This window comes from Spea bombifrons, chromosome 2 (genome assembly GCF_027358695.1).
Source record: "Spea bombifrons isolate aSpeBom1 chromosome 2, aSpeBom1.2.pri, whole genome shotgun sequence".
NCBI classification, from domain to species: Eukaryota; Metazoa; Chordata; class Amphibia; order Anura; family Pelobatidae; genus Spea; species Spea bombifrons.
In genome coordinates this window covers 3,101,901-3,243,966 of record NC_071088.1, presented here as the reverse complement: position 1 = coordinate 3,243,966, position 142,066 = coordinate 3,101,901, and the positions used below count along the sequence as shown (strand labels likewise).

The 142,066-nt window shown below is 46.7% G+C and overlaps 6 protein-coding genes and 2 non-coding genes across 9 annotated transcripts; 2 read left to right on the top strand and 6 right to left on the bottom strand.

Annotated features, from left to right (window-relative positions):
* Positions 1-43,655: 43,655 nt before the first annotated feature.
* ZBTB20 (zinc finger and BTB domain containing 20) lies at positions 43,656-47,633 on the top strand. The gene is made up of 3 exons (XM_053455298.1): positions 43,656-45,237; positions 46,400-46,696; positions 47,132-47,633. The coding sequence occupies exons 1-3, from the start codon at positions 43,671-43,673 to the stop codon at positions 47,266-47,268; spliced, it is 2,001 nt and encodes a 666-aa protein (XP_053311273.1). The 5' UTR covers positions 43,656-43,670; the 3' UTR covers positions 47,269-47,633.
* A 16,996-nt stretch (positions 47,634-64,629) lies between these two features.
* TIGIT (T cell immunoreceptor with Ig and ITIM domains) lies at positions 64,630-68,543 on the bottom strand. Its single transcript, XM_053455303.1, has 4 exons — positions 68,466-68,543; positions 66,650-66,970; positions 65,387-65,475; positions 64,630-64,841 (listed from the first exon to the last, which is right to left on the bottom strand). The coding sequence occupies exons 1-4, from the start codon at positions 68,527-68,529 to the stop codon at positions 64,698-64,700; spliced, it is 618 nt and encodes a 205-aa protein (XP_053311278.1). The 5' UTR covers positions 68,530-68,543; the 3' UTR covers positions 64,630-64,697.
* Positions 68,544-71,383: 2,840 nt separating this feature from the next.
* QTRT2 (queuine tRNA-ribosyltransferase accessory subunit 2) lies at positions 71,384-76,379 on the bottom strand. Of its 2 annotated transcripts, none has more exons than XM_053455301.1 (8): positions 76,165-76,379; positions 75,083-75,138; positions 74,823-74,899; positions 73,833-74,042; positions 73,143-73,342; positions 72,653-72,849; positions 72,153-72,273; positions 71,384-71,763 (listed from the first exon to the last, which is right to left on the bottom strand). In XM_053455301.1, the coding sequence occupies exons 1-8, from the start codon at positions 76,362-76,364 to the stop codon at positions 71,532-71,534; spliced, it is 1,293 nt and encodes a 430-aa protein (XP_053311276.1). In that variant the 5' UTR covers positions 76,365-76,379; the 3' UTR covers positions 71,384-71,531. The 2 variants fall into 2 exon arrangements, with proteins under 2 accessions (XP_053311276.1, XP_053311274.1); XM_053455299.1 differs by having other exon boundaries at positions 72,698-72,849; positions 76,165-76,364.
* A 943-nt stretch (positions 76,380-77,322) lies between these two features.
* Positions 77,323-90,114, top strand: CCDC191 (coiled-coil domain containing 191). Its single transcript, XM_053454236.1, has 17 exons — positions 77,323-77,415; positions 78,000-78,038; positions 80,488-80,632; positions 81,013-81,147; positions 81,423-81,601; positions 81,697-81,920; positions 83,023-83,179; positions 83,318-83,508; positions 83,641-83,857; positions 84,063-84,523; positions 84,821-84,936; positions 86,291-86,373; positions 87,375-87,476; positions 87,587-87,730; positions 88,183-88,335; positions 88,888-89,042; positions 89,485-90,114. Exons 1-17 carry the CDS (start codon positions 77,323-77,325, stop codon positions 89,615-89,617), a joined length of 2,727 nt encoding a protein of 908 aa, XP_053310211.1. The 3' UTR covers positions 89,618-90,114.
* Positions 90,115-91,120: 1,006 nt separating this feature from the next.
* On the bottom strand, positions 91,121-93,554 carry ZDHHC23 (zinc finger DHHC-type palmitoyltransferase 23). The gene is made up of 4 exons (XM_053455302.1): positions 93,342-93,554; positions 92,281-92,916; positions 91,884-92,051; positions 91,121-91,584 (listed from the first exon to the last, which is right to left on the bottom strand). Exons 1-4 carry the CDS (start codon positions 93,488-93,490, stop codon positions 91,317-91,319), a joined length of 1,221 nt encoding a protein of 406 aa, XP_053311277.1. The 5' UTR covers positions 93,491-93,554; the 3' UTR covers positions 91,121-91,316.
* A 3,689-nt stretch (positions 93,555-97,243) lies between these two features.
* Positions 97,244-141,737, bottom strand: GRAMD1C (GRAM domain containing 1C). Its single transcript, XM_053455306.1, has 18 exons — positions 141,569-141,737; positions 141,138-141,248; positions 116,415-116,499; positions 115,407-115,510; positions 114,864-114,959; positions 113,626-113,706; positions 106,126-106,244; positions 105,111-105,240; positions 104,334-104,511; positions 103,443-103,586; positions 102,755-102,873; positions 101,809-101,951; positions 101,301-101,404; positions 100,845-101,021; positions 100,115-100,172; positions 98,807-98,917; positions 97,956-98,067; positions 97,244-97,451 (listed from the first exon to the last, which is right to left on the bottom strand). The coding sequence occupies exons 1-18, from the start codon at positions 141,629-141,631 to the stop codon at positions 97,371-97,373; spliced, it is 2,016 nt and encodes a 671-aa protein (XP_053311281.1). The 5' UTR covers positions 141,632-141,737; the 3' UTR covers positions 97,244-97,370.
* TRNAE-CUC (transfer RNA glutamic acid (anticodon CUC)) lies at positions 135,472-135,543 on the bottom strand. The gene has a single exon. It is a non-coding gene; the product is annotated as a tRNA-Glu (tRNA).
* TRNAE-CUC (transfer RNA glutamic acid (anticodon CUC)) lies at positions 135,747-135,818 on the bottom strand. The gene has a single exon. It is a non-coding gene; the product is annotated as a tRNA-Glu (tRNA).
* Positions 141,738-142,066: the final 329 nt, after the last annotated feature.

Sequence of the window (142,066 nt, the reverse complement as noted above, 5' to 3'; positions counted from 1 at the left end):
CTCCATTCCCCCCATCGCATTGTTCTATTTCTTGTTTTGTTTAATTCTTTCTATTTTTATCATTACTTTTATCTATTTTATGTATCTTTTATTTATTTTTTTTACCTTTTCTCTACTGATTTTCTCCCTTTTCCTGTTCCATTGACTGACTTTTCATATTGTTCTCTTCCATAACCCTTCTCCCTGTAATCTTTTATTATTTTGTTTTTCACCCCAATACCTTCTTCTCCTTTTTCCACCTCGGACTCACCAACTTTTTATATCGTTCCCTTATCTTTTCTCCTTCTATTTTTTTCGCATTTTGTTTTTCGCTCCCAACCTTTTTCTTCTTTTTTTCCCGATCTACCTACTTTTCTTCTTCTTCCCACATCTCACCCATCTTCCTTTTTTTCGGGGGAAAAGTTTTTTTTCTGATTATATATTTTTCTTCTTCTTGAGTTTCTTTCCTTTCTCAGATAAATCAGTGAAGATATTTGAGTCTGAGCCTCGGCGCTTATCACAAGACACCAACAGCCTTTTTTTTGTGTGTAATATTCTCCTTTCCCCTTTGGTACAGTCGCGCCCGCTGACAGATCATTCAAATTCAATTGTTTTATGTCTAAGCTGAACAGCTAATTAAAGTCGGGATGATTAACCTGACTGGCAGTGTCTCTCTCTCTCCCTGGCTTTCCCTTCTGTCTCCCTCCCTCCTGTTTCTATCAGTCTTTTTCTCACTCTCTCTCTCTCTGTGTCTCCTGCTCTGTTTTTCTTCTTTTTTTTTCTCTCCTCTCTCCCTAAACGTGGTCTGCTTGCTGATGGCAGAATGGCACTCGGAGATTTGTGCATTGTGTCTGGTTTCCTACGGGCAGGCTGACCCAGCGCCTCTAGGGACTTATCAATAGACCACTCAGAAGAGACACAGACAGGAGAAGGGAGGGGGCTGTGGGGGGGCACACAGACACACAATCAATATCCACAGTACAAGAAGCACTGAAGCCATATTTTATTATTTTTTTTATTTTTTTTTTATTTTTTTTTTTAAAGAAGTCTCAGGACTTGGGTGACAAAGGAGGATTTTTTTTTTAATTTTTTTTTTGGCATTTTCCTTCTTTTTTTTTTTATTAACAAAGAGGCAGTGGAGGAGGTTCTAATAAATTTGGAAGGAAACAGTTCCTGTCTTGAGGAATAATACGAGAACTCCTGGTTGATTAACATTCACAGCAGGTATGAGACGTTCGGTAGCCTATCTCACTCTGTTGCCAATGCCTTACAAACCGGCGAGCGTGTTTAGGGGGAGTTTTTAGCCGTGCGGTGCTGTCAGTGTGTATTTGTGTTTGTGTCTTCGTATTTTGGCTATCTTACTTTGGGGTGTGTTTTGGATTTTTCCTTTATTTTTTTGAAATTTTTTTATTATTATTATTATTTTTTTATTATTTTTTTTTATATTTTTTATTTTTTGCAAATGGTTTTCGTAAAGGACATCTACAAAGCAGCTAAGATTTTTTTTTGTGTACGGCGGTGAATAGCAGAAGAGTCTTGGCAGAGCCTGCATGTTGTTCCAGCCTTTGTAGACCCTGCAGGGGGTGGGGAGCGAAGAAGAAGAAATTTAAGGGGAAAGCTTTATACAAGTTCACATTTAGCAGGTGGATTTGCACTGGAGTTTCTTAACGCTTGACCGCCAGTTTTAAAAGAGGCGGAAAAAAAAAAGAAGCTGCTTTGCCTGTTTATGAAAGGAAGCAGCTTTTTTCTCCCCGGTTCCCTGCTCTGTCGCTCTGCCTCTCTCTGCCTTTTTTTTCCTCTCTTTAGCAGACAGCAGGAGGGATTCTGGCTCCAAGCCCAAAAGCCTCTGAGTGCTAGGAAGATGCTGCCCAGTGGGATTTTCATTACATTTATTTTTATTTGTTTTATTTTTTTATTTATTTTTTTAATTATTGTCTACTGTTGAGAACTTTTTCTTTTTCATATTTATTTTTTTTTATTATTATTATTTTTTTCTGGGGAACCTGTCCCTGTCCTTCGTGACCCGGGTTAAAGACTATTAACGGCAACAATGTCCTTCCTTCTTCTCGTGCCTCGGAGAGATCGGAGGTTAGCGTTTCTTTGACTCTGGTTACGGCTTTCGGGGCTGAAATTGCTTTTTTTGGTTTGTGGTCCCCGGGAAAGAAAAAAAAAACTTTGAACAAACTGTCTTGATCCTTTGGAATAGCGAATGTATGCGTTCGAGGAGGGCTCGGGTTGTGAAAGCCGTTATATTCTCTCGGAATATTGTATCCGTTATTCCAAACACTTTGATGCTGCCTAACGATTGGCTTTTAGATGTTACTCTCCAAATCGGTCGAATCTCTGTATTTTTTTAATGTAAAAATTCAAGAACTTTTAAGCGTCTCTGTCTGAATTTCTTGGAAATAGTTTTTTTTATTATTATTATTATTTATTTCTTTATTTAACCAAAGTAAAGACCGGTAGCTGTTTGAAGGGTTAAGACTTCCTTGAAAGATGTCATCTTTACATGGGGGGGGGGAGATCCTTAGGGATCAGGAGAAAAAAGTCTTTAAAGGAATAAAAAGAAAGTTTTAAATTATTTTGGGGAAAAAGTTCTGAGCCGGCTCCAAAATAACAATAAATAATAATAATAATATTTTATTAGCTGCAACAATCGCTGCCTTTCCAATTGCATGTGCCTGTTTGTGTTGAATTGATTCGGTGACAGCGAGGTAAGCACGGTGTCTGACTCGCAGGGTTAACCGAGCTCCCAGGACCCCCGCTGTGTATAGGATGATTTGGCAGATATTCCCGAGACCCCTGATCTTTTTTAGTCTGTATTTGGGGCAGAACTCTTTTCTTGGCAGCGTCTAGGTGTGTGTGTGGCTGGGTGCGTGTGTCCTCGGGGTGCGTGTGTGGCTGGGTGCGTGTGTCCTCGGGGTGCGTGTGTCCTCGAGGTGTGTGGCTGCGTGCTTTTGTGGCTGGGTGTGTGTGTGGCTGGGTGCGTGTATCTTCGGGGTGTGTGGCTGGGTGCGTGTATCTTCGGGGTGTGTGGCTGTGTCCTCGGGGTGTGTGTGTCCTTGGGGTGCGTGTGCGGCTAGGTGTGTGTGTCCTCAGGGTGTGCGTGTGGCTGGGTGTGTGTGCGGCTGGGTGCGTGTGTCCTTGGGGTGTGCGTGTGGCTGGGTGCGTGTGTGTCTGGTTGCGTGTGTCCTCGGGGTGCGTGTGTGGCTGGGTGCGTGTGGCTGGGTGCGTGTGGCTAGGTGCGTGTGCGGCTGGGTGTGTGTGGCTGGGTGCGTGTGTGTCTGGTTGCGTGTGTCCTCGGGGTGCGTGTGTGGCTGGGTGCGTGTGGCTGGGTGCGTGTGGCTAGGTGCGTGTGCGGCTGGGTGTGTGTGGCTGGGTGTCCTCGGTTGCCGTTCTGTGCGATGAGGCGGACGCAGGCTGCGGGGCCAGACAGGCAGGGGATATGGGAGTCGGTGGGCACAGGTGTGGCACAGCCGGGTCTATGATTTCAGGCTGTAATGGATTCTGTGTGAAACGAGCGGATAAGGCTGGCAGACTCGGGATTCCTCTTTATCGCCGGCGCGCCCCTCGGATTTTTAATGTCTAAATGTGCAGTAAAGGGTCTCGGAATAGAGACAGCCCACGGCGCGCCGGCGCGTTTCTGGGTGTCAGACGGCGTCCTGTCTCAGGTTAATGACATTGTGACACGGGAGATGTGCGTGCGCCACGTCTCCAGCCACGGGCTCTATGAATATGGATGGATGCCGTCTTTGTTATAAGGACGAAAAAAACAAAACCCGCTCAGAATATGCAGACCGTAACGATGCTCAACGGAGTACTGGTGTTTAGGGCTCCTTTTTTCCTCCCCTTTGTGTTTTAACCCCTATACTGCCAGGGCAAGGTAACTAGTCCGGCCCTAACGAGGAGAGAGTTTGGGGCTGGGAGCCGCGTTCTCTTTCCACCTGTTACATTGTGTCCTGTTTTCGGGTTAGCGATCTTTACATTTATTGATTTTCCTCCCCGGTGTTTAGGAGACAAAAACGTAAAATACAATTAATCCCAAGGAATCGGCGGCGCGTCCAGGGGGTAATACAGAAATCTACAATATTTAATGCTTTAAATGTCTAAAAACTGCACTTCGCAAACACACTGATTCTTAACTAATATGAGCTCTTAACTGAGAGGAAATCCATAAAAAATTCTCATATAGTTTGACACAAAGTGGGCCAGATCTGGTAACATTCAAACCCCAGCGCTGTATACAATAATATAACCCCCCCAACGCTATATACAGTAATATAACCCCCCCCAGTGCTGTATACAGTAATATAACCCCCCCAGCGCTATATACAGTAATATAACCCCCCCAGCGCTATATACAGTAATATAACCCCCCCCAGCGCTGTATACAGTAATATAACCCCCAGCCCTGTATACAGTAATATAACCCCCCCAGCGCTATATACAGTAATATAACCCCCCCAGCGCTATATACAGTAATATAACCCCCCCCCAGCGCTGTATACAGTAATATAACCCCCAGCGCTGTATACAGTAATATAACCCCCCAGCGCTGTATACAGTAATATAACCCCCAGCACTGTATACAGTAATATAACCCCCAGCGCTGTATACAGTAATATAAGCCCCCCAGCGCTGTATACAGTAATATAACCCCCAGCGCTGTATACAGTAATATAACCCCCCCAGCACTGTATACAGTAATATAACCCCCAGCACTGTATACAGTAATATAACCCCCCAGCGCTGTATACAGTAATATAACCCCCAGCGCTGTATACAGTAATATAACCCCCCAGCACTATATACAGTAATATAACCCCCCCAGCGCTATATACAGTAATATAACCCCCCCCAGCGCTGTATACAGTAATATAACCCCCAGCGCTGTATACAGTAATATAACCTCCAGCGCTGTATACAGTAATATAACCCCCCAGCGCTGTATACAGTAATATAACCCCCAGCGCTGTATACAGTAATATAACCACCAGCGCTGTATACAGTAATATAACCCCCAGCGCTGTATACAGTAATATAACCCCCAGCGCTGTATACAGTAATATAACCCCCAGCGCTGTATACAGTAATATAACCCCCCAGCGCTGTATACAGTAATATAACCCCCAGCGCTGTATACAGTAATATAATCCCCAGTGCTGTATACAGTAATATACCCCCCAGCGCTCTATACAGTAATATAACCCCCCAGCGCTATATACAGTAATATAACCCCCCCAGCGCTGTATACAGTAATATACCCCCCCAGCGCTGTATACAGTAATATAACCCCCAGCGCTGTATACAGTAATATAACCTCCAGCGCTGTATACAGTAATATAACCCCCCAGCGCTGTATACAGTAATATAACCCCCAGCGCTGTATACAGTAATGTCGGTTGTTGACAAAAACCTGGTTTTATCTCTTTTTGCCCCAAAACCTCCCTTTATCTGCAGACCTGGAGCCGCCGTTGCTGTCAGTCATGTGATATTTTGGGTGACTTTCCTGGCTCAAACACCACACTGAGCTGATGCTTTATGGCAATGCTAATGAAGTCCGTTCCTCCATAGACTTTCATTAGTGAGAGAGTCTGGCTGCATGATTAAGACTGAGGCATTCTATTGTTCCCCACAGGCAGTATGATAAGGAGTCGGGGGTTTAGTAGATCGGGGGTCAGATAACAGAGCGAGAATCATACAAACGGCTGATATGCAGCTGCCTGAAAAAATATTATTATTGGGCAAAAACTAGAACTGGTTTAGATTGGAAAATAGAACAATATTTTAAAAAAAACTTATATTTTTTATTCTGTTACTAGGAATAAGAAATTGTTGAGAGATTCCTATTCTTTGGGGTCTTTTCATCAAAAATAAGTGGCTCTTGTTTGGCCTCATAAGAAACGTTAACAGTTCTGGTTTAACATTTTTCGACAAATCAGGATAGAATTTCAGTGAAATTTACCAAAAGTAGGATTAAAAAAACAGCCAACAAAATCCCCAAATCCCCCGCTGGGGTCTTGCGTTTAAAGCCATTTTGTTGCGATGTAACCTGCAGCCGGCTGGTGAAATAAAACCGGCCATAAAGATATAAGAGCCGCCGCGGGGGCCGCTCCTGGGGCGTCGGGAGATCAACAACAGAAACAGGCGGGAAAAATATCATTTTAGGGCATCGCAGGTTCCAGTTTTTAAAATTTCCCAACAAACCAAATACCCCTTTCAGTAAACGGCTGTGTAATGCGAGGCACGAGGGGGTTTTGGTGACTGCCACTGATTCAAAATTGTGAGCGAATCAGACAATTCTCAGGATTTTTACTCAAGTTTCAGGGTCTCGGGGTAAATGGGTAAATTTTCAGGATTTTTACCCCAATTTCAGGGTGTCGGGTTAAATGTGCAGATTAATGATGTGCAAGTATCCCAATTGGTGCTTTTCTCCCTGCTATATGACAGCTGGAATCCCTGCTTGAATACAGGTGACTTCCTTCAGAATATCTTTCGCATAAGAACTGTTATTAGAATCATTTCTGCCTTAGCGAGAGGCTGATTTATTTTACGAAGATTCGATCGCTTCAGACGGTTTCCATAACGATCTCCTTCAGGTGCTTCCTGATTTCATGTTGCAGCAATCCCTGCATTGATACAGGTGAGCAACAGCGCGGCATCAGTCTATCGGTTGGTCTGCATTAGGGAGATCATTGGGCTTCTCGGCTGATGTGATAATAAATTGGGTCACTTCCTGCGCATGATCACGAAGGTTTTTTTAATAACTGTTTTCCCCGCATGTTACAAACACCGTTCCTTCCCATTCTAAGTCTAAATAAAAAAAAATCTAAAATATATTTTTTTCCTGCAATTTCTAAAATGTGCATTTACAAGGAAAAATAACAATAAACATACATTTTTTTTATTTTTTTTATAAATAATAGTAATTTGTTAAAAAAAAATATTGGGGGAAAAAAAAGTTTTATTAGACTTAAAGCCGTAATGGCAAAATTGTAAATAATTCCTTTTTATTTATTTTTTTTTTATTGGAAATCGTGCGACAAATATAAAAAAAATGAAATCATAAAATGTTTTATGCTTGAATATTTAAAATTATTAACAAATCATAATATAAAAGTTATATTTTTAAAATATAAATCATGTTGCTATGTAAAGTCTATTATTTATTATAAATATATACGGTATTGATAGATTTTTTTGACTTTTTTTGACTTTTTTTTTTTAAAGTCTCTCTGTCAGAGCAAACATTTCACGCCGAGGCTCTCGTTATTGGGATTTCTTCCGTAAATACACATTTTCTAGGGCAGCTTACTATAATTAACTATTAATTATAAGAGGACTCTGGTGGTCTGGTAGACGTCGGGAGCTAAACGTGAGAGTCCTGCCGGTGTCCTCGTATCAACTCGCGTGTAGGTTATAGAAACACGTATGTAGAGAAGCCAAGCGGCCCGCCTGGTCCGCCCTTCTAGAATCTCTTTTAAAGGGCCAGTCGGCCCGCGATATACACTCAGTGCGTGTGATAGCTGGGGGGTCACGGCGTTCCCCCCGGTTTCTGCGCATGTGATTTCCCTCCCGGCTCCGGCTCGGCAAACTCTGCGGCTCTTTCATTTCAATTCATTTCAATACAAACTCTTTGGCGCCACTGATTGGCTACTTCAAGGAACCAATCAGTAGCAAGAATCATCAGACCCTGGAAAAAAATGAGAGCAGCTACAAAATTGCTCCATTTTATATCATATAAATGCAACGCTTTAAACTTATCCACGTTAAACTTTGGGAATAACTCGGTTTTCAGCACCAAACACAAACCGGCCTTGGCTGGTGCTTTACGAGGCTGCCTGTTGCCCCAATATATCGTTTTGTTGCCCCAAAATGTTACAAGCAGAGGTTATTGTGGTGATGAAGACTCTTCTTGATCCCTGAGGGACGAGGAGACCCCCGAGGTCAAGCTGAAGTAGCAAAAAAAATGCTCCAACTGCTAAACTATAGAAGCCCGAAGTAACAAAACGTATCAGATTACGAGAATAAAAACCAGAAAGGTATTTAGAAGCCGCCGGCGGATCGGCCCCGTCAGCAGTAACCCTACTGGGAGGCTGATCGGCCAAAAGGGGAATTGGCTCCGTGTTATACGGCAGAGACGTGCTGCCCCCCCGGCCCTGCCGCCCAACGCGCCACCAACCGACGAAGGCGGCCCGAGCGAGGAATAAACGTTTAGCGATCAGCGGAGGAACGGGCTTAGACTTCATCGTTTCACTTCTTTGCCCCGTACGTGAGTTGGGGGGGGGCAAGTAACGCACAGATTATTGGAGGGCCGCAGTACATGTAGCGTATATATCGCGGACCGGCCCCCTCTCCTCACCGAAGCCGGTGCCAGAGTCCCCTGAAAGCCGATCCCCGCCTGTTCTGGAATTCTCTGCGGATCTGCCCCAGGAGAGGAGAATAGCCCCGGAGAAGAAAAGGCCTTTCAGCCGAGACACACTGGCCCTTTCTTGCTCCAGGCAGCCGGCCCCGCGTCTTGGCTGCGTCTCCCCGGCTATCCAATATCAGATGGCTTCGCGCCTGAGCCTCGGTTAACCCCCGGAGGGCCAGGCGGACGGGCACAATAATGCGTAGCGCCGGTGCGGGGGCACTCGGCGGATTCAGAGTCCAAACCTTTTTCCCTCATTCTTTACGTTTCCAGTTTGTTTCACTAAACGCAGAGAAGCCAGGAGACCGGAGAACCCCCGGGGTTTATCGTTTAATTGCCGGGCAGGAATAGCGTAAATTGTGTTAAGGGGCCAGTCTGCCCCTAATCTACCCGGCTCAGGGGCAGACTGGCGACGGTGGGGCGGCTCTGGCACTTTATGCGCGGGTTATATTGTGCCACGACCCCTAGGCTGCAGCATTTGCCCCCCGTGTGCCAGAACCGCTAAACGGTTGATCTTCGGTCTACCTGCCTGCCGAGGTCCTGCTTAAACATCTGTAAACTGCAGTAAAAAAAAAAAAAACTTTTAGGAGAAGCTGCAGCGCCCTCTCCATGGTCTGTCACAGCCAGTCAGTGGCCAGTAAAGAGTTCCCACTGAAATCAACGGGGGCAATTCTTGAGCCTGCGCACCGGGGGTCCCGCTGCGCATGCGCGATAACAAAGCAGGAGGCCAAACGCCTGTAAGCCATGGAGCCGGGGGACGGGGGTAATAGGGCAAATACACTGGGGCGATTCTGATAAATCCCTCCATGCATCAGGAGCGTTTCCCCCGATAAATGAAAAGATAAAGGGGTAGAAATCACTGCTTGCTGATTTATCTATACATTATACAGGGGCCGGCTCACTGATTTATCTATACATTATACAGGGGCCGGTCACTGATTTATCTATACATTATACAGGGGCTGGTCACTGATTTATCTATACATTATACAGGGGCCGGCTCACTGATTTATCTATACATTATACAGGGGCCGGCTCGCTGATTTATCTATACATTATACAGGGGGCCGGTCACTGATTTATCTATACATTATACAGGGGCCGGTCACTGATTTATCTATACATTATACAGGGGCCGGCTCGCTGATTTATCTATACATTATACAGGGGGCCGGTCACTGATTTATCTATACATTATACAGGGGCCGGTCACTGATTTATCTATACATTATACAGGGGCCGGTCACTGATTTATCTATACATTATACAGGGGCCGGCTCGCTGATTTAACTATACATTATACAGGGGCCGGTCACTGATTTATCTATACATTATACAGGGGCCGGCTCGCTGATTTATCTATACATTATACAGGGGCCGGCTCGCTGATTTATCTATACATTATACAGGGGCCGGTCACTGATTTATCTATACATTATACAGGGGCCGGCTCGCTGATTTATCTATACATTATACAGGGGCCGGCTCGCTGATTTATCTATACATTATACAGGGGCCGGCTCGCTGATTTATCTATACATTATACAGGGGCCGGTCACTGATTTATCTATACATTATACAGGGGCTGGGTCACTGATTTATCTATACATTATACAGGGCACAGTGTTCCAGGGTGTCCTGTATCTTTCCCCATATTTGGCTCTGAAGGGTATTTTCTTCACCTTGAAATGCTCTGTATAAAGTATATCTGTAGCCGCGGTCACTATACGCAGATCATTCCTCTGTATAAAGCACAGGGGAGCTGTGTGTCAGAATTCCAGCTGTCGTATTTCTATTCCAAGGGTCTTCATCGGGTCTCCGGCTGCCATTGGGAAACTTGCAGTAACGGGGGACATCGGAGGGTCTCCCCATCCGGCCCCCGCTCCTCACAGCCTGCAAAAGTAGGACAGCGGGGCAGCTACATAAGACAGGACCCAAAAAGTGGGACTGCCCTGTAAAAAACTGTTGGGAGGTAGGGTCCATATCTATAAGGCAGCAGACAATTAACAGTCCTAAATATTCTTTAAATGTCTTTATTTTAAATATGCTCATAATCATTATGGGGCGTGGCCAGAGACCCCATTAGGGGCGTGGCCAGAGACCCCCGCATCCCCCCCTTGCGCCCCCCGCGACCGTTCTACCCGCCGGGCGATATTTCGGTGCATTTTCCAAAAACTTTGGAGTCATCAAATTTGTCAAAATTCTTCTGTTTTAAACGCTTGGATTCTCTGAAATCCGCCTCAAAAGCGAGATTTTTTGTAATTATTTTTTGTAAACGGCAGAATATTTGATCTTTTTGACCCGGGACGATGTGCGCCGCGCCGGCTGAGATTTTTCTCTCGCGCTGTGACTCGCCGAGTGTCGCCGCTCATTGTTTGCAGCCATTATTTCTCCGCGGACGTTAAATTAGAAGCCGCCGCCGCATTATGATTTTTACCAGGAATTCTCACTCTATTATTTTTTATATTTTGTTACTTTTTATTTTTTTTTCTATTTTTTTTAATTTTTTTGATTGAAAAGTGTGCCAAAAACAAACTCCTGCCAAAAAAAAAATCACAGATCTTTACAAACAAAACTTCTTTTATTCTAAATTGAGAAAAACCTTTTTTTCTCTCTTTTTTTTTTCTCTTTTAACTCTTTTAACAAAACTGAACGGATTCGCAAAAAACAAAAAAAATGCGGAGACCTTGGGTTCATTCTGAGATATAAAGGGAATTTCAGCCTTGGGTGTTCATTATTATAGTTTTTTTTAAATTTTTTTTTAACTGAATTTTTGCAGAAGCTTTTTGGTTTGACTGAAATCTAATAATTTAGATTTAATATTTCCTCTTTGGGGGGGGGCAGATGGTTGTGAGGTAGAGGCTGTATGAAGTCATATGTTACTCCTATTGTTACTCCTGTTGTTACTCCTATTGGCTGTCAGGTCTCTTGGACATTATAGTAGCCAATAGAATCCACCAGCTGCAGACCCTCCGCTCAGTAGTGGAGGGGGGGTTATGATGATTATGACAGATTATGATGTCATATCCCGGCGCTCTGCAGTCTTTAAGGCTCCGCAGGGGTCTTTCCAATTCAGGTTATCCTGAGCCCTCCCTCTTTAGGGGCGGAGTGGCTTGGTGAGGGGATGGGGCTAGTGGTGTATGTGGGTGGGATTATATGTGAGGTGGGCGGGGATAGCTAGCAAAAGAGGCGGGGTTACTCATTGATTAGGGTGTGGCTAGCCCCAGAGAACGTAAATCAGTATGGGAAGAGGAATAGGGCTAACAGTGAAGCCTCAACCTGGAGACAGGGCAGCAGCGACTCACCCCAAAGGGGACTTGGAAGGCCGGTTACCCCAACAGGGCAATCAGATAGTTAAACTGCTGTCACATTTTGTAGCAGGACCTGCCGGCAGATCGGCCCCATCACGGCAGATCGGCCCCACCGTTTCTCCTGCTGTAAAGATTCAAACCTTAATCAGTCGTTGGTCTCGTCTTAGATTCAGGAGCCGTATGTCTATCCCATGCATGTTTAATACCCTCACTGTATTACCCTCTACCACTTCTGCTGGGAGGCTGTTTCACTTATCCACCACCCTCTCAGTAAAGGAAAACGCCCCTGCATTACATCACCCTGTGGTGTTTTTGTTTAGCTGGATGACGCTCACCGCCGTGAACGTGATATCGCAGCAGGCATGCATATGGTACGTGTTACACGTGGGATCTTTAGCGTGGGAGTGTGAGGTATCGGCTGAGTGACAGAGTGTAACACGCCAACACTATCGGCAAGGTGAGAATAACAACAGTCACACAGACACGCGGCGCTCCGTGCTCAGGGCGTGTTACACGCGGCCACTCGGGAACGGGGATTATAGTATGTGTGATCCTCCTAGTATGTGTGAGCTGATCCGTCCAGCAGCTAAACGGTTAAAATAAACAACTTTTTAAAAAATATATATTTAAAATACCTGTTTTCTTAGAAATGGAGTAAAAGTTTAGGGTTAACAGGGTCTCAGAGGGTGTTCTGGGGGCAAATAATCATTTTGGTCACCATAGTATAAAAAGCATAGATCCAGGGCGTCCTGGGGTAAATCTTTTAACTACTTCAGTGCTGGGCTGCCCGGGTCACTGGTTTTAAAGGTTAAAGGATTCGTTCTGATTCTCCCAGCAGCTTAAAACGGGAGTCCATAGAATAAGAAAGATACAGATTATCAATAATAGATCAATAACCTGATTATCAATAATAGATCAATAACCTGATTATCAGTAATGGATTAATAAACTGATTATCGGTAATAGATCAATAAACTGATTATCGGTAATAGATCAATAAACTGATTATCGGTAATAGATCAATAAACTTATTATCGGTAATAGATCAATAAACTGATTATCGGTAATAGATCAATAAACTGATTATCGGTAATAGATCAATAACCTGATTATCAATAATAGATCAATAAACTGATTATCGGTAATAGATCATCTATAGACAGACTAATTAAACCTAAGAAGACACAAACGAGTGAATATTTGGGTGTAAAACGATAAATCCTCAGAGCGCGAGAATCCCAAAGCTGGTAACAAAGTAAGGAATTGTGTAATAAAGAGTAAAAGTGCCGAAGTTTTGTGCGTTTCTGTGTTTGCTTGCGTTGTCGTTACTCTGTTACCGGCTCGGGGCTGCCGGTTACTTCCGTTATCTATAGAACAGAAAGGGTAATAAATCCGGCGGCGGACGGAACGGCGAGAAGAGAAGATCCGGTAAATAATATATAAATATCACGGAAAATCTATTATTATTTCATTATTATTATTTATTGATTTATATAGCGCCGTCGTATTCCGTGACGCTGTACAATGGGTAAACGGGACTTGGCGTCACATCAACAAAGGGTGAGCAGGGGCCTGCGCAAAGAGCTTACAATCTAAATGCACCCGAGATCCGCAGAAATCATGAGAAACGTCTATTTCTGGAGAACACAAAATAGTCTGAAATCCACAGAATTTACAGAAAACATGCAGTGCGGGTGAGAACGGAGCCGGGGGATGGGGCACCAAGCTTACAGCCCAATATTTCATGGCCGGGGGGCACTTTTGTGTTAGGGGGTGTGGATGTGGGCGTGTTTGGGGGTATTTGTGTAACTGAGTGAATAATGGGGTTTTTTTTGCCCCGTTTAATTTATAAAGCCGTTCCCTGCTGCTTCTATACACATTATCGGGGTTTTTAGGGCTGTAGAACCCTGCGATCCCCTCATACCCAGCAAACATTCTGACCTCCTAGAAAAGAGGGGCATCAGGGGAGGAAAGGGTGTCAGAGGGGAGGAAAGAGGGCCACAGGGGAAAAAAGAGGGGCATAAGGGAGGCAACAGCAGGGGGGGAGAGAGGGGCATCACAGCAGGGCTGGCCATATTGGTATAAAGATCACATGGACGCGTTTTAACCCCTCGCTGCTATGAGTAACCCCAGTATATACAGCGACATTTACAACAAATACTGTTTGAAGCAGAGAAAAGGTCTGCATGCGCGTGAGATGCCGCGGGGAGCGGAGGGCGTCTGCCGGGTGTCAGAGCGCGATGCCGACTTCAGCTCATTTCAGCAGAATGACGCCTCGCTCCGCGCCTTCTCGCCCCGCGCCTTCTCGCCCCGTTTCCAAGTAGGTGCGACAGGCTCATTAACATTTGGTCCAAAAATATGCTAATGAAGCCGGCACGTTTCCCCGCGCATGGATCTGTGACTCGGTGCAGTCTGCATGTCAACAGCACTTTCACCCTTCGAATACCAGAGCCCAGTGCGTTAAAGGGTTAAGTAAAAGAATTAACCCACTGTTATCACTCTTTTTAACCCACTACCTCTCCTTTAACACGTGTTCCGTGTCCCTTTAACCCATTCACTCACTTTATTTTATTCGCCTTCTCTTTTTTTTCTAATCTCTCTTTCCATCCCATTTAATTCATAAAAGCTGATTAATAATAGTAATGATAAAAATAATTAATTTTAATGAAAAACGGGGGTTCTGGTCAGATATTGGGGGTCAGTGTCTTTTATCAATAATTATTATATTTTATTTAATTATTTTAACAATAATTTTTTTTCTGGCCGTTGCTTGACGAACTCCTCCCATAATCAGCGTGCGCCCATGATTGGTTGATCATTATTGGTTAGTTTCATCACTGGTGCAGGACTCATTTTCTATGTTTTGATATCACTGCAACGTATTGCTTATGGGCAACATAAAGGGTTAATAAAAGAATAATTTGTTCCAAAACCACTAGGTTTTCACCCATTACGTGAAAATCAGCCCCTTCATAAAATACAAATACAGATAGAAACAATTAGATCCATAAAGGGGGTTAATAAAGGACGGGAGGGAATTTATTCCAAAGGAGGAGGAAAATTACAACAAGAGACCGGAATCTAACACTAGAGAGTCAGAGACTGAGATGGAAGGGAAGGAAGTTTTACTTTACTGAGAGGGTGGTAGATAAGTGGAACAGCCTCCCAGCAGAGGTGGTAGAGGGTAATACAGTGAGGGTATTAAACATGCATGGGATAGGCATACGGCTCCTGAATCTAAGACGAGACCAACGACTGATTAAGGTTTGATTCATTACAGCAGGAGAAACGGGCAGACGTCACATGACTTATATACCCCGACGCTAGTGACGTATGTGTCGGTGGAATTATAGATGCCAAAGCCCGGTAACATTCTAGCGGTAAATGTTTACCACCCCTGCCCAGCGGCAGTAACATTTACCAACATCCCAGAATCACAGAATCTTTCGAGACCCAGGAGGTACCTTTACGTCCGCTACCCGTGACGCATCTCCATATACAGTCCCTGGAAACAATGTATTCACATCAAAGATGGAGGCGTAACGGATGTGCCGAGGCTGCGCATGCACGCCCAATCCTGTACCTTGGGGTAGGAGAGGAGCAGGACTTCCTAGTAATAATGATGTATATTATGTAACACGTGTAGATTGTGGCGTGTGCGTGTTTATCCCCCCCCCCCGTGTAATGAGCTGCATTAAGTGCTTAAGATTTCCTGAGCTCTCGACTCCAAAACCAGCCGGCTCTCTGGAGGAATTATCTGTAAAGGAATCGATTCCCGCGTCCCGTCACGTGTTACATCCCGTGTTACATCCCGTGTTACATCCCGTGTTACATCCCGTGTCTGCGTGTTATCATTAGCGTGTGCAAAGTCACGTGCCCCCTGTACCGCGCAGGCTGTAATGGCTGAGGTGCTGGTGAATGTATAGATCAAAAGGCATTTAAATCGGGGTTAGCGTCAGAGCTGTCAGTGATACGTCGCACATGCGCGGACAGGGGGTTATTTATACCCGAATCCTGCACAGGAGCGTGAAACCCGTCCTTAGCACAAGAAGGAGAACGAAGCGCTTGTTAGAATTCTTTATTCATGAAATCTCCATGTTTTACTCCTCAGATTAAAAACTCGTTTCCGAGAATATTCCGCTGTTTCCTTTTTACCCCAGTTGTAGTTTTTTGCCCCCATAATATAAAGTTTTCAGGCAGCTGCATATCAGCCGTTTGTATGATTCTCGCTCTGTTATCTGATCCCCGATCTACTAAACCCCCGACTCCTTATCATACTGCCTGTGGGGAGCAATAGAATGACTCAGTCTCAATCACCCAGCCCGACTCTCTGACTAATGAAAGTCTATGGAGGAACGGACTTCATTAGCATCGCCATAAAGCATCAGCTCAGTGCGGTGTTTGAGCCGGGAAGGTCTGCAGATAATTACTGTATACAGCGTTCGGGGTTACGGAGAAATACCCCTTTAAGTGCTCGCTGCGTACCGGGCAGATGAGGGGTAACGCGGTGGATACACGGTTAGGGGCATCTTCTGTGGCAGGTCGCTTCCGCTGCCCCGGCTGAATCATCCCGATGGCATTCGGAGGGAACCAGCTGCTGAGAATAGTGAAGTGCGAGCGTTTACTCCCCGGAGAGACCGCGCCATCTGCAAACTTTTCCTGTCTCGATAGAACAGATAATCCCAGAGAGAGATTTCTGCGGCGGATTTAACTCTCCGGTTATTTATTCCTCCCCGTCGGGTTCCGCCTCGGGAACGTTGGTGTTTCTCACATGGAAAAAAAATGCTGTTTTGCGAATTGATTCCAAATATTTAATAAATGAGGGTTTTGGAATTTATTTGAGGCGTTTTGAAGGCGCGAGAAAAATAAAAATAATAAGAAAAATAATAAGAAAATAATAATAATGAATTATAATAATAATAACAAAAATAATAATAATAATAACAAAAATAATAATAATACAAATAATAACAAAAATAATAATAATAATAATAATAACAAATCATTTCACATTTCTTTCATGTTTTTCATTCGAAGCCATATTGGAAAACTATACAGTAATGTCCGGTGCTGTCTTTACCCTTCAGTCCGCAAGGGCTCTAAACGGGCCAAGAGGGTCTCCCCAACCGGCCCATGCTGCTCATTGCCTACAAAAGCTGGACAGTGGGGCAGCTGGGCAGGAGAGCGGGACTGTCCCATGGAAACCAAGGCACTTGGGAAGTATGAATTATTCCATCCAATGGAATGTCCCATTTGATTGATTATCCCATGGGTTGCTATGGTGATAAGACCACTCTTTTTTAAAGCTTTGCATCTGATGCGTAACTCTCAAGGTAGAAGAATCCCAAAACGGTTTGGCGGGCGGATGGGGGTGATGGGAGCTGCAGTTCGTATCTGATAGGTGGGGGTATATTTATTAGTTATTGCCCTTCTGCCGTTGTTTGGCGTGAATCGCGTCGCCGGACATCGAGGGAATCGAATCTTCTTCTTATCACTGAATACCCGCGAGGGGCAAATCCCCCGACATTAAACAATTATAACACAGCATTTACACCCAATAGGGTACGAGACGTTCCAACAAGAGAGCGCAATCCAACACCAGAGAGTCAGAGACTGCGATGGAGCGGAAGGGAGTTTTACTTTACTGAGAGGGTGGTGGATAAGTGGAACAGCCTCCCACATGACAATTTAGTTTTTCCCAACCAAATTTTTGATTTAAGAATTATTTGTGGGAAGTAACGGCGCCGATCATTTTCTGATATTCACGGAAACACTTTAGGCTGTCGGAGATCTCTCTAAGAGCGCGCAGCTCACCCTCTCTATCCCTCTCTCCCCTCCCTCTCTCTCCCCCTCTTTTTCTCTCTCTCTCCCCCTCCTCTCTGTCTCTCTCTCCCTCCCCCCTCTCCCTCTCCCTCTCTCTCTCTCTCTCTCCCCCTCTTTCTCTCTCCCCCTCCTTTCTGTCTCTCTCTCCCTCCCCCTCTCTCTCTACCTCTCTCTCTCCCCCTCTCTCTCCCTCTCTCTCTCTCCCTCTCTCTCTCTCTCCCCCTCTCCCCCTCTCTATAAAATATATAACATTAAGCCCGCGATGTCTCCGTCGGCTGTAAGGGGGGGAAATATTAAAATCTAAAGCAGGAACAGCAAGCGCTTTCTTCAGCCGCCTTATTGCATTATCTCTGCAGCCGCGGTTATCGCATTACCTCGCAGTATTTTTCCATCGCGTTTCATGCGCTTTTCGCCCTAAAATCTTCCGGGATGCAGTTAAAGGGGCCACAGCTTCAACAAGTAAAATGACTTATACCAAGCGCTATGGCCCCTTTAGTAACTTTCCCCAAATCCTGCGTCACAGTTCTTTACGCTGAATAAACCCGTATAATGCCGTCTACAGATCAGAAACCCACTTGGGGCATGGTTATTCCTCCCCGTTACGTTGCTGATTGTTGGTTCGGGCAGCCTTTTTAAACTGGAGCTAAAACCAGTAGAGCGCCAGGCCTTAAAGTGCCGAGACCCCCTATTCATCACCAAATTCTGATTATCAGATAATATTGACGATTTTAACCCAAAACCCACTCCTTCACCAAACGGAAGGTTTTCTTTTGTTGATAATAACATTTTCCACCATAAGAAACTTTAATTCATTTTATTTTTTTATTATTATTTTTATTATTAATATTTTTCTTAAATAATCTTCTGATCGATGTCTAAAAGACGCAATTTACAGAATTCTCCGGAATTTGGTAAAAAGTTCTCGCCCTTGTTTTTGTGTAATCCGCTTTATTCCTAAACTGCGTTCCGCGTTCGTCTCATTTTTGTTCCCAAACGCAATTAAATCGGTTTAAATTTTTAAAAAGTGATATATTTAACATATTTAATGCATTTTAATATTTAACGGCGAAGCTGATGTTTCATTATATTTATTTAATCCGCGTTACAGAATCCCTCGGATCGCAGTTTGTTTTGCCCGTGGGGAGCGGGTGGCTCGGTTATTACTCTCGCTCACCGCTGCCAGACGTCCTGCGCGCCCCGGACCCCCCGGCACAAATCGAGACACGAAAAACATCAGCGCGACAAAGAACTCAAACCTTAATCAGTCGCTGGTCTCGTCTTAGATTCAGGAGCCGTATGTCCATCCCATGCATGTTTAATCCCCTCGCTGTATTACCCTCTACCACCTCTGCTGGGAGGCTGTTCCACTTATCTACCACCCTCTCAGCAGAGTGGCGTATCTCACACATTGACACGAAAGCAGCGTGCGTGATAACTAATCGTGCTGCACGACGGCCCCTCCTCCACCTTCCTCCGATGAGTCGTTTTGGGGGGGGGTAGATCCTGATCTAGCAATTTTGTTTTTAAGGGTCCATTATACCCCCAGCTGTTCCTCGGATGCGGTAATTACCCCGACTACTACCTCGGCGTCCATTAGTAAGAGAATAAAGGATTATTGCTAGATTGTAGCTGAGCTCTTGCGGGTAGCGTTGTCGGCACTCGCGGGGTTCCCCGGACGGCCGGTGAGAGCGGCGATGGATCCGTCGGGGGGGATTCCAGCCGCAGAAGAGAAGGTCAGACACTACTACGCGGGAGCTGGTGGGCAATTTAACCGTAACAGCCCCGACCTAGAGGGTCTGGTGAATAGTTCATGAAGGAAATTAGCGCCCCGCTGTGCCGGCCGCGGGGGTCTCCCATCTTTTTTAATTTCTCGCCACTTTCTTAAAATACATTTCCCGGGGGCCGCAGAACATCGGAGTGAGAAGTTCTAACACGATGCAGGGAACGTTCTAGTAAGCTTCTTAAGATACGTCTTCATGACCGGTGAGAAACGGCGCCGGTGGCTCGAGAGATCAGGAAAGCCTATGGCTTAGATTGATTGAAAGGACGTTTTTGCTTTACTGAGAGGGTGGTAGATAAGTGGAACAGCCTCCCAGCAGAAGTGGTAGAGGGTAATACAGCGAGGGTATTAAACATGCATGGGATAGACATACGGCTCCTGAATCTAAGACGAGACCAACGACTGATTAAGGTTTGAGTCTTTACAGCGGGAGAAACGACGACTAGACGGGGGCCGGATGGGGGCCGATCTGCCAGCAAACTATTTCTTTTAAAAAATGTTTTTTAAAAGAAAATGTCAAAATCCCTATCCAAAGAAAGGTCTAGCAGCGCCGGGCATCATGTGACCCGTTCTGGCGCAGCGTTCGGCACCATGTGTTTGGGGACATCGATTCGGTCACCGACCAATGGCTGCTCCTCCAATGAGCTGCGTCATTTCCCCCCTTAACCAGATCCCGTGAGCGGCTGGGGCGATGAATCGAGTGTCCGCCGGCCCCGGGGCGTCTAAGCTTTATCCTCTGAACATTCCGACGGGAAATGATCGAAAACGTTAGCTTTCCCCCAGAAAAAGTGATGATTTCTGAGAGAACGTCCTCGAAAAATGGAACTGTTTTTTTACACCCAGCCATACATAGAAACCCAGAACCTGCTGGCCCCATTCGGCCCCCATCTAGGCTGCCTTAATCAGTCCTCGGCCTCGTCTTAAAGCCATTGACGATAACGGTTTGAAGCCTCTGGCCCCGGACAGCTCCGAGGTGCTGAACCTCCGACTCAAACGATGCAGGTTCTGGGAGGACAGATTTTAGATTATTATTTTTTTATTATTATTATATTTTTTTTAAAGTTTTGGAAAGAAAATCTGGGATTTGTTAAAAATATTATTACTTTGGATTGTTTAACCGGCCAAAAAAAAATAAAAAATTTCAGAAAAATAATTAATTGGTTAAAATGTTGCCAATTTGTGAATAATTAACAAGCTGGCAGTTACTTGCACCTCTGTGCGGTTTTGTGAACAATTTACTCTATTACAGCGCAAGCTGTTACGGCTCAAACTTATCTTAAAGTACTTCAAAGACTTTAAGGAAATCTCCCCAAATTCCGAGGTCTCGGAGGTCTCTTCTCCAGGTGTGGATTAACTACAAGCGCCGTGTTTATTATACACCCCTCAGTTACCGGCCGCGCTTGAGGCTCTTGACATAATCCACTTAGTAAAAGAGCCCACCTGGTAAGGAGCGACAGCACAGATCGGCCCCATCCGGCCCCCGTCTAGTCGCCCGTTTCTCCTGCTGTAACGACTCAAACCTTCATCAGTCGTTGGTATCGTGTTAGATTCAGGAGCCGTATGTCTATCCTGCGCATGTTTAATACCCTCACTGTATTACCCTCTACCACTTCTGCTGGGAGGCTGTTCCACTTATCTACTCTCTTGGCACTGGTAGGGTTAAATCAGTGTTTTTTTTGTACAATCCCGTTAATGCATCTGATCAGTGTAAAAAAAACAACCCAAAAACAAACTAGAAACAGATAAAATCCCATCAAAAAGCTCCTCGTCACTTACAAGCCTCTCCATTAGATTTGTGGCGGAGAGCGCAGCAGAACGCGGACCTTTTAATTGTATCGAAAGGTACGAGCGATCATCAAAGGAGAAAATCATTAGAGCCGCTCTTTTCTCTCTCACACGCGAGGAGAAGGCAGACTCGGTCTATACCATCGACCAGCGGCCGACAAAGGATTCATCTGCTGATGAGACGCTAATCGATGGCAGCGCTCCGTGAGAGCCCACGCCGAGATGCGAGAGAGGGAATCAATTGTCTCGCTTTCACTCGGGAGAACATGGTCTGTCTGGGAGGGTGAACCGCGTCAAAGGTCAACGACTCGGAACGGGCTCGCCGTGGCCCCTGGGTCAACCTCACCAGAAGCGATAGATAAAGCTCCGCATGACCCCGTCCACCCCTTCCCCGGCCCGTGTTGGTGGCAGCGGTGGGATTTAGGATCGGCTTTCTTCCGACATTTCTGGGCACGTCGGGAATTCTTGAGGAATCCTGGGGTCCCCTGGGGTCATTCCGACTTAACACGGAACCTTCAGAAGAGATTGGAGACAATGAGAGGAACCCAATTTCTACGACCGCCAATTTATATTGGAAAAGATGAAGGTTGTTTTTGTGGATGCTGAGAGAGGAACAGTCTAGATTCCCTGCGTGTGACATACCGGTTGCATCAGTTTCAAGTATTAATATAAGATATCCGCTAAGATAGCGGAGGGACCTGCGCGGCTGGAAACAATCTCTAGCGCTAGAGACTCCTGCGCCGTCCGCTAAAACAACGCGGGGAGAGAACAGGAAGCGGCTTCCAACTTCCTGCTCGGGCTGACGGGAGGGAACAGGAAGCGGCTTCCAACTTCCTGCTCGGGCTGACGGGAGGATTCCAATACACTCTGCACTGCGAGGTCATGGGAAATTGAGGCAAATTTGCATAAAACGAATGAGATAGAAACTCTATATTTCTAAAATGAAAAAGAGAACATAGAATAAATGTTTATTCGTGGAGAAAAAAACAGAACAAAAACCCAAAACTTCCCCGTCTTGTCGCCCGTTTCTCCTGCTGTAACGAGTCAAACCTTAATCAGTCGTTGGTCTCGTCTTAGATTCAGGAGCCGTATGTCTATCCCATGCATGTTTAATACCCTCACTGTATTACCCTCTACCACTTCTGCTGGGAGGCTGCTTTAAAGTAGTTAAATACGATCCCCGTCGTTAATTAATTGGCTAAAGTGATGCCGAATTCACCCATGAGAGGTATTTTGTAAAAGTTGTGTTTTTCTAGCGTCTTGAGGCTTTTCAGCAGGAAATTTTTAGCTCTGTTGGTTCCTGTATTTTTTGGGATGAAACGCAACATTTGCCAAGAAAACAGGTCTGTAGATATTTACATAAAACGCTTGAATAAGTGAAATAACCGCTGGCTGCGCGATGCGCGGCTCCACCAGCCCTGCCGAGGGTACGCGATCCATGATCCATGAGCTTGGTGCGTCTTCCTCCTCGTTCCCCCGTGCCTCGCATCCTGCCACCCCCGTGCCTCACATCCTGCCACCCCCGTGCCTCACATCCTGCCACCCCCGTGCCTCACATCCTGCCACCCCCGTGCCTCACATCCTGCCACCTCACCTGTGTTCCCTCAGGCAGAGTATTTCCTGCTGGGCATTTCAGTTCTCAAAACTCACAGATTTTACAGTAAAATAAATAAGAAATCGGGTCTAGGAAGCCGGCCCCCGGGGACCATCGGCAGCTCTCAGGGTGGGGGTGGGGGCATTTATTTTCTATTACGTTCTGTTATTATATATATTTATAGATATATCTCTGAGAGCTGAGTGAATCCAGATTGGAGTTTAGGATTTATTGTGCGGATAAATCCGTCCAAACGCCTCGGGCTGCGGTGCTTCAGATCTCCCGACATCTGGGCGTCCGTCCTGCCCCCATCCACAAAAATCAAAGCTCTTCCCTGTTACACGACTCTCGTCATCTGGCGTCGGGGGCGCTCGCAAATAATTAGCAGCTCGACGTTCCGAGGCGTCTTTGAAAATACATTTTTTTTAAAAAAAACACAAAAAACGGGACGTTGTGGTTTGTTACGCCCCCCCCACTTATGCAATGAGTACAAAGTATTGGATTTGTATGTTATATTTTCCATCACTATTGGGTACCAGCTAGGAATGGGTTAATATATTTTTTGGGTGAATATGTAATGTAGAGGAGCTTCACGTCGCAGGCTACCCGGAGATCCCCCTCCTCTAGGGAGGTGGCTTTGCGTGTGGGCGTGGCTAGCCACGTTTAGGGCGTGAAGTGGGCAGGGAGCAGGGGGAAGTGGGCGGTGAGTGGGCGTGGCCAGCAACAGATTGCTGCTCTGGGAGAGTAAAGTAAATCTTCCTTACATCCCCCCGAAACCTCTGAGAATGCAAATAATTCCATGTTTAAGAAGTCATTTTATTCAAGACAAAAACTAGAAACGAACAACGTGGATTCCATTGAAACATAGAATTCTAGAACCCGACAGCAAACGAGAGCAGCTCCGCCCCTTTCTCTGCCGGAACATTCCCCGGTCCGCGGCCGGGTCTTACCTTCAGCCTCACGCAGATCCCGCGCGGGGGCCACCTTTCCTTTTTTTATCTTATCGTGTATCGCTGTTCATGGAATCGTTTCGAATCCCATTATTCTCACAATTTTTGTTATTTCTGTAGCCCCCGAATATGAATTATTCAATTCCCCCCAAAAATAAAACCTTTTTTCTGACTATAATGGAATAAAACTGTTCTTAGTTGTTGAGAAGCAGCGAGGATTTGCGGGACGTATATTGTAAATTATTATATTTGAGAATTGTAGGAGCCGGTCTCCTGATTTAACCCCGCTCAGTCTGACTTCTCCACCATTTACTTACCGCAGGCTGTATAATAATCATCATCATCATCATCATCATTATCATCATCATCAATTCCTTATCTCCCGGTCATACTCACGCATGGTCAGCGCTGCGGCATATGATGGCGTCAACTACTCGGTGCTGCCTGATTGGCTGCAGATAATTAAACCAGCTTTTTACTGGCTATTCATATTCCTGCATTTGGCCGGCTATACATTTCCCACCATTTTATTTTTATCAGATAAAAAATAAATTTCTTTTTTACCCCAGTTGTAGTTTTTGCCCCATAATATAAAGTTTTCAGGCAGCTGCATATCAGCCGTTTGTATGATTCTCGCTCTGTTATCTGACCCCCGATCTATTAAACCCCCCGACTCCTTATCATATGGGGGTTATATTACTGTATACAGCGCTGGGGGTTATATTACTGTATACAGCGCTGGGGGGTTATTACTGTATACAGCGCTGGGGGTTATATTACTGTATACAGCGCTGGGGGGTTATATTACTGTATACAGTGCTGGGGGGTTATATTACTGTATACAGCGCTGGGGGTTATATTACTGTATACAGCGCTGGGGGTTATTACTGTATACAGTGCTGGGGGTTATATTACTGTATACAGCGCTGGGGGTTATATTACTGTATACAGCGCTGGGGGGTTATATTACTGGATACAGTGCTGGGGGGTTATATTACTGTATACAGCGCTGGGGGTTATATTACTGTATACAGCGCTGGGGGGTTATATTACTGTATACAGCGCTGGGGGGTTATATTACTGTATACAGCGCTGGGGGTTATATTACTGTATACAGTGCTGGGGGGTTATATTACTGTATACAGCTCTGGGGGTTATATTACTGTATACAGTGCTGGGGGGGTTATATTACTGTATACATCACTGGGGATTATATTACTGTATACAGTGCTGGGGGTTATATTACTGTATACAGTGCTGGGGGGTTATATTACTGTATACAGCTCTGGGGGTTATATTACTGTATACAGTGCTGGGGGGGTTATATTACTGTATACAGCACTGGGGGTTATATTACTGTATACAGCGCTGGGGGTTATATTACTGTATACAGCGCTGGGGGCTATATTACTGTATACAGCGCTGGGGGTTATATTACTGTATACAGTGCTGGGGGGGTTATATTACTGTATACAGCACTGGGGATTATATTACTGTATACAGTGCTGGGGGTTATATTACTGTATACAGTGCTGGGGGGTTATATTACTGTATACAGCTCTGGGGGTTATATTACTGTATACAGCGCTGGGGGGGGTTATATTACTGTATACAGCGCTGGGGGTTATATTACTGTATACAGCGCTGGGGGTTATATTACTGTATACAGCACTGGGGGGGTTATATTACTGTATACAGCGCTGGGGGTTATATTACTGTATACAGCGCTGGGGGTTATATTACTGTATACAGTGCTGGGGGGGTTATATTACTGTATACAGCACTGGGGGTTATATTACTGTATACAGCGCTGGGGGGTTATATTACTGTATACAGCGCTGGGGGGTTATATTACTGTATACAGCGCGGGGGGTTATATTACTGTATCCAGCGCTGGGGGTTATATTACTGTATACAGCGCTGGGGGTTATATTACTGTATACAGTGCTGGGGGGTTATATTACTGTATACAGCGCTGGGGGGTTATATTACTGTATACAGTGCTGGGGTTATATTACTGTATACAGCGCTGGCGGGTTATATTACTGTATGCAGCGCTGGGGGTTATATTACTGTATACAGCGCTGGGGGTTATATTACTGTATACAGCGCCGGGGGGGGTTATATTACTGTATACTGCGCTGGGGGGTTATATTACTGTAAACTGCGCTGGGGGGGGTTATATTACTGTATACAGCGCTGGGGGGTATATTACTGTAAACTGCGCTGGGGGGGTTATATTACTGTATACAGCGCCGGGGGTTATATTACTGTATACAGTGCTGGGGGGGTTATATTACTGTATACAGCACTGGGGGTTATATTACTGTATACAGCGCTGGGGGGGGTACAGCACATTCTTTATTTTATGGGGGGGGGGTTGGTAGAGAGACACTGTATTGTAGATGTAGAGATATCACCCGTTCCGCCCGTCGCTGTCAGTCACGGATTTTGCGTTTTTTTGGAAATAATTGTTTTTCGGAAAAAGAAAAGAAGAAAATAATTTGTTCGGAGCAAACAAGGACGGTTGGTATGAATTAGGGACAGTTGGTACAATAACGTAATTAGAACATTAAGACCACATCCTGCCAAGAATGTCTGGATCCGAGTTGTTTTAATGTCTTTTGGAGAGCGGAATGCCGAGTTCTGTACAATGTACCGTTTGTGTACCTGCGCGGAGCTGTCCTCATTAGGCCCCGCGTCGAGTATCGTACCCGCCGAGCGCAGACGTGACTGCATTACACGCTATTCACAGGGGCACTTCGGAGCAACACAATGCACAGCCAAGCTGCCTCGTAGTGATGGGAGTTGCATCCGCTGAACTACATCGTGAGCAATGAATAAATTTCACGTTTTGGACAAGAAAGCGACCCCTTAGGGTCACCCGAACCGTAATCAGACGGTATTATGGGGGATAAGTGGAAATTTTTTTTGGGAAAAAAACCTTTATTCCAGTAAAAACATCAATTTAAACACCGCAATAAAAGAGATTTGGAAATAATGGAAGGAAGTTTTACTTTACTGAGAGGGTGGTAGATAAGTGGAACAGCCTCCCAGCAGAGGTGGTAGAGGGTAATACAGCGAGGGGATTAAACATGCATGGGGTAGACATACGGCTCCTGAATCTAAGACGAGACCAACGACTGATTAAGGTTTGAGTCGTTACAGCGGGAGAAACGAGCGACTAGACGGGGGCCGGATGGGGCCGATCTGCCGGCGGGTTCTGGGTTTCTATATAGAACATTCTGTAAGCGTCTGTATAAACGCCGTGTGATGGGAAGCAGAGGTATAGATCAAAATCTATATCTCTCTCAGCGTTATCACCATGTGCAATAAACCAACGCAGTAAAGGGGTAGTTAGTGGAGTGGGGGTTATAGGAAGGTAGTTAGTGGAGTGGGGGGTTATAGGATAGTAGTTAGTGGAGTGGGGGGTTATAGGAAGGTAGTTAGTGGAGTGGGGGTTATAGGAAGGTAGTTAGTGGAGTTGGGGTTATAGGAAGGTAGTTAGTGGAGCGGGGTTATAGGAAGGTAGTTAGTGGAGTTGGGGTTATAGGAAGGTAGTTAGTGGAGTGGGGTTATAGGAAGGTAGTTAGTGGAGCGGGGTTATAGGAAGGTAGTTAGTGGAGTGGGGGGTTATAGGAAGGTAGTTAGTGGAGTGGGGGGTTATAGGAAGGTAGTTAGTGGAGTGGGGGTTATAGGAAGGTAGTTAGTGGAGTGGGGGTTATAGGAAGGTAGTTAGTGGAGTGGGGGTTATAGGAAGGTAGTTAGTGGAGTGGGGGGTTATAGGAAGGTAGTTAGTGGAGTGGGGGTTATAGGAAGGTAGTTAGTGGAGTGGGGTTATAGGAAGGTAGTTAGTGGAGTGGGGTTATAGGAAGGTAGTTAGTGGAGTTGGGGTTATAGGAAGGTAGTTAGTGGAGTGGGGTTATAGGAAGGTAGTTAGTGGAGTTGGGGTTATAGGAAGGTAGTTAGTGGAGTGGGGGGTTATAGGAAGGTAGTTAGTGGAGCGGGGGTTATAGGAAGGTAGTTAGTGGAGTGGGGGGTTATAGGAAGGTAGTTAGTGGAGCGGGGGTTATAGGAAGGTAGTTAGTGGAGCGGGGTTATAGGAAGGTAGTTAGAGGAGTGGGGGGTTATAGGAAGGTAGTTAGTGGAGCGGGGTTATAGGAAGGTAGTTAGGGGAGGGGGGTTATAGGAAGGTAGTTAGTGGAGTGGGGGGTTATAGGAAGGTAGTGGGGTGGGGGGTTATAGGAAGGTAGTTAGTGGAGTTGGGGTTATAGGAAGGTAGTTAGTGGAGTGGGGGTTATAGGAAGGTAGTTAGTGGAGTTGGGGTTATAGGAAGGTAGTTAGTGGAGCGGGGGTTATAGGAAGGTAGTTAGTGGAGCGGGGGTTATAGGAAGGTAGTTAGTGGAGTTGGGGTTATAGGAAGGTAGTTAGTGGAGTGGGGGTTATAGGAAGGTAGTTAGTGGAGTTGGGGTTATAGGAAGGTAGTTAGGGGAGGGGGGTTATAGGAAGGTAGTTAGTGGAGTGGGGGGTTATAGGAAGGTAGTGGGGTGGGGGGTTATAGGAAGGTAGTTAGTGGAGTTGGGGTTATAGGAAGGTAGTTAGTGGAGTGGGGGTTATAGGAAGGTAGTTAGTGGAGTTGGGGTTATAGGAAGGTAGTGGAGCGGGGGTTATAGGAAGGTAGTTAGTGGAGCGGGGGTTATAGGAAGGTAGTTAGTGGAGTTGGGGTTATAGGAAGGTAGTTAGTGGAGTGGGGGTTATAGGAAGGTAGTTAGTGGAGCGGGGGTTATAGGAAGGTAGTTAGTGGAGTTGGGGTTATAGGAAGGTAGTTAGTGGAGTGGGGGTTATAGGAAGGTAGTTAGTGGAGTTGGGGTTATAGGAAGGTAGTTAGTGGAGTGGGGGTTATAGGAAGGTAGTTAGTGGAGTGAGGGTTATAGGAAGGTAGTTAGTGGAGCGGGGTTATAGGAAGGTAGTTAGTGGAGTGGGGGGTTATAGGAAGGTAGTTAGTGGAGTGGGGGTTATAGGAAGGTAGTTAGTGGAGTGGGGGTTATAGGAAGGTAGTTAGTGGAGTGGGGGGTTATAGGAAGGTAGTTAGTGGAGTGGGGGTTATAGGAAGGTAGTTAGTGGAGTGGGGTTATAGGAAGGTAGTTAGTGGAGTGGGGTTATAGGAAGGTAGTTAGTGGAGTTGGGGTTATAGGAAGGTAGTTAGTGGAGTGGGGTTATAGGAAGGTAGTTAGTGGAGTTGGGGTTATAGGAAGGTAGTTAGTGGAGTGGGGGGTTATAGGAAGGTAGTTAGTGGAGCGGGGGTTATAGGAAGGTAGTTAGTGGAGTGGGGGGTTATAGGAAGGTAGTTAGTGGAGTGGGGGGTTATAGGAAGGTAGTTAGTGGAGCGGGGGTTATAGGAAGGTAGTTAGTGGAGCGGGGTTATAGGAAGGTAGTTAGAGGAGTGGGGGGTTATAGGAAGGTAGTTAGTGGAGCGGGGTTATAGGAAGGTAGTTAGGGGAGGGGGGTTATAGGAAGGTAGTTAGTGGAGTGGGGGGTTATAGGAAGGTAGTGGGGTGGGGGGTTATAGGAAGGTAGTTAGTGGAGTTGGGGTTATAGGAAGGTAGTTAGTGGAGTGGGGGTTATAGGAAGGTAGTTAGTGGAGTTGGGGTTATAGGAAGGTAGTTAGTGGAGCGGGGGTTATAGGAAGGTAGTTAGTGGAGCGGGGGTTATAGGAAGGTAGTTAGTGGAGTTGGGGTTATAGGAAGGTAGTTAGTGGAGTGGGGGTTATAGGAAGGTAGTTAGTGGAGTTGGGGTTATAGGAAGGTAGTTAGTGGAGTGGGGGTTATAGGAAGGTAGTTAGTGGAGTGAGGGTTATAGGAAGGTAGTTAGTGGAGCGGGGGTTATAGGAAGGTAGTTAGTGGAGTGGGGGTTATAGGAAGGTAGTTAGTGGAGTGGGGGGTTATAGGATAGTAGTTAGTGGAGTGGGGGTTATAGGAAGGTAGTTAGTGGAGCGGGGGTTATAGGAAGGTAGTTAGTGGAGTGGGGGGTTATAGGATAGTAGTTAGTGGAGTGGGGGTTATAGGAAGGTAGTTAGTGGAGGGGGGTTATAGGAAGGTAGTTAGTGGAGTGGGGGGTTATAGGAAGGTAGTTAGTGGTGTGGGGGTTATAGGAAGGTAGTTAGTGGAGTGGGGGTTATAGGAAGGTAGTTAGTGGAGTGGGGGTAATAGGGAGGTAGTTAGTGGAGGTTTATTTAATGCTCTCTTATTTAATGGGTAGTTAGTAAAGTCTTGTTTATTTAAATATACCCAGATAATTATTGGTTATTTGTAATGGTTGAGTTGTAGTTAGTGATGGTTGAGTTGTAGTTAGTGATGGCTGAGTTGTAGTTAGTGATGGTTGAGTTGTAGTTAGTGATGGCTGAGTTGTGGTTAGTGATGGTTGAGTTGTAGTTAGTGATGGTTGAGTTGTAGTTAGTGATGGTTGAGTTGTAGTTAGTGATGGTTGGGTTGTAGTTAGTGATGGGTTAGTTGTAGTTAGTGATGGTTGAGTTGTGGTTAGTGATGGTTGAGTTGTAGTTTGTGATGGTTGAGTTGTAGTTTGTGATGGTTGAGTTGTAGTTAGTGATGGTTTAGTTGTGGTTAGTGATGGTTGAGTTGTAGTTTGTGATGGTTTAGTTGTAGTTAGTGATGGGTTAGTTGTAGTTTGTGATGGTTGAGTTGTAGGGATAGTTATTGGCGCTCTGATCACAGATGACTAGTTACTAATACTGACATTGATGGCTAGTTAATGCATTCTTAGGTTTGGTTATCAGTTGGTAGTTAGTGGAGTGGTTATAGATGAGTAGTTTATAGATTTCTGTTTATTGATAGGTAGTTAGTTGAGGGTTGTTTGTCGATGGGTAGTTAGTGGCGTTTTGGTTATTGGTTGGTAGTTAGTGGTGTTTTGGTTATTGGTTGGTAGTTTGTGGTGTTTTGGTTATTGGTTGGTAGTTAGTGGCGTTTTGGTTATTGGTTGGTAGTTAGTGGTGTTTTGGTTATTGGTTGGTAGTTTGTGGTGTTTTGGTTATTGGTTGGTAGTTTGTGGTGGTTTGGTTATTGGTTGGTAGTTTGTGGTGGTTTGGTTATTGGTCGGTAGTTTGTGGCGTTTTGGTTATTGGTTGGTAGTTTGTGGTGTTTTGGTTATTGGTCGGTAGTTTGTGGTGTTTTGGTTATTGGTTGGTAGTTTGTTTTGTTTTGGTTATTGGTTGGTAGTTAGTGGCGTTTTGGTTATTGGTTGGTAGTTTGTGGTGTTTTGGTTATTGGTTGGTAGTTTGTGGTGTTTTGGTTATTGGTTGGTAGTTTGTGGTGTTTTGGTTATTGGTTGGTAGTTTGTGGCGTTTTGGTTATTGGTTGGTAGTTTGTGGTGTTTTGGTTATTGGTTGGTAGTTTGTTTTGTTTTGGTTATTGGTTGGTAGTTAGTGGCGTTTTGGTTATTGGTTGGTAGTTTGTGGTGTTTTGGTTATTGGTTGGTAGTTTGTGGTGTTTTGGTTATTGGTTGGTAGTTTGTGGTGTTTTGGTTATTGGTTGGTAGTTTGTGGCGTTTTGGTTATTGGTTGGTAGTTTGTGGCGTTTTGGTTATTGGTTGGTAGTTTGTGGTGTTTTGGTTATTGGTTGGTAGTTTGTGGTGTTTTGGTTATTGGTCGGTAGTTTGTGGTGTTTTGGTTATTGGTTGGTAGTTTGTTTTGTTTTGGTTATTGGTTGGTAGTTAGTGGCGTTTTGGTTATTGGTTGGTAGTTTGTGGTGTTTTGGTTATTGGTTGGTAGTTTGTGGTGTTTTGGTTATTGGTTGGTAGTTTGTGGTGTTTTGGTTATTGGTTGGTAGTTTGTGGTGTTTTGGTTATTGGTTGGTAGTTTGTGGTGTTTTGGTTATTGGTTGGTAGTTTGTGGCGTTTTGGTTATTGGTTGGTAGTTTGTGGCGTTTTGGTTATTGGTTGGTAGTTTGTGGTGTTTTGGTTATTGGTCGGTAGTTTGTGGCGTTTTGGTTATTGGTTGGTAGTTTGTGGTTTTTTGGTTATTGGTCGGTAGTTTGTGGTGTTTTGGTTATTGGTCGGTAGTTTGTGGTGTTTTGGTTATTGGTTGGTAGTTTGTGGTTTTTTGGTTATTGGTCGGTAGTTTGTGGTGTTTTGGTTATTGGTTGGTAGTTTGTGGTGTTTTGGTTATTGGTTGGTAGTTTGTGGTGTTTTGGTTATTGGTTGGTAGTTTGTGGTGTTTTGGTTATTGGTCGGTAGTTTGTGGCGTTTTGGTTATTGGTCGGTAGTTTGTGGTGTTTTGGTTATTGGTTGGTAGTTTGTGGTGTTTTGGTTATTGGTTGGTAGTTTGTGGTGTTTTGGTTATTGGTCGGTAGTTTGTGGCGTTTTGGTTATTGGTCGGTAGTTTGTGGTGTTTTGGTTATTGGTTGGTAGTTTGTGGCGTTTTGGTTATTGGTTGGTAGTTTGTGGCGTTTTGGTTATTGGTTGGTAGTTTGTGGCGTTTTGGTTATTGGTCGGTAGTTTGTGGTGTTTTGGTTATTGGTTGGTAGTTTGTGGTGTTTTGGTTATTGGTTGGTAGTTTGTGGTGTTTTGGTTATTGGTTGGTAGTTTGTGGCGTTTTGGTTATTGGTTGGTAGTTTGTGGCGTTTTGGTTATTGGTCGGTAGTTTGTGGTGTTTTGGTTATTGGTTGGTAGTTTGTGGTGTTTTGGTTATTGGTTGGTAGTTTGTGGCGTTTTGGTTATTGGTCGGTAGTTTGTGGCGTTTTGGTTATTGGTTGGTAGTTTGTGGCGTTTTGGTTATTGGTTGGTAGTTTGTGGTGTTTTGGTTATTGGTTGGTAGTTTGTGGCGTTTTGGTTATTGGTTGGTAGTTTGTGGCGTTTTGGTTATTGGTTGGTAGTTTGTGGCGTTTTGGTTATTGGTCGGTAGTTTGTGGCGTTTTGGTTATTGGTTGGTAGTTTGTGGCGTTTTGGTTATTGGTTGGTAGTTTGTGGTGTTTTGGTTATTGGTCGGTAGTTTGTGGCGTTTTGGTTATTGGTCGGTAGTTTGTGGTGTTTTGGTTATTGGTCGGTAGTTTGTGGTGTTTTGGTTATTGGTTGGTAGTTTGTGGTGTTTTGGTTATTGGTCGGTAGTTTGTGGCGTTTTGGTTATTGATCGGTAGTTTGTGGCGTTTTGGTTATTGGTCGGTAGTTTGTGGCGTTTTGGTTATTGGTCAGTAGTTTGTGGCGTTTTGGTTATTGGTCGGTAGTTTGTGGTGTTTTGGTTATTGGTTGGTAGTTTGTGGTGTTTTGGTTATTGGTCAGTAGTTTGTGGCGTTTTGGTTATTGGTTGGTAGTTTGTGGTGTTTTGGTTATTGGTTGGTAGTTTGTGGCGTTTTGGTTATTGGTTGGTAGTTTGTGGCGTTTTGGTTATTGGTCAGTAGTTTGTGGCGTTTTGGTTATTGGTTGGTAGTTTGTGGTGTTTTGGTTATTGGTTGGTAGTTTGTGGCGTTTTGGTTATTGGTTGGTAGTTTGTGGCGTTTTGGTTATTGGTTGGTAGTTTGTGGTGTTTTGGTTATTGGTTGGTAGTTTGTGGCGTTTTGGTTATTGGTTGGTAGTTAGTGGTGTTTTGGTTATTGGTCGGTAGTTTGTGGTGTTTTGGTTATTGGTTGGTAGTTTGTGGTGTTTTGGTTATTGGTTGGTAGTTTGTGGTGTTTTGGTTATTGGTTGGTAGTTAGTGGCGTTTTGGTTATTGGTTGGTAGTTTGTGGTGTTTTGGTTATTGGTCGGTAGTTTGTGGTGTTTTGGTTATTGGTCGGTAGTTTGTGGTGTTTTGGTTATTGGTTGGTAGTTTGTGGTGTTTTGGTTATTGGTCGGTAGTTTGTGGCGTTTTGGTTATTGGTCGGTAGTTTGTGGTGTTTTGGTTATTGGTCGGTAGTTTGTGGTGTTTTGGTTATTGGTCGGTAGTTTGTGGTGTTTTGGTTATTGGTCGGTAGTTTGTGGTGTTTTGGTTATTGGTCGGTAGTTTGTGGCGTTTTGGTTATTGGTCGGTAGTTTGTGGCGTTTTGGTTATTGGTTGGTAGTTTGTGGTGTTTTGGTTATTGGTCGGTAGTTTGTGGCGTTTTGGTTATTGGTTGGTAGTTTGTGGTGTTTTGGTTATTGGTCGGTAGTTTGTGGCGTTTTGGTTATTGGTCGGTAGTTTGTGGCGTTTTGGTTATTGGTTGGTAGTTTGTGGCGTTTTGGTTATTGGTCGGTAGTTTGTGGTGTTTTGGTTATTGGTTGGTAGTTTGTGGTGTTTTGGTTATTGGTCGGTAGTTTGTGGTGTTTTGGTTATTGGTCGGTAGTTTGTGGTGTTTTGGTTATTGGTTGGTAGTTTGTGGTGTTTTGGTTATTGGTCGGTAGTTTGTGGTGTTTTGGTTATTGGTCGGTAGTTTGTGGTGTTTTGGTTATTGGTCGGTAGTTTGTGGTGTTTTGGTTATTGGTTGGTAGTTTGTGGTGTTTTGGTTATTGGTTGGTAGTTTGTGGTGTTTTGGTTATTGGTTGGTAGTTTGTGGTGTTTTGGTTGTTCGTCTTCTATGTTGATTGGATGTTGCTTGTTTGATAATTTCCTGTTTTATATCTCAGAACTTACAAATTTCAATGGCCAAAGATGGCACTTATTTAGTGGGTGTGGTTAGAGGCGTGGCTGGGGAGGGTCTTTACTCAAAATGTTTACGTGACATTGTACCCTATCGCTGGATATCGGTGTAACTGGGTGGGGCATTTAGAAGGAGAATAATGGGGTTTATTTACCCCGTTTAATTTATAAAGCCGTTCCCTGCTGTTTCTATACACATTATAGGGGCTTTTAGGGCCGTAGAACCGTGCGATCCCCTCATACCCAGCAAACATTCTGACCTCCTAGAAAAGAGGGGCATCGGGGGAGGAGAGAGGGGCATCAGGGGAGAAGAGAGGGGGATCAAGAGAGGAGGGGGAATAAGGGCATCAGGAGAGGAGAGAGGGGAATCGGGGAGCAAAGAGGGGCATCAGGAGAGGAGAGAGGGGCATTGGGGAGGAAAGAGGGGCATATTCTTGTCCTTGGTTCCTTAAAACCAGCATCCATAACCATGAAGCAGCTTTAAGCTTGTGTGTCACTAAAATGGTAACAATTTAATTAAAAAAAATAATGGCTGTCAGGGCGATGACCCCGCAAATGTAAAAGGCCAGAGTGTGTAAGTGTGTGTGAGCACGGGTGAGTGCGGGTGAGCGCGTGTGAGCGCGGGTGAGTGCGGGTGAGTGCGGGTGAGCGCGGGTGAGCCGGTGCGTCCGACTCCGGGAGCGAGACAGATCCCCTACCTGGAAATGGCCGCTATTATTAGACGCGCGGTAAGCCGGGGTTATGTAAGACAATTGCAGCTCTGTTGTTGTTGGGTTTTTTTGAACAGAGACGTGATTCATGTTTCTTGTAGTAACACAAACCGCCTCCAATCGAGACAAAAACCAGATCGAGACAAAGGCCGGGGAAATCAATGCACTGTCTGGGCAGACGTCACCTCCAGCTCCCAGACCAGCGAGTCCTCTAGAATCTCACGCCTTTAGTCTGGCCCCGGCGTTGGCCCCGGGTGATGGAACCTGGACCTTCTCCCCTTTTTATCTCATGTGGCCCTATTTTCCGAAATTAAAACTTAAATGCATCGCCCGTTACTGATTAGGTGCTTCCATTGATGAAGGTGAAATAATACAACCGACGTTTAGGATTCCAATATGTCATGGCAGCTTTCAGCCGTGTTTCTGGGTACCCGCCTCCTCTCCAGAAGATGCCGCGTGGTACAATGTATCACCAAGAACCCCTTCTGTGCCGTTTGTAACAAACATACCAGAGAGCTCTTCAGGAACGATCCGGAGTCTCAGGGTGAAGTCCTTCTTCACAGGGTCTCCAGGTCAGTTTCCTTTTTCACCAGACCACGCCCACTCCCCACCCATGTCCTGCCTACCTCCCACCCACGCTCACCTGCCCCTCCCCAGAAGAGAGGGAGCTATTTGTTGCCTACCCTGTGACGCTCCCAGGTGTGGTTATTCAGCGGATAACCAATATCCTGAATGGTGTCATTTACAGAAACAGTTATATGAAGTTTATCGGTTTAGTAGCCCCTTTGGCTGCAGAAAACATTTTTTTCAACCTTTTTGTATGTTTTAGTTGTAATTCTACCTGTAGGCGCCAGGGTGCGCAAGATGTAATTCTGGCAGAATTTACACCCTGACTGCATCCTTTCTCTGCTCCTTCTTTTATTTAATTTTATTTCTTCAGAAATTAAGATGTTCCTGTGGATTTTATTAATTTTTTTTATTACGTTTTTTTTCTTTTTAATAATAATAATAATGAAGAATGCTTTTAATGCACAGCAGTGATATACAGAGTGCTATCATTCTTGTCGTAGGACACCTGTGTTGGAGGGGTGTGCTTAGAGGCGGAGCCAGTGCCTAAAGGGCAAGACTCAGACCGCAATAATCTATCAACACGCCTCCCCACCGCCGCGTAACCCCTAGACTATAGCAATCGATCGTAGATCAGCCGCGGAACGTTCCAGGCTCCTTCTCTGGGTGATGAAAATGGGTTTATAAATCACATAAATAACCGTCAATTAGCCCCCATTAAAAAGTCCCGGTAAAACCCCCCGCCGGCATCCCCCAAAAATAGAAATAATAAAATATTATTATTTTTTTAGCCCTCCAGCAACATAGTTTGGGTAAGACGCGTCGCTCGCCCCTTTAGTAGTAGCAGAAATAAAACATTTTCATTAAAAAAAAGTAATATTTTATGGTTGTCTGGCATAGTTATTTTTTTCCACGTACGTCCCAGGGAAACCAGGAGGCCGCCGCTCAGATAGATTTCTCGTCTTATCCTTTATTTTGGTATAATTATGCTGCGTGCCGGTACCGCGTCGGCCGCTTCATGATGCAGGGGGCAGCTTTATCCGTCGCTCACGCTCTCTCTCTCTTCTCCTCGCAGACCCCATGCTGCCGCGCTTCCATCACGTCACAAATGAGTTTTTGCACTAAATCTGACCGCAGGAGTGATTTTCCCGAAGAGTGACGCCGTTTCATAACTACGGTGAGTTCCCAGGGCGCCTCGGGCTGTGAGGTTTTATCACTCGGTGCCAATATGTGTAAAAAAAAAGCAAAACTAAAACTATCATATCATGTGAGTGGTTTGGGGTCTTTGGGTTTTTCGGCCTCTTGCATGGAAAGAGTTAAAAGGAATGAAAATATTTGTAACGGGGCAAGTATTTGGCCATTTGTGAAAGAGGGCATGCGAGGTCAGGAGGTTTGTATGTGTAAGTGTGTATAAGTGTAAGGATGTGTGTGAGCATGAGTGTGAGTAAATATGGGACTTTTTAATAGATATCTAAGACACGCAGAAGAAGAAGAATGGGGTTTATTTCCCCCGTTTAATTTATTAACCCGTTCCCTGCTGTTTCTATACACATTATCGGGGCTTTTAGGGCTGTAGAACCCTGCAATCCCCTCATACCCAGCAAACATTCTGACCTCCTAGAAAAGAGGGGCAACAGGGGGGAGAGAGGGGTTTTGGAGGAGGAGAGAGGGGTAACAGGGGAGGAGAGAGGAGGCTCAGGGGAGGAGAGAGGGGCTCAAACATTTGGGGAGGGACTAGCCAAACTAAACAGGGGCACTTGGCAGGCATAACTCCTGAAATATGGCTGTAACTCCCCCTTGCCTGTAAATGTTATAACAGTCGTGTGAAATTTACAACTAAATTATAGGGCCCCCGTGACACCAAAAACGTGTATTGTGAATAATATATTTTACAGAGACTCTCTGGGGATGCAAAATATTTCAATGCGTTCGGCTCCTTTTCATTTGTCATTTTGCTGTCCCCTTTAAAATTGTTTAATTAGTGGTTCGCCTACTTTTTCCTCGCCATCGCCGCCGAGCGCTTTCAGCATTTCTTGGCACGGGGGGTTTTTAAGCCGTAGGAGGGTACATTGTTCTTTTAGAAAATATTACAGTGAATGTAATTTACATGACATTTCAATTACATATTGTTGGACTTTTGTTTGGATAATTTCTTTGAAAATGTAATTTAAAAAATACAATTGAACAAGCGAGAAATGATGGCGGATTTTTTTGTGTTTTTTTTTATAACGCGCATGTGGCCTCACTGTTTGCGACGGCAATAATTTAAAGGAGCGGTGAAAAAATTCTCATGTCTACGTAGTTTAAAATTGTATTTTTTTTAATATAAAAAAAAAAAAAGAAGAGAATGGAACACGGGAATAAAATTAAATTCAGGGAAATTTCAAATTTTTTATTTGTATGATTCCTAGAGGTAGTATACACTATTTGGCGGAATAAAAAAAGAAATGAAATGAAAAAAGAAATGAAAAATAAAATTTAAAAAAATAGAAAAAAATTTTGTCTGATATTTTAATAATTGTATTACTTTTAAAATTAATAAAATGACTAATAATATAAATAATAATAGAATAATAATCTAATGGAATAAAAATGATAATGTAATAATATTAATAATAATGTAATAATAATAATAATGGAAAAATAATAATCTAATGGAATAAAATGATAATAATGTAATAATAATAATAATAATAATGGAATAATAATAATAATAATAATAAAAACTAATAATTATTGGCTGGTAGGGATTTTTAAAACGTCTGTGATAAATAAATATTAATTGGAGTTAAACCTAAAGATTTTGTCGCTATATTGCATGTCTACCATACTCGGCATCATTATATAAATGGAGTTCATGCAGTTTATTCCATGGAAAATCTCCATAAAAATTGTATCAGTGATCTGGAATTCTGGGTAAAATTCCAGCTTTCCATATACATTAAATGTATTCCAGCATAGTTGCCAACTGTCCCGATTGGACGCTGACAGTGACAAAGAAGAATGTAACTCCATTCACATAACTATTTACTGCCCCAACGATCAACAAAAGGAAATTGATAACTGTGGTTTTTTTTGCTTTGTCCAATTTCATAAAAAACAGCCCCAGATTTTGCTTTAACTCCTTCGCGACCGGGGACAGGGTTTAGGGTTAAATAGGGGTTAAAATGAAAAAGTAAAAGAGTCTCCAGGTAGCCAATCAGACGGAGAGACCATAACATGATAGTAAAGTGGTCAAAATTCATTAAAATTACTTCAATTCACATGTTTTGCCTGAAATAGAACGAGGGGACACTTTTACGCTTACATTTATGGAAAAACCAAATACCCCCTAACGGCCGGCGGTGTTTGGTTTTTCCATAAATGACACGATTTAGGTAAAAAAATATTAAAACACTGATGAGTTTTTTTCATTCTTTGCCTTCCTTTCTCTTTCATTATCTTTTTTTTTCTTTATTTCTTTCTCCTTTTCCTTTTCTTTTTTTTTTTCTTTCCTTCTTTCTTGGTTTCTTTTTTTATTTTTTATTATTTACTTGGCAAATTCATAATTACAGGAGTGAACTCTGTGAATCTGCAGCGGATTCCATTTGGTTCTCCTTGGACGGGAGGGAAATTTATTTCAAAAAAGGAGAAAAGAGAGCGGAATCTAACACTAGAGAGTCAGAGACTGAGATGGAATGGAAGGAAGTTTTACTTTACTGAGAGGGTGGTAGATAAGTGGAACAGCCTCCCAGCAGATGTGGTAGAGGGTAATACAGCGAGGGTATTAAACATGCATGGGATAGACATACGGCTCCCGTGGGCCGTTCCGTGCTGCGTGTTCCGGTCGTATGTAACACGCGCCATGAATCTAACAGGCCGCTGTCCGGCATCGATCTTGGATGGGAGCGTCTGGAGCGGCGTTAATGCGAGCAGTAAATGGGTGACATTAGACCCGGCCGTCACTCGGAACTCCATATTATGTGTAATGCATGCGCGGGGTTAGCAGAGGTCACGGCGTAAGAGACTGAATGATTAACTAGACATGGCGGTAACGGCCGCTCTCTGATTGGCTGGAGGTTTGCTGTCCAATCAGAATTCAGCTCGTTCACTAAGGTCCTGTATTGAGTATCTGTGAATAAAGATCATTTATCTTTTTATTAAAATGGCCTTTTCTTAACCCGGAATAAACAGATGTGAGGGAATAAAATATAATCCAAAAACACGCTTCTTATTCTACATTCCATCTATACGCAGGAGTAATGCTAATAAAACCCAGAACCCGCCGGCAGATCGGCCCCACCCGGCCCCCGTCTAGTCGCCCGTTTCGTTGGTCTCGTCTTAGATTCAGGAGCCGTATGTCTATCCCATGCATGTTTAATACCCTCACTCTATTACCCGCTACCACTTCTGCTGGGAGGCTGTTCCACTTATTTTGTTTGAAATGATTTATCTATACATTATACAGGGGCCGGGTCACTGATTTACCTATACATTATACAGGGGCCGGGTCACTGATTTACTTATACATATAATTATAACTAATCAGCAAATACTTCAAGAGCAGGAGGCTGAGGAGTTGGAGTTTCTGTCTCCGCTCGCTCCAGGATATTGGCAGAGCGAATAAAGACATTTCTTTGGGAAAAATTATACCCCCCCAAAAAAAAAATCACAGCCCCCCCCCCTCGCCGGACGGTTTGATACATTTCACAACTAACATAAAATCCAATATTGTTTTTCGCTAGATATGTAATTATACATTTTAGTTTTTACTTAAGATTCCCCATTTTTTTATTGTATGATTTCCAAATTTCACAAAACCTGCGTTACCGAAAATAACAGAACACGGCCTCGGTTTCACAAAAACTATGTTTTTTCTCTTTTTTCTTCCTCTTTCTTTTTTCTTCTTTTGTATTTTTTTCTTTTCTTTTCTCCTTCCTTTCTTTTCTTTCTTTCTTTCTGGACTTTTTTTCCTTTATTTCCTTTATTGATTTTCTTTTTTCATTTTTTTCCTTTTCTTTCTCCCTTTCTTTTTTTTTTCTTTTTTTTTTGTAACTTTCTTTCATTTTTCCTTTACTTTTTCTTTCCTTTCCTTTTCTTTCTTAACTTTCTTTCCTCTTTTCTTTTACTTGCTTTCTTTTCCTTTTCCTTTTCCTTCTCCCTTTCTTTTTTTTCATTTCTTTTTGTAACTTTCTTTCATTTTTCCTTTACTTTTTTCTTTCCTTTCCTTTTCTTTCTTAACTTTATTTCCTCTTTTCCTTTCCTTGTTTTCTTTTTCTCTCCCTTTCTTTTTTTTTATTTCTTTTTGTAACTTTCTTTCATTTTTACTTTACTTTTTCTTTCCTTTCTTTTTCTTTCTTAACTTTCCTTTTTTTTTTTATTTCCTTTTTCCTTTCTTTCCATTATTTTCCACTTTCCTTCCTTTCTTTTTTTTTCTGAAAGCCCAGCTGTGAAAAGCACAGAATACGGCTTAAGATCCGGGGGGGGGGGGGGATTTTTAATCATTTAAAAAAGAATCAGTCAATTCTTGAAATATTTCTTTTATAGCAAAGGTTTAAATAAGAAAGAAATAAAACCCCCGATTACTCCTGGATGTCGCATCAATTAGTTCATTAATAGCATTGTCTGTCACTCTCATTTCTCAGCGCAGAACAGCCGAGAGCCGAACAAAAAACGCTAATTATTAGAACAACAGGCAGGGCTGTTTCTGGCCGGTGAGGGTGACCTGCGCGGCACCGGAGATATGCGAGCGTCTGCAGAGATCTTTATCCGATCCGCAGAGGGTCTCTTCCCGACGGTCTGATTCCCGGCAGAGGCGGTGGAAGTTATCTTAACCGTATTCTAAAAGCTGCCGTTCCCGAAGCTCCCGTCCGCTCCCCTCAAAGGCTCCTTTGTCTGTTCGCAGGAAGAAACGCGGGACGGCTGAGAACCAGGAGGCGTCTGTGGAGAATGAGATTACTCAGCCGAGAGGAGCCAGCGCCAAGCCGGGCCGTGCCTGCCAGAACTCAGTAGCCGTTCTGTTCCGGTGCCCAGGCTCATCCGCGCAACGCATACAGACATCGAGCGGCCAATCACCAAGCGCGCACGCATTCACCGAGTCACCTGATTGTGAGTATGTGCGAGCGGCCGGCCAACACTCACTTAGACGGTCAGCGACCACCTCGTTTCAATCCGCAGGCTGAACCCGGGAGTCCGGCTCGGCGTACAGAATCACGTCACGGGGCGAGGGGGGCAACCGCTGCAAAGGGTTAAATAATAACACCTCTGCTTTGGCCATTTAAATTTCGGGAGGCATGTCATCCCTGGTCCTGTTAAATGCCTCCCAAAACCCTCCCCAGAAATAATCCCCCCCTCGTGTAATATTTGCCTTATTCGTAATTTTCGCCGGGAAGGCTTAATCGTCATGTGACTCCAAGGCAGGCACTGATAGGTCGCTGCCATAGAAAGTAAAAAAAAAAAAAAGCTTCTGAAAAGTTTTTATTTTTATGCGATTAACGCTCTTATAGGGGAAAAAATGTCTTGACAGATTTGCGAAGGTTAATCGCTTCCCCTGCCGGAGAGCAGCCCCTCGAAATAAAATATAGTCAGAATTATTATTAACTAACGAGAGGCTTCGTAAAACCCCTCTCAGCCGAGATAAAAACCCCTCTCCTGCTCTGTGTTTTGGAATTATTATCGGCCCCGACCCCCCCTTTATCACGAAACTTAATCCGGTCAATTATCGCAATCATCATTCCCGGCATAAAATAACGGATTAACAGATAAAGCGCAGTCTATCGCGTCTCTGTCTCCTGACGGCGCTTCGGGGTTAACCCTTTGCTGGTCCACACCTGTCTTACCTGTAAAGGGTTAACCGTGGTACAATTTGCAGGGCAGCGCAGATTATTTTAAAAATCCCCCCCCCCCATAGAGCTCTTTTGGTGTAGATTGAGCGCTAATGGGGTGATAATTTAATGCATCATAATTATGTAAATGAGGATTATTAGTATGCCCTGACGCCAGCAGAGCGATTCATTGAATGTAAATTCAGACGAAGCCTCTTTTTTTTGGTGTAAGTGAGAGACTGTTCCGGTACTCGGCGTCGTTACTGTTTTGGAGAATGTTTGCGTGTCGTGCATCGCGTCTCGGTGACAGGGAGACCGTTGAGGCGTCGGTAGGCGCCGGGCTAAAGTGGCACCAGAAATCTGAACTGGCAGCGACCGGCTTGTGGAAGGGCTCTGCTGGCCTCTAGTGGCGCATTGGTGCGTTGCAGCGGAGACGTTGCGTGTCCCGGGTTACCGTCAGATGTCTGCTGTTTGGGTGTTAATAAACACGCGGCTTCATTCGGATCCCGCTTGCCACGTCTGCCACTTATTGTCAGGACGCGCTGCTGTAAAGCGCTGCCCCCTGCAGTCTGTCGGAGGAATATACTTCAATGACCAGGGAGGGGGCATCATAGGCACCGGGACCAGTGGGGCGACCATGATCCGGGACCCCCATGACCCGGGACCCCCTCGGTAAAGAGGCAGCTCGTCGGCTCCTTATAGTTATTATATATCACCGGCAGCGTTATCACGCGGTCAGAGGTCCGTGACCCGCTGTAACGGATTATAAACCGATCTCCGATATAGAGGGTCCGGGGGTCTGTAAGAAATGTTAAAGAGCCCCCCCCCCGTTCGTTAGTTGGGGTTCTGTCGGCACCCGGCATTCGCTGTCGGATTCCCTGTAGTTTTGACTCTCACACAAATTGTTTGTCAGGAAAATGTCGCTTTTTCGGTTAGGATCAGCGCCAAAGATGAGTAATGTTTTGTAGCCGATGTGCTATTCCCTTCCCCTGGTTTTCAGAATCGCACGGCTGAGACGCACAGGGGGAGGAGGTGGCAGATACTGAATCAATTACTCACCCGCCGGGCTCCCAGACAGGAGAAACGCGTGGGTCACGCGGCTCTGAAACTCCGCTACTTTCATTCAACGGCGGGGGGAGCTTCGTAATATCCCCACATTTTGGATTCTTGCCCCGTAAACAGCCCGGGCCACCATTGTAGGAATGATCTTCACTGACAACCAGGGTGGTAGATCAGCGCAGCAGCCTCCCAGCAGCAGTGGTAGAGCTTAATACAGCGGTGGGGGGGGGTTAAAGTTGGACAGTGGGGTTAGAATTGAATCTCGCTCTCTCTCTTGCAGGTGACACCAGTTGCAAGGGGATGACAGAGCGCATTCACAGCATCAACCTTCACAACTTCAGCAATTCCGTGCTCGAGACGCTCAACGAGCAGCGCAACCGTGGCCACTTCTGTGACGTGACGGTGCGAATCCACGGGAGCATGCTGCGGGCCCACCGCTGCGTGCTGGCCGCTGGCAGCCCGTTCTTCCAAGACAAGCTGCTGCTGGGGTACAGCGACATCGAGATCCCGTCCGTGGTGTCTGTCCACGCGGTGCAGAAGCTCATTGACTTCATGTACAGCGGGGTGCTGCGCGTCACCCAGACGGAGGCGCTTCAGATCCTGACGGCCGCCAGCATCCTGCAGATAAAGACGGTCATCGACGAATGCACGCGAATCGTCTCCCAAAACGTCGGGGGGGTCTACGCCCTGATACAGGACTCTGGTCAAGAGACACCCAGGGGGACGCCGGAGTCGGGGACCTCCGGGCAGAGCAGCGACACTGAATCCGGCTACCTGCAAAGCCACCGCCAGCACAGCGTAGACAGGATCTACTCTGCGCTGTACACCTGCTCCATGCAGAACGGCAGCGGGGAGCGCTCATTTTACAGCGGCGCCGTCGTGAGCCACCACGAGACCGCCCTGGGTCTGCCCCGGCAGCACCACATGGAGGAGCCCAGCTGGATTACCCGCATACACCAGCACTCCCAGCGGAGGGAGAGGTACCTGACCACCACCCCGGAAACCACCCACTGCCGCAAGCAGTCGTGCCCGGTCCGGATTCAGACCCTGGTGGGCAATATACACATCAAGCAAGAGGTGGAAGACGACTACGACTACTACGGCCAACAGAGGCCGCAGGGCCTGGAGCGCAACGAGTCCGAGGAGTGCGCCGAGGACACCGATCAAGCCGAAGGCACGGAAAGCGAACCCAAAGGGGAGAGCTTCGATTCCGGCGTGAGCTCGTCCATCGGCACGGAGCCCGACTCCGTAGAACACCAGTACATGCCCGTTCTCAGCAGGGAGTGCCAGCCGGAGCCTTCCCAGGCGGAGTCCAAATATTTATCCGCCGAGTGCGCCGAAAACCAGAACCAACAGCACTTGGACACCAGCCCGTCCTCCCCGAAGAGGAGCAGCGCCGTCGACATGGACAGCACACTGGTCAGCGTTAGCAATAGCACCGAAAAAGAGGTCATCAAAACTTCCGTCTCCCAGTCCAGCGCGCTGGCTTTGCCGACAACCCAGCTGTACCTGCGCCAGACGGAGACGGTCACCAGCAACGTGAGAATGCCGCTCACCCTGACCAGCAACACGCAGGTCATCGGCACGGCCGGCAACAGCTACCTACCCACCCTCTTCACGACACAGGCCGGTCCGAAGCCGTTCCTTTTCAGTCTGCCCCAACCGTTAGCCGGCCAGCAGGCCCAGTTCGTGACGGTTCCGCAAAGTGGATTATCGTCATTCGCTTCCCACCTTCAAGCACCACCATCCCAAGGAGGGCACGGCCCGGCGAGCGGGCAAGGGGAGAAAAAACCTTACGAGTGCACCCTTTGTAACAAAACCTTCACTGCCAAACAGAACTACGTGAAGCACATGTTTGTCCACACAGGTAAAAAGGGAAAGGGCGGCGGGCGCAGAGAGCGGGGGCGATGGAGGCCGGCAGCTGGCGGGACCTTCGTGTCACCGGCCTTAGTCTTTAATTAATGGGACAGTAGGACCTCGGGAAACGAGCCGGCCAACGTTTATTTAGCGGAGCGAATCGAGACAAGTGTTTAATCACTCATTGGTATCCCGACGGTCAGACTATTCAGGGTCTCTGAGAAGGGGGACTTCATTAGCATTGCCACAAAGCATCAGCTCAGTGTGGTGATTGAGCCGGGAACGTGATCGCCGGCCATGGCGGCCTCCAGGTCTGCAGAACCATTACCCAGTAATTCTAAACCAGTAATTACCCTCTCAACCCATAAACATGGCCCACGTCAACCAGTCTGCTCACAAAATTATTAATATCCACGTTTTCCTCCCTAAATGAGTCAGGCTTGATGCTGACCCTGTCTGTCTCATAACATACTACTCCATGATTAAAGGCAACTCCCATCATCCTTTTAAATCATTATACTATTTGCTGGGTAGCACGCTATGTATCTGACACTTACAGGGGGAGAAACGGGGGGAGATCCCCTTTTATTATTTATTTATTATTTATTCTCCAACCGTTGCTCCGGAATTCTAAGTTTTTCGCAGGACTTTTGTTTCCCGATGTGTTTAGCTGCACACATTACAGCCGCTGTGAGGACGGCCATGCTTACGGCTGTGCGCTCCTAACAGTGCGCTGCTTAGTTTGCGTGTCCCTAAAAAACAAACAGCTCTTTTTTTTTAGGAAGCCGTCCTGTTTGAGACGGAGCTGCTAAAATATTTTCAATCTGAATATTTAAACATCTGTCCGCAGAAGCGCTGCCAGGGACGGGAATAGTTTGTAAGGGGGTCAGCGAAATGCATAGGTCTTTAAGGAAGTTTTACTTTTCAGAGAGGGTGGTGGATAATTGAACAGCCTCCCAGCAGAAGTGGTAGAGGGTAATACAGCGAGGGTATTAAACATGCATGGGATAGACATACGGCTCCTGAATCTAAGACAAGACCAACAACTGGTTAAGGTTTGAGTCGTTACAGCAGGAGAAACGGGCGACTAGACGGGGGCCGGCGGGGGCCGATCTGCCGATGGGTTCTGGGTTTCTTATTCTAACTTCTTCTTTCTCTTCCCCTTCCCCAAGGAGAGAAGCCGCACCAATGCAGCATCTGCTGGAGGTCGTTCTCCTTGAAGGATTACTTAATAAAGCACATGGTGACCCACACGGGGGTGCGGGCGTATCAGTGCAGCATCTGCAACAAGCGCTTCACCCAGAAGAGCTCCCTCAACGTGCACATGCGCCTCCACCGGGGGGAGAAGTCCTACGAGTGCTACATCTGCAAGAAGAAGTTCTCTCACAAAACCCTGCTGGAGCGGCACGTGGCCCTCCATAGTGCTACCAACGGCACCGCCAGCATCCCGCTCCCCGTTCCGCCTTCAGGCTCCACCGCGGCGTCAATTCAGGCTCCCGTTTCCACTCCGGGACAGGCCTTGGTTCCGGCCCCCAACATGCCTCCAGCTCCTAGTTTGGTTCAAGCCCCGGGATTAGCTCCGGTTCCCAATATGGTACAAGCTCCAGTCTTGCCTCCGACTCCCAGTATGGTTCAAGCTCCGGTCTTGTCTCCAGCTCCCAGTATGGGCCAAGCCCCGGTTTTGCCTTCAGCTCCCAGTATAGTTCAAACCCAGGTCTTGCCTCCAGCTCCCAGTATGGTTCAAGCCCCGGTGTTGTCTCCCGCTCCTCTCCACACCACTGGTCCGGTCCTGACGCCAGCTCCAGCCTTAGTTCCAGCTCCAGTTTTGGTCTCTGCCTTAGCACCAACCCCATCACTGGCTCCGCCCCCAACCCCTGCGTCGACGCCCAGCCCTCTTCTTGCCCCTCGCCCCGGGCCACCGAGTAACGGGGTGACCCCATGCCCGGAGGGCACGACGTACGTTTGCTCAGTCTGTCCAGCTAAGTTTGACCAAATCGAGCAGTTTAACGACCACATGAGAATGCACGTTTCTGACGGATAAATACCATCCATTCTTACGAACAAAAAAACAAACAAACAAAAGCTATGGCACTAGAGTTTAAGATTTTTTTGTTTTAATTTTTAGGTTTTTTTGTTGTTTTTTTTCTCTTTTTTTTGGCATTTTGTACTACATGAAGAACTGTATTGCCTGCTGGTACATTACATTTCCGGAGAGTGGGTGAATATATATATCTATATATATCGAGATATATAACCTACGTATATATATTTTATCCAGTCTCCCTCAGATGGTGGCCTTAAGGCTTGGTAGTGAACCTGAATTCCACTGGCTGGAGTTCAACCCTACCGGCCTCTAAATACAACCCTTCTTTAAAAAAAAAAAAGACAAAAAAAAAAAGACAAAAACACACACGAAAAAAAAAAAGAAAAAAAGTCCACGAAAAGCTACAAAAAAGAAAAACTGAACTTTTTTTTTCCACTCGTGTAGAGCACTACAAAAAAAATATAAAAGAAATATTTACAAAGGCCTACTGTCTCCTAACATGGCGCTTACAGTGTTTTCATTTCATTTTTTTTTCTCCTTTTGCTTTTTTTTTTCTACATCTAAAGGACATTTTCGAGGGGGGGAGGGGCATTTAAACCGCTCGGACTTCACAGCATCCCGGCTCACAGAGGAGGGAAAAAAAAAAATTCAAAAACTGCTCAAAAATTTCTTTTTTTTTTGTAATCTTCCTTGATGGCTGCTCCGGCACTTCACGTTTTTTGCTCTTTTTTGTGTTTTTTGTTGTTTTTTTTTTCGAGAGGGGGAGGCTTTGGCTTGGAGACCCGGGGCAGTTGTTGTATGAGGCTTGGGTGATGACACAGAACGTAGGGCTGGAGTGGACAACAACTAGGTTTTTTATTTTTCCACTTTGTCTTTTTTATTCTGCTTCAATCGTCTGCCTGACCTGCCTACATAAACCCCCCCAAAAAAACCCCCCGTCTCCGCTCAACCTTCTGCCCCTCCACGTGTCTTTCGTTTGCAGCTGAAGACAAGAAGGAACAGAAAAAAAAAAGAACCTGAAACCACAAAAGGGCAACATTTTAACAAAAAAAAAAAAAGTCCAACACGCTACATATAAAATACTACATATATTCAAGTAACTACATGTATTCAAGTAACTGTTCATGCCAATGACAGCGTTCCTGGCACAATACAGGACAAGGACTGAGAAGAGCCTGGTACAAACTAGATACACTGTATCCATGGAATAACGTGTCATAGACTACCACGTGAGGTATATCTGTTCTCATCGGTTTTTTTGGGTAGAATCGAGGAGTTTTATAAGAGTTTGACGGCTTATCCTAACATTTCGAGAGGTCGCTAAAAGTGTCCTTGGCATCATCTTGTTGCGTTGATAAAAATTTAGGTTGCCCGTGACGCAGCTTGTGTCCCGCAGCTGGAACGAAGCATCTTAATCGAGTTTCACCAGTTTGAGTTTCTTCATACCACCGGTTTTCCAAAAAACCTTATGTTTTTAGGAAAATAAGTGCGTATAAACAAACTCGAAAGAAAAAAAACGTTTCGATGTCTACAAAGTTCCGAAAGGAACATTCCGCTTTCAATCACTAATCAGCTATGGTTCCAAAATAAAGGGTCAGGAAGAACAGGACTTCCCAGGCATGCCTTGGGGGGGCCACTTTTCAGCAACACCCCCTAAAATTGTTTAGTATTAAGCTGACGAGATACAAAAAAAAAATTGCACTTAAAGCCGAAGTTATCGATGGTTAGAAATGAGACGTCTTCTTATTGATGGGCACCAAAGGTCTTCTTGCCCGTTTGTCGTCGGTAACATTTCCAGCTGCCGGTCCTTTGGATAATGGCTCAATTAACGCATTGGATGATTTAGCAGCTGTCATCGGTCGGGGGATTTACTAAGCGGCTGAGATGCGGCCGGCGGCGATATCTCCGATGTTATTTGCAGGGTTTCAGATTTCCAGCTCCGTGGACGGAATCCGTAGAATAACGCGGGGATTTCACCCGCCACGTCTCCAGCCATTAGTAACCAACCCCAGAAAGTGAATTCACGCAAAAACAAAAAAAGAGATTACTGATTGTTTCAGAAGCTGGGAATTCCTCTTCTATGGGTTCTGGGAATCGCTGGGAGAGGGATCCCTGTATTAACTACTGCCGAGTGAATATCGCAAGGTGTTGTGTGATGGGCGTTGAGACATTTCAAGCTGTAATGATAAGTTCTTATTGATGATGGAATCTGTTTAATGCGCCAGAGGAGTATGGGATACATCGTTTCCAAATGTATCTCACGCCTCTCGGGAAGCAATTGTATTCAAAATGTTGGCGTGTTTCGGGGGGAAAAAGAGCTTATTGGAGGGGGTCTGTTCTTCTTTCCTAATTTTAATAGACCTCCTGCAAGAAGGTAAAAGAAAAAAACCTTTATCCAAATCCAGCGTAGATCTTTGGTTAGTAAGACATGTTTTCCGCCGGCAGGCAGTCATTAGGGTGATGAAGGCAAGCAGAACGCACAAACGTAGTTGGATCTCCTGATTTGGCTTCCTCTGTGCTGTTTTTATTTCTCATTCACTGCCACTAACATGCCTCACTTTTTTATTTGTTTTCATTTTATTTTTTTTCTTGTTAATAATTCTGAGAATGAGGTTAAAACGAGTCGAATCGTTCACTTGCTGGCACTGAGCGACAGAAAATGAGTGATTTACGTGGATTTAGAAAGTGAAGGCGATTCCACCGCGTGCTGTTCCTTCAAAAACAGGTAGTGATGGCTGGTATTAAAGTTGACGGACGGAGGTGGCTTTGGCAGTGAAGGCGATTGAAGTCGACCATCTCTTCGGCTCGTTTTCCTGGAGCCGGTAGGATAGGCAGGTGGACGACGGGGGGCAAAGACCTCGATATAAACCAAACTCAGCCGTGGACAGTGTTGGGAGTTAGAACGTTAGTAGAATGTTTATCGCTGTTATCTTTCTTCATAAATCAAGAGCTCTTCTTGACCGAGGGTCGTTCCTTGGTGAGCCATCTCTCCTTGGACATGGAGGCCACCTCTTATCTCGGGTCATAGTCAAAAGTTTTTCTCACAAGGATTTAATTTTTATCGCTTCCCAACCTGAAGAACGTTTTAATTCAAATATTCCAGCGTAGATTCCACCCGGTACAGCAGTAACCCCCGGAAAGCTCGTCTAACCCGTAAGTGGCTCGTGGGAGCCTCGTAAGAGTCCACAACCTCCATCCCCACCATTGCCAACGTCCATAAAGTATGACCAACACCCCAGCACCAAGCCAACCAGCCAGAAAAACTATAATACAATCTTTAAAAGCTCTGTGGGCCATTTCTTTTGCCGTGTTGTGGGTTTATAGAACCTCCTTCCGCCAAAGAATAAACAAAGACGTTTGGGTAGAAATATAAGTTTAATAGTTATTCTTTTATTTATTTATTGGCAGGGTTGTAGACAGGGACACTTTGGTCGCCTTCACTGCCGGAAGTTACTGTAACAGCCATCCATGTAGAACTGACAGATGACGAGACTTTTTATTTTATATATATATATAATCTCCCCGTTAATTAGTAATTAGCTGTTATCCAACATAGGGCACCGTGTTTCTTGCTGCAAACGTCTGAATGGTTGATGAGATCCTCGGCATCCGCCGACCTGCTGCTTCCTCCGCGTCTTCGGCGTCCCGCCTGTTGATTTCCGATCGTATAGGAATTTTGTCTCGTGTGTTTTCCGTGTAAGCGTTCCGCCTTCCAACGAGAGCTGAGAAATCTCCAAGAATGCTTCGCGTCCGTCGGGCGGGATATTGCGCAATGCGCGTCGCGGGAAACGCGTTTCAAGCCTGGCTTGTAGAATGAGATGTTGGTCCGGAGACGGTTGGACGCTTCCCTGTAATGACTACGCTGTGGATCATGTCGCCGGGTCCCTAAACGATAACGTAACAGGGTATGAAATAATGTTTTGTTTTCTTCTTTATCTGGAAGACTTGGGCATTTTTTTCAATTTTTAATTCTTTTTGTTGTTTATTTCTTAAACTGACTTGCGTCTCAACAGCATCGCTTTCTCCGAAGGGTGGGTTTGTCGGTTAGAAAGGTTTTTTTAATTGTATTGCATTAGATGAAGGCGGAAGATTCTAGAATCTCTAAGTAAAAGCACCTGCGCTTCAGTGCGTTCAGTGACTCGGAGAGTCTCGTTGTTGTTTTTGCGGACGGTGGCCTCGTTGTCCTCATTTGGAGATCTTCTGTTGATTGCACTCGTTTAATTCATTAGGACATTGTCACATGACTCGGCCCTTCGTGTCATAGAGGAGTTGAGCTTTGTGAATACCCTCTTTCAGTGTGTGTTGTGATTCTGGAACTCAAATGGTTAATTTTGTTTTTGGTACTTTTTTTCTCCCTATATTGTAGAGTCCGCAATTTACGCAACTCGTATGCCCTCTCCTTTGACCCCGTAGACCGGCATGCAGTGGTAATCGGGTTACATACTTCATTTCTAGATAAACCCGGAGAGATATAGCAGTATTCCTAATTCCGTGCCAATCCAGTAATTTCCAAAAGCAAAACTGCTTACCCCTTTGTGTAGGCAACGTCTAAGCGCAGCGTCTCCTTAACTAAGAAAAAGTGACCAAGGTTACAAAACAACAAGAGTTTAAGAGGTTAAGAGGTTACAGATGTTAACATGTTAACATTTTTAATAGTTTAATATAAACAATTAATAGATGCATCAATTGAACTACCCATCACTTGAACTTCCATGCCATTCTCGCTGACCCCTACTAGATTTTATTGGCAGGTCTAATCGCACACACGGGAGGATTACTATTGATCATTAGTTCCTTTCAGGTAATGCATGTAGCGGTCTTACTACCGTTAACCCCGCGACATCTACATCTAATAGGCTGATTGGATACCGTATAGAAATTCCCAAGGGCCGTATCCGGCTCTCGAGCTGAACCAAGTTAAGTCACGTTAATCACGTCGTTAATACCAAGCCCAGATCTCGTGAGGAGGCTTCACTATGTATCCAAGCCATTAAAAAAAGACCTATTTTTAACTATTTTCTAACTGTTTAGTGATACGCCACATTATATCCGCATAGAATCAAAGGGTTAAAAAAAAAACCATTGGTTTTGGCTGAAAAATATTCATTTACTAAAATCAGATAAATGAATCTTCCCAGCTAAGATAAACTATTAGGTTAAGTCTTCCCGGGACTCCATAGACTGCCCACCAAGTCCACCTAGTAATAAATCCTTAGATTAGAATTTTATTTTTTGCTGGGGGTTTTTTTTTGGCTAAAAACTTAAAATTTGGGTACATCTAAGCTTTATAATTGCTGCCCCGTAAGGCGTAGTTCCATGTTAATAGTTGTCGTAGGAAACACTATTTTGCAGTTTAGGGAGTTATATTGCGTAATAATTATTATTTTTTTTAATTGCCTGACGCACTGAGATTTGTGAAAATTCTAATATTCTAATATTCTGTAGTAAAAATGCTGCTGTTTCCTGCAAAGGACCTAAACTGATTGGACTTGTATGAATAAGCTAATATTGAATATATTGAACACTATAATAGACTAAGTCTCTGGTCAAAGAAAAAGACGGCAGAAGCTTTTCGGGACCTCTGATTCCATCTGAAGAAGAGACCTCTGAGGTCCCAAAAGCTTATGCCGCTTTATATCTTTTTTCTATATTGACCCGATTAAAAAAAGCATCAAATTCAACTAAAGACTCCGGTATCATCGCTACAAACCCTTTATCCTAACATCTGACACCATCTAGACTTCGCCAAGACTACTTTAAGAACCCCCAATTCTCTAAGCATACAAAGTTATTTAGTAGCCGTTACCAAATCATTAGATACTTTTTGGATACAGTAGCCATTATTTCTGGCCTCCTTAAGTTACCAAGCCGCGGGATTCCGGAAGCCGACCTTTAACGCCGCGGAATGTTTTAATCGCTTCGCTTTTGTCTTCCACTGTTTGTTAAAACGGTAACTTTGTTTCCGAGAGCGAAACGCGCGGGTTCCGTGGCGGCCGGCGAATTAACTCCACGTTACAACATTTCTGATCCACTCCCGACATTCACACGTCCTTCCATGAAAAAAACAAAAAAACCCTCCTTAATACAGCAATATAGCCGAAGTCCGTGATTTCATAAAAAAAAATCAGAATTTATTTGCACTATTTTAGAATTAACGTGCGGTTCGATGAATGCGAATACATAGCGGGGGGGTTGTTGTGCGGTTACCGCCGGTGTACACTTACATTGTCCATCTCTCGGAAAGCATTATTGGGATGTAGATTGTGGTTTATGGTTTTTGTTCAAATATTGGACCATTTTTTTCCCCCCGGAGCTTTCTAGATGAGCGTGAAAAGCCGAGAGGTTCTGTCTAAAGGACTCACAGCTGCCAGTAGCGCCACCTTCACGTTACCTACAAACCTCTTCTAATGCATGTCCATCCCCCACGCTGTATATTTCCACTCGACCTGCCACCCTAGGGTTAGTAGAGCTCGGGTGATGTCTGCCCCTCCCGTAAACGTTATTTTTGGGGCCGGTTACCCACTTTTGTAGGACTCCTGTCCTACGTGAAACCCAGCCCCGATGTCATCGGACACGAAGCATCCGCGCAATGGAAGCTCCCTGAGAGCGTAAGCCTTGTTGTAAAGCAATATAAAACACGCAGCGAGTATCCCTCATGCCCAGAACCTCTTTCGAGAGAGCTGTCCTCCAATCCAACGATCTGTCTCTTTTACGCAAAGAGAAGTCTCATTAGGAGCACCCACCGTAATCCATCTTGTGCGAAACGCGTCGCTGGGACTGGCTAAGAGGCTGTATTTAATGATCATTATATTCTCGTCTATTATCTGTAATCGCTGCTCAGCATCGCATGGATCTCACCGAACAGTCGTTTCGTGGATGGCCCGTCTCGGAGGCTTGCTAGCGATCTTCTTCCCTGAGCGCTCTCTGGATCCTGTGAGCTTGCTCAACGCCTTTTGTTAGTTCCTATGTTTTTGTTGTTCTTTTTATTATTATTATTGCACTAAGTTTGACTGCACTGGATTGTACTACTGACAAGCGATTGCACAGGCGGAGAGAGACGGAGAAAGCAAAAGGAAAAGGGTTGCAAAGAATCGTTTCGGCTTTGCGAGTAGACGAGTCTCGGTCGGAATGGGTCCAACCTACTTAACAGACATGATCTTCCTACACGTTAACCACAACTGGTTGCCTTCCTACCCTTCGCGCGGGCAAACGGAGCATCGGACACATCGTATGTCACACTGTTTGTTCTCTAGTATTTCTCTCGATATACACGGGAAGGATGCGTTAGAAATCCCGACCGGTCGTAAAACCGTTCCCAGACAGGTCAACCACATCTTCTACTCGGCCGCCATACTGCTTTCAGTGAGCAGCGTACTTAGAGCGACTGCAGCTGTCGTCTATTCCGAGTTGGGTCCCGTGTTCCATGTTTTCTTTTGGCGGGGCTTCCGGAGAGACGCAGGAGAGTAGCAACGGTGTTTGGGTTGAAATTCTAGTCTCGATTCCTAATGAAATTCCCACCAGAAGCCTACAGCACCCTATAGACTGGGGTATGGTCGGCTCGACGGCATGTAGAGCGGGAAACAGAACATTCCGCAGCTTGGCTCTCGCGTACGTAGTTCAGTCCCCGTCGGCGTACCTTTAAGTCAATGCACTTGGCAGATTTAATCTGCAGCCCAAGCCCCCGATGTGGCGTTAAACGCTGCGACCGGGGAGGGGGGGGGGCTTAACGTCATGGATCCGTAACTTTGTTTCCCCCGCCGATGGAACACAAGTTCATGGTTATCGCGGTGAAGTCGTGAATATTTTCTTGTTTTGTACTTTGTTATATAGATATCCATGTTTCTAGCTTCCAAAAATGTTTTCGAAGACATAGTGCCACTGTTAAAGATAGCGACGGATAGCGAGTTAACGTCCTTTTTTAACGAGCCAGGGATCTGTGAGCGATCGCTCCACGCTGAGCGATCGCGGAATTAAGTTTTCCATTAAGTTTGTTGAAGAGGGACGGCGTTAACTTCGTCCGACGAAGGGGCAGTAGGCAGAAGAGTCGCTTTGATACAAGTCTTAGCCTTCTGCTTTCCTCGCGACGCGTAACTCTGATGTATTTTTCAATGCCTGCTTGCTGCAAAGTCCTACTGAATTGAGACAGCAAAAGCGGCTGCCCGTGACGGTGGGATTCCACGCCTGCAACGCTGTGATTAGATGATATTTGCACTAGAATATAAACAAGTACTATCAGCTGGAGCTGCCGAAACTGATAACCAACACAAACAATGCTTTGTGAAAGCCGCGGACGCGCGGAACGGGGGGGGGGGGGGTTCAGCAGGGTCGGGGCCCGATGGCGGCGATATCCGCTTCTACACGCGGCGTCCTCCTCCTTCGGCCTTGCCGTTAACGTTCTACCGCGTCGTCCGCGATTCATTTCCCATCACACCATCGCGTCCGTATCGGACTGGCCAGTATCCGAATTTTCTTTTATAACAAAAAAAAAAAAATTGGATAATCACACGAAAATAACCCACTCTGCTCCAGTCCACTGCTTGCTTTAGTTTACATCTTCCCCTGCCCGGACGTGGATAACGGGGGAAGTATTTGCCCAGAGCCCTGCGATAGGGTTTTTGGGGTTAAGTTATATATTGTTGGCATCTGCTTTCCTATTTTTTTATTATTATTTTTTTTTGTACTAACAATGAAGCATTGCACTTATTTTTTTTCCTGTTGGCAAAATGGGAAAATAACCAATTTTTATGTTGTTTTTTATTTTTTTTTGGAGAAGAGATTTGAATATTGAATAGATCTTCGCCTATAGCCACCAGCTGCTGGACCACTGGTTATAACTTTCACCCACAAAACACCATTAAAGTTCTTTTTTTTTGGTCAATTGGTCAACTGGATTGGGTAATTATTTTTTAATTTCTTGTAGGACATCCTAAAAACAATCCAGAAACATCTGCTTCCTTTTCTTAAAGAATATCTAATATCTTCTATGGCTTTAGTCGCCGACCAATGAGTCCAGCTTACCTAAAAAGACCAAAATTTTCTTCTCACAATTTATATATATATATTTTTTTTTTGCTCGTACTAAATTTCGGTGAGCTATAGAATTCTCCCTCTCGCCCTCTGTCTGCCTATCAGTGCTCATTCATTTGCATTATTTTATTATTAATTCTGTTGATGTCATTCATTATAACTGTTTTTTTTAATGTTTTTTTTTTTTTTAATCAATATTCTTAAAGTAACTAACACCCTTCCTCGTATTTAACCTTTACAAGCAGTATCAACCTTTTTATGTGAACGGCAATTTTAGGAAGAAAGAAAAATAAAATAAATAAATAAAATGTTTGATGTTTTATCAGTTTTATTTGTTGTTCTTGTTCTTAATATGTAATTCTACTGTAGACCAAAAATTTAGAAAGAAGGTTTCATTTTAAGCAAACGGCGATGTTAAGAAGCGGAAGGCAAATTTTTTAATAAATATTTTAATGTATTATATAAAGCCTTATCTCTTTAGCTTTGGGACGTCAAATGGGCTGGTACCTTATTTCCCGGCCCTTTTTTTTTTTTCTTTCTTTTTTCAACCATCGAGGCAAAAACGTAGATGCGTACCAATTATAGAGAGCTTTTAAAGTACTACGCTATTTCATGCTTTTACCTTATATATATATATATACATATATATTTTTTAATTGTATTGTTGATTTCTTAAATATCAAGACAGCCAGAGAAGTGTTGCGCACCGCAACTGTTTGAGGGGTTAAAAATATTGGTGCACCTTTTGTGTTTTACCTTTTATGGTAATGTCTACATTTCTTTCTTTATATATATATATATATATATATATATATATATATATTATTGTACATATGCTTATGTTATCTCTTTTTTAACATTTTAAGTAGGAAGGAGAAGAGAATCCATTTTTTTTTCTTTTTTTGGCAAGATGGCAGCGTGGCATTGTATTTCGTCTCGTTTCTGATTTGTAAGCGGAGGATGCAGAAAGTGCAACATTTTTGAAATTTACCAAACTGGCGGCCATATTTTAGAAATTAGCCACTGATGGTATATATATATATTTATGTATACTTTATACATGTGTATATATGTGTATATATATATATATATATATAATATATATGGCCATAACGCCTCCGCCCCGGGCAAATTCACGCCCTGAGTTTCTTGAAACAAAATGTGATTGATTTCAAAATTCCAAAGAAGATTTCTTTTATTGATATTATTTATATAATTTGAAATAACTAAGTTAATATCTCCGTAATTTTGCACTGCTTAGGAAAATCTGATGGAATAAAGAAAATGGCGCGTAATCATAGGAAAAACATGGAAGCAGTGCTCATTCAGCCAGGCCGTGATTAGTAGCTAGAAAACGTGAAGCGCGTGACCTGCAAACCTGCGTTTTGTGGATGTCGACCTAAATAAAGAATTGAATTGTAACTTTTACATTTGTAAGTTCCCCAAATGTTTTGTATTTGGTAAAATCTACCCTAAAGTTAAAATTTTGGCAAAATGGGTGATTTTTCCCCCGATTCCTACCTTGAAAGTTAGCAATTGTGATGCCCGCAGCTTATCGTCGTCAGAAAAATAGCTGGAAGGGGGGGAGTTTTCTGCCCCCCGTTGTAAAGTGCTTTGGAATTATGTGCACCTTTTCCTTGCCAATCCCTTAAAATAACCAGTTTCTTAAAATGCCACAAAAATAAAAGAGAGAAAGAGAAAAGTCAAACCGTTTAAAGTCAAAAGGAAGAAGAAATGTCGGAATTTTTTTGTACTTTTTGTTTGCAGAGAACCTTTTGCAAAGGAAGGAGACCTATTTTTGTCGTGTACTATATTTTCTATTTTTGAATGCATAATATTGGTATAAGTTTTTATTTTTGTTTGTTTGATTTTCTCCTTTGGTGAAGGCATTAATAATAATAATAAAAAAAAACTGTAAAAAAAAAATGAATAAACTGACGAAAAAATTGAAACAATCTATGTTTGCCCTTATGGATATGCTGCAGTTCTGAAATATTAAAGCTGATTTGTCAATGAGTGTTAATGATGGGAGAAAACATTTTTGTACTTGTTAAGGTAATATTTGTACCCACTGCTGTCGATTTTGTGTTGAAAAGGAAGTAGTAAAGGGATTGTTGTGTTTTCACATTTAATTTTTTTATTAAAAAAAAAAAATATTATTTATATGAGATGTCAGAAACACTGGACATGCGTTTAAATGTAAACCGGAAAATCCAGATTTATTAGATAATGGTGTCCCCTAATTCTCTTAAGATAAAAAACAAAACCTAATGGTTCACATTTACATTTTTAATTAAAAAAGAAAATTAAAATTCTCTTCCTAATTTTTTAACCTCTTACAAAAGAAACCAATCCATTTTTTTTTATCATTGAGCATAGGGGGTTGATCCCATTTTAAAATCAACCAAAATTATTATTATTATTTTTTTAATCTAATTTAAATAAATTTAAGATTCTCGTGTTTTTTTTTCAAAACAAACGATCAATTATGTTGATCAGGAGAATTATTAATTATTAAATAAATTAATTAATCTTCCAAGTTATTTTTACAAATAGTAGAGGGGATAGGGGACACCATTGTCACGTTATACAGTGCTGCATCAAAATGGAGGTGGTGAGCTGAGAAGTTTGACGGATTAGTAAAATATTTTTCCATTCTGAAATTTTAATTTACCCCAAACCACCCATAAGTCATTTGGGACAGAAACTGAAAAGGTTCTGTGTTTCTTTCTGTTGGACTCCCTATCTAACACGAATTAAAATATTACAAAGAAATCTTGTTGAATAGGGGGTCCTCCTCTTTTTTCTAGACTCCGCCGCCGTCCCTCTGCTTTTTTATAGAATCCTTACCTTTAATTATGTGCCTTCCTCTCTGCATTAATAAAGTGACCTAGATGGTGCCTCCCTGCCTCCCATTTCACCCCCATGGTCTCTAATGAATGAGCACAAAATGATAACACCCTGACTATGGTTATCAGTAGCGGCCGGCACAACATTTGTGTGCATTCTAGAGGTTTGAGCCTTGATGCCCCGCACCTTAAATATCCAAACTCTCACTTTTTTTTTCTTTTTTCGTTATCCTCTTGACCACTTTTTTTTATTAACACTTCCCTTTTCCAAATTCTAATTTCATAGGATCATAAAATGTGGCCTTAAACCCATCCATCAACCCTTACCTACGCGTTTCGCGTCCCCCCCACACATTATCATACCCGAGGCGTAGAAGAGGTCAATCAAAACTGCCAAACTATCTACCCATTACAGAAAGAAATATTTCCACCCACAGGTTAAGTGCTTCCTAATCACAGTCCACTCGACCCCCTTCCACGTTGCGTTGCAATAACCCGCGACATTCTAATGCCTGGAAGGGACCGTCGATACTTTGTCACTGCCAGATTACCATCTCTTCTTCACTGTGAAAACTGCCTTTTCTAGACTTGAATCTACTCCTCGCTGTCGCAAACCCAGCGCGCCCCTCGCTTCTTCTTCTTCTTCTTCTTTTCACCTTTTATGTCTTACTTCCAAATGACGTTTTTTTTCACAACCAAAACCAAACGCAGGATGGAAAAGATTTTACGAGCAGGAAGGCCACAAAAGCGTTGGCCGGTCTGGACCTGCCGCCCGATGGTCCTCTTGACTTTTTGGTCTAGAGGCCAAAGTTCTACCAACCGTGGAATCCACAAAGCCCATCCATAAAACTATGCCCCGGCGCAGGCGGAACCCGAAAACCAAAACCCGTGTGTTTTCACCCCGTGCTATGCCGATGCTCATGCCAAGCTACACATTTTGTTAAACTTACCAGTGCCCGATGATAGCTGGCCACGCGGTTTACAGAGCGTACAGTAATGTATGGAAATCAGTATTACAAGGTGCTACGTCATACTACATACTAAGGTGCTAAGACACGCCATGCATGAGAATGCGATATTAAACATCTCCTGATGATGCACGTTGTTCATTATCAACTTCATTGCGTCGAGTTCCGTAGAATCCTGCGATCCATCATTTTATCGCTTGATGGGCTTTGTGGATATCGGGGGGGGGGGACTTTCGGGCGTTTGAGCCAGACCACAATCTCTGCCTCGTCACCTCCACTTCAACCACAATAGTTCATATATATTCATATATATATATATCCCGTATTCCCTCACCAGTACGACAGACATATACGGTCCGGGCAAACGATCGTTACGAAGCAGGTGTAACAGGGCCACACGCAGTGAAACGCCCATCGTTCTCACATGGGGTTGATATTTCAGTCGAGACGCGAGGAGCAGAATTAAGAAAATGTCTGGGTGTTTTTTTAATAGGAGCAAAAAAAAAGAGAGAGATGGGCAAAGCATTCTGAAGACAGTCGTTTTTTGCTATTTTTTTTTCTTTTCATTAATCTCATTATTATTTCTTTTATACAGAGTATGTACTTGTGTCCACATATATGTGCAAAGACATATATATGTAGATATTATATATTTACATTCTGTATCTGTTAGTCGACGTGTAATATATATATATTTGTGTTTCCGAATTTGATTGAAAAAACAGAAAAATGAATTAGGCAGAATCGGTGATTGAATTATGATGATACCCCCCTCGCCCCACCCCGGGGTAAATGGTTGATACGCGCATGTCCGTTGACTCTTGGCCTGCCTTTAACGCATCGATTTTATGTTTTCTTGTCTTTCCTTTAAAAGGCAAAAAAAAATAATTGGATGGTTTAGCGAATAATGTGTGAGCGTGATTGTAAAAATAAAAAATAAAAACTTCGAAAAGCACCTTAAATTGACGCTCCGTCGTGGGGCGCCATTTTATTTTTTTTTAGTATTCGCGCACCTTATAGACGTGGAAGTGCTGGCGCGTGTCACATGGAATACCTTCCCTATCCTATTTGTATTTGTTTCTTAATTCCAGCCAGTTTTATAGGTAGGCGAAGACCCTGCCTGGGACGGGACGGAGGGTCTCTCCTAATTCCCGGGCCAACGTTGGGTTCCATGTCACAGAGTGGGGCGATTGTGTCGTGTCCGGGCCTCTCGGGTTCCTGTAATGTGGTTGCATTATTTTAATGCCCTTTTCCCGGGTATAAATCTGTTATTTGCCCTTTGAAAATACAGATATTCACGGATCAACTGCAATTAAAATATTTGAAAGCAGAACAGGGAATGGCGATGAATGGCCTGCCTGCCTTTTTAAATTTGGAATGTTCCAAAACTTACAATTATTTTTGAGATCTATGCAAATGAAACAATTTTTTAAAAAGTTCTCCACTTGTGAAAAAAAACAATACAATGTCGAGAATGTTTTTTTATTTTTTTTAAATCTTTAAATTTGCTAAATCTTAAAAAAAAAAAAAATTCTAAAAATTGTCCAATGTATTATTGATTAGGGAAAAAAAATGGCTGATTTTAAAAATCAAATTTTAGGTAAATTTTTCACACAAAAAAAAAATAGAAAAAAATAATTAATTGAATTGGGCCATTCATCCCGAATATTTCCCAAGGTATGCAAATAAAAGGCAAACTGTTTTATACTCAGCTACACATAAAGTTCATAACGTTGTATTATGTATGTTTAACTAGAATTGCTTTAAAGATGTGGGCAATATACATAGTGGGGTTATTTTTCGAGGTTGAATGTTTGTTTTTTTTAAATTAAAAATGAAATTTCATTAAACGTCCATTAACGTAGCGAGTCAACATCCAATCAAACACCCGCCGTGTGATTTATATGTTCAAAGGCAGGCCAACAGTTTGGAGTATGGGTGAAATGCTTGTCTCTCATATTATTTTGTTTTTTTTTATTATTTTATTTTCTTACTTTTTTTCAGTAATATTTTGTCAATAATTTCAAAAAAAAAAAACAAATAGCGAAATAAGAATTTAAAGGAAAAAAAATAAATTAAAAAAAAATGCGTACGCCTTTTTTTTTTATTAAGTGCTTTAAAAATATAGAATCACTACACACATTTTGACGGCTTTTTTTTTTTTCTCTCTGAACAGTGACAGTACCTTTAAGGCCATCTATAATTAGCCTCGTTATCTTTCTCACTTATATTTACCTGTGATTCGTATTTGTTATTTAAACAGGATAAAAAAAAAAATGTTAAAAAAACACAACAAAAAAACAAGATAATTGTAGCGCTTCAATATTCTATTATATTACTATTGTGACATTTTTTTGAATACTGTGAAAGTTTATCTCTTGCATATACTTTATACAGAAGTATTACGCCTTAAATACGGAAAAAAAAAAAACTTTTACAAGTTTTCTGTTCTGTGTGGAAGAGTTATTGATGTTGCTAAAGAATGATGTTTTTTTGTTTATTTTTTTTAAATGTTACCAGCACTTTTTTGTAAGTTTCACTTTCTGAGGTATTGTAAATTCACACTGTTTGTGAAGTTTGAATATGAAGGATAATAATAATAATAAAAAAAAATGAAAACATCTTCGTGTTTCGGTGGATTTATATATGAGGTTTTTTTTATTTTTTTTGTATATTTTTTTGGCATTTTTCTGTCATCCTGTTGTTACTATGGCTACACGATTTTACGCTTATGTTGAGAGGAAGGGATTTGGGTAGCAATTGGGAATGAAGTTGGGTTATGTTGGTAAATGGAGGGTATGGCTTGTATCAGAGTTCTAGATGTCAGCTGTCAATCCAGGGGAAAAGGGAAATATACTAAGATTATTTTGCAAAGAAAAAGTTAATTCCTAAAAAAAAAAACATTACTTAAACCTTCTAATTTTTTATAGCGAGCTAAGGAAAATTCTGAGTAAACATTCTGAGCTCCTACAAGAGAGGGGCAACCGGATGAAGAAAGAGGGGCAACAGGAGAAGAAAGAGGGGCAACAGGAGAAGAAAGAGGGGCAGCAGGGGAGGGAAGATGGATATCAAGAATTTGGGACCTAAGAGGGATTGGACAAACTAAACAGTTTGAAACTTTTGGTGTAAATAAAGTTAACCCCTTGGTGACAATGGCTGATTTTAATTTTTGTACCCTTCGTGACAATGGCTGTTTTAATATTTCTGCGCTGCTCGTGTTTAGCTGTAATTTTCTTCTTTTGCGTTTTGTTTTTTTTTAAAAGCATTTTTTCCAAATCTGGTAATTCTGCCCCCATGTGCTATTTTGGGTATCTTTGCAGCCGTCCAATGCAATTCACCCCATCAAACCATATATTTTTGGAGACTAGACACCCCAGGGTATTTCAGATGCTAGTATTTTTACTAATTCTACCACCAGTCTTTGTCAAACTTTGTGGTAGTCATTTTTTTTGCGTTTTTTTCACACACATTTTACTTCAGGTATAAATTTATAGCTCCTGGTAACACCCCAATATGTGTTCAGTAACATCTCCTGAGTACAGCAATACTACCTATGCATACAGGCGTCTCCAGCTTTCATATTTAGGGGGGCACATAGGGGGACAGGGACCAAAGTGGGGGGAGCAATTTTAAATGCTACAACTTTGTCCCCAAACAGCCCAGCGTACCCATAAACACGCTATTTGTGCCATCTTTGTCCCATAAACACCCTGCCTGTGCCATCTTGGTCCCCAATGCATAAACACCCTGCTTATGCAATCTTTGCCTTTTCCACAAATCTATTATACATTTATGATTCACACAAACACTTTTACAGTCACTCACTAATTCACATAATTCATTCACACAAAAATGTATTCTCTCACTCTTTCACACAAATCATTTACACATTAATTCATACTCTCACTCACTCACACAATTCATCCACACGTTAATTCATTCTCTCACTCATTCACACAATTCATCCACACATTAATTCATTCATTCTCTCACTCGTTTACAATGCATCCACACATGCATTCATTTAATTCTCTCACTCATTCTCATCTACCCTTTTCTCACTATCTACCCTGTCCCCCCTTTTCTCACTATCTACCCCCTCTCCCCCTTTCTCACAATATACTTCCTTCCCCCCTTCTCACTATATATCCCCTCTCCATCCTATCTTCCCTCTTCCCCCTTTGAAGTTCAGTTACCTTGCAGAAGTCCTGCGGTGGGAGCATGAGTCCTCTGTCTCACTGCTTTGCCACGGTGCGCGCTGCTTCACTGCTGAGCACCGGTATATGATGTCATATTCCAGCGCTCAGCATGAAATGCCGGCACCGTGACCAAGATAGAGGCCTCGTGGAGGAGAGTGAGAGAATGAGCGTCTGCTTAGTGCCTCTCTCTTTCCTCCACGTCAATCACATCTGCACAAAGAGAAAAAAAGGATGGCGTTTCAATTGGTGGGGCACATGGGGGGCACAGCATGCGAGTGGCAAAATCTTGCAGTGGCGGTTGTGACCCCTAAAATAAAAGTGTCTGTCTTTAGTCATTTGAAATGAGAGGGGGTGCGCTGTTCCAGGGCCGTCTACCTCCAGCTTCATATGGGAGGGGGTCGGTACATCAAGATATTGAAATACTCCACCACCCCGGCATCTTCCTCCTCTTCCTCCCCAGCTGCGGACGGGATGGGATTGGGTGCTGCTGCAGGCGTTGTGGCATTTTGGCTCCATCTTGACTTTTTCTTTAATAAAGTAATTAAAGAGTATAAGGGCCGCACTTGGTTGCATTTAGTAACTTTGTAACTTTTATATTATATTTCATACCCGTTTTTTGTATAACACATAAGATTTTGTTTCAATAAAGCCAAATAAATCAGATCGTTGGGAAATTTTCCCATTAAATAAATCGTTCACTTTTCTTCACGCCCCGCTTTTGCACAAATTTACCCAAATTTACTGTTATCACATTAATTAACCCATTGAGAGCCATTATGGTGTGCAGTGCATTGTCCTATTCATGCATTCTGAAACTCATAGAGGGTGGAGCTAGCTGTGCATGGGGGTGGGGCTAGATCCAGATTATGGGCAGATCGTGGGTGGGTGCGGTCATATAAAAAGACCCCGCCCCAGTCCCACCTCTAATCACACCCCCTAAAACAAAAGTGTCTCACTTTCACCATTCCAGATGTTGGGAGGTGCAGCACCTGCTCATATTTGGTGATAAATGGCCTGAAATTAGAATCTTTTGTGTTTTAATCCAGAATTCCATTTTCATGAATATTCTCACCATGTGATACAAAGCTGCAGCCGTTCCAGAAGCCAAAAGGGTCAGAGCTGCGAGAACAGCCCAGATATAGGAGTCCCACCGGGTCTGTGCTGAGGGGACATAAAGGGAATACAGAGATTAGCGATGGGCGCAGCGCTGGGGATTCCCACGGAGGGATCAATGACACGGAAAAAAAACAAAATAATGAGAAAAGTCCGACTAAAACATGACATCATAGTATAACACTTGGGACCTTTGGTTTAATGCGTCTCCCCTCCTGGTTTGCGTGGCTTAATTAACGGGAATCAATGGGGTTCATCTTCTTATATTATTATTATTATTATTATTATTAATAATAGTTAACTCTTACCCCTCTGATCCCCAAATAGATGAAGCTCATTGATACAGACATTGCTTATAAATGAAGCTGGGAGTGTAGATGGTGCGGTCGGGGCGAGTCTGATTAATGAAAGCACCGCTCAGTTATTATTATTGGGAATTATTTTTCGCTTCTATAATGTTATCGGATTCCTTTATCGATGTATGATATTTATATCCAATATACTGCCTGTGGGGAACAATAGAACACCTCAGTCTTAATCACCCAAATCAGAAACTCTGACTAATGAAAGTCTTAATTAGCATCGCCATAAAGCATCAGCTCAGTGTGGTGTTTGAGCCGGGAAAGTCACCCAAAATATCACATGACTGACAGCAACGGCGGCTCCCGGTCTGCAGATAAAGGGGGTTTATTGGTACGCCGATTTATTACATTTTTCTGATTCAAAACAGTTTTTTCAGAATGTTTGGTTTTAGTTTTCTTGATATATTCCGAACAGACGGATTTTATATAAGAGAGTCCATGAAGTGAGAAAGAAAAATTCTATAGTATGAATGGGTAGAATCTTTAGGCAGATCGGCCCCATCCGGCCCCCGTCTAGTCGCCCATTTCTCCTGCTGTAAAGACTCAAAGCTTAATCAGTCGTTGGTCTCGTCTTAGATTCAGGAGCCGTATGTCTATCCCATGTATGTTTAATACCCTCACTGTATTACCCTCTACCACCTCTGCTGGGAGGCTGTTCCACTTATCTACCACCATCTCAGTAAAGTAAAACTTCCTTCCATTCCATCTCAGTCTCTGACTCTCTAGTGTTAGATTCCGGTCTCCGCTAGTGAGTGATGAAGAAGAGACCACTGAGGTTCCAAAAGCTTAAGTAACTCAACACTTTTTTCTTCACTTGACGTGTTTGGTGACTTCAGTACTAAACACGGCTCGGGATTTACCTGTGACCTGGAGGAATATCTTCCCGTCCAGCCGGCCGTGGGGGAAGATGTTGACGGTGCAGCAGTACGCCCCGCTATCATTTCTCCTCGCTCGGAGTAACTTTATTCCGAATCGGTCCTCCAAGGTCACCCGTCCTTCATATTCGCTGGCCACGTGTCCTTTATCGGGCACCTGGGAGGCGATATCGACGTTATTACACAGCTGCCAGTTCACTTGGGTCACTACGCCGCCATCCAACGAGACCTCGCATCTCAGGGTAACGTCCCTGCCCTCGGTGGCTGTAATATTTTGAGGGTGGAGGCTGAGGCCGGAAAATACCCCTGAATAATAAAAAAAAAAAAGGGGGGGTCAGCGTTCTGAAAACATTACTGCCAAACGTGTGAAATTATTATTATATTATATAGCACCATCATATTCCGCAGCGCTGTACAATAAGGAAACAGGGCATACCGAGTAGCGCATCACATAACAATCTAGATTTACAGAAGGAAAGCACTCTTTCTGTTCCGAGGATCTTACAATCTAAAAGTTACAATAACCTTAGAGTGACAGAAGATCGATATCCAAAGGTTCTAAGCACCATCCCAAGCAGTAAAAATGCCACCGCCTCAAAACAGGTACCCAATTCGCCCTCTTGGGTGCTCAGGCACCCTGTTGAGCCACTGCTGATGAAAGGGAGCTCTTTGATCAACCTCCCTTACTGGCCGGTGAACTCTACAGAGGACGGTGCCAAGTCGGTTCCAGATTCCATAGTTCACTTTATTAACCGCTTAACAACCAATGATATGCCACATCACAGAAAAATGGCCAGTTAACGACCACTGACGTGCCTGGCATGTCATGGCATTAAATAAGCTTAGAAAGTGTCCTAAGATCGCTTTCTTTGCTTAAGTGGTGTTGCTGTAATGCCTCGAGGTCCAGTTATTCTGCAACACCGGGATTTACTGCAGGGCCCCTCCCCAGGGCATCAACGTCCACCATGTGCCAAATGGTGGTGGACGCCTGGTTAAAAACAGTGTTGCTGAATGCCTCGCTACCGAAACCCACCCCACTCTAGGGCGCACTTTTACCACTCGGGAGAGCAGCCACATGAGCCATTGTGAGAGGACGCGTCCTTAAAAAAATAAATACGTTTCCAAGAGGGTTTCTCCAGACCATCCTGAGAACTCTGAGCTTCCCTGCTGGTTCAATACAGTTTACTGTAAAAAGTGTCTACTTTTCAAAAATGTAAATCTCAAAAAAGGTAAATGGAACTGACCGGCTTCAAAGATCTCCCAAATAGCATTTGGGGGCAGAATGACCAGATTTTAAAAAATGGTTTTGAAAAAGCAAAACGCTACCTGAATTTATTGCCTTATAACTTGCTAAGTTATAACTTGTTAAAAAACATTAAAACATTATGTATTTCTAAACTCAGGACAAATAGAAGAATATATTTAGCAGATTCTTTTATTAGCTTTTATACTAAAAGAGTTTTCAAATAAAAGTGAGAAAAGGTGCTTTTTTCATATATTCACCATATTTTAATTTATTTTATATATATATCAAAATAACGGTATCTAAAGAAAGATTTTTCTTGTCCTGAAAAAAAATAAATATATATATATAACTTGTGTGGGTTCAGTAAATGAGAGAGAAGAAAATGACAGCTAAACACGAGCCCCGCAAAAGTGTTAAAACAGCCACGGTCCAGAAGGGTACAAAACAGCCTCGGCCCCTAGGGGGTTAACACCAGCGAGGTTAACCCTGAATCAAGCTTCGGAGTTCCATCTTATAACAAGTAACGGCTTTTTTACCGCCTCAAATATATCCTACCTGTGAGCCGCAGCAGATAACAGCAGAGCAACGGGGCAGATAACGGGGGCCGGTACCGGCTCATCCTCACCCCCCCATGGCAGACGTTAGAATGGGAAGGCATGAGGAAGCTGCCAGGGTTTTTTTCTGATGAGAAGAGGAAACCACATCAAGGCGAGGAGGATCTGATTGGCTCGCTGGGGTCTTCTCACGCGCCTCGGAAAAAAAGAAAAAGAAAAAAAACGTATTTTCTGTTTTTTTGTGCCGTTTCACCTATTTTCATAAATGAAATCACAACATTAAGCACATCGTCCACAGCCCCGCTGAACTCCCAAACCCTCCCCAGACATCAGTCTTTAATCTTGTAAAAGTTAGTCTCATTCATAATGTCGCTGGAGATCTCAGGCTGTCCGGCTTGGGGAGAGAGATGGGGAGAGAAGAGAGAGACGGGGGAGAGAGGAGAGAGGGGATGGGAGAGCGAAGGGGGACAGGAGAGAGACGTTTAAATACATAAAGGGGGTAATAAAGGACAGGAGGGAATTTATTCCAAAGGAGGAGAAAGAGAGCGGAATCTAACACTAGAGAGTCAGAGGCTGAGATGGAACGGAAGGAAGTTTTACTTTACTGAGAGGGTGGGAGATAAGTGGAACAGCCTCCCAGCAGAGGTGGTAAAGGCAAGTACAGTGTGATACTGAGAGGCCTTCTGAATTCCTTGACCTAAAATAGGAACCACTTCCTGAAAAGGAAACGTGGCAAAACCTTCGACGATTTTAGCCGTAAAAACGACCTCCCAATCATCCTCAATATCAATCTACTAAACAACCCCCCCGACGCCTTATCCTACTGCCTGTGGGGAACAATAGAATGCCTCGGTCTTAATCACCCAAATGGGACACTCTGACTAATGAAAGTCTTCAGCAGAATACAAAGTTTCTTCGTTGTGCTGTTGAACTACTTTTTTTTCGTGGCCTATTTAGTGATTTTACCGAACCGTTAAGATTTGACTTTCGTTTCCTCCACACAATTCTCGCTTCCTGCAGGGGCTGTAACCGCGACCCAGTAAACACCAGTAAGCGGCACCAGTAAGCGGCTCAGGCTGACACTTTGTGCCGAGGAAGTCAGCTGAATGACGTCAAACACAGAATCTACCTTCGCCTGCAAATTTAGATCAGAATTAGGACACGTTTTAGAATTTTCTGGGAATCGGCTCGGTTTCTGCAGTCATTAAAGAGTTAATCTTCTGTTACATTTTAATGCAGGAATTGATACATTTTATCATCGTATTTATCACTCGGAACGTCTCCGGATACCCGCCGGCTGCTTACGCTACCTGGAAAACCGTGCAGAATTTAAGTTGACAGGAGATAAAATCCGTCCGGCCCCATCTGGTCAGCCTGTTTTAACTGATGGGAACAGCATCCCGGCAGAGGTGGTAGAGGTTAACATAGTGAGAGGATTTAACATGCATGGGATAGACATACGGCTCCTGAATCTAAGACGAGACCAACGACTGATTAAGGTTTGAGTCGTTACAGCAGGAGAACTGAGCAGGTTAGACGGGGGCCGGATGGGGGCCGATCTGCCTGCGGGTTCCGGGTCTCTCACTATATTTTTGCCTGTGTGTTCTGGGTGTGGAAGATGATCGGTACTCGGACAGCACGAGCGTCAGGAGGTTCGGGAATCATCTTCATGCCGCTTTCAGGACCATGGAGAGGGCTATGATTTTCCTCTCTGCTCCTCCGGTGTTCCTGATGGTTCTCTGCGGGATATTTGTTCTAAGCAGGGGTAATCACAAGGGGCGGGGGCAATAACAAGGGGCGTGGGCAATAACATGGGGCGGGGACAATAACAAGGGGCGGGGCAATAAGGGTCATTTTGACAGGTAGATGGCAACCTGGAGGTTTATGGAGAGACCGGCGACTCCCGTCAGACCCCCGCCATACGAGCTGAGTGCGCGAGGGACGCCAATGAGCTTCAAGTATAAGACAAGATCAAGGACTAAGCAAACCTTGAGTTTTTTATGGGGAGGAAAAATAGGACGGATTAGATGGGGGCCGAACGCCTCTGATCTGCAGGCCAATTCTATGATTCTATGCAGCCAATCAGCGGCTGCGAAGCGGAGATTATTATGCGGTTTCTGAAGACCCCTCGTCCACGTTTGCTGAGCCAGCACCGGAGCCGACTGTATGGGGGGGGGCGGATTGGGGAATCACAAAGGGAGATTAGTTTCTGCCGAAAACATGCATGGAAAATAGCTTGGGGGGGGGTCAGGGGTAGAGGGGAAATAACGCATGGGGGAGTAAATTCCATTAAGTATCGTAGAACACGCAGGTTATAACTTTCTTAAGTTTAAGGGGGGGAGGAATAACGCAAACTCAGCAGATCAGGGCACCGGCTGATAAGCGACATCGTCAATCGGTGGCCTGAAGAGTCGTTAATCATCGATCAGATAGCAATTTATTAGGGTAAAAGCGGTTAATAAAATAACAAATCTGCGACCAGGATCAGATCCCTCGTAAATAACGTTTAGGAAGCCGGAATCGATTGGTGAATCCGATTAATAATCAGCGACCAGAAAAAAAAAATATATCATTTATTTATATTAATGTTTTTTTGTTTTTTTTTAACTCATGACCTGGATGACCTCTATCTCTCTCTATCTGTCTCTCTCCCTGATGGGGGGGGATAGGGGGGTCATCTGCTGCACCTTTGCGTTAATTATTTTAACTCTTTCAATGCTGTGATCTATGGGAGCACAGCATGGATCGTGACTTGGTGTCCACAAGCCTGCGGGGCACTGAAGACACAAAAGTTAACCCTTCGCAATCCCAGAGCGATAAACTGAGCCAAATAACCAATGAAATGTCTACAGCAGACAGTTATAAGCGCGCTCCAAGCCGAACAGAAAATAAGCATTTATAAAACAACGCATCGGAATATTTGAAAAGTAAGAAGGGCCGACAGCGAGGGCCGCATTTATTAGACAGTCAGACAAATCGAGTGTCACAGGAGACGGTGAGTGATGAAAGGGAGTGTAAAAAAAAAAGTCTGTGCAAAGAGTAGTCCAGATGTCTCCACCGCCCGGTCTCAGGACGCCTGTCCACGGACGACCTCCTTGAGGCGGCTGAGCTGGCCGTCCCGCAGCGCTGCCCTCGCCGACTGGAGGAAGCTGAAGTAATGCTGGAAGTTGTGGATTACGAGGAGGATGCCGGCCAGTAACTCCTTGGACATGAGCAGGTGGTGAACGTACGCCCGGGAGTGGTTACGGCAGCAGTAGCATCCGCAACCCGGCAGCAGCGGTCGGAAGTCTTCACGGAACCTGCAGCAAAATAAAGAACTGAAATAAGCAGGCGACTTCTGCAATCTGTGAAAGGTTTAGACTTCATGTTCTAGAACTTAAATGGATCACTGCCAACGCCAGCACGCTGTATGTATGTTATATATATATATAGGGCAGAAATTAAAGAGTTTAGGGAACTAGTCTTTTTTTTTTATTACGTGTAAGAAATACCTAATACCCCTTTTTTAAAATCTCTGCTGTATTTTACTTTCATATAAAGGGAAGCGACACCAATTTATTTATTAAACTTGGGTTCAGCTGGGCTACAAGGACCCTCAGCCAGCGTGCCGGTACCAACAAGCTTGGACCCAACGCTGTGTTCTGGAACATATAGAACGTTCCTATAAGTGAAACGGATCTCACGGCACCTTTTCTCCTTCAGGCAGATCTCAAACGAGGTTATTGACGAGCGATCAATTCCCTCTCCTTCAGCGCTTGTTTCGGTTTTCTGGTTACCGTCTGTCTCGGGAGATTCATTCTTATCCAGAACTACAACCAAAAGGGAGACAAAGTTACAGCCGGCGCCATAAAGTGTTCCTTAGTTTCCAATTCTGCGAAAAGGAGAAATAAAACCCTCAGTTTGCCCCATCCGGCCCCCGTCTAGTCGCCCGTCTCTCCTGCTGTAAAGACTCAAACCTTAATCAGTCGTTGGTCTCGTCTTAGATTCAGGAGCGGTATGTCTATCCCATGCATGTTTAATACCCTTGCTGTATTACCCTCTACCACCTCTGCTGGGAGGCTGTTCCACTTATCCACCACCCTGTCAGTAAATTAAAACTTCCTTCCATTCCACCTCATCCTCTGACCCTCTAGGATTATGACATCATGTTCACGCAGCTCACGGTATATAAAATGTGGTTACAGATACCATCAGAAATGGGGGCATTATCGGGCTGTGTCTTCTGAACGCCACCTGCGGTTTCGGGGTCCGTCCGGTAGTCGTGGCTGAAGGATAACGCGCATCCTCGCTCCGTTACTTCGTAGGGGAAGCTGCTGTCAAACAGATCCACGCCGCTCTCGATGCAGTCGAGCAGCTCGTCCGGCCTCCCCACGCCGTGGATAAACCTGCGGGTCAGGCCGAGCCAATAATAAGGCAGGGGTATAGATTCTATAGGTGAGAGTATATTACTGCCCTGCGAGCAGTGCGTACGGGAACATTAACCCCTTAACACCGCCGTGCATTAAACACATCTATCCCTACATCGCCATCTCTGCCCTATTTATAAGTTGCTGATTGGTTCTGGCAGCCTTGGTAGGGGAGGGGGAAGGGAGAGAACTTCAGAATGGTGGCAGCCTGTGGCACATCTGCATGTGGTATGAAATCACACACTGCTGGTAGAAGGGATGAGGGTTCAGACCTGGGTTTGTCTTCGGGTAACACCGCCGTGACGGAGGAGATGAGGCTCAGCTTGGTCTCGTGGCTCATCGAGTCCCCCTGGAAGCCGTCCATCAGGAAGCCCCCGACGGGTCTCTTGGCCGTTTCCCGGGCGGACCTCAGCCTCTCATCCAGCTGGTCTCCTCCTTCAATGGCCCCGATCACCACGCTCTGCCCCAGAACCTGTAACAGTAACACATATAACACATATATAATACATATAACTCCGCGTATGTAAATAGGGAGATATTATTATTATTAATTATATTATTAATAATCCAGTCTCCAAACTGCAATAATAGAAGAATACGGCAGGAAACACCAAAAGTAACTTTTTTAAACATCACGCAGGCAGTGATGAGGAAATAGATGTTTATTATGTGGAAGAAATGTTTTCCTGCAGGTTAAAGGGACTCGTTAAACGCCGATGTAACGGAGTGCGAGTCGCACCTAACGTGACTTTAAACGAATTCTAAATCCTAGTTTAAAGGCGGACGAGTATGTCTGCATTTATTGAAACATCTGGAGCATCCCGTCCTGTGATAGGGAGACCCGGGGCTTCTCCCGAGTGTGCACTCACTTTAATTTCCTTCAGAAACGCAACACCTTTCACCTTCCTGAGTGCACACTCAGTACACAGGGCTCATCTAGGTGGAGTACAGCAAAGGCGCACCTCGTCCTTTGCCAGCAGCTGCAGACACTCGTCTAGAAAGGCCAGGGAGCGGTCCACGGATTTCTTGGCCCTCTTCTTGGAATTTCCAGCAGTCATCGATTCTCCGTCGGACAGACACTGGAACCAATCCGGCCTGATCGCCCGCTGAGCGGACATAAACTTCTGGGGTGTCAGCTCCACGCGGCCTCCGCTGCCCCACAACGACACTGTCTGGGGGGGAAAAAGTGCAGAAAGACGGGTGAGGGCGACGGTCTGAGTGCTTACATCCTACTTAGAATACAGAAGCATGGATTTCATTTCATTTTCCGCTTCCTGTTCTCTCCCTCCATCAGCCCGAACAGGAAGTTGGAAGCCGCTTCCTGTTCCCTCCCTCTGTCAGCCCGAGCAGGAAGTTGGAAGCCGCTTCCTGTTCTCTCCCTGCATTGTTTTAGCGGATGGCGTATGAGCCTCTAGCGCTAGAGATTGTTTCCAGCCGCGCAGCTCCTCTGTAACGCTATTATCACAGATATCTCCGGGCGACGGGCGATTTAACCCTATGATGGGGCGTTAAAATGGCGGCTTCCACATACAGCACAATGAGATAACAGAGCGGATTAATACTTATGAATAAATCCTACTAATATTATATATTAATACGAATTAATAAAAAAAAACAGGATCAATATATTTGTATAAGGGGGGTTTAATCAGGTGACGGATCTCCTTTGGGGTGCTGATTACATGCGCAAGTCCCACATTCAGGGCAGAATATTCAGATTATTATTATTGATCGGGGAGATTGTGGACGGCAAACACTCGTTCCCATTTGAATAAAAAGCGTTTTATTTCTGTCCTTTCATTAGCTTTCTGTTAACTCCCTGACTCTGAGCTGTTTTCATGCGGATTTTGTCCTTTTTCATCTTATATTTATAACTAAAGTCCAAAGCGCGTAAGAAGAAAACCCAAAAAAGCTGCAGGAACGTGTTCTGCCCGGGAATCTGTATAATTTACCTTGTTTGTGTTGTATCCAGCGGGCTGTGGGGTTGTAGGGTCGTTGATGGAACAGTACAGCACCGTGTCCGACATACCTGCGTAGAGCACAAAAAACATTTGCGATCACTGACCTAATTTACAGTTACCCCGACACACACACTTACCCCGACACACACACACCCTGACACACACGCTTACAGTCATGCATCCAGACACACAAGCAGAAGAACACCAACATACTCACCCAGACACATTAACACACGCTTTCATGCGCTCACCTGCAAACTTTGCAATACCCTCTTTAAACTCCTCCAGGACCTCCTGATGTTCTGCTCTGTAATTAGAGAAAAATTATTCATCTCGTGCGCCACATTCCGTTATTTTGTTTCAGCGAAAAAATTTAAGAGAAGAGATCATCAGATAAGATACAGGAAACAGACCCTTCTAATACACCCACCACCCCCGTCTATAGAGGAAACATGAGATGTAAGAGTTACTAAATCCATTCCTGTTCCAATGGCCCTCTATCACTCCCATCACTCCTGGGTCCCAATGGCCCTTTATCACTCCCATCACTCCTGTGTTCCAATGGCCCTCTATCACTGCCAACACTCCTGTGTTCCAATGGCCCTTTATCACCCCCATGACTCCTGTGTTCCAATGGCCCTTTATCACTCCCATCACTCCTGTGTTCCAATGGCCCTTTATCACTCCCATCACTCCTGTGTTCCAATGGCCCTTTATCACTCCCATCACTCCTGGGTCCCAATGGCCCTCTATCACTGCCAACACTCCTGTGTTCCAATGGCCCTTTATCACCCCCATGACTCCTGTGTTCCAATGGCCCTTTATCACTCCCATCACTCCTGTGTTCCAATGGCCCTTTATCACTCCCATCACTCCTGTGTTCCAATGGCCCTTTATCACTCCCATCACTCCTGTGTCCCAATGGCCCTTTATCACTCCCATCACTCCTGTGTTCCAATGGCCCTTTATCACTCCCATCACTCCTGTGTTCCAATGGCCCTTTATCACTCCCATCACTCCTGTGTTCCAATGGCACGTTGTGTTCGCTGATCCAGGCTTAAGTTTAAAAGGCTGATGGTTAGAGACCCTTTTGCAGTTATGTTACAGACAGAAATGTCCTTGTTTTCCATGACCCCAAACTTTTGAATGGAAGTCACCTAAACAAAAGTGACATTTGATTTTTTTCTTTAATTATCGAATTTTAAGACACAAGAACAGCCAATGGCGTAAGTAAGAAAATCAATTATTCTACATAAAACCCCACACATTTTGTGTCTATGCCCCGGAAGATGCATATAGTAATAACAGGTTATAGCCGTGCTCCGTTACCTACAGGGTGGAAAGGGTGATGTGGGTCACGGGTGGGATCCCTTCGATGGTCCGCAGGGTGTCGTGTGTGAGGTGCGGCGGAGAACCGGTTCTTGTGTAGAGCAGACAGCCCGGGACCTCCAGCACTTTGTCGCCGTTCCGGCCCAAGCCGTTGATGACTCCGAGCCGGGCGCCGTTCGCCACTTTACTGAGACTCAGCTTCATTTTTATGCCGTTGCGTTCCAGGCTCTGCTTTACACGAGAGAAACAAACACAATATTTTAGGAGCGTCTTTGCAGGACACGGTTAGGGCTGCGTGTTCCTAGCGTGCGGCGGGTCTAATCACACGAGCGGCTGCAACCATTAAAGATAAATTCACACCCTATAAGAAGCGGGGGGGGGGGGCGAAACACACCGCGCCCCGGAGCCCCCGGAGCCCAGCGCCAGCTCTATAATATCCATAAGACATAAATTCTTAATTCCAAGTTATCGTCCGGTTGACGGCACGCAGAGGGGTACACGGGGGGGCTAAATAAACATTAACCCACAGCATCCTCTTTCTGTATCAGGGCAGTCACTGCTTACAGCGCAGTGGATGCAGGTCTCGCTGACCCGGCAGTGAATGCTTTGGTGTCCCTCTGTTTAAAGCTTTTTATTTCCCTTTTCTGAGTGTAGTAACCGGGTGTCTGCTTGAAGCCCCCAATGACGCTTCCCCGCGACCAGCTTCCTTATTAATTTAATGACAAAACCGCCCCGCTCTGCTCCATTACTTACATGTGCACTGACCGGCTATGGCGCTTGCGTTATACGTCATGTTTCCTCCAATCAGTGATCGAAACATCAACAAGAGCGCCGCACGTAGAGCTCTAAACACTGAGATCTGTTAAGTCAGATTGGCTCAGAGGGATCCTGGAAAGAATACAGAGACTGCGGGATAAGATTTGTCTCTGGCGTTTTTAACTCAATTTCTGCCACCGTCTGTCAGACTTCCGGGTTGCTATGGAAACAGGGGACGCTGACGTTGCGGCGCGCTGCATGCTGGAAGCTGTAGTATTTGCGGCGCTCTACGGATCGCTCTGGGAAGGGGGAAGAACTACAATTCCCAGCAGCGGCCGCGGCTCCGGTAACAAACGGCGCAGAACTGTTTCTCGGCCGGGGTATTGCCGCTGATCGTACTGGCAGGATGCTAACACGAGCCGGGGAGGTGGTGCCGCCAGCGATCAGCCGACCGGAGCTTTACCGGTGGAAACGGAGCTGTAAGAAGCAGAGCAGCAAGGTACCGAGGGAAGGGCAACCGAGAGTAACGGCAGTGGGAACCAAGACTCAGAGAGATGGGGGAGTACCTGGTATGACTGGGTATAGGACGCCCTGTAAGCTGGGAGAGTACCCGGTACTCCTGGGCATGGAGCGTTCTGTGAGAGGACCCGGTACCCCTGGGCATGCAGCATTCTATGAGCTGGGAGAGTACCCGGTACCCCTGGGTATAGAGCATCCTGTAAGCAGGGAGAGTACCGGGCACCCCTGGGCATGGAGAATTCTGTGAGCTGGGAGAGTACCCGGTACCCCTGGGCATGCAGCATTCTGTGAGCTGGGAGAGTACCCGGTACCCCTGGGCATGCAGCATTCTGTGAGCTGGGAGAGTACCCGGTACCACTGGGCATGGAGGATCCAAGATTCTATCGCTTGGAATGAGAAGTACCGACAAACCGATAAGGACCAACACGGATTACTTCAGACTACAACTCCTATAATGCACTGCTGGTGACTGATGGCTGAGCGTTATGGGAGTTTATAGAACAGAATGTGTAACAGACGCCAAATGGAGATCTGCATCTAACGTCATCTTATTTGTTTCTGCAGCCGGTTTTTGACCGCGATAACGTGGAGCACTGGATCAAGGTACGTCCCGAAACCATGACAACAACCAGAGAAGATTTTGGGGGCTTTTCTATGTTACCATCTATCCATGCGAGAAAACTTCGGGGGCTCATCTCATTTCCCACCAATTTTTTTTATCAGATTAAAAAGACATTTTTAAAAAATATTTCTGTTTTCTTTTTTACCCCGGTTGTAGTTTTTGCCCCATAATATAAAGTTTTCAGGCAGCTGCATATCAGCCGTTTGTATGATTCTCACTCTGTTATCTGACCCCCGATCTACTAAACACCCCGACTCCTTATCATACTGCCTGTGGGGAACAATAGAATGCCTCAGTCTCAGTCATTTATTGGTCACACTCTGACCAATAAATGTCTATGAATAAATGGACTTCATTAGCATTGCCATAAAGCATCAGCTCAGTGTAGTGATTGAGCTGGGAAAGATAAAACCATTACTGTATACAGCGCTGGGGGGTTATATTACTGTATACAGCGCTGGGGGTTATATTACTGTATACAGTGCTGGGGGTTATATTACTGTATACAGCGCTGGGGGTTATATTACTGTATACAGCGCTGGGGGTTATATTACTGTATACAGTGCTGGGGGTTATATTACTGTATACAGCGCTGGGGGTTATATTACTGTATACAGTGCTGGGGGTTATATTACTGTATACAGCGCTGGGGGTTATATTACTGTATACAGCGCTGGGGGTTATATTACTGTATACAGCGCTGGGGGGTTATATTACTGTATACAGCGCTGGGGGTTATATTACTGTATGCAGTGCTGGGGGTTATATTACTGTATACAGCGCTGGGGGGTTATATTACTGTATACAGCTCTGGGGGGTTATATTACTGTATACAGCGCTGGGGGTTATTACTGTATACAGCGCTGGGGGTTATATTACTGTATACAGCGCTGGGGGTTATATTACTGTATACAGCGCTGGGGGTTATATTACTGTATACAGCGCTGGGGGGTTATATTACTGTATACAGCGCTGGGGGGTTATATTACTGTATACAGCGCTGGGGGTTATATTACTGTATACAGCGCTGGGGGTTATATTACTGTATACAGCGCTGGGGGTTATATTACTGTATACAGTGCTGGGGGTTATATTACTGTATACAGCGCTGGGGGTTATATTACTGTATACAGCGCTGGGGGTTATATTACTGTATACAGCACTGGGGTTATATTACTGTATTCAGCGCTGGGGGTTATATTACTGTATACAGCGCTGGGGGGTTATATTACTGTATACAGCGCTGGGGGGTTATATTACTGTATACAGCGCTGGGGGTTATATTACTGTATACAGTGCTGGGGGGTTATATTACTGTATACAGCGCTGGGGGTTATATTACTGTATACAGCGCTGGGGGTTATATTACTGTATACAGCGATGGGGGGTTATATTATTGTATACAGCGCTGGGGGTTATATTACTGTAGACAGTGCTGGGGGGTTATATTACTGTATACAGCGCTGGGGGGTTATATTACTGTATACAGCGCTGGGGGTTATATTACTGTATACAGCGCTGGGGTTATATTACTGTATACAGCGTTGGGGGTTATATTACTGTATACAGCGCTGGGGGTTATATTACTGTATACAGCGCTGGGGGTTATATTACTGTATACAGCACTGGGGTTATATTACTGTATACAGTGCTGGGGGGTTATATTACTGTATACAGTGCTGGGGGTTATATTACTGTATACAGCGCTGGGGGGTTATATTACTGTATACAGTGCTGGGGGGTATTACTGTATACAGCGCTGGGGTTATATTACTGTATACAGCGCTGGGGTTATATTACTGTATGCAGCGTTGGGGGTTATATCACTGTATACAGCGCTGGGGGGTATATTACTGTATACAGCGCTGGGAGGTTATATTACTGTATACAGCGCAGGGGGTTATATTACTGTATACAGCGCTGGGGGTTATATCAGTGTATACAGTGCTGGGGGTTATATTACTGTATACAGCGCTGGGGGTTATATTACTGTATACAGCGCTGGGGGTTATATTACTGTATACAGCGCTGGGGGTTATATTACTGTATACAGTGCTGGGGGTTATATTACTGTATACAGCGCTGGGGGTTATATTACTGTATACAGTGCTGGGGGTTATATTACTGTATACAGTGCTGGGGGTTATATTACTGTATACAGTGCTGGGGGTTATATTACTGTATACAGCGCTGGGGGTTATATTACTATATATACAGCACTGGGGGTTATATTAACCAAGGACAGGAGGGAAGATTATTTCGAAGGAGGAGAAAAGTTACAGCAAGAGACTGGAATCTAACACTAGAGAGTCAGAGACTGAGATGGAATGGAAGGACTTTTTACTTTACTGAGAGGGTGGTGGATAAGCGGAACTGCCTCCCAGCAACCTCGATGACACTAACGTTGTTATATCTCCCTGTTCCTTAAAGAAGGTGGAAGAAGCCTCAGAGTTTGCTGTATCCGAAGTGTTCTGTGTCAAGAAAACGACTCCACACAGAAAGAGACCGACGTGTCCTGCGCTGGACCTTGAATCGACAGATCAGCTCTATGATCATGATGATGCGTACGGTGAAGGTACGGGAGCCGGTGTGCGTCGGGGGGGGGGGAGCGCGGAGCTGTTCTTGGTGTTACCTGAGCCTGGAGGATGGATGGCTTCTTCAGGATGCTGGCTGAGGGTATTAGGAGAGTAGATTGCAAGCTTCTCTGAACAGGTGGGATTTATTGAGCCTTTGATGCAGAAGCTCAGTCTTGGAGATGTTGGGTTTCAGGTAGCGGGGCCCGGGGTGTGACAGAGAAGCGAGGAAGAAGAGCGGGTGAGAGGTCCGGAGAGGAAGGGTTAAATAGAGGAGGAAAGAAGGTGCAGATAGAGAAAAGTAGAGGCCGAGAGAGATACTCGGTGCTGATTTACGACGGGCGCCCCGCTATATGTATAAACGCTCTTGTCTCCTGTCCAGCCCAGGAGCTGCTCAGCGAGTGGATGAGCTCCAAGCTGATGCTGGAACTCGCCAGCGAGGACGAGGAGGATGCGGGACGAGCAGAGATAATCCCAGCGCAGCAGCCGGAGTTTGTCAGATACGGCAGGTTTGACGGTAGGAGGAGAGCCGGGGCAAATCCAGCAGCTCCGTCACTCGGCGTCTTTGTCCTCTGAGTTGAGTCCAAGTTGACGTCAGGAGCTCACCTTGCGGGAACTCTTGGGGCTTCTCCAGAGTTTGGCCTCTCGGTGACCCGTTAATCGAGGAGAGCGAACCCCACTATCCCCACTTACAGTTTTCAGTAATTTTAGGGTTAAATCGTTTGATATAAATGAGGTCATCGCTCGGGGTAATTGGTGACGTCTGAAAAGAATCTCTCCCGCGTCGCGTAGATTTGTACGATCATCTGGAGCGGGAAGCGGAGGACTCCAAGGCCCAGGACTTCCTGCAGGAGCTTCTCCACAAAGAAGTGGTGGATTCTGGGATATTAGAAAGTCTTGTGAGTGACTCGGATGACAAACGCAAGAAACAGAGGGACCCGCGACTTACCATGGAGCTAAGACACCGACAGGTGAGTCCCTGCGGGGGGCGGCACAGACCTTCCAGCATGGTTATTCCTCCCCGTTGGGTTATCTGTCCTCTAGCGTTAACAAATGCTCTCTTTAGGTGAAGGAGAACCGGGCCAAGCGCCAGAAGGAGCTGGAGAAGCAGCGGCAGGAAAGGGCCCTCAAGAAGTCCGCTATGGCTCAGGCCCAGGTCCTGGTACAAGAGGAGGCCAAGCAGAAGGCTCTGAGGATCCGGAAGGAAGAGGAGGAAATCCAGAGGGAGATGGTGAGGCTGCGGAGGGATATGGCGGAGCGGAGGAGAGCCATGGAGCAGGCGAGGCAAATGTAAGAGCGGCAAAAAATACATTTATTAGGAATGCCGCAGCCGGGGCCGTTTGGTTGTCAATCAGTGTAATTGTTTTGGAGATGTTTACTTGAGACCGGTGGCAGCCTGTGGCAGAGACAGCATTATCTTAATCAACGTCCTGCCCGGAAGTTATCTTCCTTCTTTCAGGAGAGACTCAGATGGAGCCCAGCTTGCTGATCACAGAAAAAAGAAAAAAATGGGGAAACATGAAATATAAATAGTTAAAAATATATATATATATTAGGATCCCTGTGATGTCACCATGACATCAGTAATGTATGAGCGGGCCCCAAAGCCATACGGCACTGGGAACAGTTTTTTAAAAAAATATTAGAAAATAAAAAAGTAAACTATATATATTTTTTATTTTTGTTTAAGAAAGCGCCCCTTATCTCTACCATAACAAGAAAAAAAAATCACCAAACCCCGTAAGCCAAAAGTATTAATAAAAATGTAATATAGGGTAAAAAAGTGAGGTCTGACTGTAATCAGGAGATGATTTCTAGTATTTTAGTGCAGTTTTTTTCTGTTATCAGTAATATTATGTTTTCTGTATTTCTATTTTAAAAGAAGGCCCTACTTCTCCTGAAAATATAATTTAATAATGTATTAAAAATGTATAATTTCTACGGGTTCAACAAATATGGAAAAGGGGAATCACGATGGTCCTCACGTTACGAAAAAAGCCCGGCCACAAAGGGGTTAATCACCCAGGTGTTACACACCATCTTGTTTTATTAAAATCACATTCGTCGCTTATTACATCATCAAAACTAATCTAATGCCGAGTCGATCAGGTTAGATGATGTAATAAGTGGCAGATGTGATTTTTCGTGGGCCGAATGGGCCAGATTTGTGAGCCTCCATATTATTCAAATCACTTGGCTGTCAACAGACAGGGATTCCTCCAATGGTACATTCAGGATCTCCTTGGGTCTCCTCGGTAGATCCTTCACATCCTCCAATGAGCCTTCGGGGAAGACCTTATCTAGAGGTCCAATAGTGGAATTGAGGTCCCCCAAACCTTCCAGAACGCGTTTTAACCATTTTAGCGGGATTTTACTTTTTTTTCTTCTTCAGCGAATGGAGGAAGAAGGAAACGGAAGCCAACAGGAAGGTCCAGGAGAAGACGGTAACCCAGCAGAGCCTCCAGAAAGAAGAGGAGGAGAGGAGAAGGCTGGAGAAGGAGGCTAGGATTCAGGAGATGCTGAGTCGGCTGTACGCGGAGAACCACAGGGTGAGATTACGTTACCATGGCGGCCGTCCGAGAGACCACGGACGCGTTTGACTAACCGGGCTTTCCACGCGGCTTCGGTTTGACCGGGTGGAGAGCGAGGTTCTGGCAGTGAGCGGCTCCATGTTGTTCTCCTGGCAGTGCCTACAGACGTGTTTCTCCGCCTGGTTCAAGCTCGTCTTGGATCGCCGGGTGAAGATGGGAAAGGCCCGGGCGCTCGCCGACTGGAAGCTTCAGCTGAAGGCGTTCAGAGCCTGGAGAGATCACACGAGGGCCAGAAATCTAGAACGCGAGACTCAGAAAATGGAGCTGGATTTGAGAGACCAGAACAGGTACTTCAAAAAACGGAGCCAACGAGGGCTTCCAAAACAGGTCAAAGTTTTTACTAATTATTGGAGTTTTTAAGGTGATTTTCCTTGGAGGAAGCGCTAAGCGTTGTGTCCTCCCCTCCCCCCTCTCTCTAGAAAGCAGCAGCTGGCAATGGAAAGCCACCACCGGCGCCTGCTGCGGAGCTGCTTTATCGAGTGGCAGCTCTGGAGTCGCGCAGAGAAAGAGAAAAGAGAGCTGGAAGCTCGGAAAGAGGAGACGCAAAGGAAGATGGCGGCCCTGCTGGAAGCGGCATCGTCCGCGAGGGTCCCAAAAGATTCTGCTACGGGGAACCCTGCCCACCCGGAACAAGAGGTGAGCGAGGAGACCTGGCTGAGGGTGGATGACCAGGAAGGGCAATAAAGGTTGACCGACAGCCTACGTGGCCGGTATAGACGGCTGGTGCGGCCACCAGACAGTCTCATGGATCAGCTAACCAAGCAGGGGTCGGTGTTTAGGAGCTCGTTGTGGTCGCTTTAAATCACTCACTAAACCCGGCGGTGTCTCTTCCTTTTTTCAGACGGCCGTTGGTAAAGTTTCTGAGAACGGAGCCGAGGAGGTCCCCAAACTCAAGGAAGCTCCTTCCCAGACCCAAAACACCCCTAAGCATGCCTGGCAGGTGACGCGAAAGCACGCCGAGCTTACCCCCGAGGAGCTGGACCGCTTCCGCCGGGAGTCCGCCAGACACCAAAACGGCCCCCAAAAAAGAACCCCCCCTCACGGAGAGATATACGAGAACCGCTACGCCTTCCAGCAGCAGCTGATCGAGGAGCAGAGGAGGCAGCTCCAGGAGCAAAAAGAGATGATTCTGGGGCTGGTGGAGAACCAGAGGCTCATTATCTCCAAGCAGGAGTGTGATCGGGCCACTGCCCTCTCTGCACAGCTGTCCAGCCAGGGGCCACGCGCACAGGTGGTGGCCGGGACAGGAAGTGACCAAGGGACAGAGCGGCCCCTAGCCACAAACCGCATGGAAGCTCCAAGGTGTGTCGATAATAATAACCCCCGATAAAATATATTAATATTTAACAACAACAACAGGTTTCTGTTAATTATGGTTCTGCAGGTTCTAGGTTTCTGTTAAGGAATGTTCTGCAGGTTCTAGGTGTCTGTTAATGACTGTTCTGCAGGTTCTAGGTTCTATGTTAATGGCCGTTCTGCGGGTTCTAGGTTCTCTGTAAATGACCGTTCTGCAGGTTCTAGGTGTCTGTTAAGGACGGTTCTGCAGGTTCTAGGTTTCTGGTAATGACTGTTCCGCGTATCCTTTGTTTGCCGTTGCAGTGTTTTCTGCCGTTCTGCGCGTTCTGAGAACTCTGTACCAAGCCCCTCACCAAGCGCCGCGTCCACCGCGAGGAGACGAGCCGGGTCCCTGTCTGCCCCCCATCCGGCGGTACGAGGTACAAAACCATTCCAGGCCACCCAGCTTCTCACCAGCCAATCAGAACTCTCCTTATATTACTTGCTGGCTCTCAATACATTCATTAAATAGTTGTCTCTTCCTATACCATTAACTCCTTCATAACACGCTTATACAATAATAACATTATACAGGGGCCAGTCACTGATTTATCTATACATTATACAGGGGCCGGTCACTGATTTATCTATACATTATACAGGGGCCGGTCACTGATTTATCTATACATTATACAGGGGGCCGGTCACTGATTTATCTATACATTATACAGGGGCCGGTCACTGATTTATCTATACATTATACAGGGGGCCGGTCACTGATTTGTCTATACATTATACAGGGGGCCGGCTCGCTGATTTATCTATACATTATACAGGGGCCGGTCACTGATTTATCTATACATTATACAGGGGGCCGGTCACTGATTTATCAATACATTTTACAGGGGGCCACTGATTTATCTATACATTATACAGGGCCGGCTCGCTGATTTATCTATACATTATACAGGGGGCCGGTCACTGATTTATCAATACATTACACAGGGGGCCGGTCACTGATTTATCTATACATTATACAGGGGCCGGTCACTGATTTATCTATACATTATACAGGGGGCCGGCTCGCTGATTTATCTATACATTATACAGGGGGCCGGCTCGCTAATTTATCTATACATTATACAGGGGCCGGTCACTGATTTATCTATACATTATACAGGGGGCCGGTCACTGATTTATCTATACATTATACAGGTGCCAGCTCACTGATTTAACTATACATTATACAGGGGGCCGGTCACTGATTTATCTATACATTATACAGGGGCCGGTCACTGATTTATCTATACATTATACAGGGGGCCGGTCACTGATTTATCTATACATTATACAGGGGGCCGGCTCACTGATTTATCTATACATTATACAGGGGGCCGGCTCACTGATTTATCTATACATTATACAGGGGCCGGTCACTGATTTAACTATACATTATACAGTGGGCCGGCTCACTGATTTATCTATACATTATACAGGGCCGGCTCAGTCCTTAAGGCAGGAGAAGCTCTTGAGGGTCATGGATGCTATTAATGCATTTTTGTTAAAACATTTGTTGGCAGACACTTTTTTTATGTTGAGATTTAAAACATTAAAAGTTGACCCAAAATGATTATTAGATTATTTTAATTATATCGTAAAATGACCCCCCGGTACCGTATACTGACCCCTAGTACCATATACCTACCTCCGGTATCATATACTGACCCCCGGTACCGTATACTGACCCCCGGTACCGTATACTGACCCCCGGTGTACTTTGTGCTTCCTCCTTAGCGATGGCAGAACGCGCAGCTCAGAGGATGGAGAGGAAGAGAGAGATGGAGGAGATGAAACGCAAACGCGAGGAGGAGAGACTGGTGAGAATTGAGGGAATTGGTGACCTGGGGCAGTGGGGGCCGGACTGGACTGGTGATGAGGCGGCAGCCCTGGCACTTTAAGGCCGGCGGGCAGTTGCTGGATAAGCTCGGCCGCACATTACATGTTTATGGTCACGCAGTGCATGGCCCGGGACCTGATCTGCCCCGGAGTGTTTAGATCTGTAACGTGCAGGATTTGGGGGACTGCTGCTAGAAGTGATATATAATATAATATAAGTAATATATAATGTAGTAAGTAATATATCAGTAATATATAATATAATATAAGTCATATATATACCGTATTGGCTCGAATATAGGCCGCACTTTTTTCCCCCACTTTAAGTTTTTAAAGTGGGGGTGCGGCCTATATTCGGGGTCTAGCGCCCGACGCCCGGGACATGCAGTCCCGGGCGCCGGGCAGGCAGCGGGGTTAAGATACAGATCCCCCGCAGCGGTGCAGGGGACCTGCATCCTTCTCCCCGATACGCTCAGACAGCCTCCCCTGCCAGCACTTCCCACGGGGGGGGGGGGTGCCGGCACGGGAGGTTATCTAAGCGTTTTACCTCTGCCCACCCCCGACTTACCGGAGCAGACTCCCGGGTGTCTTGCGGGGCCGGCGGGAGACATCTACGCAGTACCGGTACCGGAAGTTGCATACGCGTATTGCGTAGATGTCCCTCGCCGGCCCCGCAAGACACCCGGGAGTCTGCTCCGGTAAGTCGAGGAGGGGGGGGCAGAGGAGGACAGCGGCAGCGTATCGCGGGGAGGGAGGACAGCGGCAGCGTATCTCGGGGAGGGAGGACAGCGGCAGCATATCTCGGGGAGGGAGGACAGTGGCAGCATATCTCGGGGGGGCAGAGTGGCAGCATGTTTTTTTTGGTGCTTTTTTAAAGAAAAAAAACTTTTTCTTTAAAAAAGCACCAAACTTTTAGGGTGCGGCCTATATACGGGGGCGGCCTATATCCGAGCCAATACGGTATATTATATATCCCGCGCAGGCCCAGCTGAAAGCCGCGGAGGAGCAGCGTCTGCAGAAAGAGGCCGCCGAGAAAGCAGCCGAATTGGAAAGAAGAAGAGAGGAGAAGAGGTTACAGAAGCAGGTGCTGTTCACTGGCAGCCCCCCCTGCTTTATTACCCCCTCCCTCCATATTTGCCCCTCGTGTCTTTATCTTCCCTCCTGTCTGTTGTCTCCGGTTTGCCGTCTCTCTAGAAAGAGCAGGAGAAGCAGATGAGGCTGCAGAGGGAGCAGCAGCTCCTGGAGAAAGCCGCGTCCCACCACGAGAAGATGCTTCGCAGGTTTTGGGGTCTGGAGCCCTGGAAGAAGCTGGTGGCAGAATCCAGACTTAGAACGGAGGTAAGAAACATGGTGGCCGGACTGGCGTATAATTACCCTATATCCCCGCACCGCGTATAAGTCCCACGTGAGCGGGCTTTGTGACCGGCCCGCGGGGGCCGGAACGCAGCGAGGTCACGTAATGAAAGGTTACGAGACGCTACATAGTGTGCAAGCTCTAGAAAGCTGTGGACAAGGTAAGGGGGATGTATGATTCAGTCGTGTGTGTGTGTGTGTGCGTTAGCATGAATGTGTGAGTGTGAGTATGGGGGCAAGGGGCTGATCGGACCATTTGGCTTTACCTACTGACCCCGCCCCCCCCGGGTAAAATGCTTTCCTTCACCCACCTCTTGGCCAGAGCTCGTCAGTGTGGAACAAACATATAGAGATTGGTCATTTAAAGATAAAAGTCACCTGCCCCCCCCCGGCCGCTCGCCCTCCCCTCGATTACCTGCCGTTTTTCTCGTTCTTAGCGAGCCGAGCAGCACCGTGACTCGGTGATTAAACGGAGATGCCTCCTGACGTGGCACGGCGCTGCCAGGGAGCGCGCGGCGGAGAAGATCTCCCGCGCGGAGGGATTGTGGACGTCGCTCCTGCTGCGGAGAAGCTTCCGGCGATGGCTGAAAGTAAGAATTACAGAATAGTTCCCTGTGGAGTTTAAAGGGACCGTTTACTGCCCCCCCCACTGCCTCCTATAGAATAATTCATATAAAGTAACCCTGACCCCCCCCCGTCAGGAATTTAATACGCATTCTTCAAAATTCAAATAAAATCCCTCAGCTGAGGTAGAAGCTGCAGCTGCCCTCTTCCCAGTGGTCTGACAATTCTTGCCACTCAATAGCTGCTTGAAGCCCCCAAATCATCCGTCGCCAAGCCTGGCGGTGAGAGGCAAAAGCATACAGGGGGCTTCCACATCCCAGAATGCACCTGCAGGGGGGCCGCTCTGCTGTATTAAGGTGCCTTTAAGAGGAAAATGCCCCATACCTGCCGACAGGTACGGGACTGTTGGGCCCTCAGTGGATGTGAGCATCAGGGAACTTTCCTACTATGACCGGAACGATTATCTCATGATAAAGTCACGTTTGCGTAACGATTTTCTTAGGGCCCCGAAAAAAGTCCAGGGCCCCTGTAGGAGCCGTTGGCTTCGGAGTCACCGGCTCCTGTGTGTCCGTTTTCAGTACAAGGATTACCTGCTGATCCTGGAGGAGCGAGCGGAGCGGCACGCCCGGCTCTCCCTGCGGAGGAAGGTTTTCCTGGCTTGGCTGGAATCGGCCCAAGAGGAGAAGATGGCGTCCTGGGAGAAGCAGAGAGTCGCCGCGGAGCACAGCCAGAGGTAGGCTCTTCTGGGAGCCCAACGGGCCCCGGAACTGAGAACCACATAGGGGCTCATTTAATACCCGAAGCGGGGCTGATCAGCATTGCGATGGATCCGTAACTTACCCCCGATTGTTAGTGTATTGTTTACATTTTTAAGAAGCGCTTTTTCCGCATCTATGGCAACAAGAACTCAATGCCTGCTTCTTTGTGATTTAAGAATTATTTGTGGGAAGGCTTTGGGTCCCCCATTCAGCTCAGACAGCTTGTTTTGGAACTACAACTCCCATGATGCTCAGCCACCCATACCCGCTACTGACCGTCTCTCGCCTTCCCGCATACGACATCCTATATGTATATGTTCTCTCTGTGTAGCTCTCGCTTTCCTTAGAACTGCTTTAATAAAACACCCAGCACCCTCAGCCAAGGCATTTACCGCCCACCCTTGCCGTGTCTTCCAGGCGAGTTCTGCTGACGGCGTTCAGAACGTGGAGGAAGTTTCCAAAGCTCATGCGCGACCAAAAGCAGAAAGAGGAGAGACTGGAGCAGCTGAGGAAGAGAGTGTCGGAAATCCTCCCCGACTTCAAAGTGTGAGCGCCGGCTCCTCGCTGTGTACTCGGCAGCGTTATAACCTGCGGCATGCCGGGCAGCGAGGTCAGGAGACATCGTCTCTCCATCATGCGCGCAACATGACGGGGAGCGGCGAGGAGATCTATCTACACCCCGCCCAGAGTCCACGTGCCTTTACATTGGGGGTCCCTGCTATCCCCCCCCCCAATTATTGTTTCTATGCAGAAGACCCAGAGAAGTTATCGAAGGGTTAAAGAAATTGCACTTACATCACAAATGACATTTATTTGCCTTTATTTCTGGATTTAGGGTTTTTTTATGTTTTTATGTTTAGTTTTTCAGTCTTGGGTTTCAGGAAAACGTCACAAATCCAAACACCCTCCGGTAACGGCCGCCGCGGCAACCCCACCGGGACGCCCCCCCCCCCCGACCACGGAAAGAGCGGCTGTTAAATATTCCTATCATTTATTTTCTGATCTCGTGTTGATTTACAATAAAATTACGATCTGAAATCCAGCAAACGGCGTCCGGATAACGTCTCGTATTCAGAGCCGACGGACACCCCCTGCCCGCAAACGGGGCAATTACAGAGATCGATAGCGGCTGCGATGGAGGCGCCTGGGTGGGGGGCATTCGATTGTCGCGTCGTATGAGGTAATAAAGTTACAATGAGCGTTGCTTTTGAAAGCGAGGTATCGATGAGCGTCACCCGCGGCTCGTTCTTTACCGTCTAGCGGGCCGTACAGAGGGGTTTAGAACACGATCAAGGTGTTTTGCCCCTTTAAATGGCCCCCCCGCCAGTGATGTCCTCAATCTAAATTTCACGTTTGTTATACGGTAAATATTTTTGGGGTCTCTGTATTAGGAGTCTGGACTTTTGCTGCTGTGACTCCCATGACCCTCAGCCAGCGTGTCAGAAAGCCTTGTGCTGGGGAGTATGTTCTGCGCCTCTTAAATTAAGGATTCAATTTCTAAGGACCCCCCCAGCTGTGAATGCCTAGGGGTCGGATCGCATGTTCAGATGATTAAATGTCGCGCAGGATCAGGGAAGAAACGCACTCCCTCCGGGGGTCTGCAGGTGAGTTTTTGCCCGGCTCGCATTTAAGGCACTTTATATAGAAATGAAGAATCACCCCCCCCCATCACGTCTCCCATCATTAGAAATGTTAGAAATCAGAACGCGGCGGGGGCTTTAAATCGCTTTCCCGCATGTCTCTTCTCATCCTCGGTGGTCTCCTCTTCGGCAGGGCAGGGAGGCAGAACTTATGCTTTAAGTACATTTTGAAGAAGCTTATAAAGGGGACGCCGCTTCCCCACGCCTCCCCTCTGACTCCTCCAGTCATGGAGGGGTTAAAAAGGAGGCCGGTATCAAAACCTAAAACGTCAGCAATAAAACCCCCTGCCCAGTTAGTCCTTATGTGGCCTGTGGTCAGAAATAACTCTGCTGCTGAGGATGATGGGAATTGGAGTAGGGCAAAACCTGGCTCTCCTGTCCCATTCCTAATTATTATTTTTTTGGGGGGGGTATAGTCTTTAAAGGGTTAAAGGCCAGACAGGTTCCGTTACGCGGGGTAAAGGCCGTTCGAACCCCTTACCGAAACCTTCCCTGATAGTTGTGTGCCAGTAAAGTGCCGAGTATACCTGGCTAGGAGGCGCAGGACTGGCAGAGCCATATCCCAGGTGAATTAAGGCACTTGGGAGGTGTTGCACACTATTAACCCTTTCACACAAGGTCGGTCACATCGCGCCGGGCGGCCGGGGAGCCCATGGTCAGGAAGTGCGCCCAGTTCTGGACGAAGCCTTGGTTATAAAGCACGGGGTCCACGATGAGACCCCCGAGGAGGCAGCGCCCCGTCTTGCGCCGCAGGGCGATCCGCGCCTCCCGCTCCGTGGCGTTGTAGCTGATGTTGATGAGCTGAAGGAGGAGGATGTAGCCGGTTCCCGCCGTGACGATGGCGCAGTACCAGACGCAGGTGAACGTGAAGGAAGTGCTGGGGGGCGGGGGGCAGACGTTAGAACCTCGCCAAAAGAGCTTACGCTCCAATATTATAAATTGTAAAAGATGTGACTGCGGATTGGTCTCCACTCTCCTAGCTCCACCCCTTACCTGTACACTGCAGTACCCTAGCCCTGCCCCTTACCTGTACCCTGCACATGCTTCGCCATCCCAGCCCCTCCACTTACCTGTACCAGCACATGCTTTAGTACCCTAGCCATGCCCTTACCTGTACCCAGCACATGCTTCACTATCTTAGCCCCACCCCCTTTTACCCTAGTTCCTCCCACTTACCTGTATTGTGCATACACCCCCGGGCAGTATATCAGGGCTGTTAAGATACTCTGCCCCCTGCAGGTGGCTCTCAGCGTTACCGCGATCCCAAACACAGACGTGGAGGTGAAGAGCGCGAGCAGCAGGAGGAAGGCCGCGTGGTTCCGCTCCCCGATGCAGTTATCGATCCTGCGGAAACAACGGCCGCCTAATTAAACCCGAGAGCGCCGTCTGGCTCTGAGCCGGCAGCTTATACGAGGAATGTGATGGGGGCAGCCGGTTATAAAATATTCACATTTACCTATAAACACCCCCCTCGAGTCCTGCGCCAGTTCTAAAAATATGTTACAAAGATTTAAAGACAAGCAGCCAATCAGAAAGCAGCTAGGGGGGCTTCCTCAGCGCGGGCAGCACTTACCACACGCAGTGATGATCCAACCGCCGGACGCAACACCCGCAGATCCGGCAATGGCCGCTGCGCGGGGGCTTCACCACCCGGCAGACGTCGCACCACTTCTTTCCGGCAATCCCCTTCTCCTCGCCGTCGATGCCCTCCTTCCCTGCCCCGCTCGTCCAGGCGCCGTTGGCAAATTCACCGGCAGCCTCCGGCGTCGGCCCGGTGGGCTTGGCGAGGTAGCCGGGGTCCTGCTTGGCTTTAGCCAAGAAGAATACGGTGAGCAGGACCCCGCACGTGATGAGCGTGAAATGCGCCGTCCCGACGAGGCCCTGCAGGTAGACGTCGCGCATGAAGTTATTGTACATGTACCCCAGAGAGAAGAGCGCCAGGCTCAGGAACAGCAGGCTCTTCCCCTTGCGCCGGTGTGTCAGGCGGTAATACCAGAGCACCAGCACCGGCAGCGAGGTCAGGACCACCAGCCCCAGCGCGGCGTGGAGGGCGGCAATGTGGAGGCAAACAGGCAGCAGCACCAACGGCGGGACCACGCTGACATCAACTCTACGGGCACCGCGGATCCACGGGACCCGGAACCGGTCCGACGCCGTCTCCACCGCTCGCGCCAACACCTCCGGCTCGAGAGACTTGCAGGTAATCCACCTGAAAGACCGAAGAAAACACGGCATGGAATCCGGAGCGATGCGGGAGCCCAGCGAACGGCAAAAAAAAAAAAAAAAAAAAAAAAAAAAAAGATACGGAAGCCGGAGCTGGAGGGAGGAACAGCCTCCCAGCAGAGGTGGTAGAGGGTAATACAGTGAGGGGATTAAACATGCGCAGGATAGACATACGGCTCCTGAATCTAAGACGAGACCAATGACTGATTAAGGTTTGAGTCGTTACAGCAGGAGAAGCGGGTGACTAGACGGGGGCCGGATGGGGATTATGGGCACTGAGGTCCCCGGGGAGATGTTTCTCATGGGGGGTAAAGTGAGTATCATGGGGGAGGCATTTATAACAGAGAGGGGGTCAGTAGTCTTGGCTCTGCCCAGGGCCGTGGATAGGGAATAAGGAAGGGGCGTCCTCACCTGTCGCAGGCTCGGTCCAGGTCCTCGCAGTCACACAGACAGGCGGCCAGGTGGCTTCGCTCCCCCCGCCGGTTGATGTATTCACAGCAGCAGAGACCCTCGTCGGTGTCGCCCCCAGCCGGAGGTTTCCGGTTACCTTTTACCCCCATTTCCTTCACTGTATTCCCCACACATGTGAGGCGCCCGTGTGTCCCTCAGGGGCCCGCTGACACCGGATTCCCGATCCAGGCTGGGGGGGTAAGAGCAGAGGGGATCCCAGCGGCTGGGTTATTGTTTGCATCTCTTGTTGCTTTTACCCCGACCCCCCCCTCCTCTCCCCCCGACTGGAAAGCGCGTGGCCACCGGTTCCCCGCCCCGGGGTATCTTCCTTGCCACCTCTCCCGTCTGCAACCTGCCCAAGGCTCTGCCCCTAGGGCCACTGCTCCCTTTCACACCTGGGGTAACTGCTCCCCTCCATATACTCACAGCCCCTGCCATCTGCCCCCACACTGCCAGCACTGCCCCTGCCTCCCCTGCATTATCTGCCCCACCCCTAGGTCACTGACTCTTTCATGTCTCACCTGCCCCTCCTTTGGGTTCGTTACCCTATCCCCTGGCTCACCTGCCCCTCTCCCGGCTGACCTGCTATCTGTCCCCTGTCTCCCCGGCTCACCTGCAGCTCCCATCACTCTCAGCTCCTGCAGCTTTTGTGAATGAGAAGTTCGGAGGTTTCTTACTTCCTCTTCCAAGCCCCGCCCTCCTCGATGTTACAGACCCGCCCCCTGATTAACTCTGTCACTGCCTGCCGCTCACATGTCTCAGTATTGCCCAAGTGCCCCTGTCGGGGGTTATTTTATAGTTTATGGCGCTCCAGCCGGTGTACTCAGCGCTTTACAGTTTACAGTATAATAAAGCGGAGGCGCGAAGCGGAATGTGCAGGCGTTTGGGGGGTGTTATGGGGGGTATTAGAGGGGAGAAGGTCCTGGCCCCGTAGAGGTCACGGTGCCCTGCGGCAGGTTTCAGCTGTGCCATCTGCCCCCCTCCCGTGTAACTCAATACCCCAAAACTGTCACTTTAATGGCAGCTCTGACCTTGGGAAGCCCCCCGGCTACTGAAACTTTCACATTCAACCTGATGGCTCGTTATGTATAGCTGACAGCCGGCTGGGGTGACCTGATCATTTCATACACGTTACTAGTCCCTTACTGTATTACCCTCTACCACTTCTGCTGGGAGGCTGTTCCACTTATCTACCACCCTCTCAGTAAAGTAAAACTCCCTTCCGTTCCATCTCAGTCTCTGACCCTCTAGTGATTCCGCTCTCTTGTCCCAGATCGGGACACGCGTGACGCCGCGACTTCTACCCCCCACTGCAAGAACCAGTGTGACAGCGGATTTCCGGCAGGTGAGGACCCCCGCCAGACGTTATGGGGGCTTCCTGCGCATATACCACACACTGGGGGGGGGGGTTAAGCTGCTATGTATGAGTGATGACGGGTGCTGTGCGGCTTTCAGTGATGGGATTCATCCTGCGTTTCATTCAGTCTTCTCCGGTTGAGGAAGTTCTGCGGAGGCCGCGTCCGCCAAGCGCAGGGGAGCGCAGAGCGCTTTGCTGACGGGGTTAACGCCGATCAGAGGAAAACGCCGGGATTTTCGGGAAAGATGAGAATAAAACCAGCTTTCCTTCATAAAGATCCTTAAATAGAATTAATAAATCAATGGCGGAGGCGGCGGGGCGGCGGAGCCCATTAACCCATTAAATACAGCAGCGATAAAAATCAGAGAGAGGCGGCTTCATCGACCTCCACAAAGTCCGTTCCGGGACAAATGGAGTCTGTGCTGAAATAAGCAGGTCGTACGAAAGTTTTTCCTCCCCGGTCTGTCAAACCCGGTTACTAATGGAAGAGCCGCGATTCCCCGGAGACGCCGCTCAATTCACTTAATGCAGAGGCTGCAGCTCTCTACCCTGAATGTCTACTTAACGGCGCGCTCCCGCATTAATATATCATATGTCTGTACATTAGAACCCCCCTTACGCGTATCCCGGGGGAGCGGCCGTCTCTACTTTCCATGCTCAGGATCTGCAGGATTATTCCTCCCCATAGTTCAGTTGCTGACCATACCTGGGAACTCTCGGGGTTTGACCCAGGGTCTCTGGATTTTTGCTCCAATCCCAGGTTGAGGGGCAGATTCTCGGGGTTAATATTTAAAGAAACCCGGGGTCCCCCCCTGTTTAGGAGGTGCCCAGGGATGTTGTTGATTGGTTCAGGCAGCCTTTGTGAGGGGCAGCGCAACAAGAATTTATTCAAACTGTATGTAGTTATCTATGGCATAAGGTGGCACAGCTGCCAGTTTATGTCATGATGCAGCCGGGGGTTATATGCCACGCTGAGCACAGGGTTATGATGTCATAACATGGAAAAGGTCACTATGGAAGCTCCGCCCACTGCTCCACGGTGTATCCGGTCCGGTTACAGGCGAGATCCCCCACCTCCCCAACGAGAAGCGGTGTGCCCTCCGACATGGGCGCTCTCTGCCCCTGGTTACGTGTGAGAGGGGCTCCACTGCCACCCCCAGGCCAGACCGCGGCAATGTGCACGGTGACAGCGAGGCGCTTCACAGTACACTGTATCCCCAACGCGTTTATTCCTCTTCCCTCTGCACTTTTCTGTTCCATATCGATAAAGTTTATTGAAGGTTAACCCGGCGCCGGCCCACGAGGAGCTCGGGGAGAGACGAACAGATCACAGAAAGCAGAACACATTCTAGATCATCTTTAATTAAATTCGCCATCATTCCAATACTTAAACATCGGAGAACGTCCAGCGGGGGCCGGGATTCGCCCCGCCCACAAATCTTACCTCAGAAATAAAACTCACTTTCTTTCACACAAAAATAAGGCAGAAATGGTTCATTGATAAAAATGCTCATTTATCCTGCATTACTCTACTGGGTACCGGGCCAATAGAGCGGCGCGTACATTCCGATGTCTGGGGGCATTAAGGCCGTTACTGGGTGCTTCTACCCCGGGGCGGCCAAGGCTGCCATAAGACTGGACATTTTTAGTCAAAAGCTAGTCAGAAATGGCAGGTAAAGAGCCACCTTCTGCCATGAAACGGGGTCTGGGGCAGACAGACTCCCATCATCCCCATCGGCCGGGCATCGAAAGCCCCGCGCTGCAGACGTCTCTTCAAGAGAGTTCAGGATAAACTAACGGGGAAACTTTGTGACAACATCCAAGGACAGACAGCCGGGCCTGCCTGGGGAGGAATAAGCGGCCACCAAATGAGGTACGGAATGTGCGGCTGCGCGTATCCAGCCGGCAGCTTCGCCCCGCAGCACCCGATCTGCCGCTGGAGTGGCGGCATCGGTAAGTGTGTGGCCCTTTTGGCCACCAGCATGCCCGTCGGGGCCAGCGTCCCCATTGGTCCCTGCACATAAACGCATCACGGAAAGTGCACCTTAACCCTTAAAGTGCCAGAGGAGCCGGTAAAGCATTTTAAAATCAAAGCACTGCCACACCTGGGGCTTTCTAGGGGGGTAAATAAATAATTAAGGCAAAATTGGACGCTTCATAATTTACAAAATAAAATGTATATTTATTCGGGGCAGAATTACGTTAACCCCTCGTGGGCGGGTGCAGTATTACTGGGAATTACCCCCAAGCCTGGACTGGCTACAAAGGACAGCGGCCAAATGCCCTGTGGGCCATTCTGCCTCCCACCTACCTCTATGGGGGGGGGCGGTCCAGGGCAGATTTTCATCCCACTGCACCCCGGTTACCAACAGCACTAAAACCCCTAAGGGAATGGGGGGGGGTGCGTTGGAGCCGTAAACGGTGATTAGAAGGAACAATAAAGCTTTAAATAACAATGAAAACGGACAAGATTAAGGAAATTTAGCAGTGCCGTTAAAAAAGTGTAAACCATGGATTCCCTTCCTGTGCCGTTTCATAGCCCCAGGCCGCTCGGGGGGGGAGAGCGCACGGTCGAGGTGCTCGGGGCCAGCCGGGGCGCCGCGGACTCTTCGGGATGATGAGATCCGGAGTCGCTAACTGTCGGCGGCCGCCTCGCCCGACGTCTTGGTCAGAAGGTCGAAACTTTTCTGGAGCAGCAGGAGAGAGTCCTTGAGCTGAAGAGACGACGGGAGAGATTACATCGAGAAACGAGACGCAGCGCTCCATCCTCACAGACAGAAACAGAACTTACGCTATTTTATACTATTTTACGCTATTTTATACTATTTTACGCTATTTTAAGCAGCCAATCAGTGAAAAGATTACAGGAGCTAACCCCCCCCCCATTTTTGAAGAATGCATATTAAAGTCCCCACAGAGGGTTAATACGTATTCTTCTATACAGGGGGGGGCAGGGACATTAAACTGGCCCTTTAGTCAGTCCTTGGTCAGGACCGAGATCCAGGAGCCACATGCCTGGCCCACGTAGGGTTACTCGCTGCGGCTTATGGTTTTAAAGCCCCCTGCGGTCACTTGCAGCATGGTCACCCCCCTACAGTGCGCGGCTCACGTCTAACAGGAGGTGGCGCCCTAGAGCCGGGGTAACAGACGCCAGGCACGGCAAACAGCATTACCCACAAGTCACCACTTTAGTATATATACAGTTACCCCAACATTACCTGCTCTAGGGTCGTGATGGAGTCCTGGAGAACGCCCTTCAGCCCAGCGCTGAAGTCCGGGCCCTTGTTCCCTTGGTAATACGGCCTGGGGGACAGAGTGATGGACAGAAGACTCAACACACTTCTCTTACACGGATGTAACACTTAGCGAGTGAGGCAGAGACCGGGCAAGGGGATCTGGTGTGTTCTTTCTCCATCCGCTTCTCCTCGTTATGCTCTATTTTTAACCTCGCCTCCCAGGTGCAGGCCGATCCGCTTCTCTTCCTCCGCAAATTCATCTTCGTCATTTTGGCCTCTTTGAGTACTTCCACAAGAAGGCGGAGCCACAAACACAGCCAATCGGGTTGAGAGGGTGTGCCTTTTTGCAGAAGTGCTCCAGGAGGCCAAGGTAATGGAGAAACAGAAAGAGAAGAAGGGGAGCTGCAGGAAGGGAGACGGGGGCGGTGGGCACGGGAGGGCGAGAGACGCTGAGGGAGAGTGAGAGAGGCGCTGAGGGAGAGCGAGAGAGGGGCTGAGGGAGAGCGAGAGAGACGCTGAGTTTAGTTCCCAAATGGAAAAAGCCCCGAAAGGGCAGGAAACGAAAATGATCCCAATCGATTTTGGTCCAAGTCTGGCGCTTCGTACCGTACAGGCTCCTCATTCAGCCAATTATATACACGCTCCAACAGGACATGCGCAGACAGCGGTATATTCCAAAGCCTGTTTATCTACAGGGGAGACAGGCGGGCGCTCTATGCGGGGAGACGGGCGGGCGCTCTACGCGGGGAGACGGGCGGGCGCTCTACGCGGGAAGACGGGCGGGCGTAGTCTATACAGCTCTATACAGTACAGCCGCGCGTCTCGTCTCTTACCTGGCCGTGATATCTCGCCGCAGGTGATCTTGGTAGATCGTCTGGGCCGCCTGTTCAATCTTAGACAGCTTGAGAAACAGGGTGAGGTTCAACAAGACAAGCAACAGCAGACTGGGGGCGAGAGACACGCAGCGTCACCAAAAACCATTCCTCCGCACGCCCGGGGGAGAGGGGCAGCCATCTTACCAGCCTCCGGGGGGGGCGGGGGGGGTGCAGTCATCTTACCAGCCTCCGGTGTGTGTTTGTGTGCGTGGGGGGGGATTTGGCAGCCTTTAGAATAGCTTTAAGGACTTTGGCAAAAATGGATACTTTTATTGGGCCAAAATCTAAAAAGCTGTAGAGTTCCACTAACGACCTCAGAAGTCTCCTCTTCAGCTGGCCCGATAAAAAGTATTAACGCTATTCCGAGGTTCCACTTTCTCTGGGGCTTGCGGGGTTATATTCATCTGTACGTTTCTACGCGGACGACACTTTCATACCTTTATTACCCCAGAAGAACAGACCGGGTTGGTCTTGAAAGCTTGCAATCTATTATCCCTGAGTTAGCCAATAAGGGTATCTTTTCTTTATCTTTACCAAAAACTTGTTTTTTTAAAGCGATACGCGCCCTCTCCACGCCTCCTGATTAATATTTATTAGGGGAACGCGGTGACGCGAGGCGGGTTAATGTATTCCCGGGTTATATCGCTTGATGTACAGCAAGTGCTAATCTTATCTATTCGAGTTAATTGCCCCTCTTCTATCTCTGTACAGGGATAAGAGAATGAAATTACCCCGGATAAGATCACAGCAGAGCGGCAGTAACCGGCTGGGGTAGGAAACAGGAGGGTTTGTGGCACTCGAATGCCCCGCGGGAATTAATGACCTTCAGAAGCCCTATCCCTGCCATTACCCTCACCCCAGGGGCACTTAATGCCTGTGGCCCTCCACTTACGGCCCGAGAACCCGATGGGTGGCTGCGTGAACGAGGCGGATGGAGATTGTACGAAACGCATAACGTTCTCGCTACGCGGGCTGAAGATGCCCCTACGGGAAAATCTATGCCCCCCGCACCACTGGGAGACCCGGGGCCCTGCATGTGCCCAGACTGGGAGACCCGGGGTAAGTCTATGCCCCCTGCAGAACTGGGAGACCCGGGGTAAGTCTATGCCCCCCGGTGCCATTAGGAGACCTGGGGCCCCGGATGTGCCCGGGCTGGGAGACGCGGGGTAAGTGACCCCAGCACACTAGGAGCCCCTGGCCCTGCACGCGGAGTTTTAACTAAAATCACACTTTTATAGAGAAACGATAACCGTCATGGATACTCACAAGAAGCTCATCAGCAGAATGATCAGCGAGTTCCGCCTCCCAGGATCTCTCCTCTTCCCTGAAGGTGAAACGAAAGATTACCGAGCGCTCCTCACATTCACTAAACCCAGACAGGAGACGCAAACGCCGTCCGGTTCATTCATCCCCGACGGCTGAGCCTCTAGGAGCTGACGGGGCATTAAGAGTCTTGGGCATTATATCTTGGCCATTTTTGCCCCATAATATAAAGCTTTCAGGCAGCTGCATATCAGCCGTTTGTATGATTCTCGCTCTGTTATCTGACCCCCGATCTACTAAACCCCCGACTCCTTATCATACTGCCTGTGGGGAACAATAGAACGGCTCAGTCTTAATCACCCAGCCAGACTCTCTCACTAATGAAAGTCTATGGAGGAACGGACTTCATTAGCATCGCCATAAAGCATCAGCTCATTGTGGTGTTTGAGCCGGGAAAGTCACCCAAAATATCACATGACTGACAGCAACGGCGGCTCCAGATCTGCAGATAAAGGGAGGTTTTTGGGGCAAAAAGATAAAACCAGGTTTTTGTCCGACATTACTGTATACAGTGCTTGGGGGGGTTATGCCCCTTTAAATTAATATCTGTCTGGTTGAGGATGAAAAACCATAAAGAGTTGGAAAGTTCTGCCGGGTTTGGTGAATTCCCGGTGTTTTACGGGAAAGTCGTTATCGAGCTGGATGCTGGGGGGGGGGAGGTGAAGCGGTGTACCTGCGCGCTCGTCCCGGGTATACAGTCCCAAGTCGGAGAGGTCGTTCCTGGTGCCGTGTTTGGTCAGGGGATCCCCGGAGCCGCGCCGGTGATTGCGTCTCCGTCTCCGAAGGCCGGCGGATTTGTTGGGGTCGGTCGCGGAAGGATTCAACGTTTCCTCCGCCAGGAGATCGCTTTCTGAATCAAAGAATCAGAAATCTTAATGAAAACTCCGCGCATGCACCGAGCGCAAGGGGCCACACGACGGAAAGATATCGTAAAAGCAGGGCCAGGGGTTAAAATAAGGAGTTTTACTTCATGGGGGAAATCGGTAGTGGCACTGCCTCCCAGCAGATGTGGCCGATGTGCATTTTGCCCTCTTTCCAGCCAAACACCGGAAGGAAAGCGCTGCCATTGATGTAAGTTGGAGTGCTCTCTGCGCAGGCGCGGGGTCCATCTTTTATTGGGGGGACCGACCTAACTGTTTGTAGTAATCGTCCAGCCCGCTCCAGGAGTTCCTCTCGATGAACGTCTTGATCAATCCCCACGGCTGCTTCCTGTACTTCAGATCAGAGCAAATCCTGAGAGGATAAAGCATTGAGGATCCAGTTACTGTTTTGGGTCAAATACATTCTTTTTAAACAATTCCCTGAATCTAGAGGAACCCCTGAACATGTCTAACTCAGTAGGAAAGAGCCATTCACAGGACGGCAAGAGGATGCGGACGAGATCTCATTCAACCAGCGGTCAGAACCTAAAACTAAACGGTCAGAGACTGAGAAGGAAGTTTTACTTTACTGAGATGGTGGTAGATAAGTGGAACAGCATCCCAGCAGAAGTGGTAGAGGGTAATACAGTGAGGGAAGTAAAGACAATTTCATCGCACTAAAGATCTAGAGGGTCCGGACGTATAGAAGTCTGTTAGAAAAGGGCCGATCGGGCCCCCAGCTGGCGGAGGGCAAATACGGGGGGGGGCGGATCTCACCGCAGCCGGCACTTGTGCTTGGAGATCCTGGTGATGAAGTACTTGTGCATGGAGTAGAAGTAGTCGTTATACGGCACGTCGTGGGTGACGACCTCCGTCTGCACGGAGTACGACTGGCCCTCCCGGCTCTCCTTCAGCAGGGTCTGAAACGATCAAAACCACAGAATCAAGCAAAAAATTATTTCTTGGGGGCGATGAATAATTACTTACAATCCTCGACTGGCTGAAAGACCCCGTTCGGCCGACCTGTCTGCGGGGGCCAGGGGAAGCGCAGTTAGTTACTCCCCCCCCCCAGCATGTAATGGCGACCCTCAGCTGGCGGCCCTTGCCGGCCCCCATCACAGGAGAGCGGAAGCTACAGGTTACGTGTGAGAAAGCCACTCTTAGCAACCAATGGAAAGCTCCGAGCAGCGGAGATACTCCATTGGCTGTTGTGGGACTAAGACCACTTTTGCAATGGAATATTCCGGCTCACTGGACCATTTCATTGGTTGCTATGGTCCAGGGGGTCAGGTACAGAGGCCGCGAAGGCCAAATACCCCCCTTGGCTGCTCCGACATCAGGCGGCACCTGAAGTTTTTTTTTTTAACCCCAAGCTTTACATGCAATACCACAACCAGCCACCGGGGGCCAGTAATAAAGCGTTCCCACGAGGACTGGATCCTTTCTGTGCTTCGTGATGTTACATGCTATCCTGTCCTGAACACACGTCCTGGATAGGGATTGGATACCCCGTGTCGCATGATGTCTGCAAAATGGGTTTCGTGATGCTTTATTATTGGGCTGCTTGTCCACGTTTGGCCAACGCATGTTGCCAGCACCCCCCGGGTGGAGCGGTGAGGCTACAGAATCACCTTTTTTTTCCCCAAAATGTTTATGCAACAAATCAAGACGCTTAATAAAGTTCTAAAAAAAAAAAAAAAAAAAAAAAAACCAACTGCCGTACCTGCTTATCCGTGGCGGTCGTGAACTTCCCTATCAGCGGGTTGTTGATGGTGATGGTGTACGTCCCCGTTCTGGTCTGATTGCCCGAGCCGTCCGGCTGCCACGCGGAGAAGTCCACGTCTGGGGAGGAATAAACATATTCATAACATATAAACATAACATATTATCTATAAAGACTATAAAGCCAAGACTGTATCTCCCTGCCAGGGGTGTCAATCAGCCAATGGGAGAGCAGCTATGTGGGCGCTTTCTCTCTCATTGGTCCTCTAATCTGCCCCTCATTACTAACAGGGATATAGACAGAGCTGTCTGGTTAACCCCGTCCCCTCTGCACTGCTCTGCGTGCCAACTTCTGACATCATCGAAGGGGCCGGTTGCTTGAAGGTCTAGAGGGGACTGGGAGTGAGTGTAGGAGGTCAGACTGCTGTGATGCAATACGTAGAGGAGGGGCCTTGGAAGAGTGACAGGTCTCTGTTGCTAAGCAGCTCTAGTATCTCAATTAACCTTTGTCTGGGGATATTTTATGAGGCACCCCAGGTGGGACGGCGCCTTTAAATTATTTGAACCCAGTTTTTTTTTGTTTTAATTCAGAAAAACTGAATAAACAGCAGTCCTCCATTTTTGGGAAATAAAGTAGAAATTATATATATATATGTGATAAACGTGATGTAACCGAGGGCCGACCGTACCGAACACCTTCCTCGTTGCCAAGAACTTCTGTATAAATTGGGACTGAGTGAACAGCGTCTGGAACATTTTCTCGGCACTCATGAGGAAGACGCGATTGATGTATAATCTGCCTTCGATTTGATCGACGATTAATTTCTCATCATCTGCACAAAATAAAGGAATTTCATTACAAACAAGGCCCATGGAATGCAGCTTTATTATTATTATTTACGCCCACGGGGACTGTCAAGAGCAGGCTCCCAGCAGAAGAGGTACAGGGAATTTAAACATGAATGGGATAGGGATACGTAGGGGAGGGGGCACTAGGAACCACAGGGGTCGGTGTGAAAATTGCCCCAGGGCTCCCAGCTTCACCCAGTAACATGCCCCACAGAGCCACATTTGCCCCAACAAGCTTGTCAGTGCCCCCAAACAGCTTATCTGTGCCATCTTTGCCCATTGCCCCCACCATACACCATGGCACACATATGTAAACATACACACACACACACACACACATACGTACACACTCATTCTAACACCACTCACACTAACACACCAGTTGTTTAGAAAAAGGGTCCTTCCGACCTGGACGGTCGCGGTCCGGGTCGGAATGGCCCTTTCTCAACAATTTTGAAGTAGCATAGAGAGAGAGACAGAAACAAGTGGTTGCAGGGGCCGCCCCGGGTAAAAGTGAAAAGTGGAACAGCCTCCCAGCAGAGGTGGTAGAGGGTAATACAGTGAGGGTATTAAACACACATGGGATAGACATACTGCTCCTGAATCTAAGACGAGACCAACGACTGATTAAGGTTTGAGTCTTTACAGCAGGAGAAAGGGGCGACTAGACGGGGGCCAGATGGGGCCGATCTGCCGGCGGGTTCTATGTTTCTATAACCCGGTTGTCGCACCTTCGTCGGGGGACTCGGAGCAGCTGCTCCCGCCTGCCTGCTGGTTCTCATTTCCATTTAAGTCCAGGGCCAGGGCCGAGGGCCGGACGCTCGCTCTGAGGCTGCCCTTCCTCTCCGAGTCCAGGTTGGGGCTTCTGGTGCCGTTCTTGTCCCCTTCAGTCACCGCCTGCGAGGAGATCTGGTAAAGGGACAGACCGTAATACGGAACGTTACCAAGCACCGAGTACACAAAAGCCCGGGGGACAGCGATGGAAGTTTACACAAGATGTAAATTAGTTCTCTCATTGAGAGTGTGGTAGGCAGGTGGAACGGCTTCCCAGCAGAAGTGGTAGATGTTAATTCAGCCCTAGCATCAATTTGGGTTTTTACATAAGAACTCTAAAACCTACCGAGCAATGAAGTCCATTGGTTTTCAGGCGTTATACTCTACACCAGAAGTTATTACCCCACTGTACGATTCTCTATCTGTTATCCGACCCCCGATCTACTAAACCCCCCGACTCCTTATCATACTGCCTGTGGGGAATAATAGAATGACTCAGTCTTAATCACCCAGACGGACTCTCTGACTAATGAAAGTCTATGGAGAAACGGACTTCATCGCCATAAAGCTCAGTGTGGTGTTTGAGCCGGAAAGTCACCCAAAATATCACATGAAAGACCCCACCAGGCACATTTCCCGCCGTTTTGTGTTCCAGGGGTCTGTGGATCGGGGCGGAAGGGCTATTATCCCGTTATATGAGGGCAGACCGGCGGCCCGGCACTCAGGGCTCTTACCATTTGCAGGAAATTCATGCTGGGCGAATCCATCTCCGTCTGAGAAATGCCCTCCCGTGGGGCGGAATTACCCTTCCGTGCTTTTTCTGCCCTTTCTGCTAGATCTTCGTTGCTTGTCCGGCCCACAGCCCTGGAAAACAAAACAAAATTAACCCCTTAGAGATACTCCAGAAACAGCAACCCCCCCCCCCCTGAGCACCAAGTCGCCGGCTCTCCCCAAATCCCTTCCTCCTACAGGCAGTCGTGCTACTAATTAATCTGAAATACACATTATACAGGGCCCAGCTCACACGGGTAACTATACATTATACAGGGCCCAGCTCACACGGGTAACTATACATTATACAGGGCCCAGCTCACACGGGAAACTATACATTATACAGGGCCCAGCTCACACGGGTAACTATACATTATACAGGGGCCCAGCTCACACAGGTAACTATACATCATACAGGGCCCAGCTCACACGGGTAACAACACATTATACAGGGGCCCAGCTCACACGGGTAACTATACATTATACAGGGCCCAGCTCACACGGGAAACTATACATTATACAGGGCCCAGCTCACACGGGTAACGACACATTATACAGGGGCCCAGCTCACACGGGTAACTATACATTATACAGGGCCCAGCTCACACGGGAAACTATACATTATACAGGGCCCAGCTCACACGGGTAACTATACATTATACAGTGCCCAGCTCACACGGGAAACTATACATTATACAGGGCCCAGCTCACACGGGTAACTATACATTATACAGGGCCCAGCTCACACGGGAAACTATACATTATACAGGGCCAAGCTCACACGGGAAACTATACATTATACAGGGCCAAGCTCACACGGGAAACTATACATTATACAGGGCCCAGCTCACACGGGTAACTATACATTATACAGGGCCGACTCAGCCCTTCTTTCGATGAAGTCAGAGGATGATGTCATTCATTAACGCAGGGTTAATGGATCCGCGCGGGGTAGAGAGGTTCCGAGCCGTTCCTTACCGGGGCTGCCCGTCCTCCTCCGCTGGCAGCGACAGGTTTTCCATCTCGTCATTATTCAGGCCCAGCTCGCTGCCATAACTCTGCTGGACCAGCTGCCAGAACTCCTTCTTGGTCAAAGTCTGGAGAGAAGAGAACAGGCGGTGAGTGCCGTCGTTATACATGATACATTATACAGGGCCCTGCGTGGGATACAAGCAGCCTTTACGGTTCCTTTAATGATTTGAACGCCGTCCATCCTCCTCCTCCTCTTCCCTTTCCGTGGAACCCGGAATCAAACGGGGTATAGAGCCGGACTCTTGGCTAACAAATGCGTTACTCGTCACGGGCAAGAGGGCAAAGTGTGTGTGGGGGGCAATTACCACCTAGGCTGCACTAAGGATTCAAATTTCCAATGGCCCTTTATCACTCCCATCACTCCTGTGTTCCAATTGCCCTTTATCACTCCCATCACTCCTGATGTTCTCATTCTCAATGAAACGTTATCTTAAATCCAAAGGAAAATGGAATTTGCCATCTGTGCAAAATGAAACCGAAACCCCATTTATTCCGGGAACGCTTTAAATGACAGGTGATAGGATTAGAATTTACAAACCCAACCAACGTAGCGGATTCTTTATCATTTCCTCATCAGCACTTCTTACGCTAAATAAACAGCAATAATCAAACACCGAGCTATTAACACTTCTGATGACGCGAAGAACGTCTGCCTTGTAAATAAACTCCATTCAGACGGCAAACGCAATTAGAACCCTCAGCAGATCGGCCCCCCGCCGGCCCCCATGTAGTCTCCCGTTTCTCCTGCTGTAAAGACTCAAACCTTAATCAGTCGTTGGTCTCGTCTTAGATTCAGGAGCCGTATGTCTATCCCATGCATGTTTAATCCCCTCACTGTATTACCCTCTACCACCTCTGCTGGGAGGCTGTTCCACTTATCCACCACCCTCTCAGTAAAGTAAAACTTCCTTCCATTCCATCTCGGTCTCTGACTCTCTAGTGTTGGATTCCGCTCTCTTGTTGTAATTTTTCTCCTCCTTTGGAATAAATTCCCTCCCGTCCTTTATTAACCCCTTTATGCATTTAAAGGTCTTTCCCGTCTTCTCACAGATTCTGCCCCAAAAACAGGAAATACAGAAACACCCCCCACACACACAGATCAGCGGAGAAAGGGGTTACACAATTTAACCCTTTGCATGCCATTTGATTGTTTTGCCCCCTTACTGGAATGGCTGAGATTAGTGTGGATGAAGAACGCGTTATAAATAGCCGGCTGTGTTATTGCCCTACGCCTGCGCGATGCGGCCTCTGGTTGCCAGGCTGGGATCGCTGTTTACTTCTTCACATAAATCAGATAAACATTTCTCTCAGTGCCATGCCGGGCCCTGGGGGCCACAACGTCTGCCAAACCCTGCAGACACACAGAGACCGTCGCTACACACAGCTGAACGGAGGTGAACCCGGGGCTCTGCGTGCCGGATCAGCCAATCGCAGCACAATGATCCGCGAGGGTCCCGCCGGAGAGAGAGGGTCCCAACGCCGACCGCCAGGAGAGAGAGGGGGAGACAGAGAGAGAAAGTCAGAGAGGGAGAGTCAGAGAGTCAGTGAGGGAGAGACAGAGAGGGGGAGACAGAGATGGGGAGACAGAGAGGGAGAGAGAGAGAGAGAGAGAGAGAGAGAGTCAGAGAGGGGGAGAGTCAGAGAGGGAGAGAGTCAGAGAGGGGGAGACAGAGAGTCTGGGCAGTTTATAGGTTAATCAGAACACAGTCCCAGGGGATTAAAAATTACACTATTAACCATTTTAGTGCCACAGAGGTATCAGGGACAAACTGCAAGCACAACTCTGGCACTCAAAGGGTCAACATAGAAGCAGGTGCGGAGTGGTGGCTCGGTGACATGTGACACAAATTACCGCATATGCAATAAATAAATCACCCAAAACCCATACAAATACCCCCCCCCAAAAAAAAATATTATATATATATATATAAATGTGTGTCTGTAAATATAGATTATATATATATTTAACCATTCGGACCCCAGGGCTTTCTATACTGTAGCTTTCCTAATGGATATTAAATAACCGCCAATAATAACAGCAGCGTTTCCACGATCACCGGGCAGCAACCAGAGCTGTGATCAGACGATTGCCACTAACCCCCCAAAATCTGCCCCCTGAATTCGAACTCGGGTCAGTAAAGGGTAATAAAGCCCCCCCCACTCACATGGTTAGCACGCAGAGGTCCGTCGGTCAGCTAATCCCAAACGCAGAGGGTTTTTGTTGGGGGGGGTCCTGGTTACTATGTTTCCTCCCAGCGCTTGCGTTATTGAGAAGGGACTTCCGAGTCCTGACTATAAAAAGTTTCCCTGCCGTACCTGCCCAGCCGCTGGCCACGCCCACACGAGCAGCACAGGTGAGCCGGCTCTTAAAGACACGGCGCTCTGCTTCTGGGGGAAGGTGTAATGATCACCTTTCTACAGCCAGGAATCCTACTCAACCGGTTGCCACGGCGACACCAAAATCACCACGTAAAAGTACAAACGCCGCGGAGAGGATCCAGGTCGCTCACCCACTATCTACGGGCAGCGCTTCTGACCGCCCCATCCAGTCACCGTCTCACGCGCTGCTTTTGCCCCAGATGCCCCGGATGGTGCCTTCCGCTCGGCAACGCTTGACAACTGCGATACAGAGTTACACGCTGATTGAAGGGTTAATATGTATCACGCAGCCTATAACCCGCTCTGATCAGAGGTGGAACTTATAGAACCCTAAACCCTTTATGTTTCTTTTTTTCTAAAATCTTACAAATTAAAAAAAAAAATCACAATGGAGAAATATTTCCCGAATAATACGATAAACGGGGGCAGAAATACATAAATGCGGCTACCGGTCTCATACAGCAAGAGGAGTAAATAAACAGCACAAGATCTTCAAAATATAAAAAACTACCGTTCACAGGAGTGGGGTCACTTCGCTGCTTTCATGGAAAACAATCAGCCTTTTAAACTTGGATCAGCGAACACAACGTGCCATCGGAACACAGGAGTGATGGGAGTGATAAAGGGCCATTGGAACACAGGAGTGATGGGAGTGATAAAGGGCCATCGGAACACAGGAGTGATGGGAGTGATAAAGGGCCATTGGAACACAGGAGTGATGGGAGTGATAAAGGGCCATTGGAACACAGGAGTGATGGGAGTGATAAAGGGCCATTGGGACACAGGAGTGATGGGAGTGATAAAGGGCCATCGGAACACAGGAGTGATGGGAGTGATAAAGGGCCATCGGAACACAGGAGTGATGGGAGTGATAAAGGGCCATTGGGACACAGGAGTGATGGGAGTGATAAAGGGCCATCGGAACACAGGAGTGATGGGAGTGATAAAGGGCCATCGGAACACAGGAGTGATGGGAGTGATAAAGGGCCATCGGAACACAAGAGTGATGGGAGTGATAAAGGGCCATTGGAACACAGGAGTGATGGGAGTGATAAAGGGCCATTGGAACATAGGAGTGATGGGAGTGATAAAGGGCCATTGGAACACAGGAGTGATGGGAGTGATAAATGGCCATTGGAACACAAGAGTGATGGGAGTGATAAAGGGCCATTGGAACACAGGAGTGATGGGAGTGATAAAGGGCCATTGGAACATAGGAGTGATGGGAGTGATAAAGGGCCATTGGAACACAGGAGTGATGGGAGTGAGAAAGGGCCATTGGAACACAGGAGTGATGGGAGTGATAAAGGGCAATTGGAACACAGGAGTGATGGGAGTGATAAAGGGCCATTGGAACACAGGAGTGATGGGAGTGATAAAGGGTCTCTGTACGCCTAGGAAGAAATTCCATTAAAAACCAGCCGTTTCCAGCTACAATAGTCATTTATGACATTAACCCCGTCTGCGCTGGATTTCTGATGTTTTGGAGCTGGTGGTCTTTTACTGTCCCAGGAGGCCATTAACAGCCCATTTAATAAATATTTATTCGTTTTATTACTTTATAACACTAAATAATAATAATAATTAATAATAATACCCCCGCCCGCCACATACTTCTGCACGTGCAAATCCCTCACCCCCTCACTCCGCATTTCAAGAGCATTAGGAATGATGAGGGAGTTGGCTTCTATGGGGAGGAAAAACTGGTTTGTCCTCTCCGAGGGGATTTAATGCGTGTTTTTCTTTCCGTTTCGTGTCACTCAGTTCTTATGTCAGATTTTTTTGTTTCTGCGTCTAAAGTGTAAACAGGGGAATTCGCCCTCTTAGCGGAGCGGAGAAAAACGTTACGACCGAAGCATTTATTGATCTATACATCGGCAAACAGTGTCGCCGGCGGGGCGTCCGAGCCGCTGTGGATGACTCCTTCAGATTAAAATCCTATTAGTAGTGGAACTGACGACTCAGTAGGCGATTCCGCTAAAATACATGCAATGTGCTAATAAAGAGCAGTCGCCATGGAAACCATTATAACGCCCCTGCGGATTCTAAAGGCTTTTGGACAGTTAAAGGTAAAGAAATATAATATATCGTTATTTAAGGATGAGAGCGAGGGTCCCTGTCCTTACACCGCCCCGCGCATGCTTTACGGGTTATACGGCACTGTACACAACAACACGCTAAACACACACACGGCTACATTCCACCCCCTAGTCTGACATGGTTACCACCAGAACCCGCCGGCGGAACGGCCCCATCCGGCCCCCGTCTAGTCACCCGTTTCTCCTGCTGTAAAGATTCAAACCTTAATCAGTCGTTGGTCTCGTCTTAGATTCAGGAGCCGTATGTCTATCCCATGCATGTTTAATACACTCACTGTATTACCCTCTACCACCTCTGCTGGGAGGCTGTCCCATGTATTTACCACCCTCTCAGTAAAGTGTATATATGTATTCTGAAGGCATTGTTTCGTACACGTATCCGAATTTGAAATAGTGCCCTGTGATGGATTCCGTGACGTGTACGGCCCATGATTAGTACGAGTAATAAAAGGAATCAGGGCAGATCTGACCCTTTGGACCCTGGGCAGTCTGTGCTGGTGACGGGGGCCGGGGGGGATGTCCGGCTTTCTGCTGACACTGCGGGTTTGGGCTGTAACCGCGACGCGGGGTGAATACACGCACTGCTGACAATCACGGCCCAGAGCAAACAAACTGAATAACGGGGTAAACACGGCGCCGCGCAGGGAGAGCCAATGCCAGAGAGTGGAAGAGGGGGGAACGAGCGTGCAGATACATTTAAAGGGGCACCAGCGTGCAGATACATTGAAAGTGGCACCAGCGTGCAGATACATTTAAAGGGGCACCAGCGTGCAGATACATTTAAAGGGGCACGAGCGTGCAGATACATTTAAAGGGGCACTAGCGTGCAGATACATTTAAAGGGGCACTAGCGTGCAGATACATTTAAAGGGGCACGAGCGTGCAGATACATTTAAAGGGGCACGAGCGTGCAGATACATTTAAAGGGGCACGAGCATGCAGATACATTTAAAGGGGCACGAGCGTGCAGATACATTTAAAGGGGCACGAGCGTGCAGATACATTTAAAGGGGCACCAGCGTGCAGATACATTTAAAGGGGCACGAGCATGCAGATACATTTAAAGGGGCACTAGCGGGCAGATACATTTAAAGGGGCACCAGCGTGCAGATACATTTAAAGGGGCACGAGCGTGCAGATACATTTAAAGGGGCACGAGCGTGCAGATACATTTAAAGGGGCACGAGCGTGCAGATACATTTAAAGGGGCACCAGCGTGCAGATACATTTAAAGGGGCACGAGCGTGCAGATACATTTAAAGGGGCACGAGCATGCAGATACATTTAAAGGGGCACTAGCGGGCAGATACATTTAAAGGGGCACCAGCGTGCAGATACATTTAAAGGGGCACTAGCGTGCAGATACATTTAAAGGGGCACGAGCGTGCAGATACATTTAAAGGGGCACTAGCGGGCAGATACATTTAAAGGGGCACTAGCGTGGAGATACATTTAAAGGGGCACCAGCGTGCAGATACATTTAAAGGGGCACGAGCGTGCAGATACATGGGGCACTGTTATGTAAGCAGCGCGTGAAAACGTCTCGTATAAGAAAGGAATGTAAAAGCCTCCATTTTCTGGCGATCCGTTCTCTGCGTGCGATTCTCTGCCGCCAGCTACGGAGAGATTTTTATGCCGCGGTTTCGCATTGTAGGCGACAGTTTAACAAACATCGGGTAAATCCGCTCCCCGGCCACAATGGCCGCTCACCTGTTTTCAAGCAGCGAGCGGTTTAAAATATACTGATCCCGGGGTAGAAGGGTGTCTGCATATAAACGATTGTTTTTTGTTGTGGGGATAATCATTCTAATAATTATTATAAATGGATTTGTATAGCGCCATCATATTCCACAGTGCAGTACAATAAGTGCTACTTTCTTACCCCCAGGGTAACAGCAAGGATCTGGGATTCACAAGTTCAGGTAGGACCCTGCCGGGGAGGGCCGGGGGTTGTTTTGCGGCCCTTGAGGTGTATTCTAGCTGTGTCTCGGTCATTTGCAATCACTTTAATGTCATCACCTCCATGATGTCATAACATATATACATATATGCCCAGCAGCCGGGGGGGGGGGGCGCTGTATTTCTTATAATAGCAGGTCAGTATGGGAGTGAAACTGCTGGCAGCAAGTCACCCCCCCCCCTTTGTCTTGTTTGTTCCCTATCACTATGACCTGTAATGGCCCTCTGCCCCCCCTGGGATAAAATGCTACAGGGACTTAACCCCTTATGCACCAGGACACATATCCATAACACCTGCTTCATGTGTGTTTAAATTTCACCTCTACCACTTCTGCTGGGAGTCTGTTCCACTTATCTCTCAACTTCTCAGTAAAGTAAAACCTCCTTCTATTCCATCTAAGCCTCTGACCCTCTAATTATTTATTATGGTCTCTTGTTCTAACATTTCTCTTCCTTTGAAATGTAAATAAAACTCAAACCTTAATCAGTCGTTGGTCTCGTCTTAGATTCAGGAGCCGTATGTCTATCCCATACACGCTTAATACCCTCTACCACCTCTGCTGGGAGGCTGTTCCACTTATCTACCACTCTCTTAATAAAATGGTTCCAGGAAGCATCTAACATTAGCATGCACTAGGTGGTGCTACATGCTGTGCATAAAGATAAACATCGAAGGAAAGTGTATCATTGCAAAGGTGGCCCCCGAGGACCCCACTGACCGTGTTCAGAGAATACCCCCCCGCCCAGCTGGTCCCAGGATCTTGGGAGAGTGGCCGGTACAGTTACAGCGTACGGTCCCTATAAACGTTCGGTGGTCCCTCGGTCAGGTGTGATGTTACACGGGGCATCCGTCAGTAACAAGCATGAAACGTAATGGGGGGGGGAGCATCTTAGCCCTTGCTGAACTACAACTCCCATGATCCCCAGCCAGCGGATCATGTGATCTGTACGAATGGGAGAGAAGCAGCTTTTTATCGCCGATTTCTTTCTTCTGCCCACATTTACTGACCTTATCCAGGAGGACGTTCTGCCACATCCGGAACAGGTTTAAGAAGCTCCGGTCTCTGGCAGCGAAGGACGTGAGGAAGAACTGAAAGGAAATAAAAGAGACAGACCAGGGTCAGCGCGTCAAAAAGACCGGCCGGCAGATTGGCCCCATCTGGCCCCCGTCTAGTCACCCGCTTCTCTGCTGTAACGACTCAAACCTTAATCAGTCATTGGTCTCGTCTTAGATTCAGGAGCCGTATGTCTATCCCGCGCATGATATTTGCCCCCCTTCCCCTCAGTGGTAACCAAAAGGTAATCACAGAAAGTACCTGCATGTCAATGAAAGGGTTAAAGTGCTGGCTGTAAAGCATTAGAATCAATAAGCTGAGATGGGACATCTTGGCTGAAAGATTCCAGCTAAAATAGGGTTAACAACTGAATGACAGCTAATTATCAGGCGAGCAATTGCCCATCTGCCTTTCTACCCCCCTGCCGGGCAGCTGTCAGCTACAGCAATTCTATTAATGCCCACAGGGGGGCGACAGAGACCAGGCTGGATCCGAGCGGCTGGCGGAAGGAGTAACGGAACCGCCGCTTTCCTTTTATATTTATTTACATTATTCATTATTATTATTATTATATTATATATATATTTATACATTATTATTATTATATTATATATATTATTTATACATTATTATTATTATATTATATATTATTTATACATGAAATACACTCTTCCTTCACCTTGAAAACATCTGTAAGTATAGGGTGTTATTTAACCCCTTCCTTACCAAGGCTTTTTAGTGCCAATAATTACTGTCCTTATTTTGCCTTTTTTGGGGGGTTTCACCGTATGTAGGTTTAATTAAAATCCCCCTTTTCCGTATTTGATGAACAAATACGACTTTGTTTTTTGTTTTTTTGCAGTTTTCTGAGAATTTCTTCTACACGGCAGGTGCCCCTGATGAACAACATCCCCCTATTACAGGCATACCCCACATACATATTTTTATGTTGTAAAGGGCCACATCTGCCCCTTACATAGCACCCTATAGGGTAGTATTTGTAATGCTTGTGGTTTAAGGGGGGTTATAATTTTTACATTTAGTTGTAAGGCAATGGGATGTAAGGACGCCGTTAGAAGCTGCAGGCTGGAGTTTAGACTGTCCATGACGTACATGTACGTCATAAAGGTAATCTCGTGCAGCCACAGGGTAAGGAAAGGGTTAATAATAATGGAAGGGGCCGCTGCGTTACCTTCTCGTTCTCGGTGCTGATCTGGATGGCGTTGGGTATAAGCCGAGCCGTCTTCTCCTTGGTCATCGAGGTGACATCTCTGAGGTTCAGGCATATCTACAAGGAGGGCAGGTTTCACGGCGGGGGCCACAGGACAGGATATACTCGTTTCTCTCTCTATATATTTATATATACACATGGCCCGGGGACGATCTGAAGTACCGGCAAGACTTTCATTACAGCCCCCCCCCCCGGGAACTTTCTAAATGAGCTGACCCTGAGAAATATTAACCCTTTAATAACCCACGGTGAAGGTTCTATGTAGTGATTCCCGAACGTGTTACCTAAATGGCTCTAATACCGGCCCTTGTTGATACCCTGACTTATCATTACTTAAAGATTCACTTAATTGAGTCACCTGCATTCAAGCAGGGATATCAGCCATAACATACTGGGAGCAAAAGCACCAACTGGGGGTCTTATATATGATCCCAGCATGCTCAGCCAGCAGCACAGAAGCCGGGCGCAGGAAGCCGGGCGCAGGAAGCCGGGCGCGCGACGTACCGAGGTTTCCCATCCGAAGATGTTGCTGTGGAAGCAGATCCAGTTTTCGGAGAGGAAGAGCCGGCCCTGGAGTAAGATGTCTCTCTGTAGAGCGCAGGCGTAATCTGCAGACAGACAGACGGAAGTTAGTGAATCTCTCTGACGATAACACATTCAGCGACGAGGGGCTGTCGAGGGGGGGCAGCCCAAATAAGCAGCGGTGACGCAACATATAGGAGTGACGGCGCTAACAACATCATCAGGGACCAGAAATATCAACTGCCAGAGAGAGGAGATATAGGGCAGCATAAGCTTTTGGAACCTCAGAGGTCTCTTTTTCAGAGAGAAAGACTCCCCCCCCCGGTTTATTTAACTATTTATTTTGTTTGTAGGGAATTTCCACACATTTATATTGGGAAGGCGTCATTCACATACGTTGCAGGATCCGGGGTATTTTGGGCCGACCTCTGCACGGAATGAATGCCGACGCAAATAACTTGTTCCCCCTGTAAGGGGCAGAAAGTGCCCTCGGGGTCTGAACAGCGGGGCAATGAGGCTACAGAAGGAACACCCAGCAGAGAAGGCAGAGGAGCGCTATAGGGGGTGAGACACCAAAATATAAATGTTTATAACTCATTTAATGGGTTAATAAATACGCAATAGTGAAAGTGTCATTTAAAGGGGGTCCGAGTCCCCGCTGATACCTGCATTTCACCTCTCATGCCGGGGGGCTGATATAGAGAAGACCCCCGTGTCACCGCGCATGTCCTGGTTTGCGGGTGAAGAGGCTTCCCAAAGGATTTAGAAATTGTGGGAATTCTGTTCTTCTCCCTCAACAGACATAAATTCGGGGAGTTTTTCTATCATTCTGAAAGCAGTAGACTGGGCTTCCTATTGGCTGTTGCCATAGTGCTGCATAGACACAGAACCCGCCGGCAGATTGGCCCCATCCGGCCCCCGTCTCGTCGCCCGTTTCTCCTGCTGTAAAGATCAGTGGTTGGTCTCGTCTCAGATTCGGGAGCCTCTTACCTACGATCAGCTTCTCAAAGTCTGGCAGCTCCTTGAACAGCCTGCGGAACTCCTCGCTCCTCTGCTTGTACGTGGAGCTGGAGACCTGGAGGAGAAGCAGAAGGGGTTACAGGACCTTCGGCGGGATTTACAGATACACGTTGGCTTACTGGAAGTTTAACCCCTTCAGTGCTCTCCGGGTCACCCGTATTATTTAAAAGGGGGGGGTAAACGGGGTCAGACTGCGGCGTCTGGAACAAAGCGTACGTGTCCTGCGCAGTTAGAGGTGCGATCGTCTCCATCTTCCATGCCGGTTGGTGGCTCTTGGCTAACGGGACTACATTTAAAGCCCCTGCCAAGACGGCTAAAAGGAGTAAATACTTAGACTGCAAGACGTGTGCCCTGGGTCTGCGAGCCCCCCCGCCCCCCCCGCATTCCTTGAATAGCTGCCCCCTAAAGGTCGCCTGCACTCCAGACCCCACAATAAGATCTTTGTTAAAGGGGCACTCCAGCCATTATACACCCTTTAACGCATATGATAGCTGTGTGGTCCCTTTAAATGCTCATGGTGCCCCCATTTAGAGATCCCCCCCCCAGCTATTTTCCCTGCAGGGGATGTGGTCGGCCATGTGACAAACTCTCCTCCAATCAGCTCCGGTAGTGGCACGCAGGAGTCCCCCCCCCAGCGTTTCCATCGGTATCTATAGGATCTCTTTCCTGCCCCTGATTCGCCGATAAACTGACGCTTTAAGACCAAGTCGTACATGTGATTGTGGCTGCATTTATTATTATTTAATGATTTATATAGCGCCGTCATAGTCCACAGCGCTGTATGATGAGTAAACAGGACATAAGTAGCGTATCACATAACGATTTGGACAGAAACAAAAAGGTGAGGAGGAGGGACTTGACCAAAGAGCTTACAATCTAGGAGAAAACGTACAGGAATGCAAAAAAAAGAATAATTTAGTAATTTCCGCACAACTATTGGCCGGCGAGATAAACCCTGAGAAGGATTGACCCCGAGCGCCCGGATAACGACTTCTAAATGGTGTGCGTTATATTCCCATAAAGAAATGCGACATAAACACCCGTTATCCGCCAGCAGCCATCGCTGAACCCCGAGACAAACTACAGCAGCTGGAGAGGCCCAAAAAAACCCGTTAACCTTAAGACTGTGGCATTTAAACCTGTGGAGCGTTCGTTCCATATGTAGCAACCAGCTGTCACGAGTCTCAGGGTTTCACCCCAGTCTCGGGTGAATCAGCAGATAGTTAGGGTATTTACCCCAGTCTCAGGGTCTCAGGGGTAAATGGGCAGATTCTCCGGGTCACACAGTCTGGCGCTGACACCATCATATCCTACTCTGATTTAATGATATCTGAGCTTCACAGTTGGTGCTTTTCTCCCTGCTATATCACAGCTGGACCCCTGCTTGAATACAGGTGACTTCATTCAGAATATCTTTACCTCCTGACCAATCATGGTTTCCGTAATGACGGTTATTAGAGTTATTTGACACCATTAGTGAGTCGATGTAATAGAATCTCCGTGAAGGGATATTAAATGGTTAATAATTGCCTCCGAGTTCGCTTTTCAGATGCCCCAGTGGTGCGCTGTGGAGAGTAACCATTGGAGGGTTCTATACCCCAGTGGGGGCATCTCCGTAGCACAGAGAGTTGGTGTAAGTTTGGGGGATCAGAGCCTCCACAGCACACGGTATCCGTGCCACGTGATCTTATGAGGCCGAGTGTCTGCATATGACATCATAACGGCACTCAGCAGAGTGTTAGCGGTGTAGAGGTCAGTGCTGGATGGATAAATAAACCACTCGGTGCCACTACAAGGGTTCTGCCTTCTATTCATTACAACCACTCTATGAGCATCAAACAACAATACAGCGAGCACTGCCACCTGCTGGACAAACACAATACTGCACGTACCTGCTGGGGTACTGTATACAGCGCTGGGGGTTATATTACTGTATACAGCGCTGGGGGGTTATATTACTGTATACAGCGCTGGGGGGTTATATTACTGTATACAGCGCTGGGGGTTATATTACTGTATACAGCGCTGGGGGTTATATTACTGTATACAGCGCTGGGGGGTTATATTACTGTATACAGCGCTGGGGGTTATATTACTGTATACAGCGCTGGGGGTTATATTACTGTATACAGCGCTGGGAGTTATATTACTGTATACAGCGCTGGGGGTTATATTACTGTATACAGCGCTGGGAGTTATATTACTGTATACAGCGCTGGGGGTTATATTACTGTATACAGCGCTGGGGGGTTATATTACTGTATACAGCGCTGGGGGTTATATTACTGTATACAGCGCTGGGGGTTATATTACTGTATACAGCGCTGGGGGTTATATTACTGTATACAGCGCTGGGGGTTATATTACTGTATACAGTGCTGGGGGTTATATTACTGTATACAGTGCTGGGGGGTTATATTACTGTATACAGTGCTGGGGGTTATATTACTGTATACAGCGCTGGGGGTTATATTACTGTATACAGCGCTGGGGGGGGTTAGACTCAAAGAAGAATATATTTATTTCCATGGGACTTCCCCCTTAAAATGTATGTCCAAGAGTTTGGAGTCACTCGGCTGTTTTTATGGAAAACAAGGATATTTCTGGCTGTAACATAATTGTAAAAGGATCTCTAACCATCAATTAGCCTTTTAAACTTAAACTTAGATCAGCGAACACAACGTGCCATTAGAACATAGGAGTGATGGGCGTGATAAAGGGCCATTGGGACACAGGAGTGATGGGAGTGATAACGGGCCATTGGAACGCAGGAGTGATGGGAGTGATAAAGGGCCATTGGAACACAGGAGTGATGGGAGTGATAAAGGGCCATTATAACATAGGAGTGATGGGAGTGATAAAGGGCCATTGGGACACAGGAGTGATGGGAGTGATAACGGGCCATTAGAACATAGGAGTGATGGGAGTGATAAAGGGCCATTTGGACACAGGAGTGATGGGAGTGATAAAGGGCCATTGGAGCACAGGAGTGATGGGAGTGATAAAGGGCCATTGGGACACAGGAGTGATGGGAGTGATAAAGGGCCATTGGGACACAGGAGTGATGGGAGTGATAAAGGGCCATTGGAGCACAGGAGTGATGGGAGTGATAAAGGGCCATTAGAACATAGGAGTGATGGGAGTGATAAAGGGCCATTGGGACACAGGAGTGATGGGAGTGATAACGGGCCATTGGAACGCAGGAGTGATGGGAGTGATAAAGGGCCATTGGAACACAGGAGTGATGGGAGTGATAAAGGGCCATTATAACATAGGAGTGATGGGAGTGATAAAGGGCCATTGGGACACAGGAGTGATGGGAGTGATAACGGGCCATTAGAACATAGGAGTGATGGGAGTGATAAAGGGCCATTTGGACACAGGAGTGATGGGAGTGATAAAGGGCCATTGGAGCACAGGAGTGATGGGAGTGATAAAGGGCCATTGGGACACAGGAGTGATGGGAGTGATAAAGGGCCATTGGGACACAGGAGTGATGGGAGTGATAAAGGGCCATTGGAGCACAGGAGTGATGGGAGTGATAAAGGGCCATTAGAACATAGGAGTGATGGGAGTGATAAAGGGCCATTGGGACACAGGAGTGATGGGAGTGATAACGGGCCATTGGAACGCAGGAGTGATGGGAGTGATAAAGGGCCATTGGAACACAGGAGTGATGGGAGTGATAAAGGGCCATTATAACATAGGAGTGATGGGAGTGATAAAGGGCCATTGGGACACAGGAGTGATGGGAGTGATAACGGGCCATTAGAACATAGGAGTGATGGGAGTGATAAAGGGCCATTTGGACACAGGAGTGATGGGAGTGATAAAGGGCCATTGGAGCACAGGAGTGATGGGAGTGATAAAGGGCCATTGGGACACAGGAGTGATGGGAGTGATAAAGGGCCATTGGGACACAGGAGTGATGGGAGTGATAAAGGGCCATTGGAGCACAGGAGTGATGGGAGTGATAAAGGGCCATTAGAACATAGGAGTGATGGGAGTGATAAAGGGCCATTGGGACACAGGAGTGATGGGAGTGATAACGGGCCATTGGAACGCAGGAGTGATGGGAGTGATAAAGGGCCATTGGAACACAGGAGTGATGGGAGTGATAATGGGCCATTATAACATAGGAGTGATGGGAGTGATAAAGGGCCATTGGGACACAGGAGTGATGGGAGTGATAACGGGCCATTAGAACATAGGAGTGATGGGAGTGATAAAGGGCCATTTGGACACAGGAGTGATGGGAGTGATAAAGGGCCATTGGAGCACAGGAGTGATGGGAGTGATAAAGGGCCATTGGGACACAGGAGTGATGGGAGTGATAAAGGGCCATTGGGACACAGGAGTGATGGGAGTGATAAAGGGCCATTGGAGCACAGGAGTGATGGGAGTGATAAAGGGCCATTGGAGCACAGGAGTGATGGGAGTGATAAAGGGCCATTGGAACACAGGAGTGATGGGAGTGATAAAGGGCCATTGGGACGCAGGAGTGATGGGAGTGATAAAGGGCCATTGGAGCACAGGAGTGATGGGAGTGATAAAGGGCCATTGGAACACAGGAGTGATGGGAGTGATAAAGGGCCATTGGAACACAGGAGTGATGGGAGTGATAAAGGGCCATTGGAGCACAGGAGTGATGGGAGTGATAAAGGGCCATTGGAGCACAGGAGTGATGGGAGTGATAAAGGGCCATTGGAACACAGGAGTGATGGGAGTGATAAAGGGCCATTGGGACACAGGAGTGATGGGAGTGATAAAGGGCCATTGGAGCACAGGAGTGATGGGAGTGATAAAGGGCCATTGGAACACAGGAGTGATGGGAGTGATAAAGGGCCATTGGAACACAGGAGTGATGGGAGTGATAAAGGGCCATTGGAGCACAGGAGTGATGGGAGTGATAAAGGGCCATTGGAGCACAGGAGTGATGGGAGTGATAAAGGCCTCTGTGCGTCTATGAATAGATTCCATTAAAAATCAGCTGTTTCCAGCGACAATAGTCATTTACAACATTAACCCCGTCTGCGCTGGATTTCTGATCCATTTCATGTTATTTTAATAGTGCTTTTCTTTCAAAATCATAGAAAATTCTATCTGACCCCAAACGTTTGACCGGTAGGGTGTATATATATATATATGGGAAAGGCGCATCACTAATGAAGACAGTTAGGATTCCGGCATAAATCGGTTTCTTTCACTGAATTGTTAAGAAACTATGTTAACCATATGAAGGGCTAAAAACAAAACGCTGATTTAATAAATCCTGGCTACCAGGGGGTTAAAACGTCTTTGGATAGCGTGTGCTGGGTATTTGTGTCACCGTGTAATGGTGCGTTCAGAGAATTACGATCTGTCTGCACCTTTCTACACCTACTTTTTCCGTCTTGGAAATCTGACTTAAAGCATCCATTTAACCCTTCAATGTAGCTGCACATATATGTAGATCGCACACGCCATCAAGGTAAGCGACAGCACACAATATGACACGTCCGCAAGAACGCTGACCCTATTTGCACCTTTGGTGCACCCCCTTTGTTGTTCTGGCTAAGGATGATGGGAGTGGTGGTCCACAGAAGCACACAAACCTAAATTAGGCGGCAAGCGGCCGTAATATACAGCGGGGAGGCTCTTTACACTACAGAAACAGATATTATATATATATATATTATAGCCATTGCTTTATTTAACCCATAGATTGCCATCATTTAACTCTGAGCCCAGGTCGCCAGCTACGGGCACCCTGCACCCCTTTAAATAAGGTGAGGTTATTTCAACTGATCTCCACGTAGCCTTATCTTAGCACTCGCAGTTTTGATATAAAAAGAGCTCACCTGAGTTTAAGCAGGTCACTGACCCGCTAACCCCGCATTCTTCACGTATGTTAAAAACACGTTAACATTAAGACGGCTCATTGAATCGAAGTCCCTAGATCCGGGCGTCTGCTGGGATCCGAAGGATGCGTCTCCAGCCTCCTCTCTAATTTGGTATTTATTATTTATTGTTATATATATAGCGCCATCATATTCCGCAGCGCTGTACAATGTATTATTATTTATTGTTATATATAGCGCCATCATATTCCGCAGCGCTGTACAATGTATTATTATTTATTGTTATATATAGCGCCATCATATTCCGCAGCGCTGTACAATGTATTATTATTTATTGTTATATATAGCGCCATCATATTCCGCAGCCCTGTACAATGTATTATTATTTATTGTTATATATAGCGCCATCATATTCCGCAGCCCTGTACAATGTATTATTATTTATTGTTATATATAGCGCCATCATATTCCGCAGCGCTGTACAATGTATTATTATTTATTGTTATATATAGCGCCATCATATTCCGCAGCCCTGTACAATGTATTATTATTTATTGTTATATATAGCGCCATCATATTCCGCAGCCCTGTACAATGTATTATTATTTATTGTTATATATATCGCCATCATACTCCGTAGCGCTGTACAATGTATTATTATTATTTGTTATATATAGCGCCATCATATTCCGCAGCGCTGTACAATGTATTATTATTATTTATTGTTATACCGGTATATAGCGCCATCATACTCCGCAGCGCTGTACAATGTATTTGTATACACATAACACACGCGTTCCTGTATATATATACACACTGTATACACACATACATGTAAATATACATGCGGGTATTTAGAAGTATTTTTTAAGTTTTTCTATTTCCGGCCGTGGCTTTTGCAGAAACGTGATGCTCGTTACTCACGTGCCGCGCGACACCCTGTCCGGCCGGATATATCGCGTTACCTGTTTTGCACTTTAGGAATAAATTATACATCCTGAAGGCGACTTGAAGCAGATCTCGCCGGGAAGTGGGACATAACCCGGCCCGACAGCATCCGCTCTGCCATCCAAGAAGCCTCATTATGTGGGTGTCAGCAGTAATAATATCGAGGTGGAAAAAGCTTACTGGAGCAGCCTCCCAGCAGAGGTGGTAGAGGGTAATACAGAGAGGGCAGGAGATACCATGTATAACGTATAACATATAATGTATCTGCGCTGTGTTCCTATATACGGTATATACATATAGTTATAGAGGGTAATACAGAGAGGGCAGGAGATACCATGTATAACATATAATGTATCTGCGCCGTGTTCCTATGTACGGTATATACACATAGTTATAGAGGGTAATACAGAGAGGGCAGGAGATACCATGTATAACGTATAACATATAATGTATCTGCGCCGTGTTCCTATGTACGGTATATACATATAGTTATAGAGGGTAATATGGGGTGGGGTTTGTAAGGCGACACACGGGCTCTAGAGGGGCCCTCCGGCCATCGCGTGAGTTATAATGTAAGTGATAGCCGGGGGTCCCTTTAAATGTCCGCAGGGGGGTAACTAGAAACCACAGGGCTCTGGTGCAAAAATTGCTCTCAGCCCCCCCAACAGCCGCTCTGTGCCATCACTGCCCCCAAACAACTTGTCTGTGCCTTCTTTCCAATACACACTCTGGCACATATATCACAATCACGTAACAGTTTAACCCTAACAGTTACTACGCTCCTGGACAGAGGCGCGCAGGCATCGCGAGTAACCCTTTGCCTGCCAATGTCTGGATCCTATCAGCCATACCCATCACACCTGCCCTCTAGCTATAGGGACAAACACACGGCCTACGTAGTGCACTCATCACCAGCACTGGCTCTGAAAGGGTTACAAGGGTCTACTGCCGTGAGCATGTGCAGAAAACGCTCCCATTCGCTTTCCGGCAACCGATTGGCAACCAATCTCTGGTGAGAAAACCGGACCACGGAAGGAGTGTTGCTCTGCAGCTCCAGGGCTGCAGCTTCTTCGGAAGGTCGGTGATTTTATTGAATGGTTCCTTTTGAGAAGGATGACGAGCTCCTCTAATATGCATTCTTGGTTGGCGAGACGCGTCCCTTTAAATTTTGTGTCCGTGGCAGCAGAATTTGTTGACTTGCCGTGTTGGGCGTGTTGAGGTCGCGTGTTAAGGTCACGGGCGTCTCGTGTGTCTGTCAGCTTATAACACAGAGCGTATAGAATATAAATCACTATTATCAGCCGTGATTAAAGTAAATAAGATAAGTCCGTTTTTCTGATAAGGATCCATCATTTCCAGGACGAGCGAAATGTTCTCATCTCACAGATCGCGTTTACAGCAAACTGCGCTCAGACTCAGGTTGCCATACCAGCATAATTGCAGAGCTGGCTGCCAGGGGCTACTTATCTCCTGCCCCTCATAGGAGTCAGGAGGGGATTCTAAGCATGGTACGGGGCAAAGTTAGTCTCACACGGGGACGCGGCTGGATCTAGATAGCCTTTGAAGGGGTGGAAAGTGAGTAACTAATTACCCCTCCCTACTAACCCAAAGCCCCCTGGGGGGAGTAATTTCACGATATCGACCAGTGCTGCCCCCTGCAGGTGGTGGGATGTATAACCGATTCCCATCTGTGATATATAATCAGATTTGTCTTTAGGCTTTTGCCCCATCACAGTGTGTCGCGGTGGGGGGGATGGGCAGATTCTCAGGGTTTTACTCCAGTCTCCAGGTCTTGGGGTAAATGGGCAGATTCTCGGAATCACACTCCTTCATATTCTCCTCTGATTTAATGATATCTGAGAATTCACGCTTCTCTCCCTGCTACATCACAGCTGGAATCCCTGCTTGAATACAGGTGACTTCATTCAGAATATCTTTGCCTCCTGACAAGTCATGGTTTCAGTAAGGGCCGTTATAAGCGAGTCGGCACATTAGAATGTTTGCGATAGTTTCGATGAATTCATATATCTTGTCTTATTAACCCCCGAGACGCGTTTCTCTCGGATTGACCTCTCCGAGTTTTCTCCCAATTGTCTGTTTCTCTTGCAGGGAAAGGGTTAAACGCGGAATGGAAACCAGGGCTGGAAGTCACGGTAACTGCACTAGGGGCATTAGCAGAACACGGGGTTATAAAACACCGCATGAGCGGAACATCCCCCGGGCCAGGAAGCAGTGGGGCGCGCTCGCTAAATAATGCACATCCTGGCATCCCGTCAGACACGTGCCGGCCGCCGCTCACGTGGGTTTGGGGGGGGTGCGAGGCTCTCGTCAGGTCACATCGATCGCCTGCGGGGATTGGGGGGCGAGGATAAATAACGTGTAAAACGTGTTAAATATTAATAACCTTTCCCGCGGCGCCCGCACCGTGCGATACCCCCCGATACCGATCTCTACCTAACACAAGAGCTTCCTTTACTGACAGCCTGGGTCCTAAGTTTGTCTGGGGGGGCTTTGCCCAGACATTTAACGTGTAACTGAGCGGGGCATTTATAATAAGATTAATGGGGTTTATTTACCCCTTTTCATTTATAAAGCCGTTTCCTGCTGTTTCTATACACATTATCGGGGCTTTTAGGGCTGTAGAACCCTGCGATCCCCTCATACCCAGCAAACATTCTCACCTCCTAGAAAAGAGGGGCATCAGGGGAGGAGAGAGGGGCATCAGGGGGGAGAGAGGGGCATCAGGGGGGAGAGAGGGGCATCCGGGGAGGAGAGAGAGGGGCATCAGGGGAGGGAGGGGTATCAGGGGGGAGAGAGGGGTATCAGGGGGGAGAGGGGCGTATCAGGGGGGAGAGAGGGGGATCAGGGGAGGAGAGAGGGGGATCAGGGGAGGAGAGAGGGGCATCGGGGGAAGAGAGAGAGGGGCATCAGGGGAGGGAGGGGTATCGGGGGGAGAGAGGGGGACATCAGGGGAGGGAGGGGTATCAGGGAGGAGAGAGGGGCATCAGGGGGGGAGAGAGGGATTTTTACACACCTGGGATTAGTCTTATTGCCCCTCTGCTCCTGATCTGGGCTATTAACCCTTTCAGCAGCACATTTATAACGAGCCCGAGAGGCGGCAGACGGGACTCTGCTTTACTCTTTTAAAAAAATCGTTGACTTCATCCACTCTGTTACGGCCTAATAAACCTGCCCATACAGAGAGCATCAAATAAGTGTAAGCTCCTGTGACCAGGCCCCCCCACCTGTTGTATCTGTAAGTCATCTTGTTACATTATATACTAATTGTTATGTCCTGTCTACCCATTGTACAGCGCTACAGAATCTGATGGCACTATATATATATACAATAATTAATTATAACATACAATGCAGGACACGGCGGGGCTATTATATCCTCACTAATTCCTTTCTGTCAATTTTCAGTAAATGGTATGATGAGAGCTCTACTGGCAGAAAAAAAAGAGAGGCTGAGATGGAATGTATGGAAGTTTTTTGTTACTGAGGGGGTGGTAGATAAGTGGAGCAGCGTCCCAGCAGAGGTGGCAGAGGGTCATACAGTGAGGGTATTAAACATGCATGGGATAGACATACGTCTGAATCTAAGACGAGTCCAGCGACTGATTAATAAAGTCCGTTCCTCCATATACGCTAATTAGTCAGAGAGTCAGACTGGGTGATTAAGACTGAGCCATTCTATTGTTCCCCACAGGCAGTATGATAAGGAGTCGGGGGGTTTAGTAGATCGGGGCTCAGAATCATACAAACGGCTGATATGCAGCTGCCTGAAAACTTTATATTTTGGGGCAGAAACTGTTTTCTGTGATCCGTGTCAGTGAACAAAAAAAAAAAAACCCCAAATCCCGTCTCCCTCTATCTTTGCCCCGGTACCGGACGTTAAGGGCCCGCAGACACCAAATACCCTCTCGTGGGGAAGAAGAGAGAGCGGTGGGGCGGCCGGGAACACGAGGAGGGCCAGAAGATGGTCACCGTATGATAGAGAGGGGGGAGAGTGGCATTCAGACACCAGGAGGGCTGAGAGACAGACTGAGAGAAAGCGAAACGGGGCGACCCTAGCAGGTACCTGAAGCCTCTCCGTCACCCGCCTGGAGGGGCGAGAATCCGCGCTAAGAAACTATACAATACGTTTAAAATAAGCAAGTCAGCTTAACCCTTTCTATGCGCTCTCTGTAGTAGCGCTGGAAATGCTTCTGTTAATAAGTAGCAGGACTGGCTGTGAAACGACGGGCAGACAGGCGGTGCTGATGTGAATGCCGATTGGTCCAGCTACTGAGCCGTCAACATGCGCAGAGATTTAAACCCAAAAACCCCAACCTCAGCACCGAGGGCCAGAAAACCCCGCTCTACAGACACACAGAATTCCGGAACCCGGTAACAGAATTCCGGAACCCGGTGACAGAATTCCGGGACTCGGTGACAGAATTACAGAATTCCGGAACCCGGTGACAGAATTCCGGGACTCGGTGACAGAATTACAGAACCCGATGACAGAATTACAGAATTCCGGAACCCGGTGACAGGATTCCCGTTCATTATCAAGCAGTTTGCGTCTCATTAATATAAAAGGTCGTCTCTGCAAAGAACCTCCACATCCCCCACCTTCTGAAACGATTAAATGCCCCGGGGTATAATAACCCTCTATACTGGGCTATCTTCTTTTAACCCTCTCATGCCCCCGTGCCGTTTGCCTGGGGATGCGGCTCTACACAGCCGGACTCTTCATAAGGCCGACTAAACACATAAAGCGCTGCTTTTCAGGGAACCCATGGGCTTGGGGAGGGGCTAGAGGCAGCTCCACCCACTTACATTAAATACAGCCTATTCTGCCTCTCCTTGAGACCACGCCCATTTTATCATAGATGGCTTATTAATGCTCATGGTTATGAGTCTCCATCACAGCTCTGGTAGTCCGGGGGCCGGTGGACGTGGCCGGTGGCCGGCGGGGAGGCGCTGGGTAGTCACGCCGGTATATTACTTACATTTGCTTTCTGTTCCTCATCGGCCCCCCTGGGCGGCTCCAGAGAGGCTCTCCTGAGCGTGGGACTATCTTCGGGTGGTCCGTTGGCTAGCACAGGCCTATTCACCACTGCCATTACATCCCAGTCCCTGGACCAGCCCCCCTCTTCTTAAACCCTCTACTTCACCAGACTGATGGGAACAAAACGACTGAAAACAAACCAAAAATAAATAAATAAAAAAAATCTCCATTAACATAATTCGGTATTTACACAAAACGTATCCCAGCGCACCGGACGCCCCTGCCTGCCCAAATAAAGCGACCCCGTCCACATCTATTACATCATACAACCCAACAATGGGGCATAGAAATGTAAACTGCCCTGGCAGGCAATGGGTTAAATGTGCCGTTTCACCGGCTTTGCTGAATGGAACTCTTATAATTAAAAATACCCAAACCGTTCCCCCGAATAACTATTTTTGTTAGATTTTTTAAGGGAATGTATTAATACCATGTGACATAAAAGCAGGCACTGATTGGCTTAGGTTTTTTTTGGGGGGGTTGCATTTGTTACGCGATTGAGACTTCAGAGAAAAGAATAAAATCACAGATTTACAAAGCTGTCTTCTCGTGACAGTCTCTAGAGAGATCGTGTAGCGAGCCGTACCGTCCGTGGCCAGGGGGAAAAAACGGGTGTACTTAAAGAAGCCGGTGAATCGGATCCATCCTGCGTTATTCCACCCCGAGAAAAAGACAACGTTTCAGCCTCTTGTAAAGAAACATAGAAAGCCAAAGCCCCGCATTCTACCCGGCTGGGAGAGGGTTAATCCGGCACCGAGGCGTTTATCGTACAGAATTCTGACAGCCATCACTCTTAAGAGACATCTCGCAGCGTGTGATCTCCATACACATTATTTATATGAGAGACAGCAGTATGATAGAGCCCGCTGCCGCATACACAGTCCCTCCACAAACTCAGTATACAGCTGCCTGCTGCCGAAACCTAGAACCCGCCGGCCCCATCCGGCCCCCGTCTAGTCGCCCGTTTCTCCTGCTGTAAAGACGCAAACCTTAATCAGTCGTTGGTCTCGTCTTTTCAGCCATTCGCCTATCCCATGCATGCTTAAATTCCCTCATTGCAGTAAATCCCCTCACTTCTACTGGGAGGCTGTTCCATGCATCTACCACCCTCTGGGTAATGTTTAATATCCTTACATTACATTGCGGGTCATGTGACTGTCCGTTACACAACAGGGGAGGATATATCCCAAAACTCATCAGGAGGTTACAGCGCTCCCCAAATAACGCCCCATAACGTCAAACTTCTTAAGAGTCTGAAAGGGTGACGTTCAGCGCGGGAGAGATTCTAGTAAATGGGGGGGGGGGCAGGTTTTGGGTGAAGAAGCAGGGTTTGTTTATCTAATGGGAGAATTGTAAAAAATATGCAGTTTTTCACCCAATGTTTCAGAAAATTCAGAATATGTAGGAAAAAGCAAAAAAAAATGAGCCCAAATGGACCGGCGCGACCCTGTCTGCCGGCACCGACGGGAGCCTCCGGCTCAGTGACTGCACTGCGGGGGTTATGATCAAAAACAGATTCCTGGTGCAAAGACTGAAAAGTGGTTTTATCACCATAGCTCAGGAGATACCGGGGCAAATTACTGCGGCCAAAGAGGTCGAGGGAACGGAAACCAAAGCTCAACCAGCAACCGCGGTGTTAATGCAAGCCTCTGGGCACTATAGGGTTAACACACAGATAGATAGATAGACAGATAGATAAACAGACACAGATAGATAGATAGATAGATAGATAGATAGATAGATAGATAGATAGATAGATAGATAGACAGATAGATAGATAGATAGATAGATAGATAGATAGATAGATAGATAGATAGATAGATAGATAGACGGATAGATAGATAGATAGATAGATAGATAGATAGATAGATAGATAGATAGATAGATAGATAGATAGATAGATAGATAGATAGATAGATAGATAGATAAATAGACAGACAGACAGATAGATAGATAGATAGACAGATAGATAGATAACGGATAGATAGATAGATAGATAGATAGATAGATAGATAGATAGATAGATAGATAGACAGATAGATAGATAGATAGATAGATAGATAGATAGATAGATAGATAGATAGATAGATAGATAGACGGATAGATAGATAGATAGATAGATAGATAGATAGATAGATAGATAGATAGATAGATAGATAGATAGATAGATAGATAGATAGATAAATAGACAGACAGACAGATAGATAGATAGATAGATAGATAGATAGATAGATAGACAGATAGATAGATAACGGATAGATAGATAGATAGATAGATAGATAGATAGATAGATAGATAGATAGATAGATAATAGATAGATAGATAGATAGATAGATAGATAGATAGATAGATAACGGATAGATAGATAGATAGATAGATAGATAGATAGATAGATAAACAGACACAGATAGATAGATAGATAGATCGATAGATAGATAGATAGATAACGGATAGATAGAAAGAACATTCTGGAGGTTTATATTGTTAAAAATATCCCAAACCAGTTTTCTGGTGCGATTTTCTTTTATAGAACAGACTGGTTTCTGTATGTGAAGGTTTTCTTAGAATTACTGCCCCAGAAATCAAACCCGTAACAAGAAGCGCGACAGAAATACATAATAGTAATAACCACACGCCAAGCACACGCCAAGCACACGCCAAATATCTCATATAATCACATCGATGCCACAAATACATTTCCAGACACGGATAGCTCTGCGGAATCTGAATCAGGACTCTCTCCGGCTAATGTTGGACTACAATCCTCAGGGACTACAATCCTCGGAGACTACAATCCTCGGGGACTACAATCCGCAGGGTCTACCCTTCTCAAGAAAGTAGAAAACAAAGCCTCCCATTACGCCCAGTAACCTGAGAAGCCTTCGCCCGAGTGATGCGAGCGCCGCTCAGCAGACCCGTTTCATACAGTTACGGCCCCAGAAAGCTCCAGTTTACCACAAACCCACCCGAAAACACAGACAGGACAAACGGCGCCAGCCCCAAAACGAGCGGAGCGCCAGAAATCCAGCGTATAGAACCCAACGTCTCCACCACGGAACCCCAAACATCGCTCCTCGCAGCCTCATCACCCCAACCTCTCACCCTGAAATCCATACGCCCGCACCGGCTGCCGGCCCTCCTGTGGAGCTTCATGTCGCGTGTGGCCGGGGCGCTATCCGGTGGGCCGGAGGCTCGTGGAATCCGGCAGTCTCTCAGTAGTCTCCATTCTCCGGTTGAAATAATCACCTGCTTTTCTCTCGCTTGTAGCCAACATTTATACGAGACTGCGGTGAACAACACGGAGTCCAAAAACAAAATACCTGTCGCCCCAAGTCACCGGGATGCGAACGTAGCATGAAAATATAAACGTGTTTTGAGTCATTTACACGCACAGCGTACTGAGTGATGAGTAACATGACGGGATCAACGCCGGGACGCCTCGGGTTCCCTTCACGGATTACGTAAAAAAACAGGATAATATTCTAATCAAAATACGCGACTCTGTACATTCCCATTACCTCCCAGGGACGCCTCCTCAGCTGGGTCAAACGGAACACCTATGATCTGTCTCTACTGGGGCAACTGAGAGAGCCCATGACCCAAGTCTATCGGGCCAAATGGAAGAGACATTTCCAATTGTAACATTATCGCATGATCAGCGAACACAATGTGCCATTGGAACACAGGAGTGATGGGAGTGATAAAGGGCCATTGGATTACGGGAGTGATGGGAGTGATAAAGGGCCAATGGAACACAGGAGTGATGGGAGTGATAAAGGGCCATTGGAACACAGGAGTGATGGGAGTGATAAAGGGCCATTGGAACACAGGAATGATGGGAGTGATAAAGGGCCATTGAAACACAGGAGTGATGGGAGTGATAAAGGGCCATTGGAACACAGGAGTGATGGGAGTGATAAAGGGCCATTGAAACACAGGAGTGATGGGAGTGATAAAGGGCCATTGGAACACAGGAGTGATGGGAGTGATAAAGGGCCATTGAAACACAGGAGTGATGGGAGTGATAAAGGGCCATTGAAACACAGGAGTGATGGGAGTGATAAAGGGCCATTGGAGTACAGGAGTGATGGGAGTGATAAAAGGCCATTGGAACACAGGAGTGATGGGAGTGATAAAAGGCCATTGGATTACGGGAGTGATGGGAGTGATAAAGGGCCATTGGAGTACAGGAGTGATGGGGGTGATAAAAGGCCATTGGATTACGGGAGTGATGGGAGTGATAAAGGGCCATTGGAACACAGGAGTGATGGGAGTGATAAAGGGCCATTGGAACACAGGAGTGATGGGAGTGATAAAAGGCCATTGGATTACAGGAGTGATGGGAGTGATAAAGGGCCATTGGAACACAGGAGTGATGGGAGTGATAAAGGGCCATTGGAACCCAGGAGTGATGGGAGTGATAAAGGGCCATTGAAACACAGGAGTGATGGGAGTGATAAAGGGCCATTGGAACACAGGAGTGATGGGAGTGATAAAGGGCCATTGGGACACAGGAGTGATGGGAGTGATAAAGGGCCATTGGAACACAGGAGTGATGGGAGTGATAAAGGGCCATTGGAACACAGGAGTGATGGGAGTGATAAAGGGCCTCTGTATGCCTATGAAGAGATTCCATTAAAAATCATCCGTTTCCAGCTACAATAGTCATTTACAACATTAACCCCGTCTGCGCTGGATTTCTGATCCATTTCATGTTATTTTAACAAAATCTGCTTTTCTTTCAAAAACAAGGACATCTCTAAGTGATCCCAAACTTTTATACATCCTACAAAGAATGGTCTGTGAGGACGTATATATACACATTTTGTGTTAAAACGTAGCGTGCGCTCCTGAGAGTCAGTGTCAGAGGATGCCTTCCCTGCTGCCCGATTGCTCCATGAGAGTGATGGTGCATTTTAAGGGTTAATTTTTTTCTTCTTAAATGGGGGTGTCAGGGCCCCTTTAAAGATCTTTAAAACCCTTTAGGAGGGGAGGGTGTGCTTCGCGATAGGAGCGTGATGTTTGATGTACGCTGATGCAAGGTATTTTTGTTTTGGGCTAAATAAAAGCCTTCTTTGTTTTTAAGGAACTTCCCTGTCGGACTCTGGGTGGCGGCTCCTCCACGTCATACCGGTACAAGAGGGAGAAGAGGGACCTGTGAGCTTACAATCTACACGCAACCTAAATATACCTAATGTAACCACGCGTGCTTAACTTATACAGCCACAACTCAGCAAGGAGACCGGCCGAAGCAATGGGAACCACGTTTAACCCCCGGTCACCCAGCCCCACAGCCCTGTAATCAGCACGTTTGCTGGGTCTTTCCTAATTACACGAAGAGCAAAGCATGTAGAGTCCCGAGTATACCGACAGCTTTCGGTAACGGTTGGATAGGTTTGCATTGAGCGTGTTGTGGAGATCGTCGGTATTAATCGCTTCTGATCGGTTTTCTAAAATTACCATTCCGACCGCTAACGATGGAACGAATGCTGCAGGGTTACCCATAAACAGTGAATCTAATGATCAGTGCTCTTATTACCATAGCAACCAACTGGATTTTCAAGCTTTGCATCACGACAATTTTTATGCACAAAACCCGTAACAGATTTTTACGGTGGTAGACGGGGGAACAGCCTCCCAGCAGAGGTGGTAGAGGGTAATACAGTGAGGGTATTAAACATGCATGGGATAGACATACGGCTCCTGAATCTAAGACGAGACCAACGACTGATTAAGGTTTGAGTCTTTACAGCAGGAGAAACGGGCAACTAGACGGGGGCCGGATGGGGGCCGATCTGCTGCACGATTCTATTATCTGTATTGATACTATGTTACGCTGACCCCATCAGATGATCCCGGTGTCCCTTCACTACGCGACGTACTGATGTGTCAGGATGTGTGCGGTGAGCGCCGGGCACACTGCCGGTCAGGTCGCTCCAGGCGCTGAGTGTTTTGGGAGTGAGCGATGCCAGCGCGCTCCGGATGTTATCAGTCTGCGCCGTTGCATCTGCTGTGACTTGCCCGAGTAAAGTTCAGGAAGTTGGCAGCGAGAAGCCTTTACTGAACCTCATCTGATCCCCAGCAGAAACATTTAAATAACACGGCAAAGTCACGTGATCTATGAAACCGGGTCTTTCCATATCATACGTGTTATGGGAGGCTCTTTATACCCCACGCTACAACCCAACAGGGGAGCAAAGAGCGACACAGAGATTTGGGGCTCAATGGGAGACTGACCACACTAAACAGGGACACTTGGCAGGTATGCTCTAAAATTATATCTTAAAGAGGATAGGCATGGCTATTAGGCTTTATCCAAGGACTGGCCGCGCCACGCAGGGACACCTGGTTGGTATGTTGTTTGGGGTTCAGCACAAATTGTAGCTAATTTTAATGAATTTACATAGAATTTGAATGTGCTGGTAGATCGGCCCCATCCGGCCTCCTCAAGTCGCCCGTTTCTCCTGCTGTAAAGACTCAAACCTTAATCAGTCGTCGGTCTCGTCTTAGATTCAGGAGCCGTATGTCTATCCCACGCATGTTTAATCCCCTCGCTGTATTACCCTCTACCACCTCTGCTGGGAGGCTGTTCCGCTTAAACATCCCTCCTGTCCTTCGTGAAATCCCTTTATGTATTTACATCTCTCTGTTCTGTGTATGTATTGGGTTTGGGAACTGGGAGTCTCATCTCAGGGATGCTTTTCCTTATCCCCGTAATAATTAGTTTGTGTCAGTCCAGGGGAATGCTTATTAATGACGGCAACGCCTTGTGAGACAAGCAAGTTTTTCTGGACCCGCAACAAACGCGCAAAACGAATGTTCCTGCTCTGTGGTCTGAGCCACGAAAAGGTTACCCAAAATATCCTTTATTGGGAAGACGGGGGGTGTATATCACCGGCACGTGCGTGATCTGCCACGGAAGGAGGGAACAACCCCATCATCCTCAGCCAATGGCTGCTCAACCCTAGCACCCTGACTCACCAACCGACGCTGGCATTTTGGGGACACCCGTCTTGCAGAATAAATTTTATAGAACTAATCTCGTCAACAATCTTTGTTTTATCATCAGTTCGATTAATTTAACGTAATCTAAAGTACAATTTTCATACAATGTTTTTTTCATTACAAAATGCAAATTATTATGAGTTTTGTTGATGACGTGAAAACAAAAAAGCTTGCGTTCCCTGACCGGGAATCGAACCCGGGCCGCGGCGGTGAGAGCGCCGAATCCTAACCACTAGACCACCAGGGACTGGCATGTTACGCTCTTCTGACCTGTCTCTCTCCCTGGGACTCTCCAATAGAAACAGCAGCCACCATAAACGGCCCCTTTAACAATCCTTCTTCTAACAAGCGTTTCATTAATTCAATGTAATCTAACGTATGATTTTTATTACAAAATGCAGATTATTATGAGTTTCGCTGATAATGATAAAATAAAAAATAAAAATCCTCTTCCCTGACCGGGAATCGAACCCGGGCCGCGGCGGTGAGAGCGCCGAATCCTAACCACTAGACCACCAGGGATAGACACTGCTGTCTTGTGACCATTTTCTCTCTGGTCTCCCCAATGCCCCTCTTTCTTCCCTGATGCCCCTCTTTCTTCCCTGATGCCCCTCTCTCCTCCCCCGATGCCCCTCTCTCCTCCCCCGATGCCCCTCTCTCCTCCCCCGATGCCCCTCTTTTCTAGGAGGTCAGAATGTTTGCTGGGTGTGAGAGGATCGCAGGGTTCTACGGTCCTAAAAGACTGAAGATGTCCCCCCTCCTCTCCGAGTGCCAGAATACGCCTGGGGACTCGTGTGGCCCTCACACCGCGTGTTTTCAGGTTGATTCCGAACATGTTATTCGGTGACGTGTGATGTCACATATTACATATTAATGAGAAATCATTAACCCCTGGCAGGCATCCAGCGGGACCCCCTGGTTTCATAGAGGGGCCAACGCTATATGATCGATGGAGAAAGGCGCATCTGAGCATCATTAAAGCTGCTGTTCCAGTTGGAAGAAGCATTAATCGCACTATAACTATAACAAGGAAATAAATGCTTTATTTTTCCTCTGATAATCACATAAAAAACCTCGGGGGATATAATGTTACCCTGATTTTTTTAACCAATCAGATTGCCTATAGCCGCCCCAAACCCCTGCCGAAGGGGCCACGGCTGCTGAGATGCCCCAGCCATGGGGGTTAAGAGGGTTGTTGGGCTCTAGCTATTCTCGGAATTGGCCGGTAAGGAGATAGAGGTGGCAAGTGGCGAGCGGGCGCAGAATGTTAGGAGCCGCGTACACTGGCGTCACTTTACCCCGAAATGTATACACGGCAGTCCCTGCATATCGAGGTTCTAAAGGGACAATGTACGCAGCAGGCAGCTGTATAGAGAAGAAGCTCAAAGGAGAGAAGAGAGAGAGGAGGTGGAATAGAGAGAAGGAGACGGAGGAGAGACGAGAAAGAGAGAGAGGGGGGGCGGGGGAGAGACGTTTAAATACAAAAAGGGGTTTAATGAAGGACAGGAGGGAAGTTTATTCCAAAGGAGGAGAAAAGTTACAACAAGAGACTGGAATCTAACACTAGAGGATCAGAGACTGAGATGGGTGGTAGATAAGTGGAACAGTCTCCCAGCAGAAGTGGTAGAGGGTAGAGGGAATTAAAACATGCATGGGATAGGCATACGGCTCCTGAAACTAAGACGAGACCAACGACTGATTAAGGTTTGCGTCTTTACAGCAGGAGAAACGAGCGACTAGACGGGGGCCGGATGGGGCCGGCAGGTTCTAGGTTTCGGCAGCAGGCAGCTGTATACTGAGTTTGTGGAGGGACTGTGTATGCGGCAGCGGGCTCTATCATACCGCTGTCTCTCATATAAATAATGTGTATGGGGATCACACGCTGCGAGATGTCTCTTAAGAGTGATGGCTGTCAGAATTCTGTACGATAAACGCCTCGGTGCCGGATTAACCCTCTCCCAGCCGGGGAGAATGCGGGGCTTTGGCAGCCTGTGCCCGGTGAGCGGATTTCCCAAAGGTTTGCGCTGTTACTTTAAAATATTTCACAACAATTTCATGCTGCGTGTATGAAATGAGCCCAATCCCCCAGCTGTGCCCAAAAGCGTTCATCCCGAACGGCATATGGCAGTTTAAACAGGAGCCTGTTGAGGTCTGCCCACTCCGAGTAGCGGCCGCACAGGCATCTTACCTGCACCCGAGGAGGACGGATCAGCCCCGGTAAGAGTTTAGCGCTCCGTGCAGGCGACACGCTGTCACTCGCCCTACCTGGCAGCTCGCTGGATGAGTCCGTCTTAAGGCAGGCAGAGCAGCTCACCTGGAACATACCACTTCAACAAAGAAGAGGGGGAGCTCTGCGCAGAAACGCAGGAACTGGGGCGTTAGAACCGTGGGAGGTCTATGAAACTAGCATTTTTTGTTAATTATAGAATGATCGCTGCTCTAATTACGGTTATTTTAAAACCCAACGGCTAAAGAAGGAAGAATAATAAACGTCCCATTTCTGCCCCCCCCCCCTCTAGCCTCCTGTTTTTTAATTTGTTTTCTCTTTATTAGATATTTTCTCTGGATAAACAGGAAAAACTCCAGACTAAAATCACAGAACTTTCTATTAAGCGGATCGTGGAGAGAACTTTTGGAACTGTTATAACGGCTTCTAGAATTGTTCCAGAAAAACGAACTTGGATTTCGGAGCTGTATAGTTGGCGGTTCTGACCCAAAGAGTCCTCTGCGTTTAATGTCACCGCGGCGGAACCCTGGGGGTCCCTGTTTAGCTTTTGTCTTTCTAAGCAATGATGCTTCTGACTGGTGCAGGACTCAAAAACCCCAACTCCCTATTAGTTTTAATGGGAGAAATACAAAAACATCTCATTGCAGACTTTAGACATAATAGCTGAATCTGCGAGTCCCGGAGAGCTGTTGGGTTCATGTTGATGAATACATAGATCGGCCCCATCCGGCCCCCGTCTAGTCGCCCGTTTCTCCTGCTGTAAAGACTCAAACCTTAATCAGTCGTTGGTCTCGTCTTAGATTCAGGAGCCGTATGTCTATGCCATGCATGCTTAATGCCCTCACTGTATTAGCCTCTACCACTTCTGCTGGGAGGCTGTTCCACATATCTACCACCTCCTCAGTGAATAGTTCCTATGTAATATATCCAAACATTTTCACAATCAAAAGCTCTCAAGTTAAAAGAAAGGGCACCTCACTGATTTATCTATACATTATACAGAGCATCTCACCGGAGGAACACGGCGCGGAGGAACGCGGCCCGGAGGTGGCCCATATGGACGGCTGCCGAACCTTCAGCTTAATTAAACTTTATTTAAAAACCAGAAGAGCAAGTAAAGGGTTTGAAAACACAAACACGTCTCTCATGTTACACTCAGCAGGTTAAATACAATAGAGAGCATGACGTACACAGCCCTGACCCGCTCTGACCCCTCCGGTCACCCGCGAGTAGTCAGACGTGGCCCCTTTTAAGGACATACTGTTACGTCCATCTGGTTGCAAAGGGGTTAATCTATAAGCTACTTCATATTGTGATCAGTTACTGTATGGAGCTCTAAACAGAGGACTCGGCAAAGGTCCTCGTTGGGCTCCGGCGCCTCCTTTCTTCCATTAAACAGGAATCCTGGCCGGTGTAACGGCTGATCATTTAGCCCCGTCGTCTAAAGGTGCTAATTGCGCAGGTAGCGCCAGGGGAATGTTTGTTATTTTTTAATTAACGTCGCCAATTTCCAACAATTGGATGCATTAAAAATGTAAGCGCCTGTTAAGGGATCGTGGGTGATCGCGCGAGACACGGGAGCTCACGTTTCAGGCGCAATTAGATCTGTCTTCCGAGAACATGCTGAGGGGTGGATGTTTTTTTAAATATTTTATAGGAAAGATAACCCCCGTGCCTGCGCCGCCTGCCTGACAGTCACCGTTCTCTGTGAACAGTTCATATATTTCTTTAAATCTAATTCAACGTCCCGCCATCTGACTGCTCGTAAAACATTGTAACGGGACGCGCTCACTAAAGCCGAGCGGCGAGCGCAGAGGGGTACAGCGAGCTCGCGTGACAGAAGATAAAAACACACACATGATGCAACTTGTGTTCAGGAACAATACAGTACAGGCAGGAACTGGCCCCCGGCGGTAAGAGGGCCCTGTCACCTTCACAGCTCTCTCCACTTGCAGCCGACTCTCACCTGTCCAGGTGCGGCTGCTTCCTCCCTGCAGACAGGTGGAGAGTCGGTCCTGCGTCAGGGACTTACCTGGGGTAACTAGGTCCCCCGGTGGGTCATCGCCCGGTACCGTCCTTGCATCTAATACATGTAGGGCTGCAACTGCACCGGGAGCCACAGGGTGAGGGGTGCATTAGAGCCACCCAGCAGCAATGCCCCCGCACCCATATCTGTCTCCAGATGCAGGACCTTCAATCCTGCCCCAGGCACCAAGAACACACGTCCTGGTGCATTGTTCTGCGCATGGTTGCTTGCAATGCGTTTCACTATATAATCTGATGTGGGTTGCTCTTCCTCGCCCGTGTGGGGAACCTGAACTTTGGGAGCTTTTTATTCCTATTTGGCTACCTGGCTTTGACCTTGGCTTGATCACTGACTCTGATTGTTTCTCTGCCTGCCCTGACCTTTGGCTGGTCCACTGACCCTATAGGAACGCTGCCTGCCCTGATTTTCTGATTATCCGGACTGGTGGTGGGTCTGCGTCTTCCTTTGCTGAGTCCTGGCGTTTATGGAGGCGCATGTACAAAGGGCACGATTGGTCCAAGCAGATGACCTCCTCTCTCAGGGCTTTACTTGGTCGTCTCAGTCCCCGGGTCCATCTGTGAGGCAGCATCCATACATATTCCAGGGCTACAGTGAATGTCTGCGTTTGTCTAAAGCCAACCCTGCCCAGAGTAAGAAAACACCCCACAGAAGCGCTTATATCAGAGACGCTCTCTAAAGAGGGAATCTCTCCACTTCCCATGGAGCCTGTCTCCTGTTAAAGGGAAACTCCAGCCATCGTATATTTAACATATATGATAGATGAGGGGTCCCTTTATTTTTTTGTTAGGCCCCCAAAAGCATTAGCTGCCCCCCCAAGAAAACAGTTCTCCTGCCACGTGATATATTTACTGATATATACTGATATATTTACATTTACTGTCAGCTGCAGCACTGACTTCAATGAGAAACGCCAGACCGCAGCGTACACAATATGAAGCTGCAGCTTCTCCTGATTTCATTTTTAGTACCACAGGTACTCACAAAGTTTCTTGAGGACCCTGCGGTCCCTTTAAGTAATGCCACGAGGTGGACTGTAACACGACTGCGTATCTCGGCTGGAATTTGGAAACCAAAACGTTTTCCTTCGGCGAGCCTTGTGTTAGTTGCCCTGCCATAGGGTTCCAAACTTTAAGTCATCCCCAAAATATCGGCCCAGACTGATTTATTTTTCTGCTCTGTTTTTAATTCATTCCAATAGATTGATTAATTAAAACAGGACTGTGTTTAAGCTGCTGTTCCACTTCCTGTGAAATGTGAAACGTTGCGTCATTTATCATTTTTCAGGGAACGCTTAAATGTCATGTGACAGAAAAATTAGTCACTGATAGGCTGTTGCCACAGAAACCGAACTAAGCTTCGTAAAGGTTTCTGAGTTGATTTTACGTAATGAAACCTTCAGAGGAAAGAATAAAATGTCAGAACTTCCGGGAGACAGCAAGGCATGGTCTGCCCAAGTGGAACGGCAGCTTATTTCGAAACCACGCGAAGAGCCGACGCCACCGCTTCCTTTTGGGGTTTTTACACCATTTTAATGATTCGGACGGTGGAAAGAGACGTGGGGACTTACCAAAAAGCTCCAGTCTGAGCCCCAGGGGTTTGGGGGCCGCTCGGGTCCAGGGCTCAGCGGATCCTCTATCGTGTCCCGGCCCGTATCACCAGAGCCGTCTTCATTTATATGCTTGACAAAATAATAAAAATAAATAATAATGATAATCATAAAAAGCTGAACTATTCATCCCAGCATGGCATTTATCCTTATTTACCCCTCTATAGAGAATTCCAGGACCCTCGACCCGCTCCCCGCCCCACTGACCTTTTCCTGACCAGATACCCTCTTAGTTTGCCCCCATCGCCCCCATTATCATACCCCCTCAATCTGTCGTCTCTCCCAGCTCATTACCTTTGTGCCCCCTCTCCATTTCAGAAGCCCCCTCACCCTGTCGCCTCTCCCAGCCCATAACCCTTGGGTCCCTTCTCCCATGCACATGCCCCTCTTACCTTGCCCTCACTCCCAGCCAGCTGACTCTCCGTTAGCCCGGTAACTTGCTCAGGCTCCTCCATTACCCGGGGATCCAGAGGATGCTGGTTGCCAGGGAGCGCGTATCCTGGTCACCATAGTAACGGCCTGAAGCAGCTTCCTGGAGGCAGTGTCTGGGTATCTCCCGAGTGGCGCATGCGTTCAGAGTGTGGGGGGGTGGGTAGCGGGGATCACAAAAGTTGTACGGATAGAGACCCGTACCCCGAACGCACCCCGGGACCATGCAACTTCCTCCCCAACTGCAGCCAATCGGCATCTGTTGGGGAGGGCAGACGGCAGCCAATCGAAAGATGCTATGCAATAGGCGTGGCCACGTGGACCCTTCTGCTGAAAAATGGACCAGCCTGAGACCTGGGAGCGTTTAATATCACGTGACACACACACACATTAACCCATACAGCGACACATCCTCGCTATTGGCCAAAATGGGGCAATTAAGGTTAAGACATCAGCACCCA

Bases quoted from the DNA above. Each gene is read 5' to 3' on its own strand.
- QTRT2 (XM_053455301.1), bottom strand. From the start codon at position 76,364: ATGAAGCTGAGTCTCAGTAAAGTGGCGAACGGCGCCCGGCTCGGAGTC. The intron at 75,139-76,164 runs GTAGGTAACGGA...CTCTAATTACAG, and splicing joins CACATCACCCTTTCCACCCT to AGCAGAACATCAGGAGGTCC. The intron at 74,900-75,082 runs GTGAGCGCATGA...TGCTCTACGCAG, and splicing joins GGGTATTGCAAAGTTTGCAG to GTATGTCGGACACGGTGCTG.
- CCDC191 (XM_053454236.1), top strand. From the start codon at position 77,323: ATGCTAACACGAGCCGGGGAGGTGGTGCCGCCAGCGATCAGCCGACCG. The intron at 87,731-88,182 runs GTAAGAAACATG...TCTCGTTCTTAG, and splicing joins AATCCAGACTTAGAACGGAG to CGAGCCGAGCAGCACCGTGA. The intron at 89,043-89,484 runs GTAGGCTCTTCT...CGTGTCTTCCAG, and splicing joins GCCGCGGAGCACAGCCAGAG to GCGAGTTCTGCTGACGGCGT.
- GRAMD1C (XM_053455306.1), bottom strand. From the start codon at position 141,631: ATGGAGGAGCCTGAGCAAGTTACCGGGCTAACGGAGAGTCAGCTGGCT. The intron at 101,405-101,808 runs GTGAGATCCGCC...TTATCCTCTCAG, and splicing joins AAGCACAAGTGCCGGCTGCG to GATTTGCTCTGATCTGAAGT. The intron at 101,022-101,300 runs GTCGGTCCCCCC...TCTTTGATTCAG, and splicing joins CGATTACTACAAACAGTTAG to AAAGCGATCTCCTGGCGGAG.
- ZDHHC23 (XM_053455302.1), bottom strand. From the start codon at position 93,490: ATGGGGGTAAAAGGTAACCGGAAACCTCCGGCTGGGGGCGACACCGAC. The intron at 92,917-93,341 runs GTGAGGACGCCC...TCGGTCTTTCAG, and splicing joins CTGGACCGAGCCTGCGACAG to GTGGATTACCTGCAAGTCTC. The intron at 91,585-91,883 runs GTAAGTGGGAGG...CCCGCCCCCCAG, and splicing joins GGGGTGTATGCACAATACAG to CACTTCCTTCACGTTCACCT.
- ZBTB20 (XM_053455298.1), top strand. From the start codon at position 43,671: ATGACAGAGCGCATTCACAGCATCAACCTTCACAACTTCAGCAATTCC. The intron at 45,238-46,399 runs GTAAAAAGGGAA...CCCTTCCCCAAG, and splicing joins GCACATGTTTGTCCACACAG to GAGAGAAGCCGCACCAATGC. The intron at 46,697-47,131 runs GCTCCACCGCGG...CTCTTCTTGCCC, and splicing joins GCTCCCCGTTCCGCCTTCAG to CTCGCCCCGGGCCACCGAGT.
- TIGIT (XM_053455303.1), bottom strand. From the start codon at position 68,529: ATGAGCCGGTACCGGCCCCCGTTATCTGCCCCGTTGCTCTGCTGTTAT. The intron at 66,971-68,465 runs GTAGGATATATT...TTTATTATTCAG, and splicing joins TTATCTGCTGCGGCTCACAG to GGGTATTTTCCGGCCTCAGC. The intron at 64,842-65,386 runs GTGAGAATATTC...ACTTTATTAAAG, and splicing joins CTGCAGCTTTGTATCACATG to AAAAAGTCAAGATGGAGCCA.